The sequence below is a fragment of the Lissotriton vulgaris genome, chromosome 2_1 (assembly GCF_964263255.1).
Source record: "Lissotriton vulgaris chromosome 2_1, aLisVul1.2, whole genome shotgun sequence".
NCBI classification, from domain to species: Eukaryota; Metazoa; Chordata; class Amphibia; order Caudata; family Salamandridae; genus Lissotriton; species Lissotriton vulgaris.
Window position 1 is genome coordinate 745,223,390 of NC_141687.1, and position 144,179 is coordinate 745,367,568.

The 144,179-nt window shown below is 43.6% G+C and overlaps 1 protein-coding gene across 1 annotated transcript; it reads left to right on the forward strand.

The window, feature by feature from the left end:
- The first annotated feature begins 33,935 nt into the window (after nucleotides 1-33,935).
- On the forward strand, nucleotides 33,936-109,515 carry C2_1H11orf58 (chromosome 2_1 C11orf58 homolog). Its single transcript, XM_086956038.1, has 5 exons — nucleotides 33,936-34,135; nucleotides 47,813-47,896; nucleotides 69,859-69,919; nucleotides 96,514-96,623; nucleotides 108,945-109,515. Exons 1-5 carry the CDS (start codon nucleotides 33,962-33,964, stop codon nucleotides 109,164-109,166), a joined length of 651 nt encoding a protein of 216 aa, XP_086812164.1. The 5' UTR covers nucleotides 33,936-33,961; the 3' UTR covers nucleotides 109,167-109,515.
- The last annotated feature ends 34,664 nt before the right edge of the window (nucleotides 109,516-144,179 follow it).

Consider the following 144,179-nt stretch of genomic DNA (forward strand, 5'->3'; position numbering starts at 1 on the left):
CCGAACCCCTTTTAAAAAATTTCCCCCAAATCCCATTGATCCCATTACATGCCATAAATAGTCCCACCCCACCCGATCAAACGCTTTTTTTCGGCGTCAAGCATTATCATAGCCAGGGGGGTAGCCTCTGTTTCTGCAATATCGAACGCCGTTATTGCCGAATTGACATGAACTGATGTGTCTCTCCCTGTTATAAATCCATGTTGTTGCGTATTAACAATTTTTGGCATTAGTGGTGCTAATATTCTAGCCAAGCATTTTGCGAAAATCTTTGCATCAACATTAATCAGGGAGATTGGCCTATATGAGCCCATCTCCTCCTTAGGTTTACCCTTTTTATGAAAAAAATGATTTTGGCTTTATTCCAAGAGCGGGGAGCTGACCCGGTTCTACCAATATAAGTAATTACTTCTAAAAGAAAGGGTGTTAACTCATCTAAACATGATTTGTAAACTTCCAAAGGAATAGTGTCCTCGCCCGCAGATTTTCCTAATGGCAGTGATTTTATGGCTTCTCTTAGTTCTTCATTGGTTATTTCTAAGGTCAGTTCTTCTGTCTCGTTTCTTGTTATCTTATTTGTTATATTTTCTTTTAGATAGTTTTCGATTATGAAGTCGTCGGGCATGCTCTCTGGTGTGTACAGAATTTCATAATATTTAGAAAATTGTTGAATTATATCATCTGGCTGATTGTATCTCTTGTTATCAACCCCAGTGATTTGGAAGATCATAGATTCCGCTCTGTCCTCTGCTACTTTAAATGCTAAGATTTTTCCAATTTTGTCACCACCCTCATATTGTGAGAATTTATACTTATGGATCTGTGCACTCCTTTTCTTTAATAGAGTTTCTTTAGTTTTACATTTTAACTGACTAAGGTTTGCACTAATATCCAGGGTTGAGAGACTATCTCTTAGGGCTTTTACAAGCTTTATCTCCTCAGCTACAATATCAGAAGTCAAAGTTAAATTATGATTACGTCTTTCATGATTCTGTTTCAGAACATGGGTTTGCGTGAATCCTCGAATACTGGCGTTACAAGTATCCCATACTGTTAAGCATGAAGCTGTGTTTCTGTTAAAAGTGAAAAATTCTGTTATATGGTGTTTTAATTGTGAAATGAAAGCCATATCTGATATTAGATTCCTGGGGAAAGTGAAAGCTCTTGGAGGTTTATGTTTGAGAGATGTCGCAAATTCAATCATAATGGGGTTGTGGTCAGATGTAATACGTGGGTATATTACCATATTTGTAGATCTCATCAGGGTGTCTGATATAAAAGCCATATCTAAACGTGAGCATAGCCTATGGGGGGCAGAAAAAAATGTATAGCCTGAAGAGTTTGGGTATAGCGAGCTCCATACATCTTTGACATTATGTAATTTACATAGATCTAAAATAGATGCTCTATTTTTAGGCATTCGTTTATAATTACCCGGGCGTGTTGTATCCGTCTGACAGTTTAGAATACAGTTAAAATCACCCATTATTATTACTTCGCCCTCCCAATCTAATAACGCGATGTTTAGTTGTTCGAATATTCTGGGTTCTTCTTTGTGTGGTCCATATACAACACATGCAACATACTTCATATTATCGAAACAAAGTTGGGCAATTGCCCACCTCCCCCATTTATCACCCTGTGTTTTAGTTATTTTTGCCTTGAACCTTCTGTCTTTTAATATGGCAACCCCTCTTATAGAAGACGTAGCTGCGGAATTAATTACCATCTCAAAGCCCAGTTGACTTAACAGCTTCTTATCTTTGTCTAAAATGTGAGTTTCTGACAGAAACACTAAATGAGGATTATATAATCTTAATTCTTCAGCCACTAACTGCCTCTTGCGTTTGTTGTTCAGCCCTGACACATTCCATGCCAAACATCTAATGTTATGCATCTCTAATGAGAAAAGTGATGTCAATATTCAACATTATTTTATAAAGTTCAAGATAAAGAATACATTTTAGTAACAAAAGACTCTCATCAAGCTTTTCTACCAGGTTGAAAATATTTTTCTTTTCTTCCCCAGCCCTCCTTCCACCTTCCCCCATCTCCCCCACCCACACCCACCCAAAACTGCGAAGACCCGCCCCCCTTCCCCCCTTACCTACTGCTGCCGGTAACAAGGCAGCGCCTGCGGTCGGAACCAAGAATCCCCCCCCCTCCACCAAAGGTTGAGTATTTATGTATTAGAAGTGTCCATGTCCGTGTCCCAAACCTATAACTTAAATTCCTAAATTCTTAAATTCTATTTAAGACAGCTAAAGTGCTCCTCGCTTTCTTTTCAATCTTTACTTTTGTTGACTCTTGTTGAGACTGGTCAAATATTCCTGTGCCTCACCAACTTCGCTGAAGAAGTTTGTACGTCCTTTCATGATTACTTTTAGTCGGGCAGGTTCTTGTAGATATGCTGAACCTCCCAATTTGTTGATTGGATCTATCAATTTACGCATTTCCCATCTTTTGTCCATTGTGGTTTTGCTAAGATCTGACCGTGCAAAGATGGTAAGATTGTCAATAATTATTGGTGTATTAGGCTTAGCTTTTTGCCACACAGCTTGTCGGAGCAAAAAATTACTGAAATGCATCAAGATTGGGCGTGGGAATTTACTATTCTGGCGTTTTTGGACAAGTGGAAGTCTATGTGCTCTCTGCACTTGAGAATCCCAATCCCAGTCTGAGAGATCCGGAAATGCTCGAGGTAGCAATTTCACCAGAAAGACCCTCGGGTCGGATCCCTCCAGCCCTTCCGGAATTCCATAAAGTTTGAGGTTAGATCTTCTTTGACGATTTTTAATGATTGGGGCCGCTCTTTTGCCGCCCCATTTACCCCCTTTATTCCTGCTGTTGCCTCAGCGCACGTTAGTGTCTCTCGACTTTCACAGTCTTCATTGGAAGTAGGAGATGTTACCAGTTGAGTGGGTAAGTCTGAGTCAACTTCATGATTTGTATTAACCAAAGTTGTGTTAATATTAAGGCTTACTACTGTTCCATCCAAATCTAGAGGAGCCTCTACTTTAGCAACTTCATTAATTTCTGCACCCTTCTGTGTTATTTTTTTAGGAGCAGTTCCGCAATTAAATTGAGGAGGACGCAGGATTGTCTTACCTGCCGCCTTCCTGTCGCTCCCCTTTAGAGTAGCTGCCGTTGCTGCCAAAGTTGCTGTCTCAGTGTTCATTGTCGTTTTTTCCGCTCCCCCGGTCACTCTGTCTTCTGTAGCTGCTATGTCTGTAGCAAGAGTAGCGAGAATTAGTGCGGGGGTTGGGGTTGTAGATACAGCTTCCGTATTTTGCTTGTGGATAGCGGCTGCCGCTGCTGCAATTGCAGCGGTTTTGGTATTCCGCGTATTACGCTTTCAACTCACTGAGCCGTCCTGTCATCAGGGCCTAATAAATCTTGCGTTCAAATAATAACAGAACAGCAATATTAATATAGTACATGTATGCCTGTAATTATGCGAAACTGCAGTTCATGATCTTACTGTGCTCGAGTCGCCCATGATAAGTAAATGATGTGGATGCTGGCCTGTACCAAGCTATGGCAGCTGGGAGGCAAGGCAAGGCACCTGAGTCCAAGCACGAAGATCAGATAATTTAATATCATTACTGTCCGCTCATGCCAGTCGTGAGTGTGTAGAGGAATTGGGGCACCCCAGCTCAGAAAAACATTTCCCTGGGGTAACGTAATCGATTTTTAAGACATTTGTCTCATGGATCACTCGAGCCGACTGCCACCACCAGGGAAGCTTCAATGTAACTTGTGCATTCTCAAGAAAATGTCTTTCAAAAACGGACCTTTTGATGTTTTGAAGCTATCTTAAGTGATGTTTCACTTGACAGGTAGCAATGAGGAGACTTTTCGGCGGTCTATTACAACTTCGCTTAGGACCTAAGAAAGAAGCTGGATTGGACGAGCAAGTGCACCACCTAGTGGGCGCCAGGTGCAGTGCACCGGGCCTACATACCAGCAGCCGAGGGAATTCCTAATGGATTCTTCTCAGCAAATGTGATCGTGGCGCCCCTGGCTGGTTTTGGTGGCACACCGGGGTACGCGGCGCACAGTTTGGGAACCACTAGTCTAATGTAATAATGCTTAGTCATTATGGTACCAGTAATTACTGGTTGTGGTTAACATTTTACTTACCTGTTCTGATGGTTCTGACAGAGGCTCGATTGACCTGTATATAGTCCCCTGTAAATATTGACTGTGCCAGTTGGCACAGTGTAAATGTGTGATGAGGTTTCTAATGTGTTTATGACAATACAAAGGCTATTTTTATATAACCTCACGTGGAGTTCTTTTTGTGGTGTGCCTAGTGTGTTGCTGCCGTGAGTGTGTGTTGTGCAAGCGCTTTACACATTGCCTCTGGGATAAGCCTGACTGCTCGTGCCAAGCTACCAAGGGGGGGAGCAGGGGTTATCATCAGCGTGTAACTCCCTTGCCCTGAGTAGAGTGGTGGTTTCTGCTTGGCTTTGGCACAAGCCTTAGCCGGTACACAGACATAATATTGAAATTTAAATATCGATATACAAATATGTCGAAATTTAAATATCGATGTAACATAATATCGAAGGTAAGTAATATTGACACTATTTAATATCGATATCAGTAATATCGAAGTTAAATATATCGATGTGTAGTAATATCGATGTAAATAATTTCGATGTTAGTAAGATCGATTTTCTAATAATTTATTTGTATATTATAATGTGTATAATATGTTTTTAAGTATTTATTTATGTAATTTAATTAAATTTAGCATTTTAGTTCAGTAGCGGGTTGTGGGTTTATAGGGGAATAGGGTGGGTAGTAATTTAATTATGTTAAAATAAGTATTAATTAGTAGGAATGATTAATTAATTTTAATTAATTGGTAATTAATTTTAATTTATTGGTATTAATTTTCAATTAATAGATTAATTAATAAATATGTTATGTAGCGGGTTGTGGGTTAATAGGGGAATAGGGTGGGAAGTAATTTAATTATGTTAAAATAAGTATAAATTAGTAGGAATGAATAATTACATTTAATTAATTGGTAATTAATTTTAATTAATTGGTAATTAATTTTAATTATTTGGTATTTATTTTTAATAATACATTAATTGATAAATATGTTATGTAGCGGGTTGTGGGTTTATAGGGGAATAGTGTGGGAAGTAATGTAATTATGTTAAAATAAGTATTAATTAGTAGGAATGAATAATTAAATTTAATTAATTGGTAATTAATTTTAATTAATTGTTAATAATTTTTAATTAATAGATTAATTGATAAATATGTTATGTAGGGAGTTGTGGGTTTATAGGGGAATAGGATGGGAAGTAATTTAATTATGTTAAATTAAGTATTAATTTGTAGGAATTATTAAATAGTTTTTATTAATTGGTAATTATTTTTAATTAATTGGTAATTATTTATGTAATAGTTTATATTTTGATTAATTAATGTTATTTTTTCTTTATAAGTATGTTATTTTAACTCCTATGCTATCCAACACTTTCCCTACTGTTGCACTCTCTGGAATGGGAATAGTAATTTTTACCCCTACGCTATCCAACACTCTCCCTACTGTTGCACTCTCTGGAGTGGGAATAGTAATTTTTACCCCTACGCTATCCAACACTTTCCCTACTGTTGCACTCTCTGGAGTGGGAATAGTAAATTTTACCCCTACGCTATCCAACACTTTCCCTACTGTTGCACTCTCTGGAGTGGGAATAGTAATTTTTACCCCTACGCTATCCAACACTTTCCCTACTGCTGCACTCTCTGGAGTGGGAATAGTAAATTTTACCCCTACGCTATCCAACACTTTCCCTACTGTTGCACTCTCTGGAGTGGGAATAGTAATTTTAACCCCTACGCTATCCAACACTTTCCCTACTGTTGCACTCCCTGGAGTGGGAATAGTAATTTTAACCCTTACGCTATCCAACACTTTCCCTACTGTTGCACTCTCTGGAGTGGGAATAGTAAATTTTACCCCTACGCTATCCTACACTTTCCCTACTGTTGCACTCTCTGGAGTGGGAATAGTCATTTTTACCCCTACGCTATCCAACACTTTCCCTACTGTTGCACTCTCTGGAGTGGATATAGTAAATTTTACCCCTACGCTATCCAACACTTTCCCTACTGTTGCACTCTCTGGAGTAGGAATAGTAATTTTAACCCCTACGCTATCCAACACTTTCCCTACTGTTGCACTCTCTGGAGTGGGAATAGTAATTTTGTTCAAATCTGTTTTTATTGTGAACACAGTGATAAGCCTACAACCCCTTGTCGGGCCGGCCGCGCAGTAGGAAGTAGGAAGTCGGCAGATGTAGTTTACCTGGGGGGGGGGGGTGGAATCCTTAACACAGCGCCCTGCCTACAACCCCCGAGAGGGCCGGCCGCGTGGCTTAGGGGAGAGTGTATCAAGAGGTAGCCAGAAGCTGGCAGTGTGTCGCTGTGCGGGGGAGGTGCGTATGGGAAGGAGAGCAGTGGTGTCACATTTTCAAAGGCCCAACAGGGACCAAACTGCCCCAAAGGGGGGCGGAAGCCAGAGTGGCAAGCAGGAAGGAAGAAAAAGTCGGAAAAGGAGGAGCAGCGATGAGATGGTATGAGGCCAGGGGAGGTGTATCTGCGGTCGCCTATGGGGAACGTAGAGCGCAATCCAGCACTGAGGGAAGCGACTAAGAGCTTAGCCTGCTCAGGTCAGCAGGGAGGAGGGCGTCCTCGAACAACTGCAGAGCGCGGAGTCTGGGAGGCATGTGACGGGCATAGCTGATGGAGCACAGGTGACGCACTAGAGGTTCCCACACTGCCTTGAAGCGCACCCCCCTCAATTGGATCCGCGCCGTGAGCAGCTCCATGGTCAAGACCTGCCAGAGGCGCACGAACCAGGAAGCTATCGGCGGAGCCTCGGCCCGCTTCCAGTATAGCGCAATGAGTTGTTTGGCAGCGCCTAACATGTGGAGGGTGATGACCCAGTCGCTGCGCGTGAGTGCTCTAAGTGTGGGGGGTCGAATGCCCAGCAGGAGCGTGCAAACCTCCTCGGGGAGGGGAAAACCCAACACCTTCTTGATGTGGCTGAGGACCTCCTTCCAAAAGACAGCCAGGGCGGGGCACGACCACCAGATGTGTATGAAGTCACCAGTCGCAGTGCCACACCTCCAGCACATCGGCGAGGTGGTGGGGAACATTTTACTGAGTCGCAGGGGGGTGTAGTACCATTGCGTTAGCATCTTGTATGCGTTTTCCCTCTGTGGGATGCTGCGGTAAGTTTTGGGGATGTCGGTCCAGAGCCTAGACCACTGGGATGGCGTGATTTCAGTGCCAGTCGCCGTCTGCCACTGCCTCTGGTAGGGATGTGTGGGCGGAGCGGATGGGTGCTGCAGGATGTCATAAATTTGGGAGATGAGTCGCTTCAGTCCCCCGAGGGAGCGCGCCAACTTCTCAAACGGGGTGTACGCCCTGGACGCAGCCTGATACATGTCGTCACCCGTGGTCCAGTGGCGCAGTTGCGCATACTGTAGGCTGGCAGTTAAAGGGAGGTTAAATTCTTCCCTGCAGTCCAGCCATGACTTAGGCGACCCACCGAGGAATAGATCTCCTGCAACCCTGCAATCTCCTTGTGTCCAGCTCTCGAAAGCTCGGGTCTGGGCAGCGGGGGGAAAGTGTGGGTTACCCGCAATGGGGGTATGCGGAGAGGGGAACGTGGTTAAACCCTTGGACACTGCCACTCGGTCCCAAATCTCAAGCACCGTCCTCGTGGGGACTGCCATATAAGCGCTTCTAGAACGCGCCACCCGCGGTAACCAAGGCAGGTCCCATATGGTGCTCCCTATGACCACTCGGTCCATGTGAAACCAATGTTTGTCGCTTTCGCGCACTCCCCATTCAACCACGAACCGGAGGTGCGCCGCCCAATAGTAGTGGAGGAGATTCGGGCAGGCTAGGCCACCCCTGTCTCTCGGTTCCATGAGGACTTTCTGCGAAAACCGGGGTCGTTTGCCCCCCCATATGAAGGACGTGAGGTCGCGCTGGAGGCTCTTGATGCAGTGGATCGGGATCTGAGTGGGTAGGCACTGGAAGACATAGAGAATGCGGGGGAGGACCGACATCTTGACCGCATTGAGTCGCCCCAGCCAGGATACCATCAAGGGTTTCCATTTCCGCAGGTCCGTCAGGACCTCCCTGCGGCAAGAGGCCCAGTTCCTGGAGGACCACGAGTCGAGGTGGGGCGTGATGTCCAGACCCAGGTATTTAATGTGGTCATCCGCCCAACGGTAGGGCGCAACCCCCTTCAGGAAGGAGATCTCCTCTTCGGGGATGGTGAGGTTGAGTGCCCAAGATTTGGTATGGTTAATTTTAAGGCCGGACGCCTGTTCAAACAACGAGAGGGCTTTGTGCACCGCTGGAAGGGAAACCCGAGGGTTCGTAAGAGTAAGGATCAGATCGTCCGCAAATAGTGCTACCTTGTTGGTGCGTCCCCCAAGGGGGATACCATGAATGTCAGGAGCTTGCCTAAGTAGCTCCGCCAGTGGCTCAATCGCTAAAGCGAACAGGAGTGGCGAGAGCGGGCACCCCTGCCGTATTCCCCTGTGAATCGAAAGCGGCGATGTCAGTTGGCCGTTGACCCGAATTCTGGCCTGTGGCCCAAGGTAAGGGGCCATGCACCTGGAAATCATGTTGGGGCCAAGACCTAGTTTCCGGAGAACCGCCCGCAGGAAGGTCCAGTCAACCCGGTCGAAGGCCTTTTCTGCGTCAAGTGAGAGGAGGCAGGCCGGGATCTTCCAATGGTGCACCTTCCCCACCAGGTGCGCCAGCCTGCGGACATTGTCGGCTCCCTGACGATCTCGTATAAATCCCACCTGGTCCGGGTTCACCAGCCCCGGCATGTGGGGGTCCAGCCGTTTGGCCAGGATCTTAGTGTAGATCTTGAGATCGGTGTTAAGGAGGGCGATGGGGCGATATGAGGCACAAAGGTCGGGATCCTTTCCAGGCTTGGGAATCAAGGCAATTTCCGCCAGGCCCATATCAGGGGACGGGCCAGTGGCGTCAGAGAAGGAGCCGTAGAGCCGCAGCAGATGCGGGCGGAGCTGGGTCAGGAACAGGCGATAGAAGGCCAACGGCAGGCTGTCCGGCCCCGGGGTTTTCCCCACGGGGAGGTCCTTGACAGCGTCCGTTATTTCCTCTTCCAGCAGGGGACCCTCCAAAGAGGCTGCACAGGCCGGAGACAGTGGAGACCCCTCGAAGTCCGCAAGGACAGCCTCTCGCGCTTCTGCAGAGGTAGGTTCCTCCGCGTACAGAGTGGAGTAGTAATCGACAAATGCAGCCTGCTTGGCCTTTTCAGAGGTGACACTGGTGCCATCCTGCCGCTTAACATTAGCAATATGGGCCCTAGCAGCGCGTGCCCGTAGCCTGCCAGCCAGTAGGCGACCAACCTTGTCCCCTCCCTCATAATACCGCTGTTTGAGCGCTAGTAGGGAGTGCTCCGCCTTGTTGGTGCGCAGGGCGCGGAGTTGCCCCCTGAGATTGGCGAGGGTTCTCTTTGACGCCCGCGAAGGGGAGTCCCGGTCTCGGGCCTCCGCCAATTTGATCTCGGTAGTCAGGTCGGTTTCCAACTTGAACGCTTCCTTCCTCCGTGCCGCCGCCAGGGAGGTGATGTGGCCCCGTATGGTGGCCTTGAAAGCATCCCAGACCGTGTGGAAGGGCAGGTCAGGAGTGTCGTTAATGGCGAAATACGAGTCTATGGCGTCACGGATGCTGGCGACATCTTCCGGGTCCCGAAGGACCCTCGGTGGGAGCACCCACCTGCGTTCACGAGGGGTGCGGGCCAGGGGATCCTGAAGCAAGAGCTCCACGTGAGCGTGGTCCGACAGGGATATGTCGGATATAGCGGCAGCTAGGGAGTCTCGGGCCAGTTCCAGGGAGGTGAAGAGGTAGTCGATCCGAGAGTACGTCCGGTGGGAATGTGAGTAGAAGGAATAGTCTCGGGCCCCCGGGTTATGGTAGCGCCACGCATCTACAAGTCCCAGGTCGGTTATTTGCGTCCTAAGGGTAGAGGACATCGCTCCCGCATTGTTAAAGGGGGCTCCCGCGCGATCTAACTCTGGGTCCCAAACAAGATTGAAGTCTCCGCCCAGGATCACATTGGTGTCGCCTGGTTGGAACTGATCTTGCAGAAGCGCCTGGAGGTACTTGTCCTGCGACTGGTTGGGCGCATACACACATCCTAGAGTGAGCCGGGCACAACCCATCTGTACTGTGACTCGGAGGAACCGCCCATCAGCGCTCTTGAAGGGTTTCATGGGTCCCCGCCTAATGCCAGCCCTGCAGAGAATTGCCACCCCCGCTGTCTTGGTGTCAGAGGATGCCCAGTATTGTGTGGGGTATCTAGGGTGCGCCATGCGTTTGATGTCCCCCCTGAGAAGGTGTGTCTCCTGAAGGAAGATAATGTCAGGGGAGTGATGTAGGAGGTAGCGCCATACTTGCTTCCGCTTGTTGGGGGAGTTGAGCCCTTTGGCGTTGAGGGAGAGGACCTTCAAGGGCGTGGGAATGTTCACTGTCATAGCACTAAAGGGGAGTGAAGTCGCTCAGGACCCAGCGTAGCAGAACCCCCCGCAGAAAGGGCAGTGGCAGCCTCGTCTCGCCTCCAGCTCGCCAACCCCCGCAGGACCCACCATGGCACCCCTCCGCAAGCGCAGGAAGAGGGCAGTAAGAGAAGGCAGTGTGAGAGAGAAGTAGGAGAAGGAAAGCGAGAAAAGAAGGTAAAGGCGCAGAGAAGAATCAGAACCAAAACAGGCCAACAGGGCCGGTGTACATTGTCCCAGGTACCGGACATCCTCTACCCGAGGGTTTGGATGAACTCAGGAATGTCACTTCCTACAGGACAAGGGGAGGGGGCGGAGATCTGAGTAGTTGAATGGAGTCGGGTCGTCTCAGAGTCCGTGCACCCCGCTGCCTCAAGGTAGTCCGGGGGTGTGTCGAGCCATGGGGCCTACATGGTCCATGCAGGTGCCTAGAGGGCGCTGGAACTCAGTGGTATAGCACAGGGCCTGGTAGAGACAAAGGGTGTCGACCATTTCCTTCGGTCCCCGCTGGTGGGGGGGGGCCCCACCCCCAGGCACAGTGGGGTGAGGTCACCATATCGGATGTGGACAGGCCAAAGTGCCCAGGGGGCAAGTGTGTGTTCAGGGCAGCTGGAGTCACACTAGCAATGGTCAGCGGCCTTCCGGGGTCGTGGGGCGATCCCCACCCTCAGATCCAGAGGCGATAGGCTGGGAGGCCTGCTCCTCGCGATCGCCCTCAAGGGAGCGGATGTGTGCGATGATGTCCTGCTTGGTCTGCGAGGTAGAGAGCGCGTCCACCGGGGGAGACCGTCGACGTTTGCGCACAGTGGACCACTCTGAACGCGGAGGTGCCCTCTCCGAGTGAGGAGGGCGAGTTGGACTGTGATCCGGGGACTCCGGCATGCCTAGCAGTTGCGCCGCTTCTCGATAGGACCTGAGGGTCCTGCGTTTGCCCTCCCACCGGAAGATGAGCGCAAAAGGATGGCCCCACTGATATGAGATGTTGAGGGTCCGGAGCTTCTCCGTGACTGGGCGGAAGACCTTCCGTCTATGGAGCGTGGTGGGGGCCAAGTCCTGGAAAATCTGTATCTTGTGGCCTTCATACCGCAGGTCCGGGTTGTCTCTAGCCGCCTTCAAGATGGCCTCCTTCTCAGTGAAGTAATGGAGTCTGGTGACGATGTCGGGCAGGAGGCCCGCTTTACCACCCGCTCCAAAGACTCGGTGTGCGCAGTCGAGGCGCGGCGGGGGGCGTCCTCCTCGCCCCACACCGCTTGCAGGAGTAGGGCTACGTAGGCCATGGTATCAGTCCCCTCTTCTCCGAGAGGCACGCCCCGAATGCGGAGGTTGTTGCGGCGTCCTCTGTTTTCCAAGTCCTCCTGCTTGATCTGAAGCTGGATATGTTGCTCTTCAAGGGTCGCCACCCTCTGCCAGATCTGCTCCAGGTCCTCGGTGCGGGATTCGACCGTCTTTTCCAGGCCGTCGACCCGGTCGCCGAGATCGGTGACTTCCCTGCGCAGTTCTTTGACGCAGGTATGGACCTCCGTCCTGAGGGACCCAATCTCAGTCTTTAGGTCAGCCATGAAGGAGGACATGAAGGCCTGCGTCACCGGCGGGGAGTTGGCCGTCGGGGGAAGTTTCCCCCCCGATGATGCTGCGGGGCCCCCGGAGGATGATGGCGAGCCCGCCTTACCCCACATGGTGGCCACTGAGGTTCCTCTGGTCGTTGCAGGTGGGGGGTCCGGCTTGTTCCCCTTGCCGCGGGTCATAGTCCACTCGGGGCGTCGAGGGGCGGTGGGAGACTGGGTCGAGCACTGCACGCAGTCCCAGAGCAGTGGTGTGGTGTAGTCCGGGGGGGAAATGCGCCGGTGCCTCCGTGATCCAGGCGCCCGGGTCCCACGGTCAAAGGCTCAAGGCCACAAGGCGAGAGGCGGCGGCGCGCCCGCCGACAGTACGCGGGGCGCACACAGGCAGTAGTAGGCCAGTGACAGTCCAGGATGCGAAGGGGTCGCTGGAGCGGGGGCAGGTAGTGCAGCCAGGGGGGCGATGTAGCTTGTAGGCCGGAGAGGCGTCAGGGGGGCGATGGCGGCAGGTGTTCCACGGTGGGTCGGGCTTGGGGCCTGTAGGCGGAGGACCTCCGAAAGGACGTGATGTGGCGCAGCCTCCCGGTCTCGCCTGGGCCAGAATCCACCCCCAGCGCGGTGCCCAGTTGGCCGTGTCAAAGAAGGCCCCCGGGGGCGTCCCAGCTGCAAGAGACCCAGGAGCTGGGGAAGGAGACGGTGGAGACCCCCGGAGTCCCCGTAGGCGCGCAGCAGGGTCGCCAAGTCAGCAGCGCACCAGGCCCGGCAGGGGCGGGCTGCATCGAAGAGGGAGCCAGGGGGCGAGGGCGGCTGTGCTGGGGCCCCCCAAGGCGCAGGCCTTACCGGTATGCAGCGGTGGGATTCCTTTCCAGATCGCCCACGTGTCCAGGTCAGCCGGGTGCACCCAGGCAGGGGTCTTCCGTATGCTGGGGCCGGTCCCCCACCAAGAGGGCAAAATGGCGGGCAGGTCCGCGGCCGGGTCTCGCTGTCCCCAGGCCCCCGGGAGATGGCGGGGAGGGGGGGCGATGCGCTGCAGCTCACCGGAGGAGTCCGATGGCGGGCGAGGGAGCCGCGGCCAGGGCTCGCAGGCGGGTGGTCTCCGGCAATCCTTCTGCGTCGGGCCTGATGCTTCAGCTCAAGCCGGGGGCTCGCGTAGTCTTGGCGCCCAGGCCGCTGCTGTGTGTCCCGCCGTCGGCAGCCCGGCCCCGACAGCACCGGCGCGTCCCCTATGGCGTCAGGCTGGTTCCGCTGCAGTGGAGCTACAGGAGGGGTCAGGGGTGTACCGGTGCCTCACCCAAACCACAGCGTTGGTCGTTGCCGTGGGGGCCGGTCCAGGCGGCCCGGCAGCAGGCCCCGTTGTAAGATGGCGGCCAACGGCCGTTCACAGGAGCTCCGGAGTTTGATGCCGCTGCCGCGTGTGGACTCTCAGCCGCAGATCACCACCAGAGAGGGACACCAGCAGGTTCAGTGGCACACAGAGGGTCTCCAGGAGTGTATGCCCCCCGAGAACTACGCTAATACAGGCTTGTGAAAGCGGCGGGGCGACGGAGCTCGCTCGAGACACGTCTTCTCACATCGCTGTCTCGGCCACGCCCCCGGGAATAGTAATTTTAACCCCTACGCTATCCAACACTTTCCCTACTGTTGCACTCTCTGGAGTGGGAATAGTAAATTTTACCCCTACGCTATCCAACACTTTCCCTACTGTTGCACTCTCTGGAGTGGGAATAGTAATTTTTACCCCTACGCTATCCAACACTTTCCCTACTGTTGCACTCTCTGGAGTTGGAATAGTAATTTTTACCCCTACGCTATCCACCACTTTCCCTACTGTTGCACTCTCTGGAGTGGGAATAGTAATTTTTACCCCTACGCTATCCAACACTTTCCCTACTGTTGCATTCTCTGGAGTGGGAATAGTATTTTTAACCCCTACGCTATCCAACACTTTCCCTACTGTTGCGCTCTCTGGAGTTGAATACTAATTTGTACTCATACGCTATCTATGTTTATAATTTTATTATGATTACTTTTATGTTGTTATTAATTGTTATTTATAAAATTAAATTATGTTATACAATTATTTATATATATTTAATGTATGTATTTTTTTAATGTTATGTTATTAATTCTAATTTATAATACTATTGTATGTATATACATTTATATTTATAATATATTTTTATATATTTATAAGTTATTAAAATAATTAATTTAGAGTTATTATTCATGAAAAATATACTGTGTATTATATATTTATTAATACTTTTTTACATTATTTGTTAATATTTTATAAAATATAAAAAATTTAAACATGTTTATTACATTAATAATTATTATTTTGTTAATATAATATTTTTATTTAATTAAAATATAACGATATTGTACAAAAAACGATATTTTTTACATTCGATATTTTTTTCCCGATATTTTGGTACTTACCTTTTTAAAAATAGCATCCCGATATTTTGTCCCTCGATATTAGTGTTGCGATATTTTGGTGTATCGATATTATGTCTGTCGATAATTAGTCAGACATTCGCCTTAGCCAACCAGAAATCCCATTTCTGACATAAGTACTAATACATAAAGAAATATTTTCATTAAATGGTATTAAAGTAGAAATAAGTTTTATACAGTGAAACCATTTTATTTGAATCTAACGTCTTGTCTTTTTGATTTCTCTGTTAGTTCATAATTGGGCCTAAAATGAGAAATGAGGCTAATAACCACGTGGGTGGGTCGTGTGCGCAGGCGCATTAGAGACAACCCCGGAGTTGGGATCTCAAGTCTTGAAACTCGATCAAGGACAACCTTTTCTCATAGTCTGAAAGATGACGGAACATCCTGAAGGCTCAATGAACAAATGTATAAATGTTATACAATGTTGAAAAAGTAATATGAAATCGGGTGGGAATAAAAATGGGGTGAAACAAATTAATGGGCGGGAACATAAGACAATGCTCTTAAGAAAAAAGTCATAAACTTAGTAGGGTGTGATGATCATCCCCTTGTCTTGTCCAATCAGAATTCACAAATTTGAAATATTGAGGGGTGGAACATGCCACCAAAAGGTATCATTGGGATAGTTAGTTAAATGAGGTAGCCTGATCGCTGACAGAACACTGAGAGATAGGGATGGTGTCCGAATGCTGGTCAAATGACTAGAAAGCAGACTTAGAATATTCTACAACTGAATTTAGGAACGAGATTTGTGGAAGAAAATCGATGAGGCGTGGGAACTAGGAACAAGATTTGCGGAAGAAACCCAAGGAGGGAAAATAGTATCAGGGAGGGCTTTTACGCTGGCGTTCAATCCAGAAGAGGTGACTTGTCCTGTCCTAATCCTGTCCTGAACCTGTTACCTGTAATTTTTCGAGGGGCCCAAACTCTTGGCCAGAGGGGTCTGATCTTGCACCATCCTAGGTAAATATAATCTGTGTATTTTGTCAATGTACCTTTTCTCTCTATCCTCTTTTTCCTGAGGTACTTGTCATTAAAATATATAATCTAATTAGGATAACTGAATTTTACCTCTTCAGAATGATGGAGTTAACACTGTAATTTGCATTTGATTCACTAAATATTTCAGATAACACTTTAAATTCAACTGAGTCTGTGGTCAATTAATGACTAACAAGGTGAATAAATTCTGTGATTAATTACCTAACTGAGGGACAGATGTAGGTCGCCCAATACCGGTCGGTAACGGCAGTAATTTCTGAATTTCGGCCGTTACCGACCGGTATTTGGCATTTGGAATGTAGGTGGCATTTTGTAGGATACGGTATTTTACCGAATCAGTATCTTAAGGAATCGGTAAATTACAGATTTCTTAACATACCGATTCGGTAAATTACCGAATCCTTAATGTAGAGGGCACTCAAGTGAGTGCATTCCTCAGTTAAGGATTCATTATTTACCACCAACTACAAGTTGGTGGTAAATAAAGAAAACCTTTGAAAAAGCAATTTTTTGCTTTTACAATACTGCGATGTGGCAGACATACATGCCCATAGGGCATGTATGTGTGCCACATATGCACCCATGAACTATTCAGGGGTGCACCAGGGTGTCAATGTGACACCTTGCCACCCTTGTATGTGTTCCCCATTTACTGAATCGGTATTTACCGATTCGGTAATTCCCATTCATTCCTATGGGCCTGGTAATTCCGATTAATTCCTATGGGCCTGAAGGCCCATAGGAATGAATGGGAATTACCGATTCGGTAAATACTGAATCGGTAAGTACTGAATTTTACTGATTTGGTAAAATTTACCGAAAAATTACCTGCATACTATTGACCTATTCTTAAATACCAAATCGGTAAAATTCGGTATTTAAGAATCGGTAAATAGTATTTACCTACAGCTGGCCCTAAATCAGCTAAAATAGATCCATGTGTAAGGAAGGGCTTAGTAATTAAATAGGATCAATTCAATAGGCAAAATGGACATATAGAAAAGCCCTAAATTGATCTCCAGTGAGGTTTAATCAACTGGATATTGTAAGTGAGAGTGGTTTATGGGCCAGCATGTGTATATTTTAGAGATACTTGTCCGCAGGTTTGTGTCCCACTGGACACCTGTGACACTCTATGTGCTTCATTCAGTTGAAATTTTGTTAACGCGACATAAAACAAATCATTTCACGGACACCCAAATTATGTATAATGAAATAACCTTGCTTGCTACCCTCAACATGTCTGTAAAAAGATGTAGAGTTTTTAAAGTTGCCACATTTTTGCCTTTGCCCATCCAATAAAATGACAAAGAAGGACACAACTGTGTACAGGTGACAGAGTTGTGCATAAAACCTTGTCGAGATATTAAAGACGAGCCTTTGGAACATTGTGCTAATGTGTATATCATAGATGGTTCATATTTAAGAAACAATTCAGGAAATGTAAGGGCAGTATATGGCATGCGCACCACTGAAACAGTAATTTAAGCTTTTTCTTTAGCAAATGTATAGGCAGCACAAGCTGCAGAATTGATTGCTGTCTGAAAGGCATGTTATCCAGGAAAAACTGTAATGTGGCAATTTATACACATTCACATTGTGGATTTGATATAGTGAATGATTATTGGTAGGTTCAGTCAGTCAAAGATTGTTTATTTGGCCACCAAAGGACATAAAAGCACTCACATAAAAACATGTATACATAAAATAGCTAAAAGAATTACCATACCTACATAAAGAAGCCATAAGACCCAAGTAAATCAATATAAGACTATACGTGCAAACGATTAAGAATATAAAAGTTCATTCTATTCAAACAAATACAAATTACAACTCAAAGTATAAAAATCGACAAATAAAGAGCAGGTGTGATAGCGTTTTGGCGAAGTAGTCACACCGCATAGTCAAGCCATACCAAGCACTAGAAATAAACACATACATATCCCAGAAAGCAGTATACAGAGTTCAGTCTGGCTACACCCTGAGCATCTTCTTCATGTGTCTCATGGCCCCTATAAAGAAGCTTGCCACACCAAAACAGACTTTAGGGGAGGAAAGCATTTTTAAGTATTCTAGTGCAGGCCTTACTTGAACAATTCAACATGATCTGAGATGCGGGAGAATACATCTTTTACGCAAAGGGGCAAAAGATTACCCAAAAAGGTAAAATTCGAAGTCCCTGCACCTCAAGTAAAAATTGCGCGAGACCGACAGCTTCTCGGGGTGCAAAGATCAAATCCAAAGGCGAGCTTTTTTCAATGTCCCAAATGTCCTCTTTTATACCCTTTTTCACTAACTTGTCTATCTAAATTCGTAACTCTTAAGTTCTAAAATATCCATGATTGGTCGTCAATTTGGAGTCGGATGAGCATCATCTCATCATCTTTTATTATAATTTTTGCACAGTCACCATCACGTTGCCGCAACTGGGGTACTATTGTCTAAATGTTCTACTTCCCTCAATGTGTCCTTTAAATCGTTAGTTGTCATTTCTTTCCCACAGGCAGACTATTGGCTTCGCTGTCTTTTGGCTTAGGCCCCACAAAATGGCCATGCTCTCCTTGACCCATACTGCTCAGTCACAGGCAGCTTGCATCTCTGATCTGGTGCCGGTATCATTACTCTTCCCATCAAAATCTCATGTGGGCTTAATCCTGTTCTCTTGTCGGGAGTACTCCTCAGGGTCATTAGAAAAAGTGGCAAGGCATCGGGCCATTTTAGTCCTGTGGCCAGACACATTATGGCAATTCTGTTTTTTATTGTTCCATTAACTTGTTCAACCACCCCTGAGGCTTCTGGTCTGTAAGCACAGTGCAATTTTTGATGAATGTCCAGTGCTTCACAAATCATTTGCATTAATTAATTGTGGAAGTGGCTTCCACGCTCTGTTTCAATAGTTACTGGGAAACCATAGCTTGGTATTGTCTCTCATAACAGGAGTTTGGCGACAGTTATTCCATCGTTTCTCCTAGTGGGGAATGCTTCAACCCATCATGAGAATAGACAAATAATTAAGAGAACGTACCTAAGTCTGTTACATGGAGGAAGCTTGATGAAATCCAATTGCATTCTAGTGAATGGACCCCCTCCCGTCCTATGGTTCCTAGACTCACAACAGTTTTTCTTCTTGGGTTCAGTTGTTGACAAACAAGGCATCTCTGGCAAAGGCTCTCAGCAATCATCCTAAACTTTGGATTGTACCATGTCTGTCTGAACAGCCTGATCATTGCGTCTCTTCCTATATGGGCTTGACCATGATACATTCGGGCCATATTTGAAATCATGTTATCTGGCATTACTGGTCTCTCATCTTTGTATACCCAGATTTCATCGTCTTCTCTTTGTCTACATCCTGCCTTTAACCAGTTATCATTTTCTTCTCCACTAGCTTTTTCCTGCATTTGTTTTACCTCCTGCCATGTCTCTACTACAGTTGTTAGCATCAAAGGACTTGAAACATGTTCAGTTTGTCTATCCCGATTAATGGATGCTTGATACCTCCCCAAGTCGGCTCAGACGCCAGGGAGAAGTACCGACGGACAGATCGGTGCTTCCTCTCCCTGAGCCGCATCCAGGTGAGGTGAGGCTCTTTCCTCCTGCACAATAGAGACAAATCAGTTCATGTACAGGAAGCAATTAATAGACACCTAGGATTCCAGGTGATAACGTTCTTTACTCTTCTTTTTTTTCACTATCTTATCGCACATTTGCACATTGCAGTAGCACCCATTCACAAAGGTCCAGAGGAAGGCAAGGACAATAGGGTCCATTTTGCCGAAACATGTCGACCTATACTACACCTGAGCAGATACCCGTTTTGTGGTCTGATCATTTTTTAATAAAGTTTACTATACCTCTCATCTCTGTGACTGCTCCGAGAGCACTGAAAGACCAGAGAGGAATTACCCGGCCTTTTCACCAGGTTTCCACCGAAATGAAGTCTGATGCGCTTTGTCGTCATCCCTGCTTATTTTCTGGCAGTCTGGAGGAAAACCTTGTGTCGGTGCATAAGTGGATGACTGCTAGTTTTGAGGAGTTAGCGCCAGGGAAGATGGCTAAGTCTGCCGACAAGCGCACTTCGGCCCCTTGGTTTACTTCATCCTTGGGTGCGATGCGGCAGGAATGTAAGAAAGCCGAAAGGGCCTGGAGACGCCTGTATGATTCTGATCTTAAGGCTAGTTATAGGGAAACCATTAAGCTATATCACAGACACATCTTAGCGGGGAAAAAAGTCTACCTTGAGCGTAGAATAGATGACTCAGAGAGCACCAGCAAAGAGATATTCAGGATAGTTAAGGAGTTTACTTCCCCTCCCCTCGGTGCTCCCTCCCATGTGCACACTGAAGTGTGGATTAGCCAGCTGACTTTTTCGTGAACAAAATCAAAGCTATTCACGACTCCTTTCGTCATTTATGCCCTACGCCAGTGTCTGGCTTTACATCTAGCTTGTCCACCTCCACAACTGAGGAAGGCCCACTCCTCTCGGAATTTCCAGTGATGTCTCCCGTGGTCTCTCTTGACCTTCTGTCTCGGCTCAAGTCCGGCTCTCCACTTGACCCTTGCCCGGCGAAATGTTTGGGTAAAGTAGCGCCGGCTTTAAATGGGTTGCTTAATCCTCTGCTTAATGCTTCACTGAGCACGAGTGTTTTCCCTCAAGCGTGGAAGCATGCATTGATTCTTCCACTGATCAAGAAGACTACCCTTGATCCTCTTATCCATGCTAACTACAGGCCCATCTCTCTCCTCCCTGCTCTGGCTAAGGTGACCGAGAAGCACGTGCATGGCTCCATTTCCAACTTCATTGAGAGTAATAACATTCTTCATGACTCTCAATCGGGCTTCGCACGAATCTTAGTACAGAGACCGCTCTTCTCGAGGTCACCGATGCCATCAGGGAGGTTTTGGATACTGGAGGGAAGGCCATTTTGGTTATGCTGGATTTGTCGGTGGCTTTCGACACCGTCCCCCATGAAGGTCTCCTTTTAAGACTCCAGGAAATCGGTTTTCGAGGGACGGTGTTGAATTGGTTCAAGTCATTTCTGACCGGCCGCCGGCAAGTGATCTGGGCACCTCCGTTTTCCGCTAAAATGCCGCCGCTGGAGGTGGGGGTGCCGCAGGGTTCCATCTTAAGCCCTAGGCTATTTAACATCTATATGGCCCCTCTGGCGGCGGTTGTGGAATCTTTTGGTGCCCAGATCATAACCTATGCTGATGACACCCAGTTGCTCTTTACATTTGATAAGGGCAAGGATTTCGACGGTCCTCGGATTAGAGACTGCTTGGGAGCTGTCTTTGCTTGGTTCCAGCGACACAGCCTAAAATGCAATTCCGAGAAATCGGAATTGCTTTTTTTCGGATGCCCTCCTGAATCTGGTTGGAAGGCCTGGTGGCCTTTAGATATGTTTCCACCGGATGCCGCCTCTTCCAAAGCTAAAAACCTGGGCTTTGTGATAGATGATGGCCTCGCCTTTGGTCCCCAGATCATTGGGCTGACTGGTAAATGCTTCGGCCTCCTGAAGATGCTGCGGAAATTTCTTCCGCTGCTGTCGCTGAAGCATAGAAAGATCATCGTGCAGGCCTTGATAGGTTCGCGTCTGGACTATGCGAATGTCCTCTATCTTGGCCTGCCGAAATATCTTTTGGCTCGACTGCAGATTGTGCAAAATTCTGCGGCCAGAGCCATCTTTGGTCTCCAGCGCAGAGCTGGAGCCACAGAGCTGCTAAAAAAATTGCACTGGCTCCCAGTCGCCAAAAGGATTGTTTTTAAGGCGCTTACTTTTGCCTTCAAGGCCCTTCATCAGATAGGCCCTAAATATCTTCAGAAGCGCCTGGCTTTTCATGTGCCCCGCAGGACGCTACGTTCCGCTTCTTTGTCTAAAACTTTGATTCCCGCCATTCGCCTCGCTAGAATCGGAGGACGCTCCTTTCGCTTTCTAGTGCCTCAAGGCTGGAATGATTTGCCTGTCCTGCTTAGGAAAGCTGATGACCTGCTCTCCTTTAGAAAAGGACTTAAAACCTGGCTTTTTGCTCAGTAACTGCTCTCCTGCTTTCTTCCATTCTGCCGTGTTATGTTTCTCTTCTTCCTAGGGCTCTTTGCCAAAACCCCGGGACACTCCCAGGAGTAGCCGTGTGCTATAAAAGAGCATTTTTAACATAACATAACATAACATAACATAACATAACATAACATAACATATTTGTTTTAAACTGCTCTTGGTTGCTCTGGTTTTTAACACTTTAGGAGTGAGTGAAATAATAAAATGCATTGTTACTCGTTCACCCAATTTTAATTCACATTCTTTCACACTCACATGCACTGCAATTTTGTCACCCATCAGAGTACACTACGAGTTAATATCAGAAGGACCGCACGGTGAGTCATATCTTGATGTAGGACATTCTATCTAGTCCTTCCACATCATTTATGCCTCACTTATGGGAGGGTCCATAAGGTGTCCCAAATGATGAAGGGTGGTACCGTATGGTGACTGATGGGTATCCTTATCGTTTAGGATTATTCCAGATTTAGATACACTTTTCTTCCATCCTGTTTCGTTTCTCACATCGCATCTTGCAAAGGAAGTAGGTTCATCATGGTTAGACCCATGGATACTCTTTTTGTGATACAGTGCTTGATTTTTAGCACAGTATTTTGCAATTGAATCAACATATTTGTTGCCTCTCATAATATAACTATCTCCCTTTTTATGAGCAGCACATTTTACTACTGCTAATTTATCAAGCAATTGTATGGCATCAATCAACATTTTCACAAATTCAGCATTTCTGATGGGGGATCCTGCCGAAGTCATATAACCTCTTTTGGACCACTGTTGACCATAATCACGTACAACCCCAAATCCATACTGACTGTCAGTCACTATGGTGATCCTGATTTCTTTTCCCAATTCACATGCTCGAATCAAAGCAATCAGTTCAGCAATTTGAGCTGAACGAATTCCTTTAAGACAAGATGCTTCCAAGACATCTGCTACTATACAAACAGCATATGTAGCACTCAACACACCCTCATCTGTTCTCAGACATGATCCATCCACAAACATCACATAGTCGGATTCAGGTAAAGGTACATCTTTGATATCAGACCTTGGTTTAGTGCAATATTCTAGTACGTTGAGACATGTATGATCCACTTCATCTCTAATTTCCACATTCATGGCATCAGGTAATAATGTAGATGGATTTACATTTACGCATCTTGAAATTGTAACATTGTCTGTACCTAGAATTGTCTTCTAGTATTTTGTCATTCTGTTATTGGTAAGATACTGCGTCTTACTTCTAGTGAGGAGAATCTCCACCGAGTGAGGTACATATACTCTCAACTGAAATCCCATCACTACACCTTCACTTTGTTCGATACTCATGCTTGTAGCAGTGGCAAGCATGAGTATCGAACAAAGTGAAGGTATAGAGATGGGATTTCCATTGAGAGTATATGTACCTCACTCGGTGGAGATTCTCCTCACAAGAATTAAGACGCAGTATCTTTCCAATAACAGAATGACACAATACGAGAAGACAATTCTAGGTACAGACAATGTTACAATTTCAAGATGCGTAAATGTAAATCCATCTACATTATTACCTGATGCCATGAATTTGGAAATTAATCCTGGCAATGCCCTTGCAACGGGATCCAAAACAGCAGAAATGTATCTCTGTATTAAAACTGACAAGGCACATCCTTCCCTTTCACTGCAATATAGCTCAAACTCTTTTTCATAATCTGGCATTCCCAAAGCTGGTGCTTCACATAGACGTGTTTTTAACTGCTTGAAAGCTTCCAGTTCTGCCTTATTCAGAGTTATTGGGTCTTTTACATCTGCTTTTGTCAATCTCTGTAAAGGTTTTGCTATTAGTGAAAACCCACTAATCCATTGTCAACAATATCCGACCATTCCAAGAAACATTCTCAACTGTCTCTGTGTTTTTGGAGGTTTCATTCCCTGTATCATTTTGATCCTTTCCAAAGTAACCTGTCTAATTCCCTTTGCAATCTTGTGTCCCAAATTTTCTCGACTTTAACTTTTGAATGGGTGCAAAGTCCAGAGAGGGAGAGAGAGAGGCAAAGAGGTTCTCGTTTTAGGATTATTACATTCTATACTGATGTGTTCGCTTCTACATTTGGGTAATATGTCACAGTCTTATTTCTTTCAAACTGTCATGCTAATAAATGAATGTTATTGAAATGTAACTATTCTTTCAGGATTTATTGCGTAACTGAATTATTTCTAGTTTATTAAACGTAGTGATCATGCTAGGAGATTGAAATTTCTAAAATAAAAATTAAATAAATGGAGAATTAAGCTGGACTTGATATTCCTTTTAGTCAACTTTTACTAGCAGATCCAAAATTATTTATGAATAGTGGGGTGATACTATTTTCCTTATTTTAATGAAAACCATGGTATTCAGAAATAAAACTGCAGTTGTAAATAAAGTATAAAGTTTAGTTCAGGCACTCCACTATAGCACCGCAACTCCCTTTTTGAACCCATACTAAATCCTCGGAACAGAATAAATGTGTGTATGAATGGAAGGTTAGAATGATGGGCCCAGTTGTAAGAATTAGTATGTAGTTCCGTGGATTTAAAGTTGATGGTTCATGAAGAATTTTTGGAGCCGTGCTGCACCACCTCCTCAATGATCTGATCCCAGCCACATCCCTCTGGGTTTCTTTCAGAGCAGACATTAAGTTCCTATGAGCCTTGGAACAAGTGCCTTCAAACCACCTTTTCTCATTAACTCCTTTGGACCTGCTCTTAATGCTTAAACTACTGGTTATCTGCTTTGTTATTTTGTCACACGCATCTAGCACGATACTATCCTGTGTACTCATGTTTGTACAGAGTGAGCTCTCAACTGCACACTCTGCGTAGAGATCCTCAAAAAAGGCATCCGGTATCACCTTCTCCCACTTCAGCCTTCACGCTTGGTCTTTACTAATAATGACAGAATTTGAAATATCCCTACCCTTCCCACCATGTTGATCAAAGGTGCAGATCAGTTCAAGAAGTAAGGGATTGTGGTCCCTATGGCCACTCCAGGTGACCATAGGGATCTGGACTGCAGATACTAAGAATGCGGAAAGATTATAAAATCAATAGTGCTGGAAGAACCCCTGCCTGTGTCTGTAGGAATAGGAACACTTAATCCTGTTTGTTCTAGGCAGGATAGATTGTTAACTGCAAGGAGCTCATCTATAAGATTGCCTGCTTCAAAGTGCTCAAAATGGGCTGCCGACGGTGGGAGGTCCCTGTAACCCTTTGCATGGGTGCATTCAAGATAACATTGGTGAGTAATAAAGTCACCTAGAATCATAACCTCATAATAAGAATGTTTCCTCTCCCTGTATAGTTCAAGAAACCCACCTAATGCCACTAGGTGTTCAGTGTCCCAGTTATTAGTGAAAGAATTATAAAAATGTGCAGCCAACAGAGGAGAGTGGATCTTAAACAATAACTCAACTGTCAGTCAGTCAGTCAGTCAAAATACTTTATTGCGATAACTTAATATCATACAAAGACAATGGCAAATATATACACAAAGTTACAGACAACAAATACGTTAAGAACAGTTAAAAACAATTTAGGATTAACATGTTAAAAAACCAACATGCATCATGTTACATTTTATAACTATAAAATTGATACAAAGTGCAAAGTGCTAAAGTGCAAGGTGCTAAAGTGCGATACTAAGGATGTCCCCAACAGAATGTTTAGAACGGGCAACTACTAACCCTGTTACAGTGCTTTCTAAAAAATGCTGACCCAAAGGTCACCAGCAAACAGACTAACTAGTGTGCTGGTCTATACTACAAAGGGAGGTAGACGCGTTTTTAAGTCTGATATTCCTGCTTCTTATAGCTCTCACCAGGAAGCTAGCCACATGAAACATAATCCTGGGAGTTTGTAACATTTGCAAATAAATAAGAGCAGGTCTGACTAAAATAAATCCTGCTTCCTTGAGTATAGGTACGAGAAACAATCTCCGAGCTTCATTGTAATAACTACAGAACATTATAAAGTGCATAGTACTTTGCTCAGAGAAATGATCGCAGGAACAGGGCGGTGCCTTTTCAGGGGTACTCCAAACGGGATAAAAACCCAAGTTAAAATGTATCAAATTAAATCGAAAACGAGTTAAAATGAACCTGTGGTAGGGATGGGTCACCACATTAAGGTAACTGTCAGGACCGTTGGGTATAGCCAACAATAAACTGGCCCTGACACAGGGTTTCTTCAGCTCAGTTTCTTCCCTCTCCAGGGATAGGAGCTCCTTCATTGCCACTTTGGTGTAAACAATGTCTTTGGATGTTATAGAGTCAATAACAGAGTAAAGTTCAGGCCTCCCCAACCTCGAAAAACTATCCTTAATATACATCAACCACCTAATCCTATGTGCGTTATCTAGGGTCAAACAGTCCCTCATTATGATATGATTTAGGGGAATTTCTGTATTAAGCCACATCCTAAGCCAGGCATTTAAAGGTGCTATTCTAATCAGATCTGAGATGTAGCCTTCCCTTAATTCCATATGAACGGTATAGGACGGGGTTGACTGTGGGACACCCAAAACAGATCTAAAAAATTTGTTTTCCATTGTCTGTATGGGTTCCACTCCCCTATGTCCCCACAATGAGCCACCATATGATGCAACTGAGATGCATTTAGCTTTGTATATTTTACTGACAGCTGCAATTGGCCTACCCCCCAGTTTTTTAGAAAACCCATGGAGGGCAGCAGATGTCCTGGCCAGCATGGCTGCTCTGCTTTTAACATGAGGACCCCAGCTACCTTTCTCGTCAAAGGTGATCCCCAGGTAGGGAAAAGAGGAGACGCGTGCAAGCTTTTCCTGCCCACAGAAAAAGGTTTTATGAAAAGGTTTCCTTGAGGCCATGCCCATGAGCATAACCTGTGATTTTTTCGCGTTTATTTTCAGGTTAAGTGAGCCCATAAAGGATTCAAAAGCATCCAGGAGTCGTTGAAGCCCCACCCCAGTGCGTGCAAGAAGAACTGCGTCGTCCGCGTAAAGGAGAACTGGTATTCCCTGTTCCCCTGCACGTGGGATGTCGCTTGTGACGCCCCTGAGGGCAGGCTCCAGGGCGTTCACATATAACATGAACAACAGTGGTGCCAATATACAACCCTGTCTGACTCCCTTTTCAGACGAAAAAACATCTGTGCACCTTCCATTCGTGGATACTCTAATTTTAGCGGTAAGGCCAGAATGAAGGTCAGCCAATAAATTAACTATGGATCTATCCAGGCCCATGTCAAGTAGTTTTAGCCAGAGCTTAGTTCTGTTGACCATATCAAACGCAGAGGAGAGGTCCATGAACCCAAGGTACATGGACCCATCCTTAGCCCTGGTGTATTTCTCGATCAGCAAGTGGAGATTAAGACACTGATCCAGGGTACTTCTTTTGGGTCTAAACCCATATTGCACATTACTCAAGTTGTTGTTCTCAGTGGCCCATTCGTTCAATTTCACTAATATGACTCTCCCTAGAATCTTAACTGAGGAATCTATCAGTGAAATTGGCCCATAGCATGCAGGATCCTGCCTATTTCCTTTTTTAAAAACAGGAATAATTATTGATGTTTTCCATGACTTGGGAATATTGTCACGGTTTAAAGCATTAAAGACCCTGCAAAGCAATCTTGACCAGAAGTTAGGGAAGCATTTAAAGGCATCAGCAGGAACACCATCTGGTCCCGGTGCCTTTTTGTTCAGGGTACAATCAATAGCAGATAATACTTCCTCAACTTCAAAGTGCAAATGATTCCCTATTGGGATGATATTCGCTTCCTGTGCCCTGTTTTCAGCGTTATAGTGGTCTGAATAGATGTCTCTGAAGTGTTTAATCCAACCCTCATCAGGGATATTAGTTTCTAGGGGGGAGTTATCCTCCCCTGTGTGTAGGGGTTGGTTGACAATCCTCCAGAATTCTCCACTATTTTTTAATGTGGCTGGATCAGTGAGTTGTGTCCAGGCTTCATCTTTAAGCTGTTTTTTCCTTTCTGCAATGGCTTTTTTATATAATGCTCTACTATTACAGATGAGGTCACGATCTTTTGGAATGGTTTTTAAAGCATTGAGCAATGCAGAATGTGCTTTTGAGCATCTGTGATCAAACCATCTTTAAAGAGGTTTCGACTTGGGTTTACTAATCACAGAGAGCCTGCCGTTTATCTTGCTACATATGCTACTAAATGCAAGGATCACTTCCCCATCATTAGTGTCATTGGATAAACACACTCCGACCTCCTCCTCAGCCTCTAAAAGGACTTCTTGAACAAAGGGTTCTGGGATTATACTATCCCATTTCAGTCTCCGTCCCTGGTCCTTAGCTTTAAGTTTTCTTTCTTCATAACAAGGACCATGGTTTCGCCCTAAAAGTTCGGACGCTAATAAGTCCATGGAAACTGGATTATGATCACTAAAGGCGGATACCACAGTTCTATACATTAAAACTTTGAATAAAAGCATGCAGAAATAAAAATATAATCGATAATAGAGCCATTGTCTGAGCCCTTAAAAGTAGGGGCCCTGACCCCCCCTCCCCACAACTAGATTCGTATAAGTTCCATCTTGCGAGGAAGTTCTCTAAACAACCCCCCTGTTTATTATGTTCAAGATGAACCAATGCACAATTAGGAGGGGATTCTGTGTCATCGCAAACACACATAAGTGAGCAAGGGTGTATATTAAAATCCCCTAAGAAGATGATTTCAAATGCATTAACATCTTCGCTATAGACTGACAGAAAATCATCCAATCTACCTAGACTATGTGATGTACAGTCAGCAGCGTTGGAATTATAAAAATTAATAAACAAAATGTTGGGAGATTCCACACGAGACAATTCAACAATAAGACATTGCTCAGATCCTGAGTCACATTTCTTAAGGCTACCTTTGATGTCAAGTTTAAAGAGGCTTAACAGGCCTCCCTTCGCTCTTCCTGCTGTGCTAGCCACAGCAGGAATACAAAAATAACTGTAGCCATCAAGAGAAAAACTATTATTTGTTTCCCAGGTTTCCTGCAAAGCAATGATATCATACTTAGATATAAAGTTTAGCCATGTTGCATTACCTACTTTAGTCTTAATATCTGCTATGTTCCAAGTAAGCATGCTAAGAACAGGCACACTATTCCCTGTCTGTCCGGAATGCTCTGACAAAAGTCAGTCATTATGATCCAAAAAGGATAAGGGTGCAAATCGATTAGACAGTAAGAGGGGTTGAGCAAAAGGATTCTGATAAACTAGGGGTGCTGATTGATTTACAGTATTGCGATGATGTTCACGGCCCCATCTATAGTTTAAATCAGAATTAGAATCCCATCCAAAGGCTGGTGTTTTAGGGTAGGTAACGTTCTGTTGCTCACCATAAAAGAATTTCAAAGTTAAAGGTACAACAGAACCCTGCCTGCGTTGGGGTGGGAGTAAGTTAATGAGAATGTTAGGTAACACGCCTGAATGTGAGAAGCTTACTGCCACGCAATCCCCCTTGAATTTTTGAGGGCGATTACCTAGCCATGGAACCCTTTTAGCGGTTTTAATCTCTTGAGCCAGCTGTTGTCCCCCCCCTGGGGCTAATCTCATGTTAGTTGTAAGCCACTGCAAGGCTTTATTAGACAGAGAGGAAGGGGATTCTTCAGTACCGGCTTCTAAGGGTGGTACATTTGCCAGTACTAAAACAACAGGAGAAGCTTCAACTATAAGTTGAAGAGGGTCAGTTGGCTGAGCATGTGCAGGGGGTATCTCAACCGTTAAAGGACCGTCCCCTCTATTAGTATTAGAACCACTAGTTTTTGGATCAGGAAGCTGAGGTGGTGGATTGTTTAATGCGTCAGCTGTATTCTCCCCCTCTTGATCATCAACTTCTCTACTATTATTGCCCAGGTTTGACACCAACATCATGACATTATCAACACCCTCTGTTAATTTGTTCAACTGCCCCCCAGCTTTTTGACTTCAGATTGTAATTTGTCAATTTTAGAAAGTAATGGTTTAACAATGGATTTAATTTTCATATCTATTAGGTCAGCAATTCTATCAAACATGTCCTCATCATGGCTGACATTAGGCTTAACACTTCCCCCTCCAACTTCTTTATGGTTTGCTTTTGGGGTGTTTACCCTCTTCCTCCTGGTCCCAGATCTTAGTCCCCCCCGCCTCGGCGGGTTTTTAATTTTCCCAGAGTCTAACCGAGAAGTTTGTTCAGTGATAGAAATATCTTCATCTGTAGGGGCAGCACGAATTTCCTGATCCACATCACTGTCAGATTTATTTCCAAGCTCCACTATAAGAACCTCAGGACCAGACAACACATTATCATTTAAGTTGCCGGATTCCTGCGTGGTGGGACAGTTGAAACAAGCATCAGAGAAAGTCTGCAGGGACACTGAGTCCTCGGGTGAGGGGGTTAGAGAAGGGGACAAACAGTGTAGGTCAGGTGACTGACTCAATCCCAGGGATTCTCTCCTCTGTAGATTAATTTTTTTCACTGTTTGCACCAAATAGTTTTCCATTGTGTTAGCTGGTGGTGCAGATCCCTTTTTAGACATAATGATGATTGTAACAAAGAGCCAGAACTCCTCAAACACACAGGGGACTATGTATCACCAACAAAACAGTCTTACTTGGTCAGTAGGATGCCTCGAGAGCCTCGTGCAGGGTTTCTGGACCTGCCCCTGCCTCCTCCTGCTGATGAGGGCCGTAGAGGGCCCGCCCTTTGCCCGGGCTTCGCCCCGGGCGTCCCGCTCGCGTCCCGCGACGCGGGGGTTCTCCTTCCTTTATCCTGTTGTTTTGGCGCTCACAGGGCGCTACCGCGTCACTCAGCAGGCGCCGCCGCGAGGCCTGCCGGGATTTGAAGTCTCCCGGAGCGGCGGCGCGGAGTCCGGTGCCCCTTGACTCTTGGCGGTGGCGGCGGCAATGGCGAAGATGTCTGCGAGCTTCACTAGGTACGTGTGACTCTCGGCGGTGGCGGCGGATTTATGGTTGTCTCCCCCGCTCTGCCGGGGTTCTCCTTCCTTTATCCTGTTGTTTTGGCGCTCACAGGGCGCTACCGCGTCACTCAGCACGCGCCGCCGCGAGGCCTGCCGGGATTTGAAGTCTCCCGGAGCGGCGGCGCGGAGTTCGGTGCCCCTTGACTCTTGGCGGTGGCGGCGGCAATGGCGATGATGTCTGCGAGCTTCACTAGGTACGTGTGACTCTCGGCGGTGGCGGCGGATTTATGGTTGTCTCAACTCAACTGGTAACAGGTGGGACGAGTGCAGTCTACCATTCTAGTTTTACAAGTTAGTTTGAGTAAAGCCAGAAGAAGAAGGCCACCCTTGGCTCTGCCCACTGTTGATGGAGTGGCACATTTAAAGAACGAGATAAAACCATCTAGAAAGAAACTCTCAGTTGTGTCCCACGTTCCCTGAAAGGCAATTAGATGACAACACAAAAAGGGACCTTCATCAGAGCACATCGTCACTTTTAGACCTCAATCCAGCTATGTTCCAGGACAAAATAGTCAAACAAGTGGGACCGATAATATTAGGAGTTAGCTCGGGGGTGATATGGATGCATTTCCCACATGGCCTAAGGGTAAGTTCAGTCACAGAGGGGGTTTATGACATCGCATTGCAATGGCCCCTGAGTGTTTGATCTGTTGCAAGCTCTGCAATTGCCATCTCAGATAGCTGTTGTGAAATGTGCATTACTTTGAGGAAGGTCAGATGAAGTGTCGAGAGAAAATTAATTTGCAGACAGTGGCCAGGTTTTACACACTAAATGTTTCTGCTGCTCACATCGCTTAAATTACTGTAGTTACTACCCCTGCTGTGTCTGTGCATACAATGGAAGAGATCAGGAATATTCAGGATGATGCAAGACAGGAGGAAAATCAGGAAAGGGAACGGAAAGTTTGCAAGAGGGATGAATAGGGGTTATGGGTAAATCCAGAAAAAATAGTTGTGCTGCGAAATTTTCTATTGTCACAAACAATGTAGTTATGTATTAGCCTGCTCATTCAGGCTGTGGTGCAATGGCTGCTTGTTTTCAGACGATAAGGTGGAATTAACATTTCTGAAGTGGCCCAAGACTTTTGCTCTCATTGTTTGGCTTACCAGAAAAACAACACAGGGAAAGGGAGTGTGGCCATGCAGAACCATTCCCCTTTTAGGTTACTGACCATTAAGGCTGCAAATTGACTTTATAGAGAGACATGCCCCTCTGTGGAGGATACACATATGTATTGGCAGTGAGCTGCATGTTCTCCAGATAGGTGGAGGCCTATACAACATGCAGCTGTGATGCTATGACTGTGGCAAAAGTGTTGCTTAAATAACTGGTCCCACGGAACACAGGGCCAATGTACATAAAAACTAAATAGGGTGAACATTTCAAGAATTAAAACATATTAAGGTAATATGTGAGGCTCAGGCTAAGGGCATCACACAACGACTGCATTGTGCTTACCACCCTCCATCTTTAGGCATGGTGGTGCGCTTAAATAGCACAATGAAATATAAGTTGGCAAAGTTGTGTGCACCTAATATTTTTAAATAGCCTGATGCCCTGCCTTTGATGCTGATGAATCTTTGTTGTACAATGAATAATAAAATAGTTTATCTCCCATGAGGCCACTGAAGAATTCATGCAGGCTCACAAGTGTTTTGCTGTTAATAATTGATGAGTTGATCATGGACTATTGCAAATGATTGTCTGATGTGGTGTGCTCCGTGTCCCACCAGGTCCAGCAAGCTCTCCATTTGATTGCTGCCTCTCATATTCTAGAACCAAAGACTGAGTTGTAGTGAAGATCCACAAATGCAGAACTGTTCACAAACCCCCTGGAGTTGGCCATATCAAGTACTTACAGCAAATGGTGAAGTGAAATATGGAAAGCTGCTAACTTGGGTACATACACCCCACACTAAGAAAGTGAAGGCACCAGGGGAGGGTGACAAAGACCCTGAGAGGACATTGAGACTGCAAAGGTGAGCTACCCCAGTTACTTGTCACAGCCAAAAATGACAAACAGGCAGGTAGGCGGCCCTGTCACAAGAAGCCAACAAACAAGACGTACCGAAGCATGTCAATGAAGAAAGGAATGAAGGTCAAGGGCAGAAGATTGTTTTGATCATCTTGGGGGCTGCATTCTCCACCTGGACAATTGGACTGATCCTAGCAATGATGATGTAAACGAGCCACTCATTAAAAAAATTATAGGTCCTTCACCACAGCAAATACTTCAAATTATAAAAGAAAATGATGAAAAAGAAATGCATTCTCGTCGACAAAATGAAAATCGAGAAAACACTTCTGTTCAGTTGATCTAAACTTACTACTTGATTAAGAACATTTCTGACTGTTGGGAATGCACCTCTGTGAAACTTTACTAACATTTCTAGAAATTACAAGGAGATGTGACGCTAATACTCAACACCTCTTGAGTTGTGTAACTATGCTGTCTGTGGAGTTTCTAGCAACCCTTTGCTGTAGTGACAGGTAAAAACAACATTTATTTTGGTTATGTCCCAACATTTTCAAAAAAGGTTTTAAAAGAGAATAAATGCCATGCAAAGCTGAATTTAACGTGGTGGTGCCGATGCCCCAAAAGAGATAATTAATTGTATGCATTCTCAAGGGATTGTTTAGATTAGTCATTAAGGATTATTTACAGCAGTGATTCCTAGCCTGTTGGCCACGACCACTCAGAGTCTGCAACGCCTACTTTAGAGGTCTATGACTGTTTAGAAGATTAAATAATTTTAGCACATTAATAAAATAGATCCATAATGATTTGTTAGTCCAGCGCATTTTAGAAATACAAACAATTTCCCTCTGCATCACGTATGTTTTTGTTGATTAATTAAATACATATTTCATAATGAGTGTATTTGTTTGATGTATTCTTGCTTCTGTATTTTGTAATGTTTTAAGGTTCAAACAATAGCAGTTGCTTAGGTGGGGGTCCCCAGCTTCCAGTAGTGTTTTAATGAGGGCTCAACAGAAGGCCAAAATGGTAAGAAACGCTTGTTCAAAGCGATGTTAGTATTTGTCTTAAGTCTGAATACATTTAATATAAAATAGCGGTAGAGGGCGCGCTTCATCTACAGTAGAAGAAAAGTGCTTCTAAATCCTCATAATGATGGAAAAATAAGCACGGTGAGAAGCTACTTAAACGCATGCGCTGTATGTATCAGGCTAATGATAACTCCAATCCCAGAATTTGCCGCCCTGCGCTCTAGTCTCTGTCTGCCGGGGGCGGAGCCTCTGTTCCAATTGCTTCTGGGGCTTGTAGTTGGTGTGCAGTCATTTCTGTCTGCCGGAAGGGCATGCGGGACTCCAGCTCCCAGGGCAGCACTTCCGCTGCAGGAAGGCTCTTGCTTAGGCCGCCGACTGCTTTAAGTCGTTCGGCGTGGTACCCTGCCAAAGACAGCATGAGCTCGGCCGACGGTTCCCGGCGTGGCTCGAAGAGGAGCGCCACTCCTGATGGACACAGCGACGAGGTAAGAGGGGCAGCGGCAGAGAAACGTGGGACTTCCGGCACTAGAGTGCGTGGTCAGAGGGAGAGACCCTGCACGCCTAGCACTGTATAGCGACGAACCAGATACTGCTGGTGCACTATGCATGAGCAGGAAACACGTTATCCCCAGCTCAGCGTCTAACTGCTGCGAAACCGTCGCATTGTACACATGGGGCAGTGTCTCCCATGCGGTGTACAATACGACGCCTCACCCTCGCATAGCTTCTCCACATAGCACGAGGTCCCTTCCCCTGTGGCCAGTCTAAGTAAGGGAACCGATGTGTGTGACCGAGGGAGGGCCACGCGAGATAAAGAGGGTACCCCGCAAAGGACTCCGCCCCCTCAGAATCCAAGAAATGCATCGAGACCGTCCTTCGGAGCATTTTCAGATCCTGGATGGATGTTTAGATGCTAGCGGGGGGTCATATTTTTCTGCCTAGTTGCTATGCTGTTGTGGATTGATCTAAGTCAATCCTGATAGTCTGGTTCTGCATGTGGTGGTACCGAACCACAGCAAGATTCAAGAGCCAGAAATGAAAAGAACACATACGTGGACAAAGATTTTCTCTACATGCCCCAACATTTTGAAGTCAGTTCGTACACCCCTTTCTCATACAGTTTATAAAGCAGCTAAACATCTTTCAATTAGGGATAACCCCCCTACCCCCCAGCAAAACTCGTGTCTATGTATCAATTGGGACATTTGTAAATCACACTACTCACCCATGAGGGTCTCAAGGCAGGGGGGCGGGGGGTGGGGGGAGAGGGAGCAGCTGCTACTGCTCGAATAGCCTGGTGTTGAGTAGACGCCTGGAGGTTAGTAGGTCCTGGGTCGGCCGTAGGAGGATGGGGAGGGTGTTCCAGGTTTTTGCTGCAAGGTGGAAGAATGATCTGCCGCCTGTGGTCACTCTTCGGATGCAGGGGACGGTGGTGAGGTCCGCGGAGCTGGCGGTTCGGGGTGTAGAAGGTGAGTCGTCTGTTGAGGTATGTTGGTCCGGTGTTGTGGAGTGCCTTGTGTGCGTGGGTGAGGAGTTTGAAGCTGATCCTCTTGTTGACGGGAAGCCAGTGCAGGTCTCTCAGGTGATGTGGCAGTGGCGAGGGATATTGAGGATCAAGCGCGCAGAGGCGTTGTAGTCGTTTCAGGAGTTTGACTGAGGCTCCTGCGTAGAGGGCGTTTCCATAGTCCAGCCTGCTACTGACGAGGGCCTAGGTGACCGTTCTCGTTTAGGTGGGGCTCCATCTGTAGATCTTGCGGAGCATGCGCAGGAAGATAAGACGGTGTTTACTTGCTCGGTCATGGAGATAGTTGAGTCGAGGATAAACCCCAGGTTGTGTGCATGGTCGGTGGGTGTCGGTGCTGCTCCTAGAGCGGTCGGCCACCAGGAGTCGGCCGAGGAAGTGGAGCTGAGGATGAGGACCTCTGTCTCAGACAGCTGTTCTTCATCCACTCGGCAACGGCTTTCATTCCTTCGTGGAGGTTGGCTTTGGCGGTGAGGGGGTCCTTGGGGAGGGAGAGGATCAGCTGGGTGTCTTCGGCGTAGGAGATGATGTTGAGGTTGTGCAGTCGGGCGACATGAGCGAGCGGTGCCATGTAGATGTTGAACAATATCGGGCTGAGGGATGATACTTGGGGTACGCCGCAGTTGACCTCGGTGGCTTCGGATCGGAAAGGGAAGAGGCGGACGCTCTGGGTTCTACCAGAGAGGAAAGAGGTGGTCCATTCCAGAGCCTTGTCTCGGATCCTTGGGTTGTAGAGGCGGGTTCATTGGGTGCGGTGGCAGCCAGTTTCGAAGACGGCCAGAAGTCCAGGAGGATGAGGGCAGCGGTTTCCCCGCTGTCCAGCATGGCCCTGCTGTCATCGGTGGGGGCGATGAGGGCAGTTTCAGTACTGTGGTTGCTGCGGAACCCAGACTGGGACGGGTCTAGGATGCTGTTCTCCTTGAGGTAGCGGGTCAGTTGTTCGTTGGCGGTCTTCTCGATAACAATCGCTTGAAGCAGGGAGATAGGACGGAAGTTCTTGAGGTCCTTCGGGTCAGCCTTGTCTTTTTTTAGTAAGGTGTTGATCTCTGCGTGCTTCCAGCTCTCCAGGAAGGTCGCGGTCTCGAAGGAGATGTTGATGGCCTTGTGGAGATGGGGTGCGATGGTGGCGCTGGCTTTGTTTAAGATGTGGTGTGGGCATGAGTCTGACGGAGAGCTGGAGTGGATGGTGTTCATGATTTTGATGGTGTTGTCGTCATTTATGTTGGTCCAGGTGAGCAGGGGATTATTGTGCGATGTGGTCGTGGGCTAGGAGGTCTCTGTGACTGTCAGGGCGGTCAGGTTGTTGAAGCTGTCGTGGATGTCTGCGATCTTGATGGAAGAGGGTGGCACGAGGGAGTTGCACAGGTCTTGAAATGGTGGGATGTTGTAGGTGTTGGAGCTGGGGTTGGAGAGTTCCTTCACGATGTTGAAGAGCTCTTTGCTGTTGTGCAGGTTGTTGTCTAGGCAGTCCTTGAAGGAGGTCCTTTTGGCGGATCTGATGAGGTGATGGTGTATAACCTCCTCTCAATTATCATTCCTCCGCGCTATCCCACACGTCTGCATTCTTCTCTTTTATAACTGTTATATTTGTCTTTTTTGTGATTGTTTTGTTTTTAACAATGTAAGGCGTTTATTGATCTCAGAAGCCAAGACAGCATTCTCTAAATATTCTAAATCGAATCCTCAGAAGTTGCATTGGGTTACACATATATGTATCACTTCATATCCCCGTGAAGTTGCCAAAGTGCATGTGTGGATGCTACACCCTGAACATGTCTAGATGTGTGAGGCCTTGACTATTCCTTTAATCTACTATGAGACCTAGAGTTGTGTTTTTAGTGTTTAGATTTACATTAGCGAGCTGTTGGACGAATAATGTCAGACTTTCTTCAGGGCATTAGGGTCTACTGGGCCCTGGGGTACGTTCTGTTATCTTCATGTAACACTGGGCCAAGTACTACCCCATCATCGCTGGATTCTCAGTGGTAGTTATGCCAGGTATTAGGGTACTCAGCATTCAACTAGTAGTGCATTAACTGAGTATCCAGCCCAGTGCTTTACTTTAGTAAAATAAATGCAATAATCCACAAAACAGATAATAGGTATGAATGAAACAGTAGTGCTTGGTCTAGTGTGCCAAGAATTCTGCCCCCACTTTGCTCCTTCTCCCAGGTGTCCCCCCTCCCACCCCTTTTTTTTGTTCGTAATTCTAAACAGCTGTCTTCCTCGGGTTTTAGAGTTTTTCCTAAGCAACTATCGAAGGTTATGGTCAGGTTACCCTTAAATTCAATACCTAGTGCCAATTAGAAAGTCCCCTTTGAGCACAATCTCACCACAGCACAGACATCAGAGCCCTTTACTGGCAGCTGTCGGGATGTGTGCCTGTTTGCTTTTGCTTCTGGATGAAGACGCACTGGCTGGATTTAAAGCCCACTACCCAGAGGAGGGTTGGATCAGAACAGCGGTGTCAGGCAGCATCCTAGATGGGTGCTGCCTCTGGATTATCAAACACCTCCAACAGTCAGTGGACCCACTCTAGGTCTTGAGGTGCAGTAGGTGGCAACCAAGGTTCAGGGGTTACAGCAGTAGAAAGACAGCTGCAGTGGGATCTTTGGTTGCAGTGGTATGGGTCACATTGAGTGTAGGTAAAGGTGTGGTTGTTGTGACACAGCTCAATTCTGGCTCAGTTCTTGGCTGTGGTGGCGGCCCGCACGGTCTGCCTTGGCCACAGTTTTTGGTGGCGGTCTGCCTTGGCAACCGGTTTTGGTGGCGGTCTGCCTTGGCCACTGTTTTTGATGGAGGTCTGCCTTGGCCACCGGTTTTGGTGGCGGTCTGCCTTGGCCACCGGTTTTGGTGGCGGTCTGCCTTGGCCACCGGTTTTGGTGGCGGTTCGCTCTGCTAGAGTGCACAAGTCACCCGACTAGGGTCTTACCAATACTCGCCTGGGCCCATAATTCAAAAAGGTCATCAATTTTATATACCTCAGACAGGTAACCCACGCTCTCTCACCAGCTTGTGTTTAATCTAATTCCTATACCAGTAATTTACCAATCCTTGTCACTAGATACCTAAACACGATGAATCAGGGAGTTAGATAAGGAAAAGGCACTAAAAATACCATCACATTTGTATTTATATAATAACCACAGACTCTGGGTAGGTTCAAACTCGTTATCTAATCATCATCATAAGTCCTAAGCCACAGGTTAAATGCAATCAAACTATCAATAACTAAGATCAGAAACAGCGTATAGCTATGTATAAGAGAGATTATGCCAACCATTTAGACATTTTTTGGGGAAAAAAGGGGAGGTGGAAACAAGGAACATGCTAATTTTAGAAAACAGATTTTCGTAACTTGATTAAAGGATGGTAAAGAAAGGGAACATACCAAACCCAAGAACTTTCGTAATTTATTGGCAGTTTGAAAAGAGAACACAATTATGCAATTCGAGAATCAGATTTAGCCCAATAAACTATAGGGAAGGTAAAAATTGGAACATACTATAGATTCAGCTTATCTCCTGAAAGGGAGGGTGAGAAAAGGAACATATACTATATAGAAACGATTTAGCATTGACTATAGGTGGGTTGAAAATTTGGAACACGCTAATAGTCCGTAAAACATGAAAATCTCATTTACCAAGGGACGGGAAAGAAAAGGAACATATGCATTCAAAGCTTTGCAAATTTCAGGGAGGGTAAAGAAAAGGACGCGACTTAGAAAGACAATCACCCACACAGATTTATATTTACCTAGAACAGTGTGAAAACCAACCCTGGCCACGGGTCAGTTGGAAAGGACAGGAGAAACCCCAAAGACTTCAGTGCTAGTAGGCAAGCAGGTGCAGCTCATGGCAATCGAGACAGGATAACCCCAGAATTTGAATCGGGACCGGATCACCAAAGATTAGGACCAGCACCCGCAGTTTCGGTTGCAACACCTGCGCTACTCCCTCTCTGCAAGGAATCTGCCAAAACCCCGATTGGGTTACAACTTTCACCAACAAAGTGCTTCGCCAGCACCTTCACTTCCCAAAAACCCAGATTGGATTCTCGAACCTCCCGACAGAGTGCTCCGCAGCTCTCTGATCTTGGTCACCTATTGCAGGCGTTGGGTCAGTGACAGGTCAGCTAATCAGACAAGTCGGACAATTTCTCTAGCTAAACCTACGGTAGTTATACTGTTTTTCAGGTCAGTGTACCACGCCCCAATGTTGCAAGTGTAAGGATCCCCAATTTTGATAGGACAAAGGAGGAGGACAGGTCATCACATCATCTAAATTTTGGACTTTCTCAGTCTTCTTATTTAAATTTCGTCTACGCCCAATAAATTTCAGGTTCCCATGACATATGCCTTTCGGTTAACAATGGTGAGTTTAACATTAAATGCAATGTAGTGATTTGAGTACAGTTCAGCTTCTTCTAGCAGGTGAGAGTTTGTCTTCCCAGGTGCATCTTGGCTGTTGCTGCCATCTGGCTGGGTTTCAATTCCATAGAGTTCATCTTCCCTCTGTCGAGTGACATGCGCGGAAAGGATTTTCAAAATGGAGTAGTAAGCACCTCCCAGGACCACAGAACACGATACATGAAAAGTAAAAGAAACAATTGTGAACACAGAAATAAATGATTACACTGTATACCATGAATCTCTACACTATACCCATTACTTTAATATAAACTATAGCATTAGGATTAAGCAGAACGAACAGCTTAGCAAAAGCAGCAATGCAAGCCTCTCGCATGTGAGAACACAGAACAGCCATTTTAGCACTAGTGCGCAGATGCGACAGGCTTCCCTCCAAAACTGCGAGTATGTCATGTCACGTGGGTATGACACACATGCGCAGTAGAAATTCCCGCGTAGCAGCAGCCATTTTTAGACGCAAGCGTATTAGGATTAGAAAACACATAAGCAAGCTTCACTCTGATTCCCCGTGTAAGATGTGCGAAATTAGTAAAACAAACAGGTTGGTTACTTCGTTATTGTTATTAGAGGTTCATGAGTACGAGCAAGTCGCTTCATATGCGAATCCTTGCTCCATCAGCTCCTTCCCTCCCTAAGCGGGCAAGTTGGCTTCTAGGCACGTCAGGCCAGAGGAGCAGCTTCTTGCAGCAGGTGATGTCTCCTCACGTCTAGGAAGCTGTCTGTCAGGCAGAGACACCTTCTTGGTATCACTGCACTCCCCTGAGTACTCTGGGGAACACTCTCTTCTTTGGTCAAAAAGAGCTTGGAACCCGGAGCAACTGTGGTCCGACTTTTATACAGCCAAAGCAGACTGGTGGATGTGGATTCACATTGTTTGTCTTCAGGACCAGCTTGGTGAGGTTGTCCTTTATTATTATTATTATTATTATTATTATTATTATTATTATTATTATGTTTCTTATATAGCACCAGAATCGATCCCCAAAGGGGTATCTCCGCGCTTGCTTTGGGAACCCGTCCTGGCTTTTCCCTGTGAGATAGGGCATCCCCAAGGTGAAAGCCAGGCATCCCGCCGCGGGGGGGGGGCGTTGTGGAGATTAAGCAAGCTTAATGCCCAGAGTTGCAGAGTGTGAACCCATGATTAGGTCAGGCACCGAAGCGAGAATTATCGAGTCCATGGACATTTGAGCTCAAGACCCTGCCGCGTCGGGAATTGAACCCTGGTCCCGGGTCGGACCTCTGCTTCAGGGTCTACCTGCTCTAACCAGTGAGCCACACTTCTCCACATGCTGCTCTCCAGGCACAGGCTTTGTGTAGTTTAATGGTCCACAACAGACACAGAACTGTGTGCTTTGTGCACCTGGCTATTATCAGCCACAGTGAAATCTGGCCTCACCCAAAGGGGTCCCTTTTACCTTAAGAACAGAAGCTGTAGTCCCACCCTTCACTCTTGCCATTTGCCAAATGCCAGTTCGACAGGAAGACTACTTTGTAGTCCCCCCTCTGCAAAGGACCTAATTATGTTTGCAAATGAGCCATGTCTCCTCTGTCATCACTTCAGTGCCTAGGTCTCCTACGTCCATCTTCAGAAATGTCAACAATGTGCTTCCACTGTAAGGGAAAACAACCTCGCCTTTATCTTGTGCATAGGAACAGGACAGAGGCTTCCAAAATGGAACGCACAACCCTCCATTACCCAGATTCACTCATATACACATTACATGTGCACCACAGGCCACCTATTTGAACATGCGCAGCTTACACTTGGGACGTTTCTGCTATGAATCTGGGTTAGTGAATATAAGCAGAACCATATACTACTTGGTCAGTAGACCTTCACTCCAGTGACACAGGAAAAAAGTTCTGGTCACAACTATGTATTCACGAAACTCGTATAGTTCCACCACTGTTGTACATGTTTAGCCCAGGACAAACTTCACTGTTAGTAAAATGAGGGCATGATTAGTACGCTTCTCCAGGTTCCAATTCAGGCCTTGAATCTCATTCATGTTAAGGGACAGCTCTACACTTATGTGTCCCCCGAGGTTAATGTGAGGCTAGAGCCAAAATCGAAAAATATGTGCAGTTGGCAGGGGAACATGACTGTAAAACATACAGTCCCAACATTTAGGCTTCTAAGATGTTAAATATGTGGTTTCAGAGGAAATGTATGAATGCAGTGTGGCATATCTGGGAAGTGTTTTGGTGTTGTGCATATTGCAGAGGCTGTTCATGTGGTGTCGTATTGGTTTTAGCTTTGGATAACTATGATCAAGTCAATGTCTGTATCAGCCATTCCTTCTTGGTGAATGCAGTTGCTTCTGTATGCTTGTGGAATTTTAGCTTTGGATAACTATGATCAAGTCATCAGCCATTCCTTCTTGGTGAATGCAGTTGCTTCTGTATGCTTGTGGAATTTGAGAACAGCCAAGTCCTGAATTCCAAATGATCTTAGATGTGTCTTGCCTTTTCCCCATAGCTCCACCTGGTTGCCTTTTGATTTCACTCCTACAGAATAGTAAATTTAGTATGTGTAGCCTACACTGTACACTGACAGTAATGCTGTTTATTCAAGACTTTTAAAATGTTGATGTTTTTGATAGGTGTACCTAGTGTAGTCAAAAACAGGACGGTTCAGAGATGGCTCATGGTCTGCTTCTAGAAAGAAATATTGCACTCAGCTGTTTGTTACAATCAAAATAAGTCAATTTCTGAAGCGTCGGACTCTGGATAGATGTGGCTAACATTGCAAATCTAAAGATGTGTTAATCTGCACTTCCAGTGCCAAATGTTCTGCTTTACCCGCTACATGTCCACTGGTGTGCAGCACAAGTTGGATCTACATTGAACTATACAAACCTTTATATCTATCACTCCTAAAGACCTCTCTATGACCATTTTAAACTGCAGCAAGATTCTGGTAAACATTAAAACCAAATGGCATTCCTTCTAGTGGGTATACGAAGATGCCTATGTGTGACTTTCAGAGTAACAGTTCCTTTCAAAGCCAGCAAGGTTTTCAACCTATAGAGAACTTGTCCTGCAACCCGCCCGCCCTCAGCTCTGCGAGTAATCTTAACAAGCATTGACATAGTCAATAGGTCTCGCCTTTGGAACCTTATAAATATTTAGTTATGCAGTACTTATAAGGTCCCAAAGGCGAGACCTATTGGCTATGCCAATGCTTGTTAGTTATGCTGTATAACATCTCTGATGCAGTGCAACATGCCTACATTAAAAATAAAAACTGCATCATACTGTGGCGTGCGCACCAACCATGCACGTGCCTATAAAATGAAATGTTGGTCGAACTAGGATCAGCAATTAAAAAGAAAAACAAGCACTGGCGTTGCCAATAGGTCTCGCAGTAGGAAAGTTTGAGCTATTGGTTTTCTAAATGACATTTTATTTTTTTGTTTTGTGATTTACAATTCCCATACTTTTAACTTTTCGCATTAGGAAAGTTTGAGCGATTGGTATTGTAAATGACACTTTTTTAATTTATGTGTTGGTTTTGAAAATAGCAAAATTAATAGCTTTGTCAGTTACAATGTCAATAGTTGTAACTTTCGCAAATGTGACACCTATAGCATTTGTAATGCAATGTGTGTTGTATTTACGTGACTTATATGTATTGATATTACAAATAACAATGGCTTTTAATTTTGTAAATAATAAGTTAACTCAGTCCATTTCTGGAGGCTTGGGCTTGATGCCTTTTGTCGAAAATGTAATAAAGATATAGCAACTTGGGGTTAATAAAAATGCGGTAGAGAAGGACGGCCACTTTGTGCAGCGTGGACGCCCTGTCTCTGCATCGCCAGCACATATAAAATGAGGCCTAACACGTTAGTGTCTGCATGTACACTTGATGCATTACCATGCTTGTCAACACTACTGTTTCTGTTTTTACGGAAGGTTTGGGCAGACTAATTGAGTTGAATAAAAACACGGGATTTTTATGTGACATCACCCTCTGACCAACAAGTGTAATTTTCTCTGCTGTCATCCTTATGCTAATTAGTAGTTTTAAAACCTGACAGATCTTATTTTTGGTCTTACAACGTTGACAGGCATGTGACTTGAGACTCACTATGTACCTACAGAAGATGCCCGTATGCAACGAAAGAGCCACCATCTGAAATGCGCTGTGTGCAGCTGCAGGCACCCATCTGAAGCGAGGTAGCCTGGCTATGGAGGGGGACTGTATACAGCTGCAGCACATGTGTAGCGAGGAAGCCGTCGCCGCCTGACACGGGTTTCATGCTTACAGCCAGCCGCAGAACATGACACTTGCAGTTCTAAAGCGCCGCCTGGCAGTAGCTGTCGTGTCAGGCGCTACAAGGACGCGTTCACAGTGCCATCCTGGACAGGGAGTAGTTTGAAGGCAAGGCCGTGGCCCTACAAGGGAGCATGGCGGCTCAGCCAGCCGCAGAACATGACACTTGCAGTTCTAAAGCGCCGCCTGGCAGTAGCTGTCGTGTCAGGCGCTACAAGGACGCGTTCACAGTGCCATCCTGGACAGGGAGTAGTTTGAAGGCAAGGCCGTGGCCCTACAAGGGAGCATGGCGGCTCGCCTTTGTGCCGAGTGAAAAGCGAGAAGCTGCCTAATGACGGGGTATGCGCCTCTTGCGTGTGCAGGTCCTTCGCCGTGTCCAGGGTAGCCTGCTACGGTGCCTGCTAATCACATACCGGCCTTGTAATTAGGAAGTGGTCTGGCTGCCGTGCGAGGGAGGGGTGTGTAACACGAGCCCGTGCTTAGGGCAGGCTCGAGCTGGCAAGAGACGCCAAGAACAAGTCGGGTTGGGGCGGGAGAGTGAGAGAGTGGGAGGGTCAACATGGATAGCGCAGGAGGGCATATTGAAGCAACACTGGGTGCGCATTGGGGATCAATGTGTGAGAGGGAGTATTTGGAGCTGGGAGAGGGTAAAAGCACATAGGCGGAAAAGCAAAGTGGGAGACTGGAGAACACAAGGGCAAGCGCATCACAAAGGGGAGACGGGAGAGACGCACACAGGTGAGACAGCAGTGCGGCGAGAGAAAGAAAAGTACAGTATGGAGACATCAGGAGACAACATGCACTCTCACAGAGTGCTTAAACAAAAAGAAAAAATAGCCCCTGCAGTGTAAGTCTCAATGAGTCTTGCGTATCCCACATCACATACAATACCTAAAAACATTAACTGCAAGCGGGAGCAGCGGTGTGCGGCAGTGCTAATTAAAATTCTAAAAATTATGGCGCGCCGCTGCTGTTTTAAAGTGCTTGTGCTAGCTTGCACCTTGTGGGAGTGGGAGCAGCGGCGCGTGGCCATGTTAATAGATGGTGGGCGCGCCGCTGCTTGTTCCCGCAAGGTGGATGCCACCACAAGCACGAGTGTGCTTAAAAACGAGATGCCCGATTTCTAAAGGTCATCTCCTAGTGGAGCGCATGCGCGCTGCCTAGGCGAGACCTAAAAATGTCCTTCTGCAAGAGAAAAAGCCCAGTGTTTTATAATTAAAAAAAAAAAGGCCGTAAAATCTTTCCGATCACCTAAATCCTCCCAGTAAAGCCATGTATAACTGTTGGTTTTAACTGTGCATAGAGATGGGATGTTCCATTTGTGCTGTGCATTTGCTCGGTTACAACCTTGTCCCACAGTCGAACTGAACGCATGTTCCGAACTGGTTTTCAAAACCTGTAGTTGGGACTCAGCAAATCAGAATAGGGACATTTGATTGGAGACTGGGTTAAATGAACAAAGACATGCATGTAAAACATTTACAAAACACTATACATAATCTACAACACCAATATTAATCAAAAGTTGCCCTGAAGCAGGAAGACACTGCGCAGTGGGATGACGCAAATCTTTTATTGTAGAAAGCCAGCTCATTAGTCCCAAGTCAAAGCATAAATCCTAACGTGTTTCTGAGCACTTTGGCTCCTTCGTCTGAGGAAATGGCAGACAGACAGCTCACACGGCTTTCACAGGTACGTAAATGCATGCGCTTGTCATTGCCCACAGCTGGGCCTCCATCACGGCATGCTGGTACTTATAGTTTACAAAGCCACTATTTCTCCCCAGTGGGCGCTGTTCTTGATGCCAAATGTTAATTGAGATCTCCCCCCAGTGTGCCTCCGAACCGCAGAGCTGGCTGAATAAGTTTCTGCCCACTGCGCCCTCATTTGCGGCGCAAAAGATTTCCACACCGAGGGCCCCGCTGCTGTGGTGGCGTCTTACTCGCGGCTAGGCTGCCGCTCAATATCAATCAAAAGTTGCCCTGAATCAGGAAGACACTGCGCAGTGGGGTGATGCAAATCATTTATTGTAGAAAGCCAGCTCGTTAGTCCCAAGTCAAAGCATAAATCCTAACGCATTTCTGAGCACTTCGGCTCCTTCATCAGAGGAAATGGCAGAAAGACAGCTTTCACAGGTACATAAATGCATGCGCTAGTCATTGCCCACAGCAGCGGGGCTTTGACTTGGGACTAACGAGCTGGCTTTCTACAATAAATTATTTGCATCATCCCACTGCGCAGTGTCTTCCTGCTTCAGGGCAACTTTTTATATATATATATATATATATTTTATATATTACATAAAAAAGACCTTAAACCACAATACTATCTGCATCCATTAGAAAAATCCATAAAAGAACCATACCCAAACTGATGGACAAAAAATCACCACAAGAGTAATTACCTAAAGTGGCAAGTGGTAATAACATACATGTGTCAGAGGTAATACACAATAGGAGAGGAGAAGGAAGATAAAGTATCAGAATTCAAAAGTTGAAAAACGGATGGTATGGTATCATGAGGATATAAGAACAGAGATAAAATGGCAAAGTCCAGGGCAAATAGTCACACACAAAAAACCCTCCCCCCTCCACCCATTTTTGCCGTACTAGACGCTACACGTCGTTGTGTGGAAGTTCTGACGTTTTTAAAATTCTGAAGGAACATTGGGGTTTGTTGTATAACACACCCAGTTTGAGGGCACATGTAACGCCTGTACTGAAGGTCACTTTCCGTAGGGGTCAAACTCTCTGAAATCTGCTCTGCGCCAGCAAAACCTGGCTCCCCGCAGCTCCAAATGGATTTTTCACTTGTCAGCGTTGCAATGTATGTGTCCTTGGGAGAAATATGATTAAAAAAATCCAATACAATACTAGGAAGGAGTATGAGATTAGACATTTCATAAATTGCAAGACGAAGTGCGTGGTATATGTATAGGGCTGTGAATTTGATAAGATATACGTTGGCAGTACTGTGAGACCACTTAAACGCTCCTATTGTGTATTACCTCTGACACATGTAGGTTATTACCACTTGCCACTTTAGGTAATTACTCTTGTGGAGATTTTTGTCTGTCAGTTTGGAAATGGTTCTTTTATGGATTTTCTAATGGATGCAGATAACATCATTCCGTTGTCTTGTGGTTTAATGTCTTTTTTTATGTAATATATATGTTGTGTGTGTATATATAAATGTCATTGGTGTTGTATAGTGTTTTGTAAATGTTTTGTATATATCTTTTTAATTTCCAGCCCTGAAGAAGTCCTATGTAAAAAGGATGAAACACATTGGCTGATGGTTTTGTACAAATTGAAAATTAACAAAGAGAAGGTCATATAATTTGCGTTAGCAGCGACTTTCTTCTCCGAAACTGGATTTTTCAATATTAATGAATAACGAGTTATGGACTTTGTTGATGAGTAGTGGTGCTGTTCCAATTTAGATTTTTCGTTTCCACATACCCTGTGAAGGGGAAGTGCCTCTGGACAGGGGGCACATTTGTGAACTTGCACACAAACTGTTTCCTATTCAAAATAATTTGGTAATTTACGTTATTGGTGCTGCACATCTGCTTTATGGTCCAGTGTCCGTTGCTCGAGTTTTCTAAAGATATGCACGTACAATCGAGCATAGCTGAAGCTTTGGAGGCGATAGTCTAATCTGATGCATCAAAAGAAGCGAATAAATGGAAACCATTCATGATTTTCCTCGCCATTACTGCCTTCTATTATATTGCAGTACATATAGCGCGATGTTGATGAATAATTATATAGAGAATGATTATGTGCACTTAAACCATTTCATATGTTCAAAATGTGTCGGTAATGAAGCCTTCCTTTTTTTGTGTCCAAAGAAGCATCTTAAAACATAGTGCAACGTGTAACAGAAATTTGAGTGGTTAATGAAGCTTTGATAATGCTCTTATTTTGCAGGACGAAGATAATACATGGACACATGCAGATTTAGGCAATGAAGAGCGAAAGCAAAAATTCTTGAGGCTTATGGGAGCTGCAAAGGTAAGAATTCTTTAAAAAAATCAAATGGAGCACAAATGTTGCTTCAAAGTGGATTTGAAGTATTTTGCTGGCTTTGCTGAATAGGGGTGTCAAAATGTCATTTTTAACCACTCTATATAATTTGCTAAAATCGCTTGGGGCACAGTGTGTGTGTAACATTGCAGAGCTATATCTGGAAGGCTCTCAAACCCTAGTGAGAACAGAGCTAAACCATTGACTGACTAGCACAAGAAACAGTCTGAATAAATCCACACTGGCAGCCCATCTCCCATCCTGGCTGGTACGGGAAGAATGACTTTGTGCTTTCTTCCCGACCTAACAGTATGGATTCGGTTGCCTTCTGAGTTACACCCCGGCTCTGACATACCTATGAACTTCTTGCATTATTTGATTTAGTTAGTGTGCTATATAAGGACATTAATTAAATGAATATCTAGACCTTATTATATGGATTAACTGTTGGCGCCTTGTTAGTTGTTACGGGGTCTCTGTACAATGAAAAGCTGTTCTGAGCAATGACATATATTGTGTGCAATCAAGAAGCGTTCTCAAAGGTTAAGGGTGATAGAAAATACAGTGGCTTCGTTCGTTCAGGGGCCTACTTTTTTCTGATCTATAGGTAGCTTGAAATATTCTGGTATCTGTCCCCTAATGAGGCACGTTCCTACAATTAACCTACTAATAAAACAAAGTAGCTCTGCTTATGTGGATATTTTCTACATGACTGTCAAAACTGATATCAAGTTGTGTTTTATCACAAATATATCCAGTGTAAACATTTTGTAAGTGTCATCCAATATTTTAAGTAAGATAATGAGTGGTGGCAAGTGGGCATATTGAAACAATTACTTCAACCACGTTCTGTATTAATTACTGTTTTGGGAGTAGGTGAGCATTATTTGTTTTGGTTGCAATAACAAACCGTGTCAGACTTAAAACATTTGTTATTTTGTAAAAAAAAAAGCGATGTTCATTTTTTACCCATCTTACTTTTTCACTTTAACCTATTTAAATTTTCAGACGTTGCTGTGGTTTTCGGTTGTACCCATCTAAAAGCACATTATGCAAAAATACCTCTGGAAAATGCCATAGTGTCTCCCCCTCCCTACCCCATTTTGGGCCTTTCACTGCCTTAGCTATTGAAATACCTACGAGATATCAGCCCAGTGGAAATATGCGGGTTTTCAGGACATGAATGAGGTTGACACTTTATTTATTTTTTGCTTTCAGTTTGTCTCTGTATTTGAGGTATAAATGGGCTAAAGGTGTCTCTCAATTATAACTCTTTAAAAGTATGAATCTTATTGTTGCTGAGTTGTTCATTAAAGGGGATTTCTTTCAACTATTTTAATGCTGTTAGGCATTTTTAGGCGTACCCTAAATTTTATGATGTAGGCTGTCTATTACATTTACTCTTTCATAAACATCCAGATTTGCTATGGCTATTTAAGAAGTTGCCCTGTTGTGTTAGTGAAATTCCTTTTTCTTTTTCCTCCTCAAAATAGGTTGTAGATTACACTTCTGTGGATGCAGCTTTTTATTTTTCAGGCATGGCGTATTCATGAGGTGTGTACACGCAAGTACAAGATCAACAAAAGATGCACGAAACAATGTCATATTGTGATGAATAGAACATGTTTGTACCATATACAGTGATGTGAAAAAGAAAGCACACCAACTTAGATTTCATGGTTTTAGACACATAGCCATCTTTTAGTCCTCAACAAGTCCTCAATACATTCATCTAACCTGAAATAGCACCAACACATTTTCCATGCCCCTCAATTATTAAACAAAAATGTCAGTTAATATTCAAAAGCAATGTTTGGACAAAGTTAACTGCACCTTACTGCTTTCACATCCTTTAAGAATGTAATTTGAAGCACTTGCTAAAGAAGTTCACATGATCATCAGTAATTGGTACCACCTAAAGATAACATTAAACTGTCAGTTTGGGTCTTGAGCATTAATGTTTGTTTTAACACCCAAAGGTTGCTTCAATTATATCTCCGATGGTCTGGGAGAAAGAAAGTTTGCTTCTTATTATTCTGGGGAAGTTTTATAAAGCCAATATCAAACAATGTGATGTCCCTTACTCTACAGTGAGAAAGATAAATTACAAAATGACAAAATTTAAGACTGTTGTCAATCTACTCAGCAGTGAATGTCCCATCAAATTCATACAAAGATCAAGACTGTATAATGTTTCTAGAGGTCGCAGATCATCTCAAAAATATGCTCAGGGACACTTTGATGTCTTGAATTTTTGTTTGAAGTAGACACTATCAACTTGTAGGTGTGGCTTATTATTCTTTCTCTATCCTACTTATAATGTGTAAGAACGCGATCACTTATTAGTGACAAAGCACTGTTTTCAAAACCAAGTCATTCATGTGCAGTTATTAATTCCTATAATCGGCTAATCCCTGCCTCCTACCTCTCCAGTCCTTATTCACTGTATTTAAAACGCAGTTTCATAACTATTAGAATGGGCGACTGGCGATTTTTGCAAAATTTACCACCCTGGTGTTGTACGGAGGAGGAAACAACATGTAGAGGGTGCGGCGAAGCAGCAGAAACGCTACTGCATGTGGTTTGCATTTGCCCCGCCTACGACCTCCAACGTAGGTTTAAGCTGAGGGGGGAATGGAATCGGCTGGGTGTTCGGACCTGCAGGCAAACCATCACTGCGGCATTGAGCCCAGATAACACAGACCTAAACATAAGACTGATAAACTTGATCCAGCAGGCATACCACAATTTTAAACAAAAGTGACCAGTTACAGCTTTCCCCTAACTTTTTTTTTTTTTTAAATTAATCAACGCTTTTTAAATATCTCAAACCATTAGATAATTAGCGACAAGAATAGTTTAAATAGCTTCTTGTGACCATGGTTTGTTTTATGTATGTAATCACAGCTTAGGGGAGCAGTTTTAATAATTCTTGTAACTAGGAAACCGAGAAGGAGATAATTTTTATTTTCGCTGTGCATTTGACTGTTTGTACTGTTTTTAGTATTTGTAAACAACATGAACGGGACATTCTCTTTTAAAGATAGTTGTTTTATATCTAAACTAGCAGCCCGTCCCGACGTTGTCCGGGAGCAATTATGCTTCAGGGCCCCTGCCCGCCCTGACGTTGTCTGTGGGTCCCCCGGAGCCTTCCTCCATATATTGCAGTTACTTTGTACGCTTTTGTAACCTGCACACGTCACTTTTTCCTCCTGTAATGCCCTGTCTGCTACCTCTGGCTGACGATTGTGACTTTTGTAACGCACCTCTCACGATTGTCATTTTAGCTTTATAATGCACCTCTCACGATTGTCATTTTAGCGTTGGTCACCACTCCTCCCCGCCCCGCTCCTCCCTCACGTTTGCTTTGGTTTTTTGCTCACTTGTGGTGCTCACGTTTGCTTTTCTCCATATTGCAGTTACTTTGTACGCTTTTTACTCCTGTGATGTCACCGCTCGTCCCCGCCGCCGCTCCTCCCTCATGTTTGCTTTGGTATTTTGCTGACTTGTGGCGCTGACGTTGGCTTTTCTCTATATTGCAGTTACTTTGTACGCTTTTGTAACCTGCACACGTCACTTTTTACTCCTGTAATGCCCCGTCTACTACCTCTGGCTGACGGTTGTCACTTTTGTAACACACCTCTCACGATTGTCATTTTAGCGCCGCTCACCACTCCTCCCTCACGTTTACTTTGCTCACTGCTTACTTGGCGCCCTACCTCATCTGCCGCTCACCGCTCCTCCCTGCCGCCGCTCCTCACTGCCTGCCCGCAGATCCTCACCGCCTGTCCCCCGCTCATGTCCGCTGTCACTGCTCCTCCCCGCGCTGATCTCCGCCGCTCCTCGCGCTCGTGTACGCCGCTTCTGATGTCAGCATGCACGTCGCTGCTGGCGCTACTTTGAAGGGACATCTTTTTTTTAACTTATGTTTTTTAAATTATGTATTTATTTTTAATTTATATAGCCTATGTCCATCTGCACACCCTGAGGATTACAAAGATGTATCTGGTGTGTGGATTGGCGCTGTGGTTCCTGAGTTTACCCGCCTCAAAGCCTCAAAGTTCTTCCTTTATAATAGTAGTATAGATAAAGACTTCTGATTTGATCTAAAAAATATGTTCAGGGACACTTTGATGTCATGATTTTTTGTTTGAAGTAGACACTATCACCTTGTAGGTGTGGCTTATTGTTCTTTCTCTATCCTAATTAATTTGTTTATCTTTCATAATTGTATCGGCTTATTTATTTTGCCAGGTGCACTTTCAGCTTTTTACTGCCTACAGTCTTCCTTGGAGTATCCTCCCTCCATTTTGACATGTTTCGATCAGTGCTACAGCTTTCTGAACTGCAGGGAACCATGTGCATGACAAATTTACAATTTAAAAGCGAGACTGCCACGCAGGTGAGCCTAATGCAAGGCTGCCTGCATACTTCATGAAGGCCCTGTCAGGCTGCACCCTGATCTTCTGTCATTTATTTACAGTATCCATTAACTATTCATTTTTTAAACTAGGGCCTATTACAGATGAAGCTACAATAACATTTATAGAGCAGCTCCATATTACTTAATTCAACTTGTCGTTGTAAAGGGCATGTTCACCCTGAAGGTAGCTTTGTACTGAACTGAATTTGTCATTATCCACCTCAGTGTTACTCGTTTTATTGCACCCAGAAGTAAGAAAGGCAGAGTGGTCGAATCTGTGACCATGATGTGAAATACAAATCCCTGCAGTGGATGTATTAATCCACTGTGCATTCAGAGCTGACTGGAAGGTTAAATAACTTGTGACAAGTAGCGGTCACCACCTGTTCCTATGCTATTCTTCCCTCAAAACAAGTAGTTAAGCCTCCAGCACACTGCCTTAACGTAATACCTTTCTTCAATCATGTCTCTTGTATATGCACTCCCCACCGATAGATAGTTTAGAAATTTGTGATATCCGGATGCACGTTAGCTTTACCTTATTAATTAAGAAATCATGGCTGTCGCCGCACCCTAAACCAGATCCCTCAAGAAGCAGTCCATGAGTTTAGAAAACCGTGCACAGAGACAGTCAGAACATTTGGCAAAGGAGTAGCTATCCTTTTTAGATCTCGAATAGACAATGCATGTGCTGTCTCGAAGAGACGTGTTGTAACTGTGGGCTTATGGGCCGCCCATTTGCTACCATTGGTAAACTTCCGCATCGCTCATTTTCTTTGATGCCATTTGTCATTGCATGCAAGCGTCCTGCCCTCTTCTTGCGTTTGACCCTACCATAGTACATGGATAAAATGTTCCCTTTTATTCCCCTCAAATTACAGAAGGCGGTAATGGTTGCTCTTTTTTGTCCAAATTGGACTATTGTAATGCGTTGTTTCTGGGCATTGATGAACACCAGATCGGCAAACTCCATCATTGCAGAATTCTGCAGTACGATTATTCCTGAAGCTTCCCAAGGGTCATCCTACGTCACAGGGAAGAAGGGCATTTCACTGGCTCCCTGTCCAGCAGAGAATTGAAGTTAAGGCACTCTGCCTGGTGCACAAGGCACAATATGGTGGAGGTTCATATGACTGCCAGGAAATGTTCAGGCTCTATACCCCCTCACGAAACCTAAGGTCAGCCAGTCTCTGCTTGATCCGTACCCCAAAGTTTCGACGGTCCTTATGGGGTGGCAGATCTTTGTCCAGTTGTGCAGCAAAACTGTGGAATAAACTGCCAGTGGCGCTGAGACTGCAGCCTAACCTATCTTTCAGGAAAGCCTTAAAATCCCGGCTGTTTACTCCTGAGTAGATCTAGCTCAGTCTCTGCCCTGCGTACATACATCAGCGCTAAGACGCCTTGGCATTGGAGCGCTTAATAAGCTTCATATCCTTATCATCAAGGACCAAGTGCATGATTCCTTACACTGCTCCCGGTTTGAGGAGCAATTTTTTTCATTGTTTTAAAGCACTCCATAGGAATAGGAATACTTGTGTGTTTTCAGGCCATCTCCCTTGTACACATACACTCGTACCACTAAAATGCCTGGGCATGTATATTAACAAATGTATTTCTTAAAGTTGTGTAAACGCATGTTTATTTTTTTTAATCATCCGATGGTATTGTATCATCTCTCCGTCGTCCATCTTGACAAGTTTATTTTTTCACAGTTGCTGCTTGCCCTTTTTAGGTTTCGCCTATTATCATTCCCTTGCGAATGTAATAGGCAAAAATTCAAGTGCTCAATCGACTCGTGAAACCACTGCGGTTTTCTCACAGTGCATGTGAGTCACGTGACCACAAAAGTGGGTCACGTGACCACACAAGCATGCACATCTCCCTAATCCGCCTGCCACACTTCTCCTCCCCTCGCTCGCATTCCCGCCCCCCACCAGGCTCTCCCGCACCCATCCGGCTTCCCTCCGCATCTCCCTATTCCGCCTGCCACACTTCTCCTCCCGTCGCTCGCATTCCCGCCCCCCCCCCCCCCCCCCCCCACCAGGCTCTCCCGCCCCCACCCGGCTTCATTTAACTGCTTTGTAACAACATACGGTTCTGCACAGAAGCTTTACATTATATGTTCGTGCATACTAAGTTTTGCCCCTAAAGCTATGCTTTGCAGGCAGTTTCCTACCAATAAAGTAGCGAAAAATGTATTGCCTAAGCTTTACAATAAGCACCCGTTTTTATTACTCGCACATTTGCCCATACTTGTTTATTTCTTTTCCCATAGCTTCCTATAACAAAATAGCTTGCTATGTTATACTACTATACTACTGCAGGTAAGCTTTTTGCTGTAAACTTTTTGGTACCTTAAGATTAGATTTTGAAATAGAAAAACAAATTTCACATTATCGACACAAAAATCCACGTAATTCGGCATTTGCGCATATTGACACTCATTCTCAGGATTTACAACTACCAAATGTTTACTCTTGCAACACGTACAAACAAGGATCAAGTCGTATGCCTGACTCTCTCGCATATTGTTTACAAGCAGTAACAAATGAAATTCTCCATCGTCTAAATCTGCATAATGTAACTATGGTACTTTAAAACCAACGCATGTATCAGCAATTACATTGCAATTTAAATATTAAATATCGACAATAAATGTTTAAAGGCGTCTTTATGAAAATCGTCAATACAATTTACTTGTCGATTTAAAAACTACTGAATGCCGTTAAGTTTCTAGACCTATGCAGCAACAACAAAATGAAAATAGAAACTGAAACTACCTGAACGGCAAATACATTGCATTTGATGTAATTCTTCCACGTCTGCACGCAACAACTTTCTTCAGCTTTCTACTTACTTCTAGACTGCTTTCGCTTGTACTCATAGGTCGAAACACATAGTCCCGCCTGCGATTAAACAGCCAATACCAAGTAGTATCTTATAGGCATTAGCTAAGCCACAATGCTAGCATTGGTTTAAAATACAACGTATTAAACTTCTACTTTTCATATATTTCCCAAATGCCTTAACCTGTGTACATACGTCGCATGCATAGTCAGGCCTGCAACTAAACAGCCAATAACTATTCTTACAGGCATTACCAAAACTGCAATGGTAACACTGCTTTAAAATATAGTCTACTAAACTTCCGCTTACACATAAAACTGAGTGAATAAAACTAACGTTAAGTGTCATGCAAATGTATTTAACAGTCGCCTATTCACGTTATCAAACTAACATTAAGCGTCATGCTAATGTATTTAGCAGTTACCTATTCACGGTGCAATTCCGACTGTAGTAACTTCGTTCGCAATTGCGCTCCTAAATACGCGTTCGCATTTCCTATTCACAAAAACAGCATATCTTACAATTGCGCTACACCTCATGCTGTTTTACGATTTTGCAACAACTGCAGCCTTCATGTCTCGTGCTCCTCGTTTTCAGACATGCGTATTGTGCTTCTGTAGCTGTTGTGAAGAAATACCGTGTTTTTATCTAAGCTGGCGTTATGCGACTTTTGTTCGCTTTTTTTACTGTCATTTTACAAAGCTAACACTAAAAAGTTATTTGTACAAACTTCTTGGCCATTATGCTTGCCTTTGAATGTGGCCAAGCTTACATTGCAATTCATATGCCACTGGTGTTTACTTTACAAGTATGACGTATTAAACTACAACCATTACATCTTTAAAGCAGCACACCCGCAACCAACACATACAAACAGACACCAAGTCGTATACCTACCACTCTCGCATATCCAAACCAATGCCTTTAAACAGCACTGTTCGTATAAAGCTTCACCGCCACCACACCGTGACTTTCTTACGCTGCTACGTGCCAAACACCCCCATCTCACATTCTTTCCCTATACTTCACCCCCTCGCAGTCTAAAACACCCTCAGCCAGATGTGCAGCTATCTACACATCACATGCAATCTTCTCTCCTTCCATGTACAGCATGCACAACCTAAACTGTGAACTTCCATCCACCTTTCTAGCATCACCCTCCACCCCTGGCCTCTTCATATCCTTCAGTTTCCAAACATTAGCGTGACCACAACGCAACCAACTATGCGGAAGAACTTATCCTCTACTCCTGGGCCCCCCTGGCCACCATCCCTCTGTGCCGTTACTTTCTTCTCTTTATTGTCAAGGAAAATAGGGCGCGCAACACACACTCAGCACTCTCACGTCGGCCAATACGCACATAAGCCGCCACCTGCCCACCCCCCAACCAACATCTCCCCACTGTCCTGTCAAGCCAACTTCCAGCCACCACCACCACCGTCCATCCCGAGCCCCCTCATGTCATTGATCGCACAAACAAAGGCGTGAACGCAAGACAACCACCTCTGTAAACAAGCACTGGCGTTGCCAATAGGTTTCGCATTTGGAAAGTTGGAGCTATTGGTTTTGTAAATGACCTTTTATATTTATATATTGTTATTGACAATGCCAATAACGATATATAAATATAAAATGTCATTTACAAAACCAATAGCTCCAACTTTCCAAATGCGAAACCTATTGGCAACGCCAGTGCTTGTTCTCATCCCCTCCTAACTGATCCGCCCTGCTACTACCTCCCTCATCAATGTTGTTTTTTTTTTTTTTTTTTTTTTTTTTTTTTTGCACGCCCCAGTGGTATTGGAGCGCTTGTTCTGTCCTCAATCTTTCCAAAGTGCTAAGCAGCAGACGTCGGTATTGGAGCATTTTTAGTGCTCACTAGTTACTTTACACAGTGGCACATTCAATGTAGTAGGCAGGGGTAAGCTAAAGCGATTTGCCCAGAATCACAAATTTTTTCATCCGACCACAGAGATTCAAACCTGGTTCACCAGTTCCCAAGTCCACAGTTCTGCCCATTCCTTGCTTCACTTCAAAACGCCTGAACTGTTTCTCACTATCACTTCCACATTTGATCAGCAAAACCCAGTCAACACCGAACAAGCATTGGCAAAGCCAATAGATCTCTGCAATGCCCGAGCTATTGGCCTTTGCAATGTGAATGTCTTTCAGCCATGTTGTCTAGCAGCACATCTGCTGTTCAGCATGGCTGAAAGTCACTGAAAAAAGCACTATGATATGGCCACCACAGGCCAAGCCATAGCGCTTTTTAGGTTGAGCTTGAGCGAGGCTTCTTGTAAGCACTAAACTACTTTGTGTGGGTCTGACCCCCCCCCCCACCCCCATGCATTAGGTTGGTTGTTGCCTGTGTCATTTCGTTATCGTAGCCTAACAATTGGCTAAAGGTGGGCTTCTTCCTAACCGCGCGCACGCACCACTCACAGTATGCTGTTCTTTTTGTTAGGTGTGTTTCTGATTTTTTTTTTTTTTTTTTTTTTTTTTTTTTTGACTTGTCTGCAGTGATTTTTGTCTCCACGGTGTCTGTGAGAGTTCATTTGTATTAAGGTGCTGCAGCTATTTTGGGCTTGATGGTGACTGAGTCTGTTGCTTTAGCCCTACCCTTTCCTTCTCATGTTATGCAGTTCATTTGCATTAACTAACCACACGGATATTGATTCCTTCATTTTGAACAGCGTGCAAACCTCACTTTCACTTTCCTAGTAGCTGCTACACACTCTACGCCTTCTAGCGTTGCTGCTCCCCAGACTCCCATGACCCCCTCACTCTCCACCCCCACTCCTGAGCAGCAGAAGCCCGGAGCAGTGGTGTCACCCGGTCTCAAATGCCATCCTGCACGAAGAAAGCAGGCGGTAATGCAAGGTATCTGCCACAAGATCAGCTTATGTCAGTGTGTCCCCTTGAAGTGGATGTGTGGACATTGCAGGTAGGAGCTACTCTCGGAAGTATGAACTTTTGCAGGTCATTCTGAACCTCAACTTGCAAATATTCTCTTCCTTCGGGACCTTCAATTTCACGGCACAACCGCGCGTGCCATCATTCCGTCATGGATACATGCCCCGATCAGTTAGGGGCGAGAACCTTGGGTCTGTTCTTGATGAATAAAATAAAAACTGTATAACGCAGGTTTTGCAATATTCTGTATGTACAACTTAGGATCAGAGTCGCCATGTCTCATTTCTTGTGTTTGTGAAATCATTTGTGAAACACGCTTCTTGGGCACATGTGCTCATGCTCTCTAAGAGTGCTTGTTTCATGGGTCTCGTTACAACATTCTTTTCCCTCTTCATAGTCCCCAGTGAGTCAGATAAGCTTTATCCTTCATGTCTCAGTATCGGTAGAACAAGTGAAGGTACCAGAGGTGCAGTACAAACAAGCATGTGCAATGTAATGAAAGTTTGAGCAACTAGCGTTGCATTATTATTTGCAATGCCAATAGTTCAGACTTTTAGTATTTCAAGACCTATTGCATTGCAAATGCTTGTTTGTGTTAGGAGGGGCAAGACCAAACTCAGCATGGCGGGACGAAGAGGCTGGGCGTCTGATTAGAATCCTGTAATTCTGGGCTTTCAGCAATAAATAGATGTCAGAAACGAGTAGAACGTGGCAAAATAGAGGTCTGAAACCAGAAGAAAGAGGCAAGATAGTTCCGAAATGAGTAGGAGGAGCCAGAATAAAGGCCCCCTCAGGCTGAATTCGATACCTGGGGCGCTGCCAGTTATTCGAAGGGGAGGTTGACCCTGCAGCCCCTCTCCCAGATTTTGCCCACAGGGACCCCATCTCCAGCACCCAGACAAAAATTGGGGGAACGGGTCCGTGTGGCTTCTCCCAGGCAGATTTCAGCCCTAGTGACCCATCCCCCTGGAGCCCACCCAGTGTGCAATGTTGGAGACAGTGGGGAGAGCCCCTGTGGTCCCTGCGGCTCCCCTCGCCCCCCAACCCCTCCCCCCTCCGCCGGCATTGCACGCGTGACCCCCCTCAAGCTTACAATTGAAGCCCCGGGGAGTGGTCCCCAGGGCTTTTGTGAGGCGCAGATGGGGGTGTGTGACCCCTTCCAACTTATAATTAAAGATCTAGGCAAGTCAAAAAAAAGGCTTTTCCTATGGAAACATGGTCCCAACTACAGTGGGTGATATATATGTATTTATGTATGTTTATATTTGTTTGTATGTATGTTTAAATATGTGTGTGTATGTGTAAGTAGATGTATATTTGTGTGTGTGGGTATCGAGGGGGTGGGGGGTCCCCCAAAATGCGTTTTTCCCATGTTAATTCCCAAAGATATTTTGAACATGACTGCATCCCGAACCGCTGAATGGAATTCCACCGGATTTGGCAGAAAGCTAACTCTTGGTCCAGAAAGAGGCCTTTTTGTGACTTGGTGTAAATGCGTTCAGAAGTTTTAGAGGTGTTAACCGAAAAACTATTTGTATATCCATGGACGCGGATTCACAAACACACGTGCCAACAGCAATGCTGTGATTGGCTTGCCGCAACCTGAGAGGAAAGTTGCGGCCGCCATTTTGCTCTTCTGGTGATGGTAGAGGTACTCAGAACCCATAGAAATTCAACAGTTCTAGTTATCGCAAGTGACTGCAACTATAACTCACACACTCGCAATGCACTGCTAATTACCCTACATATTACATTACTTATGACATCTTCTATTACATCGCTGCAACATTTGTAGCGAAATTATTGATGAAACAATGTGCATAGCGGGGGGTGTGAGTTATAGCTACCTTAGGGCATGAGTTATACAGACCCCCACCGGATTTTGCGATTTGCCCCAAAAATTGTGAAATGGTCACTTTTGTAGGAATCCCGTGATTTTGACAGAAGTAGCCATAAAAATGTATTTTAAAAAAAATGATATTCACCCTCTCTTTACTGGCTCTGTGCTGCCACTGAGCCAGTAAAGGGAGAGTGAGCAACAGGCAGCTGAGGTGTTCAATTCCTCTGTTGCCTGCCTTTGAAATGCACAGGCCCTCTCCTGCGCTATTAGCTTGATACATTTATGTGCCCCCTGCGGACTCTGAAGGCCCCTGCTTCCCTGCACACACAGGTTGTCTGATACCAAAAATAGTAGGTTTCATATTGTAATCTACTCTCTTTGACATCAGACACCCTCCGGCTCCAGGTGCTGATGAAGACTCTGCAACATTACGAACTGTGATATAGCAGAGTCGCCAGCTTCAGTATTTTTGTGGCAGGCACCTTTTTGTTTGCCCACCTCTACAGCCAGAACGGACTTACACCAAATTTGGCAGGGAGCAAGATGTCGGCTCAAGGCAGTGCCTTTTGCTTATTTGGTGTAAATCAGTTCACTAGTTTTTGATAACACTATAATTTTTTTTACATACATTTATCTCTGGCCACGGATATTTCGCTGTGGTTTCGCGATTAATCACGAATTCACACACCACCGGGAATGCACTGATTGACTCGACGCAACCTGAATAGAAAGTTGCAGCAGCCATTTTATCCAACGGAAATGGTTCCCGAGGCTGAAAATCATCTGCGTGAAAGCCCACATAAGGGGTCAGGGTAGAGATATTATGACCCCATAGTTGAGAAATGGAGGTGTTAGTGACAGAAGTTATATGTCCAAAATTGACTTTTTTAATCGTGCGTGATTTTCGCGATGACACGCCTGCCAGCGCAGCCCCCCTCGTACCAACGTGGGGATATCACAACTATCCACGTCGTCTCAAATATTGGTGAACATTTTTTTTTTAAATGTATTGATGAATCATTAGTATGCATTGTTATAAAGATATTGATAAATGTTTTTATAGAGTTATTTATACAGTGAGTTATCTGCTGTGATGGTTGTAAATATTTATCTAGTTATAATTTTTTAGGCGGAGGTGGCTATTGAATTCCTGCTTTTGGTTTCTGCTTTTGGTTTCGGCTTTAGCAACATACCAGTGGGAATCACAATAGGTTTTAGAGATGGTGGTTCTAGAAATACAGTAGAAAAACATGACTTTGAAGTGTACAGTATAAACCTCTAGTGTGTAAAATACTGTAATGTGTGTGCCTGGAGTGGTGTTGCATAAAATGTAGTGACGTTGCATGGAGTAACATTGTACTGAGCTGTGTTGCTTGGAGTGCCCTTGCATAGATAGAGTGGTTCGGCATAGCGTGCAGTTGTATAGAGTGGAGTGGAGTGGCGTGGATTGCAGTTGTGTAGAGTGGGGTTGCGTGGAGGGGCTAATGGTGTGCAGTTGTGTGGAGTGCAGCAGCGTGGAGTGGTGATGCGTGAGACAAGTGGCGCTGCTTGGAGGGGCATTTCATAGAGTGAAGAGGGTTGGGTAGAGTGAAGTGCCGTTGTATGGAGTACAGTTGCGTGGAATTACGTTAGTTAAACAATTGGCTTGAAAGGAAATATCAGATTCAGGACTACATTAAAGAATCGTACTTCAACTGCAGAAGGAGAAATACCAAAACTGTGAAAATGTGCATAAACTGTATTAGATAAGGCAGTGTAATTGGTTCCCTGTTTACAGAAATGGAGTGTTCAGATAGGATGGGAGGTCCATCTGGCGGGATTGGGAAGGAGAGGAAAATAGGCTACTGGAGCGAGAGAGCAGGGGAAGAGCCATATATTTTTAGGTCTTTGGCCAGCGTGGCTGCGCACATGCGCGGTTCGCTTGGCGAGCTTTAATGACTTTGAGTACTTTCAGTAACTGGCTTTAAGCCCCGCCCCTCTTTTCCATTGGCCGTCGGTGGCCAGCTATTGGAAAAGAGCTATTTGCGACGTGTACTTTAGGCTTTTTTAAACTTGGACAGGCTCGCCTGCCTTCCGTGCGTCGCAAAAGGTTTCTTATCTTTATAGGGCCATTTGTTTAAACATATGGCCTCATAAAGACAAGAGATCACCGCCGGGAGCTTCATCTGCTGTGGCTCCTACGTAACCGCAAGCCGCGCTGGGATTGGCCCAGCGTTGCAGGTTGCGTAGCAGCGGAGGGGGGCTTGTCTCTTAATTCTTCCTTCCAATCCTTCAGCTACTCCGTTTTTTCATCTCTTCTCCATTTCTGTCATCCCCCTACACTTTCTATTTTTCTCACCGTTTCTGTTTCTAGCTTATACTTGTAGTCTCCGGTGTACATTTTTGACATATTCATTTTCTTAGTTCCGAACTCGCATTAGTTTTCACCTGGAGAGATGTCTGTCTCTGTGTGTGTGTGAAGGGTCCTGGGAAGGCGGGAGCTTTATTTTCGCCTCCCGTCGGTGTTTTCTTTTCCTTGGCTCGCTCACACTTAGTATCTTTCCCCTCTCAGAGAGCCAGTACGACAGTAAAGTAGGGGGAGGGGCGAGCAGTGCTACACAGAGAGCTTTAATTCTTCAGTCGGAAAAATAAGATCAGCACACCTGGATGGAGTCCTGAGAGGAGAGGAGGGAGGACAGAACCCCACTTAGGGGGACAGACATCCCCAGGCACAGACTGAGTTCACATTTCTGCTTCGAGACTGAAGGCCCACACACTGGAGAGGAAGGAGGCCACACACCCCAGAAAACCTGAAACCGCGATCTAAGCAATGATATTATAGTTCTCTCAATCTTTTAATGCATAGAGAGAGAGTGAAAGGCCTGTCTCCGTGTGAAAGTAACAGAGTCTTGAGTGACACACAAGGTGCCCTCCTCACCACGTGTAACCACCTGCTTTGTTGAGATCGGTTGTGCTGATGCCGAACCGAGTCTGCACCATGCTTACAGTGACGTACATCATGCTGACAGCGACGTGTATTTCTTATTTATTCTGTGACTGTTCATCTTGTTTACCGTAGTAATTATCATTGACCAATTATTGTACTTTGCTAAAATCTGTTCTGCTACAACTGTCAATGCGTGATTTGACTTCTGCGTCACTCTGAACAGCGCCATGACACCCGGCTGCTCTGTTTACACAGCTAATAAACTGAAGTCCAAATATGTGCTGGCTGTGCCGGGGAAGACACAAGGCTACCTCTAACACACCCAAACAATGTTTTTAGGTCTCGCCTACTCTCTACCCCTCTCTCTCTCTACCCCTCTCTCTCTCTCTCTACCCCTCTCTCTCTCTACCCCTCTCTCTCTCTACCCCTCTCTCTCTCTCTCTCTACCCCTCACTCTCTCTACCCCTCACTCTCTCTACCCCTCACTCTCTCTACCCCTCACTCTCTCTACCCCTCACTCTCTCTACCCCTCACTCTCTCTACCCCTCACTCTCTCTACCCCTCACTCTCTCTACCCCTCACTCTCTCTACCCCTCACTCTCTACTAGTCTACTGCTGCGAAGCACAGCTTGTAGCAGGCGCTACACAGATGTGCATTTTATGCCGGTAGCTCAGAGGGTTACAGCCTATGTTGCATAAACAAACCCTACTATGACACCAGTTACAATCTTTTAATATAGCCCGCTGTGTTTGAACTGGCGCCAACGAGCTTTGTGTAAACCGCAAAGCAGAAGTTAAGATATTTGCTGTTTTATTCTCAATGTTTTATTATTCTATGGCTGCTAAAAAAGGCCTCCTTTGGCAGTTAAAACTACTTATTAGTAAGTGCTAACTAAATAGTTATCTGACATTCTTACAGTGTAGGTATACCTTCCCTACAAGGCTTATACAACTGAAAACATGCCCCAAATCATGGTTTCCCTCATGAGTGCCTGTGAAGTGACAAGCTGGATTTGGTTGCTTTCTGGCATCGAGGTGTTGAAGTTCCAGCTAGCCCCTATCCAGGAAGAAGGCTCTAACAAAGGGAGTGCTGATGGCCCTTACATTGTGGCATTTATATTGCACTCAGTGGGAACTGAAACTAAGATGCCCCTCTTACCCCTGCAGGTACATGCGCTGAATACCAAGCGCTCGGTGCCACACCCATGAATGCGCCCTGGTGTCTTCATCAGGACAGAATCTGCAAAATTTACTGGCGTGGGTCGTGTCCGACTCAAAAATAACTGCCGGGTTTGGGATTCGAATGGATCCCCTGCACTTCGAGCAGAGTTGTGGGTTAATTTAAAGAACGTTCCATATCCTTTCTGTCAGTAGATAGGATAAAGAGGTGACAATCACTCAGGCCCATTTATTAGATCACTCAGTGTGGCCTTCAGTGTAGCCCATTCATACTAGAGGGTATTATTTTGTAGAAAGAAGGCAATCACTTCATAGCTGTACTCCATTCATGTCCAGTGCTTAATGTGAGCCAGTGTTTGCCTGCGGGGGGCTCTATTTTGGGGACCAGCACTTATTTTTCAGGATCAGATATTTACCGAATACAGCAGAGGAAAAAACACCGTATTGGAAAGACAGAGGAAGAAAAAGATGGCAAAAACCACAACAAATAGAAAGCAGGAACGTGCAGGAGAAAGAGCAAGCATTAAAAATGCAACAGGTCTCGCCTTTGGTTAAGTTAAAGCCATTTGCTTTGCTAATGGTATTGTATAGCAAAGCAAATGACTTTAACTTGGTAAAAGGCGATACCTATTACATTTTTAATGCTTGTTAACATTGGCCATGGCACGCACACACGCTCACAGACCTTTTAAACAGGTTAACGCAAGGACGGGGGAAGCATTGATGCCAATGGCATTGAGCACAAGTGGGGAAAAAACAGACCTTAGTGTTTGAATGCGCAACAAATGGGGCAGTACAAGAGCAAGATTTACAGCCCTGTTTACAACAGAGTTCTTTAACCTCATCAGAGCTTCGAACGTTCAGCAGCCAGTGCTGAACGTTCGGAGAACGAATGCTGGCCCGTCGGCCAACGGTCGTGCGCAGCACTGGGGAGGTAGTGCATGTGACGACCGTTGGCCGACGGCAGCAGTTAAGGGGTTAAACGAAGAGCACTGGTCTCCAGTGCTCCAGCTTAAAGAAAGAATTAGTGCTCACAAGTTCTGAGTAACAAACCCTCTAACTGGGGCAGTCCTTGAAAATGGGCAGAGCTTTTAAAGCTATATTCTGAATACAGCAGGTCTCGCAGGGACCCCACACGCCCTCTTAGGCAAGACCTAAAAAGCGCTAGTTAATCAATGGCTGAAAAAGAAAACAATTAGGACTTTTGCATGGTCAGGTCAAAGTCCATCCTTCGAAACCAGTAAGATGATGTGGCATGATCAAAAGAGTGCCGCCTATGCAAAGACCATCAAACCTCACAGAGCAGGAGCAGATTTGTAAGGCGTGGGCCAGAATTCCTAGCAGATGGTGAGAAACTTCCCTCGTACAGGAAATGTTTACTACAAGTAACTGAATCACATTGCACTATTTCACACAAAGGTACTGAATTGACTGTTTTTCATTAAAAATAAAGACGAAGTGGAGTTATATTTCTTCTGACATATTAGAGTTATCTGCTTTTAGAACTTGCTGAGGACTATATGAAGGCAAAATGTTTTATTATTTAAACATTGCACTTAGAGTCTTTGCTTTCTTTTTCACATCCATGTACATGTCGATGCACAATAACCACGATAGGGACTTAAAGAGTACAATTTTGACTTCTGAATTGAGTAATTTTAGGGTTAAGTTGCATAAATGATTACATAATTTACATGTACTGAAATTAAACCTGCCTTGTCTCCTTTTCAAGAATTGTAGCGTGTTCTCCACTATTGTGCATCACAGTATATTAGGACAGTGGCTATGCAAACAAAGTTATAAGTCAAACCGAGTTTCTGTGACATGATTATGGCGTGTAATCGCATTACTTCAGTTGAATATTTTGATTGTAGTGCATTATTGAGAGAGCTCCAATTTAATACCTTTCATAATGAAGGCAGTTTAGGATGATTAATTCAGATGAGTCAACTTGAAAGTAATCATTAGGGCAAGAAGAACATTGTAATTGCCCTGGATTGTCCCAATCAAAAATATCAGGTTGCATTTTGAATTTGGCTAGCAATTTTATTTTGAACGGGCTAGTATTCTGGGTTAAGTGCTGATGCTGTGGTATGAGGTGTTTAGGATCACTTGCTGTGTAAAACACTTCTCACTGATATGCATCATAGCAAAAACAAATAAGTATAGGCAAACCTGATAGGTCCTGCCTTTATAAAGCAAGTTCTAAGCAGCTGGCTTGCCAATGCTTGTTTGTAAAGTATTGTTAAAGTATGGAAAATTACATTTCCACAGACTAGAAGAAAAGCAAACCTATATTAGAACATTGGAATGTTGGGAGCTCCATTGTACAGAGTGGAGTGCTCCGGGCTTCTAATAGCTGGTAGAAGCACGGAAAGCAAAATTTTAATGTTTTCCTTTCACAGCTGCTGCTGTGAACAAAGGTCTCTGGGAGCCCATCGGGGATTTAAACCCCCTCCGGCTCGGAGGCCTTTGTTTTGCTAAGTAGAACATTCTGCCTTAGGGGCGGAATGTTCAATAGCCCTAGACCCCCCTCTTCCCCCCCCCCCCCCCCCACCCCTCCCAGCAGGCTCTACTGGGCATTAAAGGCCCACTGCCTTGTTAAACCTCCTGTAGAGCCCACTAGGTCGGGCTCTAAGGCTGCATTAAGATATCTCCATACTGAACATAACATTCAGTATTTTACAATATTTACAAATAGCATGGTTTATTATTCAAAATTGACAGATAAAACTGAAACTAAAATTAAACAGCTGGTTTGTTGCACGTGAGCCAGCGGCGTAAAAAGGGAATAGTTGCAGGTACTTAAAAGAATATAAGCTGCCTGAAGAAGAGTCCGAATTAAAAGTAAAATGCTTGCCAGTATCTTTCTACCCGACTAGAAATTGGAATAAATTATCCAACTATTTGGTTACGTGCAACAGCCTTGAAAGCAGATTTATGGGTTTTAGGGCGAAAAGAAATGTTTCAAGGCCCTTCGAGTATTCCTTCTGTCTCAAACGTAGAGTGAGTGCAGCAGCTTACTCTTTACACAGCACTGATTGCTGCACTTTGTGCCAAGGCTTGGGCTTTCATTAAATAAATGAATTCATGAGATAAAAGATCCCCAATCATATAATTTCTGCTCTTTTAATCAATCTTATTAAAAATATACCTGTGGCTATGCTTTTACGTATGAGCTTGGGGAAAGTTGGGGAGCATCACGGAGATGATGTGGATGTGAGGGGGAGCGAGGAAACCCATGCACTGCATGGAGTACTCCAAAGGGAAAGATCGACAATGAGCAGACCCAAAGCCCTAAGTACCAGTATTGTACACAATAGTTCTTCAAAAACAGATATCAAAAGGTGCCCGTAGGCAAGACCTAAAAAGTGATTGCATGCTTGAGTGAGTTTTAGTAGCTGACCGTGCAAAAAATGAAGGACACGAATGAGGTGCATACTGTGTGTCCACAGGACGAGCCAACTATACTCAGATCTTTGCAGGCCCACATTCTTAAAGGGAGAATCCACTCTAAACTGCTAAGCCACAGCACATATGAGCACAAGTAGTCCCGGCATATATGTCTCACATTTGTTGGGCCTCATACAATTGGCCCTTGAGTCATATGTAATGTAATGTAATGTATGTGGTCTTGTAAAGCGCACTGCTGCCCTGAGGCGTCGTGGTGCTGTAGACCGCTGGGGAACCCGTCCTGGCTATCCCTGTGAGATGGTCCCTACTGGGTATTTCCAAGGGGAAACCAGGCATCCCCGGCGAATGTGGGGGGCCGTTGTAGAGATGAGTCAAGCTAATGCCCAGAGTTGCCGAGTGTGATCCCTGGTTAGAGTAGGCACCGAGGCGAGAATTATCGAGTCCGCTGACCCTGGTCCGCTGTCCCACCGCGCTACAGGGCCCAAGCCTGGATGTACTGTTCCTACTTCGAGCGTCCCACCAGATGAAACAAAAAAAATGCATGGACCTGTGTGATTGTGATAATTTGCGGCTGAGGTTAATTCAAGCAGTCCATCCATTGTTTTTTCGTTTTTCTGAGATTATCTTGAGCGCAAATAAGTGCATTTGTTAAACAATGAGTGGTATTCACTAGGAACGGTGGTGGGGGCAAATGTCTAAGAAGACACAGGAAGGAGAATTTGTTTCATAAACTATGACTTGAAAAATTATTTCTGTTAAGATTGTGCATGTATGTGTAATTTTCATGAAATAATTCTTGCCTATATCTCAAGTAACTTTTCTCCTTGAGGGTACACCTCGCATAAGTCACTTGAGATACAGGCATGCAATTGATTCGAAGATCAAATATATTGTTGAAGGAGCAAATGTCTCTAAGCTAGTTATTTTCTACTTCTATTCGTCTCTCACGGTCAAATATCACATCTAACTAGTATTCCGGTTGCACATTTTACACATCACCTAGCACCGTATTACATGACATTATGCTGCCATAATTACATTGTGATCGCCTATATTAGAGGCTTAATCTTCCTGCTGGCGCCATCAGTAACGGGTTTGGCATTAACAAAGGATTCCCTCTTACATTCGTTATAGCTGCAATTAATGCTCAACGATTGCAACTCTCATAATTCGGCATATGACATACTGTAATATAGCTAACGTGTTAGTTGATTAACTTGCGTGTTCTAGCTATTCTTTCTGGTCTAGCAGTACTTTCATGATGTAGCATGTACTTGTAGACTGCATGTATGATGGGAGCTTTTTATCTTTCCTAAACTTGTTGAGGTATCATTAGGGCATAAAGGCACATGCACCTCACTACTTAGTGTATATATGGGCAGTTTGGAGTGGTGCATTTGGCCATTTTCTGCATTTGTATTAGCTGAACAGGAAAGTCTGCTACAATTCGTTTAACAGCTTAAATTTAACTAGATAGTTTATTAATCCACACTTTTAGTGCCCATACCAAAAGGAATGTTCAGTGCTGTATTTTCATAACTCTTGTATTGTAACAAAAAAATTAAGATGTTTGTGTTCTGTGAAAATAAGGATACTGTCTACAAGAGCTCCCTGGAGAGATTGATTGAGAGAACAAAAGGCCAGATGTCCCTACAGACAGGTCGCAATAGTGTTTGCATATTACTCGCTGACATTTTGTGACTAGTCTGTCCTTTTGCAATACAGCTTATGTTCAGGTAATGTTGCAAAATGCCCATTTGCAGGGGGCCTTGTAAGTTTACATTCCCAAATGGAATTCTTTTTGAAGAAGCTTGTGTACCTTTAAAAGGATAGGTGCTGCTTAAAAAAAGAAGTTTCCCAGTTGTGACCTCTTGTGTGGGGTAGGGCTAACGGAGATCCTTCAGACTGCTGTCTGCTTCCCCTAAGGTTGCCCAACACAATTCACCAAAATAGAAGCTGTCCCAAAGGATTAGCTTTTGTCTTTGCAAGTTCGCTACCACCTAATTTCAGGTTTTGGTAACTGTCCAGTGATTTTGCAGACCCAGTTGTGGTCACAGATCACTGATACATCTCATTGGGATTCCTAAAAAGGAGGGAAAGCCCCTTTCACGCCCCTCCAAATTGTTATTAGGAATGAGTTGCAAAATGCCTTTTCCAATTCAGAAAAGCTTTAAAACGTGCTGTTTAACATCATGGTTTTAGGACTAACCGCAAAGAGGTGCATAAATCTTGCAAAATATAATATATCCAATGTGGAAAATTGAACTGAGAAAGCAAACAATAGCTACCAGGCTTAAAGCCAGTGCTTGTGTCGCTGGTTAAACCAGTTTCATATGATGAGCAGATTTATTTGCTGTGGATAATAAATAACGTACATCCAACCCGTTTCTCCTTTTGTTGGTCTGCAGAAAGAACACACTGGACGTCTTGTTATAGGAGACCATAAGTCAACCTCGCACTTCCGAACAGGTTAGTGTTTTGATTTTTAATGTTATGTGCATTTTCTATATGACTGTCTTTGTAGGCTATCTGCTCTGGGCTTGCACACAGTGAGTGGGCCTTAATTGTTTTGTGTTTAGGCAACTGTCTTATTCAGTGAAGTGTGCAAATAAGAGATCAGCTAACATTGTCTTGGCAGCTAATCTCTCACCGTTTTAAACAATTTAAGAAAAAGCGTAGTGTGGTTGGCAGCAGGAGGTGTGGTGCTTCATCTGGGGTCTCTAAATAGTTCTCATCATACGTCAAATACTGCGAGATATGATCGCTTTGCATACCTTTTATAGAGTAAAAACACTAATTTTGCTAGGAGCCACTATTTGGATGGTGAAAAGAGCTCATTATTTTGTGTAAGGCACATGACCTAAATTGGCATCTTCCTCTTTGCACCCCCCCCCCCTCTTCTGTGCTCAAAGTGGTAACACTTCCGCATTGAAACTCCTGTTCCTTTAAGAAACAAGTTGTAATGCGGCTGTCATGCGTGAATAGGTATAAGTGTACACAATTTTTTTCGCTTGCATCCCTCTGGCACAACCTGTTGATCTAATGGTAATTTTCAGATGATTCTATCTGCTTAAGCCAGTTGGACAGCAAGGCCAAGTATATATTTTTTTGAATTTTCAGAAATGCCAAAATCGTTATATTATGAATAGAGATCACATTACTCCCTTATACCGTGTAATTCAGTATTGCAGACAATGCATTGAATTCCAGTGGGCCCAATATGCCCTTTAAGTAAGTTATAAAAAGTGCAGCTCCTATTGAGAATTGATTGGAGTTTCTGTAGCAAGGCACCAGAATTGTGGGTAACCAATTTGATTAGATCAGAAGACGGGTTACCTTCAAGACAGCAAATGGTTTTGAGGGTGTACACAATATCCCTATTGTTTTCTCTTTTAAGAGAAGTGAAATGTGGTGATAGAAAAGATACTTAAGTATTAAGGTGTCTGATTAGAGTCGTACATTGTACGGACTAATCTTTTAAGAGGTCGCATGTGCCAACCAACTTTACATTTAAGTCCCTTTCAAGGAGGCCATCGGAAGCCAGAAATTGAGAAAGGCAATGTTCTAAGATCTACTGCCTAGTAATCATTGTGTAGATCTTTAGTGCACAGGAATTGTCCTTTTTGTTTATGTACACATCCATTTTCACCCAAAAGAATGGCTCTCATTGGTATAATTTCAAAACCTTTTACAGTAAAGGCGAAAGTTTGCCTTTGCATTTGCTTTATGTTAAAATGTCTATCCACAATTGACATACACCAAGACTCAACACAAAATCCAAACATTAGTGCAATGCTTCCCATGTGAAGAAAAACCACAAACCCAAGCATAAATAACTAATTGGCTGTTCGTCATGATGGAAATGTAAATACACAACATACCAGTAGTGTGATTAGTGTTCTTTCCCTTACAGCAGTATTTGGACAGGTACAGGAAGATTTTGAGGGATTTAGATTGTCACAGGGGATTCAGTCCTTCTTAGTGGTTCCAATCACCAGTGGATTCACCTCCAGAAAAAGCCATAAGAAAGGGCCACTCTCGTAAAGCATCGGACAATATCTGGAATCTTCATACAATGTCCTTGATGTTGTTTGACAGAATTTACACTTATTGAACTGTTTTGACGATTGGAATTCTGTGCATAATGGGTGTCTTTGATTCAAAGACTTATTTTATGTTTGGGTAATACACATATAATTTTATCAGCTGCACTTTATTTTTTTAATTATACAGATCTGCCAAGGTGCAGTACTCTCCTACCTGTTGCATGACATGTTCTTTTTGACTAAAGGCAACCTGGCGCTATTGAGAATAAAACATTTTTTTTTAAATAGTAGTACGTTAAGCACAAATGGTGTTTAACAGGTTTTGGGATTTCATGTTATTGCTTTCACTTTGGATTGTACCTTTTAAGAATGCCCAGAGACTTGATTTGGAACTGTAAATAAACACTTACTATATCCAATAAGTTTTAACATGCAAATTTCGAATTGAAGGAGGATCGGAAATAAAGAGGAAAAGCTTTGTCATAGTGTAGGAAGTTGTTAGACAGCCTCTTTTTCAAAGAGGGTGTGCATGACTGAACAGGAGGCTCGCATCTGGCTAAATGTAGTTGACCATCACCAAATAATATGTTATCAAGAGACATGGACATTTGACCTACCACATATAAATGGGTTTGTTACTTACCACATTGCAGCCACCATGTCGAAGTCAGGCCTAGCTAAAGGGGGCCTAGTTACTTTCATATGTTTCTTCGACTGATTGCATAGTATATGAGAAGGCCATAACATCTTTCTACCATATCCTTCTGATCACCTCACAGAAGCCATTTGATTTGGTCCTTGTCAATTTTGATTACAATATATTTGATCATCAGGAACTTAAAGTTGTGGACACTATAGAGTATACCTTGCATAACATTTTAAGTGAAAACATAAAGGCGGTATCAATTATTTGAGTAGGTGACTTCAATATCGAAATGTGCACTTTCAGTGATGAATTTAATCAGCCCCTCGCACATTTTGAACACAACTCTTATGGGGACTCCCCAAACGGAGTGATCCTTGCAAATAATGTAATCTCTTCATCAGAGTGCTGTACACAGAGCTTATCAAAGCTCCTGACCTATATAGGTCCAGTTCAAACTCCACAATTGATCATGTCTAGTTTTAGAGGAGCAGATTTCACTGCTCATGACATGTACATTTGTGGCCTCCTGTGACCACAACCCACTTATCCTAGAGCTTAGTATAAGGTCATGTTGAAAATCCCTTATTAAATGGGAGGAAATAGATAAGGAAGCATTTCATAGAGAGCTTCTTAAGAACAACAAAGCAGTAATAGACAAGATCCTCCAAAAAGATGCAAACCCAACAGAAGTAATAACTGCATATGCCATGCTAAACAATTCTATGGCAGACAGATTGACCAAGGGTGCAACACAATTTAGTCACAATACAAAGTGGTTTGATGGAACCTGCACATGGACTCTTATAGCTTACCTTGAGTAAACCCCCACTAGAACAACCAAGAATTATCCAGGCGACGAGAATCAATCCAAAAAAGAAAGAAATGGATATAGGAAAAAGCTTGGGAGGATCTTATAATGGCAAGTGAGACAAAACAAAAACACTTCAGAGCTTTCTGGCAGGTAGAAAACTCCCTGAACCCCTTGGGTGGGGGACCCATAAACAATGGATTGTGTTATCCCCAAGCAAAGACTGGGTGGCCCATTTTTCCAAAGTTTTCGGCCCAAAAGAGCAGACTCTGAATGCAAGCCCTAGCAAAATAGTTAATTGGAATTCAACTGCTACCCTTGAATTAAGTATCTCAATAAAAGTGCCAGATGTAAATTTAGCCAAATAGAGTAACCCCTTCAGGAAAGCACTGGGCCCTGACACAATTCCCTCAGACCTTTTCAAATCTTTGCCACAGTTCTGAGCACCCTTAATAAGTGTAATAACTAGTGCAATTACAGGCCCCCTGGTAGGAGGCTATTATCGTCCCTATTGTCAAAAAAGCAGACCCGAGCCAACCTCACTGCTACCGCCCAATATCCCTCCTAGATAGCACATTTAAGATCCTAAGAAGGGGTATTATTGGCCAAATTGGAAACCTGTGCTATAGTCATGCAGGCTCTTAGATCTACAGTTTAGTTTTCTCCCAGGTCTGAGCACTGTTCAGCAATCCTTAAATCTCTCCCTGATTGTCCAAAAATACACTAAGGCAAAAAAAGGACGTGTCCATCTTCCATTCATGGACCTAACATGTGCCTTTGATATGGTAGACCTCCCCAAGCTATCGACCATAATGCTCCAATAAGGCATTTATAGTGCAATAATAGCACTAATCACTAGGTGACATGCACATACTACAGCCAGAGTGTGGTATAACCGGATCAGAGATCTATCTGAGGACTTCCCATTAATCACTCTGGGTTAGACCAGGCTGTCTCTTGGCACCTTTTCCATTTTTAATTTATATTAATTCCCTGGGAGAGCACCTGATAACGACCGGTAAGGATATACCAAAGATCCAGGAGAGAAAAATCCCTGTGGTGCTTTACACAGATGACTCTGACCTAATCGCACAAACTGCTAAAGGTACTACTTACTAGATGCTTTTAATAGTTTTAAGAGTAATTTAGAACTAAAAACAAATCAGAATAAGTCCTTTGTGATGACATGCTGTCCCAAACTAGCCAAGACTAAAATGTTTTTACTAGGCGGGGAAGAAATGATAAACTCCACATTTTACATAGCTGGGAATTCCGATACTTAGATTTTAACTGGAAATTACTCTCGAATGTAAGAGCCATGCAATTCCAAAGAGCAGTTGATGCAGTTTTTGTTTCTCTAAAAGACTAGGCCACATACCACTTAGAGAAATGCTTGGTATCTTTAAAAGTAAATGTGTGTCTGTTGCAACATATGGTGCAGGTTTATGGGGTTATATTAGTGGCAAATCTCTACAAATTGTGGAGAACAAGTTTATAAGAAGAATACTGGCAGTTGGACATTATTTGTTGACTGCCTTTTGCCATGAAGAGATTAAGCTTGATTATATAGAAGGGTATTTCAAATTGCAACTGCTTCTGTTATGGCACAGAATCTAAAAAAAAAACAGAAGCCCATCTATGTAGGTCAATTTTACTGTCTGAAGCTGGACAACTGTCTGGATGTCCCATGCCTTAAGTACATTAAAGCGCATTTTGAAAGACTTGGTGTCCCAAATATTTTTCCTAACCGGGATAGTGTGTTGACCATTCCCCTAACCCAGACAGTACCTTTTTAGTCAAGAAGCACAAATGACATGGGCAGAGACTAGAATAGAATGGCTAGGAAACGCAGTTGGGGATCTTACCTGTACTTCCCGCACCTTACTTACAGATTACTATAAATGAGGCACAAGTTTCTTATGACACCGTTCCGTCTTCAAACTATACACTTGCAATTAGCTCTCCCAGTTAAAGGTATGTGGTTTTTCTCTCTTCCTCGCTGTTCCTGCAAATTCCCAGTGGAACATAGCTCTGCACTTTTAGCTATTTTTGCACATTTTACACCGCACAAAGAGTGCAGTTTCTCCGCTCTATATTACGAGCACTAAAAATAAGATCCCATGTTGCCACTTTTACTTATTTGCTCTGTCTGGGAAATGAAACTGTTTATGCGTGCTCTTTTAAATTACATGCTAAGTGCCATAAATGTACACACTTTATTATTGAATGACTCCTTTATGGTGTAGATGTCTCTTAGTACCTGTTTGTAATATATTTAACAAGTGTTTCCCTCAATCCTATGGGTTTTAATACTTTATATGATTTTCTTTTATTTGCTATGACTTTTATGGCCTAGTGGAGCCGAATACACTATTTTGACTGAATGGGTGTACAGGGCTCAAATTTTCTTGCAAAAGGGGAACAAGTGCTGAGAGATAAGAGGTAGAGCGACATGATCAAGCTTTGTGAAACTAACATTCAGCTTATAGCATTCTAGAAATGCTGCAGGCTTCAAGAGGAGTAACAATAAAAGCCAAAGGACATAATGTTTTTAATGTACAGTGGCAGCAATACATTCAGTTTTGTGATTAGTAATCAAAGGTAACGTAACTGTTGCTACTTTCAATTCGGTTATCTTTTATGCAGAATTACAGCTGGATGCACGCTTTTCTAATACTCGAGCTCAGGTGACCTGAGATTTTTAGTCCTCAATCTTTGTTTTATGGCAATCTGTGCAGAATATTAAAACAAGACTGTGAAGGGCTCCTATAACGTGTCAACACTATAAAGCATTACAAAAAGACTCCCCACACCCCTTGGGAGAAAAAAAATCAGACAAACACTCCCCTCAGGAACTGGCACTCCTTCCAGCATGAAGAAAGTGTGTCTTGGCTTTAAGACGGAAAAAACTATTGAAAGGTCGAAATCAAGGAGCTGATCAAAGGTCCGTGGCTTCAGAACAATCCTACAGTGTATCGCGCTAGATTGAATCCACAACATCGCAAACACTAAACTGCAAGTACTTTTACATTGTTTTGCTGCATCACAGGTATTTTGTTCCTTATGTGCACATACATAATAGGTTGTTGGAAGGGGTTACCTTTTCCCACACCTCCAGAAACTAAAAGTTAAAATATATATTTCATTTATTTATTTATTTTTATTTATTTAGAATGTTATATAGCGCGTAGTTGCCCTCGGGCATCCCAGCGCTTGTCCAGGCAACAGCAAAAATCCACAAAGCTAGATCAGACACATCACATAGGGAATAGGTGTGTTTTCAGAAGCTTCAGAAAACGAAGAGTGCAAGTCTCTAAACGCATCCTCAGCGGAAGCACGTTCCAAAGGGTGGCTGAGTGGACCGAAAATTTTTCACCGCCAGTACGGGCCTTATTGACCCTAGGAACCTGAAGCAGATGTTTCTGGTCGGAGCGCAAAGCTCTGTTAGCTTTATAGGGCACCACTAACTTCCTTAGGATGGAGGGTCCCTTCTCCTGGAGGATTCTATGTGCTGTACAGAGAGCTTTGAATTTAACCCTCTCCCGCACTGGAAGCCAGTGCAATGACTTCATGGCGGGTTTAGCTGACTGCCTCCTTGGTACGTTCGTCAGCATCCTAGCCGCGGCGTTTTGGACCCGCTGAAGCTTGCTAAAAGTTGTTTCAGGGGCGCCGAGGAAAATAGCGTTGCAGTAGTCGAGCCTTGAAATGATCAAGCCCTGAATGAGTAGCTTCCTCGATGTCAAAGGGAGGAGAGGCAAGACTTTAAACTGAACGGAGGAGGCCAAAACAGACCCCTGCCGTTTTCTTAGCCTGGGTCTTAAAAGAAAGATCTTGCTCTAGCCAAACCCCCAAGCTCTTGATCTCCTGCTTAGGGCTGGGGAGCTCGCCCAGGCAGCTGGGCCAGATGGTTGAAGGGAGTCTTATGGCCTAGCAACATTATTTCGGTCTTAAAACCATTTAATTTAAGCGCCGATTCGCACATCCAGGTGTGCACTTTGGCCAAACATAGACGCAGCGAATCCGGGTTCTTCACAAATTGGGACAATGAGACCACAAGCTGAGTATCATCAGCATAGCTAAAGATTTTTATCCCAAATGGGGCAACCACATCCTCCAGGGGAGCCATATACACATTAAACAGTGTAGGGCTTAAAGAAGAGCCCTGTGGCACCCCACACTGGAGGGGGATAGGTGTTGACAGTTCGCTGCCTTCCCAGACCTGGTAGGTCCGGCCACACAAAAATGACCGAAGCCACTGCAGCGCCACTCCTGCCACTCCCACATTGGACAGCCGTTGGATCAACACTTGGTGGTTAACAGTGTCAAAAGCCGCACTGATGTCCAGGAGGATCACTGGCACTGAATCTCCTGAATCCAAAATGCTCCTGGCTTCCTCAACGACTGCCATTAGGGCGGTGTCTGTACCCTGCCCTGGCCGGAACCCGTTTGTGACTCTCGTAACAGACCGTTGGACTCCAGAAAGTCTGACAATCGGTGGTTAACCAGTCTTTCTGCAATCTTACCAAGGCCCGGCAGCAGAGATATAGGCCTGAAGTTTGCCAAATCTAATGAATCCAGATTACGTTTCTTCAGGAGAGCCTTTACCACTGCTCTTTTCCAGCTCGGCGGTACCACACCCTGGGCAAGGGATGAATTGATCAAGTTCGTAACAGGGGCCGCAATAACAGATGCCACCTGTTTCAGGAACCTCATTGGGGCCGGATCCCCAGGAGAACCACTCTTCATGGACCCCAGCTCCTTCATGACTTCTGCCACAGATATTGGACCAAAAGTGTCCAAAATGACACGCTCTCCTCCTACCTGATTACCCATGTCTGCGCTCTGCGCAACCTGAGGCAGCGCGCTTATGATCTCTATTTTCAAGTGGAAGTACTCCGCCAACTCACTGCACTTCTCAGCTGGGTTATCCTGGATCGGCGGGGGCTCAGGAATTTTGAGCAGCTCCTTTACCACTTTAAAAGTCTCTCTAGAAGAGTTGGAGGAACTTTTTATGCTTTCCTCAAAAAATTGAGCCTTGGTGCGACGAAGGGCGTTTTTATATACTCTAATTGCTGCGCGATATTCATCCCGACTAGCCACCCCCCAATCTTTCCTCCAAGCCCTCTCCAACTTCTTACATCCTTTCCTAAGGATTCGCAGTTCCGGTGAATACCATGGGGCAGACCCATTCTCTTTCCCTTCTTTGCCACTCTCTTTTCCGGGAGTTTGGCATCCAGGGAATTGGTCACCCACACGTCAAAATCTGCATCAGCCACTACCGGGTCCGAGGCTAAGAGAGGGCACAAGCTCTCCAATTTGGCGATCCAGATATCCACTGATAACCTGGACCAGGCTCTTTCCAAGGTATAAACCCTCGGAGAAAGGGTGGTTCTTGGATCGACTTGCAAGGTTACCGGGACCAAGAAATGGTCTGACCACGGCAGAGGGCAAGCAGGCAGGTCCCTAAGGTACGGGATATTCGAGAAGATGGGGTCGAGGAGGTGGCCCTTAGTGTGCGAGGATCCTGGGTTGCTTAGACTAAGATCATATGCGTTTAAATCACACTGCAAATCGGCAGCCACTAAGTCCGCCGGGTCATTGAAATGCAAATTCAGGTCCCCTAACACCATGAAATTAGTCGTAGAAGAGGCCAGCAGCGTGACTGTTTCCATAAGGGAGCTAACAAAGCTGCCCATGCCCCCTGGACGTCGGTATATCAGAACACCTGATACTGTTACCGTAGGGGACGTCCGCAGTGAGAACTGGCAACTCTCACAGTCCTGAACATCATCATTCTGTGCCCTGCACACAAACATGTCTCTATATATAATGGCAATGCCGCCCCCACGCCCCACAGGTCTGTCCAGGTGGTATATTAGAAAACCTGGGGGGAGAGCTCGAACTATGTCCGCACCTGAACTGGCTGTAATCCAAGTTTCCGTCCGAAACAGGATGTCCAGATCATGGTCTTGTATCAGAAAGTTAATTTCAAGAGCATGGCACGGGAGGGATCTACAATTCAGCAATGCCATCGACAGAGCGTTCTTTCCCTTGTCAGGTTGGGTCAGCTGACATGTCCTACACGGAGAGAAAGGTTTAGACCCTTTATAGATATACTTACATGAAACATTTTTAGGAGCGCGTAGCGACATGATGTCCTCTCGAGAGTATGTTGTCCGCATTTCTGGAGTTTGAACCAGGGGTACTGGCCCTGGGCCCAGACGGGCTGGACTCTGGCATGACTCCGGCGTGCTCACGCTGCGCGCGAACGCTGCACGTAGACATGGCCGCTTTAAGTATTCTATATAAAATTAAAAAACTTCCTATGATATAGTGACTCTAACAATCTAATGGTACTCATGATGTATTAACACAAGCCTTCCTGCTTGAGCTTTTTTCAAGCTGTCCTTCAAAACTTTGAAGGTATTTTCGAGAGCCAGAGCTCCCACTGCTGACTATATTTGTTTGAGAAGCATGGTTATGCCCCAGAGAACTGATGCCCCTTATTTATGCCCGTGAAGACCTCACTTGAAAATTTTAATATTTTCTCTGAATATGAAACTGATGTGTCTTAGGTTACCCAACGCCTCCTGCAAATAAAACAAATGTTGGATCAAAGTTTCAAAATGTTTTCCTTCTTGAATCTATCACCGCTTTCTCACTGGTTTGTGCATTTACCAGCTCTCCCTCCAGCCAGATCATTTAAAAATCCTTGGTGGTACTACATAAATTGACATTGTCATTGGTATAGCCTCCCAACACTAGCAAGAGTTTTGAATTTGGCACAGTACATACCGATTCCACATTATGCCTCATCCATTTATTAAAAAAAAAACTGAATGGGCAGTATTAAATGCGTTTATATATGTCCCATCCCAGGATATCTGTATTCTCTGGGTGCATTAAGTACCACCCCATTCCTCACAAATCGGTGTTGGCACGTTCTAATTGAAACATTTGCAACATAAAATGAGCTGCACTTCTTATGTGCACTGGAATGCAGCATCTCCTATTGAATTGTAATTAGGACAACTTAAATTTTTCTTTATTATTATTTTTGATTAGATTTGATTGGATTGAGGATGATAGCCACAATGCCTTATTGTGGGTTCCAGAATTTGCCTTTTCAGAAGCCATTATAAAATCCTTTGTGCACTGCAGTTAAGTTATTGAAAGAGCCACGTTAGTGGATGTCTAGCTGTGCAAGGGTTTAGTAAACTACCAGACATCCTTGTATGCGCTTGTGTGCCTGACTTGCTTCACACCAAGTAAAATATAACCATTGTCTTTTCATAACTGATCCCTCTGGGCTTCATCAAATGAGGGGTTTGTCACCCTTTTTAGGTCGAGCCTAAAGGCAGCGTGCAGGTGTTGCTCGCTCTGCAAGGCATGCAGTAGTCCAGTATGCTGTGGAAGCCTCACCTTCTCTTGCCCATATTTTTAATTGGCTGGTGTCATTGACCCTGGTAAATGCTTGGCTTCCGATTGATAATGAGGCTTGTTAGTCCCTCTTCGTTAACTCCCTGTCCCAATTTATTACCTCCCATGAGGAATGCATCTGTTACTTGTGGCGTTACACGGTCTCCTTCATAAGTCGGTAGGCACTATTTATTTATTTATTTGTTTATTTTTTTTTTTTGCAGTGCGGCCCGCTTTCACTTTAGTGGCCGCGCTTGTTTATTTAATTTGCCGGGCGGGCCGAAAGAGCGTTTTTTTTCTCACTAATCTAACAAACATTTGCAATGCAATAGGTCTCGATTTACGCGAGTTTGAGCTAATGACATTGCAGATAACAATGCCTTTTATTTTTGTTTTTAAAACATAAGTAAAAGGCATTGTTATTAGCTTAAACTCGCGTAAATGTGAGACCTATTGCATTGCAAATGCTTGTTAGTGTGCTTAAGTTGGTGCAGTAGATACTATTGTGGCACCATACCTTTTCTCAACACAGTTTTCAGTACCTCAGCCTAGTCTCATGGAAATCATTCACTATGCACATTCAAGGCGCTACGTGGAAAAAATGTTAGGAAGCATCTACCTGCTATGCTGAAGTTTGCTCAGTGCATTATTTGAACAAGGTGTGCACCGATATTCCTTAGGGCAGACAGTTTACTCTAGGTTTTTAATTTTTTGCTAAATCCAGGCAGTATTTTGTTCTACTTGTAGCATCCTCCATAGCCCGGTAGCATGTCAATGACTGCACCACACACGTAGCTCTGTAGTGCACATCTTTATTCTTCAGAGTGCAACCATTAACTGACTGGCAACACGTCACCAACTTTAACCACACCTGGACTTTAACCAACGCTCATGTCATTCCTGCAGAGTCCTTTGGAGACCACAAGGGTCCTGATCTACAAATGTATACAAGATACTACATAGCCCCCTTGGTTAAATAAAAATGTACAATTTTACATACATACAATCATAGCTCTACAATTAGTCATAGAGGCGCCCGAATTAGCCTTCCAGATTTAGCGTGAGGTTGCAGAGGCAAGGAGAGGTGCCTGCACCAGGTACAAGTGATGCAGAGGCAGATGTGTGGATTGGACTCCACTCTTGGGTTGGAAGTTCGGATATCTGGAGCCGTCCAACATCTAGGCAGGAGCTTGGAGTGCGGGGAGTCTCTGGAAATTGACTTTCTGGCACGTTGAGCGGTTACCGGATGTCCTTTGCTCATCTTGACCCGCAGTAGGTCGGCGTCTGATGGAACGTCAGACTTGCGCTTCCGCATTTACTTGACGAAGACTTGGTCTCTCTCTTTGAAGACTGTGTCCATAGTACCTCGGCGATCAGCATTCTGTTTAGTCTTGAATTTTTTCAAAAAATCTGTTACACGTATCTGCATTGGTCGACCTCGTTTGGATCCATTGTGGCAGCTTCATTCACATGGCTCATGGCTCTCCCAAACATCAAGGTAGCAAGGTTTTCCCCTGTTGTGGAATGGGGAGAGCAACGGTAGGCACAGAGGGGCGAACAAAGAGCAGATCGGAGGTCACTTCCTTCCAGCGGAGCACACTGAACCACTCTTTAGGGTGCTCATGAAATGTTCGACAGCCCCGTTCGCCTGGGGCCAACAGGTGTGCTTTTCTGATGCTTGACATTCATGCGTGTGAGAATCTCTAAATTCTCGACTGTTGAAAGGTAGGCCATTGTCATAATTAAGAGTGAATGGAACACACCAAGTTACAAAAGCATCATTCAATACCCCAATGACTTTATCATGTGTAGTTGACAACATGTCTTCCAAAATGCGAAATATTGAGTATTCATCGGTTATTACCATGAGGTGATTATTGAGAGGTCTGAAGAAGTTCATAACCATCCGCTCCCAAGCATGTTTTGGAAGATCAGACTTGCGTTGTTTTCGAGAGACAAATAGTTACACAAGTGACAGGCATTTAATTATTTTTCGACTCATCAATGCGAGGAAACCACACACCATCTCGATGAGCTCTTAGTTGCCATGATGACCTAGTTCAATAACATGTTGTCTAAAGTTCTCAGGTATGACAATCCTCATAATAGAATGCCATCTTTAAGTTTTTCTCACACATTTTTGAACTTTTGATATTCAGTCATCCATTGGAGGTCGAGTATGTTGTCCCCCAGGATTGTTGATAAATATCTTTGAGAGTAATTGTATCTTGATCTCTGTTTGTCGCAGCCAAAATCCATTCTACTGACAGAGAGGCAGAATTTGACTATGAAGTTCACATAGGACACTGAATCATGACACTGTAAAGGCACTCTGAGAAAAGTAGTCAGCAGGATTTTGATCTTTCCCGGGCCAGTGCACAACAGTGTAATCCTACTCTTGCATCTCAACCCCCACCTCTTAGTTCGAGGGGGCATCTTGGCTTTTGGATTGGAATGGAATGGAATGGAATAAGACTTATATTGCGCAAACTTAGCCCGGAGGGGCATCAAGGCGCATAACTACACAGAGAAATAGGGGCCAAGAGGGCAGATACAGCAAGTGGTAGGTTAATAAGCCTGAGAAAAGAGCCAAGTCTTCAAGAGCTTCCGGAAGATCGACAAGGAGGGTTGGCTAGACAATTCAGGAGGGAGACTATTCCATAATTTCGGAGCAATAGTGGAGAAGGTTTGACCACCCATCTAGTCTTTTTAAATCTGGGGACAGCGAGGAGATTTTTCAAGGAAGACCGGAGCATTCTGTTAGGGATGTAGGGGCTGATGAGGGTTTTTATGCCTTCCGAACCAGCGCCGAACAGAGCTTTATGTGCAAGACAGATGATCTTAAAGGAGGTCCTGGCTTGTGTAGGAAGCCAGTGGAGATCCTTCCTGGCTTGGGTTACCGATGAAAGCCTAGGTAAGTTTAGGACCATCCTAGCTGCAGCATTTTGAACAGTCTGAAGGCGATGGAGGGATTTCTTATTGATGCCCCCATACAGCGCATTGCAGTAATCTAACCTGGAAGACACCAGGGCCACAGTTGACTGCTTGCATGCATCAGGCGACCAGTATGGGGCAATCTTTTTAAGCATCCGAATGATGTTACAGCAGGTGGATACTGTTCTATTGACCTGAGGGTCAAAAAGAGAAGGCTGGGTCTATTAGAACACCAAGGTTCCTAGCCGAGTTGGTTGGATGAGGGCAATTTCCCAAGGCTGGTGGCCACCAGTCCTCTGACCAGATGTCATGGCTTCCCCCAAAGATGAGAACCTCCGTCTTCTCCCCATTCAGTTTTAGGTCCATCCAATTTGATACTGCCTCCATACAAGTTCTAAATTTGGAGGCAGATTCTATGGTAGGTAGGGTGGTGGATACGATAATCTGAGTGTCATCTGCATATGACAGGATTTGATACCCAAAATATCTTACTACCTCGGCAAGTGGGGTTACGTAGATGTTAAATAGAAGAGGGCTCAAGGAGGATCCCTGAGGAACCCCACATTGCACGGCCTTAGGGGGGGGGGACAGAAAGCTACCAAGCTTTACCCTTTGCTGTCTCTGATGAAGAAAAGAGGACAAGAGACTTAGTGCGCTTCCCCTCACTCCTATTCCCTTCAGCCGATCAACCAAGATTGAAGGGGATAGGGTGTCGAATGCTGCTGTAAGATCTAAGAGTACCAGTAGCGTGGTCTGTCCCCTATCAACCTCCAAGCGGATGCTGTTTGCCACAACCGTGAGTGCTGACTCTGTGCTGTGAGCAGCCCGAAACCCATGTTGGGAAATGTCGAGGAGACCATTACTTTCTAAGTATGTAGTCCGATGACGATTTAAGTGGGTCTCCAGCATCTTAGCCGGGGCTGGTAGTAGGGATATGGGTCGGAAGTTCTTTAATACTTCTGGGTTCAGAGATGGCTTCTTCAGGAGCGGCCTAACAACTGCCAGTTTCCATAGAGTTGGAAAGGATCCTTCAAGGATGGCCTGATTCATAACTTCTAGGAGGGGAGGGAGGGCTACCTCTCTACATGCTTTCAACATTTTTAAGTGGCAGGGATCTAGAGGTGAACTTGATTTCGTAGCATCCAGGTGGATACTTAGTTCGTTCTGAGTTAAGAGAGGAAAGCTAGAAAAACTGACAGAATTAATCTGCTCCAGGGGCTCATTATTTAAGGGGAGTAAGGGTGAGGGCAGAAGTGCCTTGTTAATATCCAATTCCATGTTAAGAGTTTTGAGGGCTAGATGTCAGAAATTTTGGAATGAAAGAAGTCTGCTATATTATCGCATAATTCCTGTGACTCAGCAATGGAGTTGATGACTTTAGGGGTTGACCGAGTGTTGATGATTTTAAACAGCTCCCTTGACGATGTCAGCGAGGTGGTAATTTCGCTGAAATGGTTATTTTGTTTGTTCATCTATAGCCTTTTTATACTCTCTCAATGCTGACTTATGTTGCCTCTTCCTCGGGGGGCGGGGCAGGCATACCATGCTCTTTCCTTCTGTCTACATTTTTGCCGTAGGAGTCTTAGTTGCTCCGAAAACCAGGGTGATGAGGGGGTCTTTCTGGCGGAATAGTGTTTAAGGGGTGCTAAGGCATCCATTGCCTTAGATAATCCGTTTGATAGATTCAAAGCGCCTTCATTCGAGTCGGGGGAAGAGCCTATATCTGTAATGAAGGGGGCAAGAGTGATATTTGAAATCTCGCTATAGTTTCTCTTAAAGTCCCATACCTTCCTATTCGCTTGATTTGGGCTGGAGGGAGTCATATTGAGAAGGAATGGCACTGCCCAGTGATCAGACCATGACAGAGCGAATAGGAGTTCCTGTCAATAGTCTGGTATCATTGGAAAAGATGCCGTCTAGAGTATGTCCGGCGAGATGCGTAGGTCCATTCACCAGCTGGTTTATCCCGCATGAGGAAAATTGCTCTATCAAAGATATGGTATCGTTGTCATCCTCTCTCTCCAAATGATAGTTAAAATCCCCCAGAAGGGTAAAATTGGCTTTACTAATAAAATGCACTAGGAGTGTAAGTAAATCATGACAGAAGGTACTTCTAGGGCCAGGGGTCTGTAACATAAAACCCCAGCAAACTAAGCAGAGGGGGCGAGCTGGATGGTAAAATAGAGTGCCTCCTGGTTACCAGACGGAAATGAAAGAGGATCAATATGACATGTGTAACAGTCTATACATAGAATTCCCAAACCCCCACCCCTACGTTTCAATCGGTCCATTCTGGTTAAAACATAGCCATCTGGAATAGCCTCCACCAGATCTGGTCCTGAGGCGTCCATACACCAGGTTTCTGTTCTAAAAACCCAGGGGGGTTTCCTCTGTGTTACAAATTCATTGAAGGCAACCTTATTTTTTTACCAGAGACCTTGCGTTTATGAGAAAGCCTGCCGGGTTTTCTGAGGGTTCAAGTCTCTCCCTTTTGGTTTGCTGTCTCCTGAAAAATCTGCTACAGGCTGGTCTAGCGGAACTGCAACTACATGTCATGGTCAAAATATCCTCGGGTGGAAGAGTATGGTGGCAAAGGGAGGGCGGAGGTCTAAGAGTCAGCAGGCTAGATAGGCTTTCCTCATGTTCCTCAGAAGAAAGGAGAGGTCCAGTCCGCGCGGACATCGTTGAGTCTTTTTATGTGCAGAGCAACTAGAACGCTGCAGGAGAATCCTCCCACCCAGCTAAGATGGCCGCCGCTAATTTCAGGTCCGTGTGCCTCAGCCCTAAATCGGCTGGACACCAGTAATGAGTTCAATGCGCTAGCAAAATGGGAAGCCAACAGATTAGTGGCAGGCCCGGTCAATAGGGGGCTATTCTAAGTGCATTTTTAAATGTAATCTTTAAGAACACAGTGTAATAAAAATTGAGTATTTTGGCTTCTCAATCAGGTAACAAAGCGTGAAAATGAAAGTAGAATAAGCACACACCACACAACCTCCCGGCTTCTGCCTCAGGAGGGAACAAACATTCAGCAAAAAAATTGTGAGCAATGCCTGGTGGTCAATGACCAGGGTAAAATGTTTTCTGTATAGAAACATGTAGAAATGTTCACAAGCCCACCCCACAGCTAGGCTTTCTTTTTCAGTTTGGGAATTGTAATTGCATGTGTATATAGCTCTTACTACCGCTGACGAGGCGTTGAAGTGCTTTTCGATGACTAGCACGCTACTCTGCAACCCAAAAAGGAGTAGTGATGAATTAGTATAGGGAAATATGAAATTAATTTAAGTCATGGACATGTGAGTCGGTTTGGGTTGAAAAGGATACTGGTGGGATAGAGGGAAGGGTCTAGAAAGTTTTTATTTGGAGATCATAGAAGCAGGAAGAGGTTTGGGGATGAGGGGAGGGGAGGGGAGAGGGGGAGAGTTAGAGGGAATGGTTTAGAAATGGTTGTTTAGTAGACCTAAATAGTATGAGAGATTTGAGGTGATGCAAGGAGTGAAGAGTCTAGAAGGGCTTATTTTGGGGGTCATATTATTCAGACAGTTAAGGTAGAGGATACATTGAGAGGGGTATAGGGTGAAAAAATGGGTAGTGCATTGGAGAGCATAGATTAGGGTTTGGGATGAGTCGAAGAGTTGAGGTAAAGGCTATACTGGGAGGTATAGAGTGAGATATTGGATAGTGCATTGGAGGTGCTGAATTAGTAGTAAAGTATTAAATACAAAGATACCGAGTTACATTGGCTCCCTTTGAAGCAACGCGTAGCTTTTAAGGCACTCTGCCTTGTTTTCAAAGCACTGCACGGAGCTGGACCCAGATCCCTGCAAAAAATGTTTACCTGGTACACCCCTACCAGAACTCTCCGATCCGCCTCAGCCTGCCTTGTCATGGTACCTAGATTCAACAAGGTCAGGACGGGGGGGAAGATCCTTCAGAGTGGCAGCCGCTAAACTCTGGAACAGTTTGCCTGTCGACATTCGCCAAACATCGCAACTCCTTCCATTCAGAAAGAGGATCAAAACCTGGCTCGTTCCTTAATTCCCTCTCCGACAACCCGCTCCCAGTCTCCCGATACTTACCATCTTAGGAGTAATCTCTCAGCGCCAGGATACCTGCTAGGTGACAGCTGCGCTATACAAATGTTTTAAATAAATAAATACATAAGTACATGGAATGTATGTATGTATAAGTATGGTATTGTATTGAGATTTAAGTTGTAATAAACTCAGACTTTAAAGTGTTGCTGTACGTTAAGCTAATTTATTAGTTTGTGTAGATGTGTGTGTGTATATATATATATATATCTCACAGCCCTTGCTCACACAGACGCAGGCAGGCAGCCCCCACCCCTCTGCATGCACGCACGCACGCACACACAGGCGAGCGCATGCACACGCAGGCACACACATACAGGCACACAGACACTCGCTCACACACTCCCCCTCCCCCACAGTCACACGCACGCACACACACATACAAAGCCCGCCCCCCCGCACTCACGCGCACATGCTTCCCCCCTCCCCGCACTCGCGCGCACATGCTTCCCCCCCCCCCCGCACTCGCGCGCGCACATGCTTTCCCCCCCCCCCCCCCCCCCCCCCCCCGCTCAGTAACCCACTCACAAGCTTCCTTCGTGCGGCAGCTCTCCTCAGCTGCAGGGCCCGGCAGCAGGACTCTTCTTCCCTCCTTCGGCACCGGGGCGCAGGGTAGGCTCCTGCCTGCTCCGGTGCTCCAAACACGGCTCCGTCCAATCGCGGCTCTTCCGTGGGAGGCGGGGTAGGCTCCCGCCCTCCTACTTCCTGTTTCCTGTTGTCGCGCCGGCCTGCCTGACTTCCTGGTCGCAGGCCGGCAGAGTGACGGCGGTGATTTGCGGTATTTATTTATTTAGTTATTTATGCATTTTTATATAGCGCAGACTTTACCCGAAGGCGGTATTTATTTATTTATGTATTTATGCATTTTATATTCTATTATCTTCGTGTTATTTGGGAAGATTATGCAATCTGCTAGGCGTCTGCCCCTTCCTCTCTGGTCACGCACGCTAACGTGTTTTTTTTTTTTCATGCACGGTGTTTACACGCAGTATATTTTTTTCTCTTGATGTAAATTGTTCGCCGTGGTTTGGTGGGAAGTAAACTACTGCAGTTCAGGGAAACAACTGGAGCGCTTTCCAAATACAGCAGTTAAGAAATACAAAGTTAACTTGTCTAATTTGCAAGAATATGAGTAATCGTGATAGTAACCAACCGAGCTTTTTGTCGAGAGCCCTGTTTCTAATCTCGCTCTGTGACGTGGGACTGCCTGATAAAACGCAGCTAACGCGAGGGAAGTGGTCTGGGATTGTGGTAACGTCAATAGAGTTTTATACAGAGGTTGTCTTTTTAGCTTAAAACTGCCACTTTGCGGCACTAGGGAATTGTTCTGTAGCAGGCACTATCTTGGAGGTCCCTTTTGAAGGCCTGGGAGGAGGCAGTGGTCCGGAGTTTTTTTTTGTCCTCTCGCCGTTTGTAAATACAAAACATATTGCATTACAAATGCTATAGGTATCACATTTGCGAAAGTTATAACTATTGGCATTGTAAATGACGAAGCTATTAATTTAGCTATTTAAAAAAAAAGAAACATAAATAAAATCTTTGCCATTTACAATACCAATAGCTCAAACTTTCCTAATGCGAGACCTATTGCATTGCAAATGCTTGTCTTGTATGGTGGGATTTTGAGGTGAGATCCCTATCTAGAGAGCAGGTTCCTTTGTTGAATGTATTTGGTGATTTTATTCCTGATGAAGAGCGGCCATGTTCCATGTATCTTCTTATATAGCTGGGACTCCATGGTAATTTTGAGGTTTCTTACTTCCTTAGATGCTTTAGGCGGTGTTCCCACATAGTGAGGCCAGGAAGCGAGAGGGTCTTATTTCCAATCGCCACATGAGTATTTCCGTTTTTAAAGAATTCAGTTTGAGATGGCACCATGTCATCCACTTATCAATGGCTCTGAGGCAACTGACATTTTTTGAGTTTCCAATGTCTTTGGGGCTTTCCAGTTTAAGCAGCAATTTTGTGTCATCTGCATAGTTAAAGCATGTGAGGTGAAATTAATTGAACAGTGTCTGTAATGACTTCATGTAGATGTTGAAATGCATGGGTGAGATGATAGTCTTCAGGGACCCCTGCTTTTGTGAAGTACAGTTTGGATGAGAAAGGAGGGTATGGACGACATTAGTTCTGTTTTGAAGGTAGGGTGTGATCCAGTCGAGAGCAGTCTCCTCTATGCTGGCTCCATAGAGTCTTTGGATTAGAGTGTCATGATCAACTGTGTCAAAGGCTCCTGAGATGTCCTAGAGAAGTAGTGCAGAAATCTCGTTCTGGTCAACTGTGTTCCCATATTGCAATGAGGGTAGATTCTTTGCCTCTTCCTGTACGGAATCCTGTTTGGAAGTCTGAAAGTATGGAATTATCTTCAATGAATTGTGACATCAGTTTGCCCAGAAAAGGTCAATTTGTAATATGTCTGTAGTTGTCAGGGTTAAGCAGTACTAGGTTTGTTTTGTTTAGTAATGGGCGTATGTATGACTTTAAAAAATAAGAAGAAGAATAATATTTAGGTCTTCTGTTAATATTCCCGTAGTTGAGGAATTGCTGATTTTTCTTACTGGTCTGGCAAGAGGTAGTTAAAAGAACTTTCTTGAAGGTTTGTGGTGGACATGAGTCAGAAGAGCTGCTGGCATGCCTGCTTGTCTTGACCAGGTCCATAAATTAATTGTGTAATGAACACGTTCAGTTTGTGACAGACTCCTGTTCACATAAGCCACAATGTGTGTCTGCATTTTCACGACTTTTGTGTTGAGCCAGGATTGCACCCAACCCCCATCTGGTTTGCATCAACCCCAACCACAATCTCAGTATGCAATTTTTGCCCAAAATAGGCCATTTCAGTAGCGTTCTGAAATGCATGTTTGGTTTTCTTGAAGCTGTGATCACACTCCTAGGACCACCTAACCACAGCATTCCGTTTTTTTAAATATCTGTCAATGGTGCATTGACCATGGCAAAATCACAAATGCACTTGGAACAGTAACTGGCTATGCCAAGGAAGGACAGCATCATGGTCTCATTCAGTGGGGGACTAGTAGATAGTAAAACTTGTACTTCAGCCAGGTCTGGTGTCATTGCTCCATTCAGAGAAAACATGTCGGAAGAATTTTAGCTTTATTTTCGGAAACTCACACTTTTCTGCATACAATGTGAGACCATCAACAGCCAGTAAACAGCAGACTTGTGTCAGGGCTTTGTCATGTTTCTTTCGAGTGGCGCCAGGCACTCCTATATCATCACTGTAATTAATGGCATGAGTGGCAGGCAGTATTATGTGGCAAATGACATCCTGAAAGAGTTTGCCAGCTGATGGCACCCCAAAGCTTAATCGTTTATATCTAAAAAAAACCAGCATGGGTCGAAACTGTTGTACTGTACCTGCAATTTCCTTCCAGTTTAAATCGCTGATACCTCTTGTTCAAAAACAGGCGGGAAAAGACTTTGACACCATTTTGCTGTGTTGTAATATCTGCAATGTATAGACCTGGATGTCATTCTCGCTCAATTGCCTTGTTGGCCCTGTGCATCGCAACACAGAGGTGCACATCACCTCCACTGTCCTTCTTTAGCACTACCACTATGGGTGAGACCCAGGACGTGGGACCAGTAGAGCATTCAAATCTGTAATGTTTTAACAGCATTTCTGTTTCTTTTTCAACAGCTTCCTGAAAGTGAAAAGTAATTTGATAATGTTGTTGAGCAACAGGACAAAAGTCCTCAATGTGAAGCTGCACCGTAATGGTTTTAAGCTTTCCTAGTCTATGAAATAAGGACAGGAACGAACTTGCTAGGTGTGCATGTTCATTGTAGTTGATAGAAATCAGACCCATTATAGCACAGTGGTGACGCTGAGTAAACATGCAGTCGACAAAGTGCCTCTAAGAACATGTATCGCATTTGTCACAGAAACTTATTGAGTGCACAAATCACCGTAAAGTCTCATGGGGCTTGCGCACACCAGATGGAGAATGGTCTAAGCCTGAACCTTGTTAATTTTGGTCGAAAAGCCATGTTTTTAATTCCTTCCGGCAGCGCTTATGTTAGTCTTCTCTTGCCGCGTGTTTGCTACTAACAAACCTGGACACACTAATGGCATGGAAGCAGCCCACATGTATACCTTTTGTCTCTGAAGGCATAGGACTGGGTACAGGATTTGATTTTTTTCGGGGCGACATGTTTATTGATACACCACTGTCAATGATAAAAGGTATGGGACACCCACTTTGATTGTTATCTTAGGACACTCACCAAAGAAGTTTGGTTGTTCCAAGTGGCGATGTCTTTTAGATTTGGGCTCTTCCCTGCATGAAGCCAAACCTACAAGCGTACGTCATTTACTAGTAGACACCATCGCACAGCCATTTTCTTCACCGTCGCTCAACATTGATGTTTAATTGTCTGTGGACAAGGATTTGGATGACGAATGCCTTATTTCAGTATCCACTTGCCTCACTTGATGTCGCAGTTTGACCTTTTGATGCTTCTGGAACTTTCTGGCATCCGTTTTCTCTTCTCAAGGTGACTTAGTTGGTGTCTCTTTCACTCTACAAACCATTATGAAATGGTTCTTTCCTGCATCCCTTGCATGTTTGTCCAATGGTGGGATATTTACCTTCATGCGGAAAGGAAAATCTGCATCGAACACAATTTATTTTTCTTCGAAGACATCACTTTATGGCAATTGACCTTGTGTTCCCGCTTACTTTTCATGACCAATGCTGATTCATTCAGGGCTACTCCGGCCTCCATATTCGCTGCCTGTTGATCCGCACGTTCTTCTGCTGTTGCAGCCAAGAGCGCACTCTCTAGACTGAGTGTCTTGCGCAGTATATGTAGGCACCCATCGATTACGCGAAGAAGTATGGTTTCTTCATTGTTGAATTCATTGAACTTGCAATGCTGAAGTCTCAAGTGTTTCAGCAAATTCATTTGTTTCCCCAGCTTGCTGTCTAGCTTGGGTGAAGATTTACCTGTCATAGTCTGTTCGGCATTGGATTGAACTTGGATTGAACTTGGCCTCTAAAGCCCCTTAATCTGGTCATAAAATATTTGATCAACTTGTGGTATTTTCTTTATTGCTTCTTTCAGTCGGTCCTCTGCAAGATTCTTTAAGTAATTGATCTTCTTGTGATGTTTTTCCTCTAGCACATCAATGAAATATCAAACTTTTCAAACCAGGCAGTCCATCTGGTGCCAATATTGAACTTTTTGGTGATGTTGAATGGAAGCGGAGGTTTCAGGAAGGTGGCGGCATCATAATGACCTGTGGAACTTCTGCTGCCGAGAGCAGAGTCTGCTCTGGTTCCATCTACTGTCCGCTATGACCTGTCCCATTATTACCATCTCTAGGCCCCAGCTACAATCTTGCACCACTGTCGGGGACCCCAATGATGTTGTAGGGCCCCTTTTTTATTTAATCGGCAGGTGTCAGGTTTATATCTCACATATATTCATAGCTGCTCTCAACCTTGTGCATTGTCTTAAGCGCCTTTTAGCATTTCTCTGCGCTTGTGTGCTCTTACTTTTGGGACGCTTTTGCATTTGGCTGTCACTGCTTTCTTGGCTTCTGGTTATGTACACTTGAAAGTTCGATGTTGTGTGATAGCTCAGAATGTCTTCTTTCAGCCTTACCAGCAGGTTCAGGGTCGACTTTGGCTTAATTTTACATAGGCATTGGCCTTCAAAAAACTTGCACTGGCTGGAGTGGCACTTTCACTAAGGCACATGCGGCATGCACAAGCAGTTTGCTGGAACTCTGAAAACTGTCTGGGAGGGCACTGTTGGATCTTTTGGTTGCAGATCCCTGACTCGTCGCCAATTGTAGCATCTTCTCCAGTCTGGTAGCATGCTGATGACTACTCCACATACTAGCTCTGTACTGTACGTCTTTATTTTTCACAGTGCATCCTTTAGCTGACTTGCAATACATCACCAGCTTTATTTAACCACACCCCAACCCTTCCGTCATTCCTATGGAGTCCTCCGGGGACCAGAAGGGTTCTGCCATACAAATGTATACAAGACACTACACTACCTACCCAATTTACTCCTAACAGTTGTTTTAGGCTTAAGCTTTGGAAACTCTTTTATCCATTATTAGAGGAAGATTTTTGCAATAACTTTGCCCAAATGAGTCATCACAAAAACTTAAACTTGTGTAGTCTGCAACTTTGAGTTACCTACTAGACTAGTTTGGGGTGCCAATGGCTTAGGCAGATGGGAGACCTATTGCATTGTGGGGAAACATTTACCAATAGAGCTTCACCGTGACTGGGTTTGTTCTGCTCTTCCTTCCCACCTTGGAAAGGGATTTACTCCAGCCCTTTGCAGGTGCAAATTTCTAACCTTTTCCATGGGTTCTATTTTAAAGATGGTGGATACGGCTAACTCGTGTAAATAATTCATGTATCTGCTTCTGACTGACCTGAGGGGTTCCTTGGCTTCCGCAACACTTCTGTTATGTCTATAGTGCTTCATCCAAGATCATGGGTGCTAAATATCCTTAGGTTCCACCATATCCAAAATAAGCATTTTGTCTTGGCCCTCCCTCAAATGTTCATCAAATCTACAGCGTTTGGCTTCATAAGTTAGCCACCACGGCCTGCATCCACTGTGCTTGTCTGAAGCCTTTGTGTGTAAAATCTCCTGAGCACTCACCGAAGGCACGATGAAGGCAATATTTTCGCCGGAAGCACGTCTGTTCTGCCTCCCTGGAAAATGGTTTAGTGTTCTCCAGTCCTGCTCTTTCTTTTAAAGGCATCTGAATTTGAGGCATGGGGAATCTGTGCGAGGTATTCACTGGCATGGTGATGCCATCTTATTTTCAGTATTACTGTAAATTGTCAATTGCCTCTGACAGACCTTCCCTTAGGTCAATGGTTCTTAACCTGAGGTCAGTGAAGCCTTCTCGGTGGGGGGGTGGGAGGGGGGTCCACAACTACTTAGAAAATATAAATAATTTTAGAAGATTAACAAAATGTATATAAAAAAAGCCAAATGTCAAATTTAAAAAAAGTTCTGTAAATGTGAAGGAATTTTAAATTTGAGGGTTTAACTTTCTATTGAAATGTAGCATTTATTTATTGTTAGAAGTACCACATTTCTACTCGTATCCAATTAATTTCTCAATGTAGGTTCAGTTTGGTACACGTAAAGACCGTCCGTAGTAGGGCATTAGTTATGTTACAGGGCTAAAGTATCTAGAGGAACTTGGTTTTCCCTAAACAGTTGTGTACATATTGATCACTGTGTGCTGGATAGGTTACCCTTTCATCTGTGGGTAATAGTCAACATGAACTTGGCTACTCATAAAGTGTTTGGTATAGGGATAATGTTACAAATAATACAAGCTTGCTTTACCTCTGGTGGTTGTATGTATGATCGCAGTAAAGACTCTTTATATTCTTCTGAGCTACTGTGCACTTACTTTCGTAGCTCTAATTGTATACCTGATTATAGAGCAATGTGTACAAAAGAAGCTTGGATGATGACCACTCAAATTACTTTCATATGTCACAAAACGAATTCACCACTAACCCTTATGGGTTCTGGAGTTCTGGAGTAGCGTGCTACTCGCCAAAAAAGTGCTTCAACGCCCCCATCACGGGTAACGAGCGCTATATAAATGCAAACCTTTTTCCCTCTTCTATCCCTCCGCTATCCTTTTCAATCCAAATAACTGACTAACCTATCCACTATTCAAATTTCTTTCATATTTCACTGAACTAATTCAACACTAATCTTTTATGGGTTCCGGAGTAGCGTGCTACTTGCTGAAAAAGCGCTTAAACGCCTCGTCTGGAGTAGTTAGCGCTTTATAAATGCAATCACAATTACAATACAAGTTTTGTTTTGTAGCGATCTATGCAAGCAAGCCAATGTATGTAGAGTCTGAATCAATTCTATAATTTGGCATTAGTTTCTGCTGTGATCAATACTGATTTCCCAGGAAATTCTCCAATAATGGCAACATTAGATAATATATTGTAATGGTTTTGACCACTGTGTTATTTTGGAGAGGTGTTTATTACTAAAGTTGAGGTCTCCTCACTAAATTGCCATTTTTTAATAAGTGTCTTTTAGTTATGTTATGTTTATGTAATAAAACCATTTACAATGACTTTGCAAAACGGGCCCCTGTAAACAAAGTGTACTTTACAATAACAATGAAATTCACAATTTGAAAAAGAAAGCCTAGGCAAGGCGATGAAGAATACAAGAATGGGCAGAAAAATCTAGTACATGAACTATATAGTGAAATGTCAAATGGGAAAATATGCAGTACTAATGATATTGTCAAATGCATCTATTAAATATATTTTTTTCTTTAAAATACTTTAATGTTCTATAAACTATTAACAATTTTGTGGAAAGCATTACATATACAAAAATGTCCACAGATATGCACCAAATATTGTTACTGTTGTCTCAAAATGTCAGTGTATACAGATTTCTCACATCAATCCTAAATTACTTCTTGTGGTTTGTTTTTATCCGGGAAGTCCTGTCTAGAGCCTAGACTACCATTTCTGATCTAGACATTCAGATAGCATAATGCAATAGGACAACTGGCGGTATGTTGGCACTACGCATGTTTCGGCGAAGCCTTCATCAGTGTTCCATCACAGTATACACAATCTAATGATGGTTCCTCTGAAAAACCAGACTTTGTTTGGTAATAAGGATGTCATCACACGGAGAAATGATATCCCTATTTTAATGGTTGGTTATATTCAATACTAGTTGGTTTTAATTTATGTGGATGTAATGTTCCTGAAAATGCCAATCTGTGTGGGATCCAATGACCGGAAATACGGCCAGAGACAACTATAATAACATCTACGGATGAAAAACTGGTAAAGTGAACAATGGGGGTGTCTTAACAGGGCTGGATGTTGACTGTCATTGTCATAACCGGTCCTACGGCATCTGGTACGCGTGTCAGCCTGCAGATAACCCATTTACACCCATTGCTGTTGGACTGATACAGCTATTGTCTTTTAGAAAGTAATGAAGTTTGCATGGAAAAATTACTTTTAATATCGCTTGCTCTTTTTATTCAGTGAAAGCTTTTAAAATCGTACCTAACCTATTGTATACTGTACTTTCAGGTGAAGAAGATAAGAAGATTTGTGATGAACTAGAGAATCAGTTTCATCAAGGCATGGACAGCAAATTATCCGGAAGAAATCGTCGACATTGTGGGCTAGGTTTCAGTGAGGTAACATATTGTTTAAGCATCCTACATCCATCAATGTACCAGTGTTCTAATGTTGCCTTGTTGCAGTGTGCTAGGGTTTAAATAATTAGACTGTATATATTTTTCTATTTTATGGGCAAATGATTGTTTTGCTACCACAAATGTTTCTAGGTCTTGCGTGTGGGCGTGGCAGCGCAAAGCAGTGCTCCGCCCCCGCGAGAGATATTGTATTTTGTAAGATTTCTTAAAGGGACTCTAAGCCAATCCCCTCCTTTCCATTGGGTAATGTCAGCGTTTTTAGTAAACGCTGGCTTCCCATTGGAAAGGAGGGTTTTTCGATGCCGCCCTGTCCGTTTTTTGGGACGGTCCCTTGGACACCATCGCTTGCTTTGTGGCTGCTGTAAAGACTTTTCTTATCCGCTTGTTTATTTAGCAAGCTGATAAAGTCTTTACAAGGGCTGTCTGTCACGCCCGGGCTTTCCAGCCCCGGGCTGACATTCCGGCGGGCAGAGCGCCTGACTGGCAGCTGAGGAATGTGGCCGTGGGGGCCGAAGCCAAGGGGTCTCTTCGGCTGCTCAGAGCTGGGCTCCTGTGCGTCACTGCCAACTGCTGTCTCTCTCGTGTGCTGGGATGACTCCTGGAGTGCACCGTTCCGTGGGCTCTGGCTGCTGCAGGTTTCTCAGCTCTGCACAGGCGGTGGGGGGCCCGGAGACAGCCTGCCTGCCTCCCGCGGAGCCTTCATTGCGGTGCCAGCGCCTCTGCGAGTACAGCTGCGGCGCCTTCCGCTGTCAAGGCTCTTAAAGGTATTGCCACCTCCCTGTGCCTCATTTCTCCTACCCGTTCCAATTAAGAATGTAACTTAAGTATTAATAGAGGACACAGCCCCGTGGGACATCTTTGCGCTCTTGACATACAGCGGATACTTATTTTTACTCTTTTTATTGACCCTGGAAGTATTAAAGGCAGTGTGGATTTGAAAACCCTACGAGGTCAATTCCGACCCCTGTGGTGAATGTAGAGGTCCACAGAGCAGACAGACCCCTAACTGGGCAATCAGAAAACGAAAGAACAGCCGTCAGTCACTGTTAAATTACCGAACTAGACCTGCCCGTATTGAAGTCTTGACTTTAGGAATATTAGCGTGACTTAGGTACGGCTAGCGCTTTCACAACTATTTCTGGTCCCTTGTCGCCTCATATATCAAACCGCCCATGATTAATTTCCCCGTCCAACCCTTCTGGAATGCCAGTGATACGTACGTAATCAGGTGCGTAATTGAAAACAAGAGCGTGGATGCTATAGCTCCTCAGTGAGAACAGAATCCATGCTAGGTGCTAACTGGTGTGGTTTCAAGGCTGGTTGGATGGCTGGGAAAATGTGGGTTTTAGTTGAGGCAAAGGATTGTATCATCTAGTGATATATAATACATGCAGTGAGGATTTCAGTCTGGGCACCGAGTGCAACCCACGTCTTTCCTTGCTGACCACATTGCTTGGTCCTTGGAATATTTCTCTGTGTCCGTGTGTCTGGACTGGCACAGTCACCAGTTCTTGAAGCTCTTGGGAACGGGCTAAATGCTGATGTGAAGCATATGGGAAATGCGTAAAAAACGGCTCGTTTAGACAGTGTGCGTAGGACGTTAGCTGTCTGGAGTGCGCTGAAGCACAAATGATACGAAAACATACGCATCTCTTCCTCAGGCAGATGGCCCTGACCCCTCATCCTGCTAGACCTCTCAGCAGCCTTCGACACTGTATCTCACTGCACTCTAGCTGCCAGGAATACGAGGAAACGCCCTCTCCTGGAAACTCCTTCCTCTCCGGGAGAACCCAAAGGTTCAGACTCTCCCTCTTCATCTCCGAACCCACAGAGATCAACTGCAGAGTACCCCAACGATCATCACTAAGCCCCACACTCTTCAACATCTACACGGCCCCCACTCGCCACCATTGTCAGACAGCACAGGCTCAACAAAGTATCCTACGCCGATGACACACAGCTCATCCTCTCACTCACGAAAAACCCTGAAGGCAACAAACTCTGTTTCCAAGAAGGAATGAGGGACGTCGCCGATTAGATGAAAGGCAGCTGCCTAAAACTCAGCTCAGAGAAGACGGAAATCCTCATCCTCGGACCTTCCACCTCCGCCCTCTCCGACTGACCATGCACGCAACCTCGGCATCATCCTAGACTCCTTCCTCACCTTGACCTGTCAGATCAATTCCATTGCCTCCATCAGCTTCAACTGCCTACGGATCCTACGCAAGACCTTTAAATGGATACCCCTTGAATGCAGAAAAACCATAACCCATGCACTCATAACCAGCAGGCTGGACTATGGCAACGCACTCTACGCAGAAATCAACAAGACCCTCATACACAAGCTCCGAACATCCAGAGTGCCGCAGCCAGACTGGTACTCGGAACCCCTTAACTCGAACACATGGCCCAACACCTACACAACCTCCACTGGCTCCCTGTCGAGAAGAGAGTAGCCTTCAAACTCCTCATTAACGCCTACAAATCACTCCATAACATCGGACCCAAATAACTAAACTAAAGAGTCTTTCCTCATACCCAAAAGGAACCTCCGCTCTGCCACCCTCGCAAACGCCCCCCTCCCCGGATCCGCAAAGCCAGAGCGTGTGGCAGAACGTTCTCCTACGTAACAGCCAAGGCCTGGAATGAGTTACCAGTCACCATCAGACACTCTCCCACCCTGCACACCTTCAGGAAAAACCTCAAGACCTGATTCTTTGACTGAGCTGGAGCTTCACCCTCCTCCCCCAGCCCCTCCCAGCGCCTTGGGATCCTCACTGGTGAGTAACGCGCTCTAAAAACACCCCAATTGATTGATTGGAGTAATGTCGATGACCAATCACTACAACTCTTATTGAACAATATAATATGCAACTTGCTGAGCTTTCACTTAGGAGACTTTGCCACATATTCAGCAGACGCGCAACTTATAAGCGCCTCGCCAGCAAGCTTAATTTATTCTACCACCCCGAGGGATAATCCTGAATTTTATTGACGAGTTAATGTAAGTCATTTCCTCAAACTCCAATTCCAAGTACCACAATTTTCCTGGGTGATTTTAATCTTCACTGGAACAATGCAAACGATCATGGTGTAGGAAGTCTTAAAGCATTTCTGGCAGACCAAGATTTATCCCAATTCTGTGACAGTCCAATGCACAACTAGGGAGAGACACTGGACCTCATCATAGCAAAATCAAGCATCATTTTACTAGAATCCATCACCCCATGTGACTGGACTGACCATCACAGCATCATCTTCTCCATCAATATCGTAGTAATTCCAAAATGGTGTAAATCATCAAAAACTAAACAATGGAAAGGAAACTTTCAGAATATCAACCCCATCACCCTGGTAAATCGATGTAACTCCGCCCTGACCCCTGCAACACGCAAGCTAAGAGTTGCTGAACGATTATGTAAATCAGCACCCACAGATGTTTACCTACATCGCCGTAGAACGTTAAGGAACTCATACAACAGGAAGATTCTTAAGACCAAGGCAGACTTTTAGAACCCAGCTGAACCAAGCAATTACCCGTCCAAAAAAACTCTTCGAAATTGTCAAGCAACAAACTCTCAACACATCTAAATCTACGGATCTAAACGACCTGGCTACACCTTCTTGCGATGATCTTGCCAACTTCTTACGTGAAAAGATGAAGGTCATCGAGCCCGCCATCCAATCTAAGAAGGCCCTCCCACAGCCTCGGGCCAAGGATGCTAATGGTCATTCACAATTCAAGTTCCTCATCAGTTTTCCACGGGAAGTCACAAAAAAAACGCCTCCTGGAACACCTTTGCACCAATCTCCGAAGAAAAAAAGTTATAACACTCTTCTGGGAATCAATCCCTCCAACCACTTCTCCGACCCCCTTCCTCCTGCCCATTTCAATATGATAAAAACATCCATCCTACTACTATGGACAAAAATTGTAAACGCCTCCCTGAGGCAAGGCTCCATACCAGACTGCCTTAAAATAGGGTAGGTTACACCTATACTTAAGAAATCCGACACATCCTATCTGATCTCAACAATTACCGCCCTATATCTAACATCCCCACTTTGGCAAAACTGCTGGAGAAATGTGTACAAATACAATTATGCAACCATATTGAGAACTACAACCTCCTAGACATTCACCAATCTGGTTTCCGCCTAGGTCACAGCACAGAATCTGCTCTCACACACATAATGGATGGCATAATATTAATGCTTGACAGCAGCAAATCCTGCCTGCTTGATCTATCCTCTGCTTTCGACACGGTTAAACATGACAACCTACTATCACTATTAGAAGGAAGGAAGTGCCTCTCGGACACAGTGTTACGATGGTTCTCCTCCTTCCTTAATAACAGGTCTCAAAGAATCAAGATGAAGATTGCACTCTCTCAACCATCTGGGGTTGACCTAGGCTTTCCCCAGGGCTCAGCCGTCTCACCTATTCTTTTCAACCTACTAATAGAACCCCTGGCTAACTCATTGAAATGAGTGAATATCTTATATCACCTGTATGTGGACGACACCCAACTGTATTTGAAAATCTCTGCTCCAGAAGACTTCATCTCCATCAACGCTATTCTTCTGAACACGCAAAGCTGGCTCATGAACAACCCCCTTATGCTTAATACAAAAAAAGAGAATTCATTCTCATCTCCCCACCCAATCACACACCAAAGATAGAGCAATGGTTGAAACACCCAACAGCCATGGACTGTGCACCCCTCATCATTGACTCAGTGAAATCCCTGGGAGTCACCATAGACAAACACCTGAATATGCAGTCGCACATCATTAAGGCCACCAAGGGAGCCAATTACCAGATGAGCTTACTAAGGAAACTTAAACCCTTCCTCCCTCAGACCGACTTAAAAATGGCAGTGCAAGCCTTATTGTTATCAAGATTAGACTATGGAAGCATCACTCTCTGTGGGCTTCCGACATACAAGCTGGCTCCCCTGAGGCCCTCACTTAGCGCTGCAGCAAGATTGGTATCAGGATCTAAAAGAAATGGCCACATTTCCTCGACTTTAAAAAGGCTGAATTTGCTGCCATATAAGGCAAGAATACAACTAAAGGTTGCTTGCATGACCCACAAAGTACTTTATAACAACACACCCAGTTATCTAGCCCTAAAGCTTGAACAATCCGGAGGTTGCAGACAACTGAGAAGCGCTAGTTCATTACTTCACAATCCTTTAATAAAGAGAGAACTGGTTGCAGAGCCTTTTCAAGATTCGCTCCTAAGATTTGGAACTCATTTCCTCCAGTGGTTCGGGGAATCTCTTCCTTTACCGCCTTCAAAAAGGAGGTAAAAATTCTCCTAATGAACAAATTTACATCCTAAGATATTACGATCCTCTTATAACTGGTTACCTTGTGTGGATTGTAAGAGGTCATTATATGGCACCCTTCTACAACGCCTCAAACATCGGAATCCAAGGAAAAGCACTGGAATGGATCACCTCGTTCCTCACCGGAAGAACCCAGAGGGTCCGCCTCCCACCTTTCAAGTCAGAGGCCACTGAAGTCCTCTGCGGCGTACCACAAGGTTCTTCACTCAGCCCCACCCTCTTCAACGTATACATGAGCCCCCTCGCGGCCATCGCACGCCAACACAACCTCAACATCATCTCCTACGCCGACGGCACTCAACTAATCCTCTCACTCACCAAAGACCCTAGCACCGCCAAAACCAACCTACATGAAGGAATGAAAGAAGTAGCCGAGTGGATGAAGCACAGCCGTCTGAAACTGAACTCAGACAAAACAGAAGTCCTCATCTTAGGCACCTCCCCCTCCGCCTGGGATGACTCTTGGTGGCCAAAGGCCCTTGGAAAAGCACCCATCCCGACGGACCACGCACGGAACCTGGGTGTCATCCTGGACTCTTCACTCTCTATGAACAGACAAGTCAACGCCGTTTCATCATCTTCCTTCAACATTCTTCGCGTGCTCAAAAAAACATTTCGCTGGATCCCCACCGAAACCAGAAAAACGGTCACCCATGCACTTGTTACAAGCCGCCTGGACTACGGAAACACCCTATATGCCGGCATCACCGCAAAACTCCAGAAAAAACTCCAACGCATCCAGAACGCATCAGCCAGACTCATACTAGACATCCTGCGTAAAGACCACATCTCTAGTCACCTGAAAAACCTACACTGGCTTCCTGTCAATAAGAGGATTACTTTCCGCCTCCTAACCCACGCACACAAAGCACTTTACGAACTCGGACCCGAATGCCTCAACACACGACTTTCCTTCTACACCCCCTCCCGCCAGCTACGATCCTCCAACCAAGCCCTTGCTACCGTACCTCGCATCAACAAAACCACCATGGGAGGGAGATCCTTCTCCTACCTCGCAGCTAAAACCTGGAACTCACTCCCCGCTCACCTTCGTCTCACTCAGAACCACCTAGCATTCAGAAAGCAACTTAAAACTTGGATATTCGACAAGTAATTCCCCACCCTTCTTCAAGCGCCTTGAGACCCTCCGGGTATGTAGCGCGCTATATAAATCCTTTGACTTGACTTGACTTATGTTATCTTATGCCTATGTTATCACATACTTCTTACCTCTTTTGTGAGTAATGATGAATATCAAATGCATGTATACTACCTACTTTCCTATGTCTTTAACTATATACTGTAAAGCCCTCTGATACCCTTGTGGGTCACTTTCGCGCTATATAAAACTTTATAAATAAATAAATTGGACACAATCTCGATTTTGTGGGACGCAGTATTCCTGCCTGGGCCTCAATCACTGGTGTGTAGGATAAACTGACTACGTGCCTAACTCTAGCAGGGCCTCTCCAGTGTATAGAATATTGCACCCTCCAACTGCTGCTGGAAGTCTACCATGCAGATCAGGATGTTAGGCGGTACACAACATCAGTCGCTTCTGAGGCACTGCCATCTCCCTCCTTCAGGATACTCATCCGCTTTCTCTTTAAAGCAGAATATTCCTATATAATGGAGTATAGCCATTTCTTTCTTATGTGATATTCTATACCCTGTGTATGCGTTTGCTCCAGCCCCAATCTGTCAAACATGATCTTCTAAAAACACACTGCATCTATCTCTCCTTCCGCTTCAGTGAGACTGACCATGCAACCTGTAAGTACCTAACTGCATACCTGACATTTGTTGAAATTTCCCCTCTTGGAAATATGGGGTTTTTAACTGACTATGCATGTATAGTCTACTGTATTCTAGGAAGGGTCTCTAGGTCCAACAGACTTTAAATTGATTCATGAAACAAGAAGGGTGTGATCTCAAGGGTTGCAGCATGGATTTTTGGAAGGGGACTATTCCAGACCAGCACCTGTAGGATTAAGAAATACCTTTTATGGTATGAAACATGTACTAAACCCAGAAAAGAAAGAAGACGCTTGCCAAGAGAGGGGAGTAGTAGAATGAGATATGTAGATGCTAAGCCCTCTTGGCTTTTAATTATCAGGCAATTCACCTTAAGCACAAACATCAATAGTATTTATTTAGATTTTTCCTTTGTGAACAATATTACAACTAACAAGCTTGGGGTGTTCTTTAATGCTAAGATTCTGCTTCTGTACTTCCTGCCCAAATTAAAGGTGGTGTACGCAGCTGTGTGTATTTGTGTTAACATTGTTTTGCATACAGCCATCATTGAAAGGGCAGCAACACGTTTTTATGTAATGTAAAGTCAAGCAGCCCAAAAGACATGGTTTGACCGATGCATGTTTAGGAAAATAAAACAGACTGTGTCAAGAGCACTAACAGATGGATTCACTGATCCTTGATGACGGGCTAATGAACAGATTTTTACTAACAATGGCCTCCTAACTTAAATTACTGGAAATGCTATGTGTATAAATCTGTTGGGCAAACAAAGGCCTGGCATGTGTTAATGAGATAGCTTAACGGAGCAATGGAGGTTGCTGCTGATATGTTTAATTTATCCTTTATAGTGTGACATTGCCTTTCATCCTTCCGAGGACAAACGTGCAGTTCTAAGTAAAAAAAATAAAGAAATTGCATTTTTCATCTGTCGTTGGATACCAACCAGCGCACACCCACTGTAAAACGTCTTGCACACCCTCTCTTATTAACGTACAGCTGAAATACGTCATCATCACTTGACTTTTAGGATGCATTTCATCCAGCTCTTCTAATCCAAGATTTTGTGCCATGGTGAATCTTCTAGCAAGCCTTCATCTATGCAAAGACTGGAGGTACCTTGCTGGCAGCCTATCAGGACGGGGCAGGAGTTGATCCAAATTCACCAGCTCTATCCAACCTTCTCATAGGACTGCAGGCAGCCTTGCTTAAAATGCATCGTATCCCGAGCTGATCGCTATCTTTAGACATGCTGCGCTGCACGAAGCATGAGTAGCAAGTTTGTCGAATTGTAAATGTGTGAGAGGACGTAATGAAAAGCGCCCCCCCCACAAGGCAATCCTGTCAGTGACCCCTTTTCTTGTGCTACTGTCAAGCACGCTTTGAGATGTCAGCACACAGGTCGCGGAAAAGTAATCACCCAGATTGACAGATTTGTCCAGTCCAGTAAATCTTTGATCTCTTTAAAAATGTATCATAAAAGCACAACTTCATCAAATACCTCACATAAATAGACAAATACATTGTATAAAAACATTTAAAATCCTGGTGAGCTTCGAGTGTCACTAATACTGGGGCCAGTTAATGTATGTAAAATGTTATCATGCTCAAGGCATTTGGGTCAATTCGCAGGCTCACAACTTTCTCTCTCATACAGGCCTACTCTCACCCTCCCTCCGCACCCCTCGGGCGTCGTTCCCTTTGCACCCCTCGGGCGTCGTTCCCTTTGCACCCCTCGGGCGTCGTTCCCTTTGCACCCCTCTGGCGTCGTTCCCTTTGCACCCCTCTGGCGTCGTTCCCTTTGCACCCCTCTGGCGTCGTTCCCTTTGCACCCCTCTGGCGCCGTTCCCTTTGCACCCCTCTGGCGCCGTTCCCTTTGCACCCCTCTGGCGCCGTTCCCTTTGCACCCCTCTGGCGCCGTTCCCTTTGCACCCCTCTGGCGCCGTTCCCCTTGCACCCCTCTGGCGCCGTTCCCCTTGCACCCCTCTGGCGCCGTTCCCCTTGCACCCGTCTGGCGCCGTTCCCCTTGCACCCGTCGGGCGCCGTTCCCCTTGCACCCGTCGGGCGCCGTTCCCCTTGCACCCGTCGGGCGCCGTTCCCCTTGCACCTAATATTTTCTAGTTACAAGCGATTCAAAAAAAACTGGAGTTATCTGGTAAGTGTAGAGCATCCAGAGGCTCTAACACCTTACTGCTGAAACCTCTGTAATTCTAGAAAATGAAAGTGTATAACCGAGCCTTCACAGGTATTGCCCCGAGAATCTTGAACTCCATACCCCTGAAGTCATACTCCAGACCTCAACTGCTTCATTTAAGAAAGAAGTTGCAATTATTTTGATGACTTCATTTCTGTTAGATCTCACAAACCTTACTCTTCGATGAACTCTACTCCTAGACATGATATATCCCATATTATTTACTCATGTTTGTCTTGCATATTAAGTTTGTAGCCGTTTTTATAATGTGGACCCTGAGAGAATTTCTTTGAGGATTTTGTTACACATGTGCTGTCCTTGATGATGTTGCTGTCTATTCTACCTATATCTAGGCCTGGACAGTAAATTCCGTTCCGCTCGCGGAATTTCGCGTTCTGCAGAGAACGCAAAATTGGCCAAAATTCTGCATTCTGCGACTTTGCGAAATTTTTGGCTTGTTCGTGTTCTCAAAATGCGTGTTCGCGAGATATTTCCCCCTCGATCGGGCAAACCGCAATTGCGAACAGGAAAAAAGCATCGCAAGCAAGCAATTGTGCGTGTTCCCGGAGATTTTTTACCGTTTCGCAGAGATTTTTTACCGTTTCGCGGAGATTTGCGTAACTCGATAACGCAAATTCTGCCCACCCCTCCCTATATCCAGAACAACTGTAAAGCGCTCTGATAACCAGAAAGGGTCAAGTTTGCGCTATATAAAACTTTATAAATACATTAATCTGTATTCAATATACCTTAGATGTATGCCTGTAACACACCACTGGTTACCTCGTACATAATTTAAGCAAGGTTTCTCACTTTTCCTCCTTTTCTCATAGCTGTTGGTGAATCTTGCTATATTAGCCGGTTTATTTTACAGTGATCAGTTTGTTCTGTACTTCCTGTACTTTTTACTGTTAACGCTTTCTCATTCGAGTGCTTAATTCTTTTAATGGCTTGCTTTCCATCCTCAAAGTGATTGAATTCTATGATCGGTTTACGTTTGCACATGTTGACTGCAGTAACAATGTGAGATTGCACAATGTTTCATTTGATGGTTGACATAAGCAGTTGAATCAGAGCTTTGTGATCACTGTTTCTAGCTTCTGACTTTGTGTGTATTTTTAGCATATTTATACATCTATATTCATTTAGTATGTATGTATATGTGGAAGGAGGTGTGGTGCAGCAGCCAGGGTGGCTGGCTCTGCAGCCCAGTGGTAACGGTTCGATTGCCGGCAGCAGGTTAGCCCTGCACCATGCGACTCTGGGCAATAGCTCGCTTAATCTTTCCGACAGCCCCCAGCGCCTTGACACCTTTAGGGGTAATTGTTCGTGCTTTACAAATTCCTGTATTTATGTATTTGTTTATTTATATGGGAGTGGGAGGCATGAAAAATGAAGCATTCTAATGGGCTAGTCCCGAGTGCTGCGAGTGGCTTTCTGCATCATGAATAGAAATGTTGCACGGCACATTTTAGGACTCGATCCCTGTGTCCTGAAATCTAAAATGTCCAATAAGGGTCAGAGTAGGGGGTACCTTGACCCCTCTGACCATTGTGGGAGGAGGTCCTAACAGGAATTCCCACCCTGGACAAAGTGCAAAAAAGATGTTTGCCTCTCTGTTGACTAGCTGTACTCTGCGCAACCTCTTCTTTGCGAAAATTCACAAGATAACACTGGACCAAAAAAAAAAAGTCGGGTGGAGTGTTTGTTGGGCGTAGGTCTGCCCTTCTGGACTGGAATAGTTTGGTATGGTATTCAAATCTTACTTCACATTAAAAAAAAACGGAAATTATCAAAACCAAACGTTAAATGTCATTATAGTAATGTGAAAAAGTCGGTTAAATAGCACTTTAAACTAAAAATTCAGAAGTTGGCTGAAGTAACTGCATTGCTTATAAACCTTACATATTACATCACTCAGGACTTGTCTATGATTTCATTGATAACATCACTGATGACATCTGAAATAACATAATTACATCGTTAATGACATTACTATGCATGGCAAGTTATTGTTACTTCAGTTAACTACAACTGGTGAATTTCAATGTTTTTGGGGGATTTACAAAGATTAGCCTGCTGCTTGTGTCCTCCCCTGTACTGGTGTTCAAACAAGGATGCCTTTGTGCTGAGCTGAGTAGCTCTGTCTAGCATGGGATTTGTACAGGAGGCATTCCCTTCCAGTACAAATTCCTACACGTAGACAATCTCAGTGTTCATATTTATTGAATGTGTGCTGTGAACTGCAGCACACATGCAGTATGTTTATGTTTTTGTTTTTGTATGGCAAAAGTACATCTTTCCCTTTTTTGCACCTACTTCAAGTAGGTGTATTTATTTTTGTTTTTAAGTCCTTATTGGCTGTCGGATTTGTAACAAGACTGCACTTTAGCCATCTGAAGGTTTAATTCAGCTGAGTGGGCCTGGGGGATGGAAACAACCTTGTACTGAATTAATTCAGGTTTTCTCTGCATAATCATAGGAATTTTCCTCATTTTTCATCATTGGCAATTGTCTCGCCACACCTTTTGCAATGGGGTTCTTTCCCTTTAATAAATGTAGTGAGCTTCTTTGGTGTCAGGTGTCTTCTGTATGAGGTATAAAAATGATATTTCTGTAAGAGAGCATATTTCATAGCGCAGTATAAAAGATTCAGAGAAGCTTGCCCTGAGTTTAGTTAATCCTGTGTTGTAAAGGGTCCTTCTCATTGGTGGTGTGGGGTCTTCACGTTTGAATCCTCTGAATTCATTTAGTTTGAGTTTTCCTTTCACATCTGTATATGTGCTTCCAAAGGCTTAGTCTTGTTTTTAATACTATGATGTCCTCGTTTACGTATTAGTAAATAGAATTGCATATTAGAGCAGTAATGATGAGTCTTAGAAATGTTGAACTGTGCTATTATAAACGGGGTGATGCGAGTTGGACATTTCTAAATCTAATACTCTGGCATGGTAATGAGTGATGATAAAATCCTTAACTATTAGTTGTTTTTCATTTTAGAATGAGGATAACGCAGAGGAACCTGTTCATGTTGTGCGACCGCCAAGCCCTTGTAGTTCAGATGCCTCCGAGAGTGAAAGTGAGTCTGTGTCGTCGGAATCTGACTCCGAGGAAGAAGAGCTTGCAGACAAATGTCAATCCACCAAGAAAAGTGAAGAGAACAACCCGCAAGACAAAAAAGGAAATTATAAAATGAAGTTTGTTAAATCCAGTGACTCCTAATTGGTATTATGTTTTTTTCTGTATTAAAATTAAGCCTGGTTAAAATTATTCAGATTCGGAATTCGGCTTCTAGCTCAAACCCAGATATGGTTTCATTTGAAGAAAAGTCATTTTCTTTGGCGTGGAAGACTGTGTGGAAGGACTATTGCTGGAAGATTATAAGCATGTTGTCACATAACAATCTGATTATGTGTATCATAAGTGCATTTGGTCGTTTTTAGGATAACTTGAGAAAGAAAGCACGAATACGGATTATGAATAGGTCATACCTTTTTTAAAAACTGTAATACTAATTTGTTTTATGTATTTTTTTCTGTCCTGGTTACTGTTATAAATTTTTGCTTCAATACCTGATTGTCTGCGTCCCTTCATGTAATGCCATGGATACTGATGAATGTGTAGACATTAATGTATTTTGTGAGACCCACACTGGTGCTGTTAACAACAAAGAAGCAGGAAAATGTATTGCTTGTGACAAACTGAACCACATGCATTAGAGCAGGTCTCAATCATTTTATTTAGGTCAAGCCTGGGCAGCGCATGTGCTGCTCTGGAAGGCATGTTGTATTACAGTATGGACTTGAAGCTCCGCCCGTTCCCAGCCCATGTTTTTCATTTGCATGTGTCATTGTGCTTTGTAAATGCTGGCTTCTGATTCGTTAATAGGCTTGTTATTCCCTCCTTAGTACTACTGCGTCTTCATTTGTAACCTTCCATGAGGACTGACCCTTTTACTTCTCTTGTTAACAGGGTGCTTTTAGTCTGTAAGCACTATTTTCTTTAATGAGTTTTGTCCCACTGCAGGCACAACGTGCTTTCCCGCAACATTCTGCGGGCACGCACGCTTTCACTTTAAAAGCAGCCTGCGACAATGGCGGCCGCTTCTTTACAATGCAGTCGGTTTCGCATAAACAAGAGTTTGAGCTATTGGCATTTAAAATGACAATACCTTTTATTAATGTTAGTTTTCAAAACCGATAAATAAAAGGCATTGGCATTTACAATGCCAATAGCTTAAACTCTCACAAATGCGAGGCCTTATTGCATTGCAAATGATTGTTTTATACCGGTGTCCGTCGCAGTCAGGAATTTCTTCAGAGAGGTATGTTTAATCATTAATATATAGGAAAGGCATTTTGTTTTCATTATTAGTAGATTTTTGTAACTGTTAATCGAACTTTGGCTTGCTTTTTCATGCCTTTTTATTATTGTTTATGCAGGGAAATGTTTCAATTTAGTTACCGTTTTAAAGTATTTTTTTCTCTTTTTTTTAAGCAGTCTAAAGTGCACCTTCATTTAACCCTTTTTCCCACAGCTACGTTCAGTATAAAAACTTCTGACATAACTCATGTATGATAAGCTAAATATCAACCTGTTTTGTGTCGAGTCTCCTTCCCAGTATGCAAAAAGCTAAACATTTCTGGTTTTGTTGTTAATTACATTTCATAGCAATTCTTGGCAAACGCAGCAGAGGGGAAGCGGAGGGACAACCGAGGATAAGAAGGTTGCATGACAGATGGAGGGATAGTGCGAATTGAGTAACTGAACATTGGCATTAGTATAAAGTATCCAACAGCATTTAGTTAACGTGGTGCAAGAGAATGTCCCTAGCAGGTATCATGGGCTTAAATGCAGAAGTAGTTACATTATTGTGGGCAGTGACAGAGATCCTCGACATGATAGACCACTTTCTATTCATACCCTCACCATACGTGCATCCCCTCTTATCCATATTCATGGTTCATGATTGGATGAGTGGTTCATGGGAACCACTGCTCAGTAAAAAGTGGAGGTTGAACATCCGGGGAGGGGTTTTTAGGTTCATATACTACTTCAAACCCACTTCATTTACCTGTAATTTGTGATTTGGGAGGAGAAACAAATTGAGAACGGTGTTCTAGACATGGAATCGAAAGCTTGTTCCTCCCCCTCACTTATGTGATGTAGATGGAGTTTCCAGAGCTCAATACTTCTGCCTGACAGGTCAGCAAGAGTCTGTGGCACGTGGACAGCACAGGTCCTGGTCTTTCACTCCAGGAGGATGACTTGAGGAAATACTCCCCAGGTGTACTTTATTGGCTTGACATTTCAAACATATTGCCAAGGTAAGTGCTTGGGGTCGCATAGTGATAAATTTAAACTGGACAATTTTGCAAGCAGCCTTTCCATGTTGTATCCTGTGAAATTTGTTTTTTTGTTTCTTGTCTCTTCTGGTGATGTGCAGATTGGCATAGGTACCCATTCCCAAAATAGCCCACACAAACCCATGCGCTGATGCTATAGTCCTATACCCATCCCTTTCACTCCAGTAGCCTTGTTGCCTGTGGCAGGGCATCTTTTTTCATGTCAGTGGTGGCCATGCTTGCTCATGGAGGCGCTTTCAGTGGATTTTATCCCGGTTTGTGACCCCTGAACATAAGGGAGCACATAGACTGGGCAACTGTAATTATATAGGGCTGTGACGTTTTCAACATAATTATGGATTAGTCGCATTTGCCACAAAATTTAATTGTATAATTTACAAATCTTAACCAGAAATATTTTGTTTCTGCCTCAGACTGATTAAAAGATAGTAAAAACATGTTGATAACCTGTAGGAAAACATTCAAAAGTAAAGAGTAGGGTGGATCAGAGGCACCGTAGAGCGCTCCAAGTAAAACATATTATAATAGAAAGGGCCAAGATGTGCGATGAGCATCAAGGAATATTAACAAAGAGGGATCGAGCAAAATTCAACAGTTGATGCAGGTAAAGGAGCTATCGAGGACTGGAACAAAAAGAATGCAAAAATAAGGTAAAAACATATAGAACATCAGTGAGAATACTTCAAGATTTTGGGTATTAACAAAACACACGAGCATGATCAGTGCGATTAACTTTCGTTCATTAGTAGTCTTTTTACCAGTTTTTTAAAGGAAGTAGTGCAAGGATTGGATCTGATTTCGGATGGCAAGGAGTTTCCGATTCTCTGAGCAAGACCGGTGAACGTGCGGTTGTACAATCTTTTCTTTTTGAATCTTGAAGGCTTCAAGAGAAGGGTGGACTTATTTCTGAGGTTCTGGAAAGAGTCCGATAGCTCAAGTTTATTTGTGAGGTAGTATGGGGTATTGTTGTGTATGACTTTGAGTCAGACAAGCTATCTTGAGTTGGATTCTAGCTTTAATAGATGACCAGTTTAACTGCAAAAGGTCGGTGAAATGTTATCAAATTTCCTAGAACCCATTAAAAGCCTTGCTGAAGCATTCAAGGTAGCTCTGAGTGGGGCCTAGCTGTCTTTGGAAAGTCCTGCGAGGGTCACCAGCCCATATTCCAATCTAGGGCTAATCAGGGATTGGACCGCCGGCCTGTGGTCTTCAGGGGGTTGGAATGGTTTGATTTTATTCAGTTTGTGGAGTTGGAAATTGGCTCCCCTAGTAGTAGCGCTGATATGTGCTTGCATGTTTAGGTGTTTATCCAAGGTGACACCCAAAGATTTAGCAGAGTCTACAACGTGAGGTGTGCAGTTCAGAGCAGTTCAGAGCAGTTAGGTGTTTAATCCAGTGAAGGGTGGGAGCTGAGTGATTATATGGGGTGATCAAAAGAAATTCTGTTTTGAGAGTACTTAGTAAGAGATGGTTCTGGGCTAGTCATTGCTGAGTTTGGGCAAGTGCAGCCTTTAAAGTTTTTATGTTCTCCTTCAATGAGATCTTCGGGTAAAAATTGTGTCATCCTCCTACGTTATATTGAATGTTGGCTATGTTCAGCATGACTGCAGGAGGCTCCATAAATAAATTGAAGAGAGTGGGCGAGAGTGTAGAACCCTGAGGAACTCCAATCAGGACAGGGGTACTGGAAGCTAGGGAATGATTAACTTTGATCTTTGCGTGCGGTTGTGAAGGAAGGAGGCAAACCAATTTAGGACCGAGCCCGACAGTACCATCCTATGTTGTAGGAGATCAATCAAGTTTTCATGTTTGATGTGATCGAAGGCTGAAGACAGGTCTAGAATTATCAGGAGACAAGGGACATTTTCGTCAAGGGCTCTCACGGCGTCAACAATTTGAGTTAGTGCCATTTCAATGCTGTGTCCTGCTCTGAATCCTGACTTATGAGAATCCAGGAGTTGATTTTTTTCTATGTTTGCAGAGATGTGAATGCTGCAAATTTTTCAAGGAATTTCGCTAGTCATGCTGTTGGTGATAGGTTGGAAGTTGTTAGGATCGGATAGGTCCGCATTGGGCTTCTTAGGAATGGGAGTAACTTGCCCAACTTGTAGGCAGTCCGGAATCTTTCCCTGTCAGAGGTATTCATGCATGATCCTGGACCAAAGAGGGAGAACGGCTGAAATGAAATCTTCATAGAGCTTGGCGGGTAGAGGAGCACCAAAGTGGTTGGAGGGTTTGATGGATGCCATGTTGCAAAGTATCTCAATGCAGTCTGGTAGGAGAAATCTGCTCCAGGAGGTGTTGTTTTTGAGACAGCTGCCCAGACGGGTGGTATATTGTCATGGATTTTGCCACCTCCACTAATCCTGCAGGTGGTGTTTTGGTGGGTTATAGCTCAAGCTCTATTTTCATAGTTTTTTCAGCAAAGTGAACTGTAAAATCACCACCACAAGGGAGCAGGGATAACTGAGTAGAGCTCTGGTTAGAAGATTGGTTAGATTGTTCCTTAATGATTTTGAAGAGTTTTGTTTGTATATTTGTGGCTCCATCCAGTTGAGATGATCTGAAGTGTTCGATTTTTGCCAAGCGTATGTGTTTGTTGTAAATGCATCTCACTTTCCTCAGTTGAGAGAGCTTTGTGATGGAAGGCGAGTCTCTCATAGAGTCTTAGATTGTGCCATTCATCATTTAGGGCACCATTAAACCATGGTTTAGAGACTTTGACTGGGACCCTTTTGAGCTGTTTCGGAGCAACATAGTGTAGAATGTTAGAAAAAGTGTTTAAGTAATGCTCAGAAAGATCGTCAAGGTTGGTCAAATTGGGGGTGGTGGGCTGTAGTCTATGTATTTTTGGTGATTGAGGTTATCATGTTAATGTCGAGCTCCCTCATACTGCATAAAGATTGACTGGTCACCTTTCAGTGTATTTGTGGTGTTAAACTGATAGTAATGAGGCAAAACCTTTCTCCAAACAAAGTTAACGTAAATGGTAACGGTGACAAAGTAATGGAATAATACTATCACATTATGATAATTTGCCTTTTCTTACCACATATTTGTGTGTGTGTTTGTTTGCAGTCCTAACCATGATTTACTGTTTTTCAGTTTTAATTCTCAACAATAACTACTTTAAATATGGGTAAGTGAATTTCTAAGGTTTCATAACCAAACCATGACTCCACTTTAACCTTTGTTTTCTTTCCTGTTAAAAACTGAGTTATGGTTCTCGCTCAAACAATGAAAATCACAGTCACCAGTTTTGGTTGACAACACACACACCATATGCTATAAATCATCGCCCACTGTTATTTTTTAGGTCTCGCAGAGAGACCTATTGCGACCAAACCACAAAGCTGACTTTTTACGATCCGGATTTGTAGAAGTGCACGTGCTCGTGAACACGCTTCTATTCCCCTGCCTTGCTCTTCAAAGGCTTGCTTGATTGCCATGACTCTCATTTCTGCCCAGCCATCTGTTCCACAGCCTTACCGGATTTCTCCTCCCCCTACCCAGCCAGCTTCCACCAGGCCGTGTTCCCTCCCACCTTTCCTCCTCTGTCAAACACGCAAACACGTCTCTGCAGGGACACTCGCCATCCTGTGATTCTTGGCAAATCATGCAATCTCCCTGTGCCTAGAAATGAATGGGTCCCTCTGAAATATAACTGCCTGGTGCTAATGAAAAGTGCTCGGATATATTCGGGTCGAGCTCTTCCTGCCTTTCACTCGTGGAAACACGCACACCAAACTCAAACAGCCCACAGACTCTCTCTCCCACCCCCCCACACTCCCAGTCTCTCTTCCATTCACGCACTGCAACACGCACACCATAGCTTCTCTCTCATTCATCTGCACGTTCTCCCCCCCACCCCCCTTCTACTTTTATGCCCGCTTTTTTCTCAAAATATTTTAATACACAACCAACAGCCCCCAGACTCTTTCACATTCATGCACACCATCTGCTTCTTCCTTCTACCCTCTCTAAGGTCCAGCGCGTGCCTTTTGCTGAACCCACCCCTTCCTCTGTAGCACAACAACATTCAGACGTGCACTCTTTCCAAGCATACGACTTCCTGCCTTTCAACTCGCGGCAACACGCACACGCACTTCTCTCACATTCATCTGCCCGTCCCCCCCCCCCCCCCCCCCTTCTCTAGCACGACAACATTTAGCTGTAGTAATTAAGAATGGCGGACAAACTTTTCATGTGATACAAGTCACAACATAAGTAGAAACTGTGGCGCACGAATTGGATTTGGCAGTATCCGTCATTGCATCTAAATACATGAGACAACTTTGATGTTTTGTTTCATTTAAATTATTTTACATTTTATTTTTACTGCGCGCAATCACGCCGACTACAGCCTCTGTCACTTAGCTGCACGTTCTTTAGTCCCCCCTCCCCCTCACTCTCATGCACGCTCTTCACACTATTCTGTGGACCATCAGGATTTTTTTTCTTCCAATGGACTGGGGGCGCCGTCTGGGGACGATACCACACCAGGATACCAAAGTGCTTTAACCACAGCCATAAAGATTTTTATCTGTTGGCGGAAATCCCCTGTGAAATGCAAATCGGAGCAAAAGGAAACTAAACGAAACAACGGACTATCCACAGTCACATTATAAGTAGCAAGTGTGGCGCACGGCTGGTAGTTTGCTGTTTTCGGTATTGCATATTGATATATGCTACAAGTTACATGTTTTTGGGAGTTTTCATTTGCTGAAAGCAAACACGCAGATGACAGCCTATCTTACTTAACTGCAACTTCGTCAATTCTACCCTCCCCCCCTCCCTCTCATGCACGCTCTTCGCTCACCAAACACAATACGCAGGCCACATACTCCTTGGTCTCCTTTTTTTTTTTTTCTTATTTATCACCAAAAATATTCATCTGGGCCACAGATTCATCCAAAATTTTAGGGATAAACATGCGAACACGCACACCACAGCCCACCGATCACTCAGCTGCACGTTCGTCCAGTCCACCTCACCCCCTCCCTCTCAGGCACGGTCTTTGCTCGCCAACCACAAGACTCGGGCCACAGACTTCATTACTTTCGTGCTATTCTTTTCGGTGATAAGTCGACAATTTGATACAAGTCACACAAGTACTAAGTGTGGCGCTAAACTTTTAGTTTGCGTTAAAGCATGAAACTTGTTTCATATATTTGTATGCAATGACCGAAACTGCAAACACGCAGACCACAGCCTATCTCTCACATGCATGTTCGTCCATTCACCCCCCCCTTCCTCTCATCTCTCATGCACGTTCTTGGAGCTCCATTATTTTTTATCAAACTACATTACTCAGGCCACACATACACACACACCACCAGCCATCAGTACACGCTTTCATCAGGCATACACACACACCACCAGCCATCAGTGCACACTTGCAACAGGCACACACACACATCACCAGCGCACAATTCCACCCGACAAACAGATACACCACCAGCCATCACTGCACGATTTAAACCGTCATACACACCACCGCCAGTCAGTGCACATTCACACCATGCACACACACCAACAGACATCAATGCTTTCACCAGGCATACAAAACACCGGCCGTCAATGCACGCTTTCATCAGGCGCACGCACACACACACGCACACTTGCAACAGGCACACACACACATCACCAGCCATCAGTGCACAATTTCACCCGACACACACAGATCCACCACCAGCCATCACTGCACGATTTAAACAGGCATACACACCACCGCCCGTCAGTGCACATTTTCACCATGAACACACACGCACACACACCAGCCATCAGTGCACAATTTCATCAGGCATACACACACACCACCAGCCATCAGTGCACACTTGCAACAGGCACACACACACATCACCAGCCATCAGTGCACGCTTTCACCAGGCATACACAACACCGGACGTCAATGCACGCTTTCATCAGGCACACGCACACTTGCAACAGGCACACACACACATCACCAGCCATCAGTGCGCAATTTCACCCGACACACAGATCCACCACCAGCCATCACTGCACGATTTAAACAGGCATACACACCACCGCCCGTCAGTGCACATTTTCACCATGAACACACCAACAGACATCAGTGCAGGCTTTCACCAGGCATACACAACACTGGACGTCAATGCACGCTTTCATCAGGCGCACACACACGCACACTTGCAACAGCCACACACACACGCACACACACACATCACCAGCCATCAGTGCACAATTTCACCCGGCACACACAGAAAACACCACCAGTTTGTGTCCCAGTGTGCAGGGTTCTCTTAAATTGTTCTATAGGTAGTAGGCATTAGGTAGGTCCATGTAAAATCCTGGAAAATATGGCTGCTACACAAGTTTAATTGGCACTTACAATAACTGTATTTCAAAGTGCAATGTATTCTGTGAGCAAGATCTTGTGGAAACTTACATTCTGTAGCACATAGTTTCACATACAAAAACGAGGTTGCATCAAATCTACCATCCATCCAAAAAAAGCTTCAAAGGACTTTGGTGAACTTGCACTGTCCAGCGAGTTGGACTTGCATAGCATAGGACTGTGACTGCAGGCATGCATGACTTTTTAAGTAATTGTTTATACTCTACGTTACAGTGACATGAGGATGCTCTAAACAAGTTACGGAAGCCCACATTCTGTATAGTGCACTCTACATTTAATTGCAAAATATCAATATTTACAATGTTGCAACTTATAGACACACCCCTGCACATCTCCCTCACAAAAATATGTGCCACTTCATTGCTTCATAATGCTATTTTAAAATCTTATAGTCTCCCTCTATTTGCTACGTTCCCAGTGTGTCCCAGTCAACCGCCATGTTAGGTATTCTCAAACGTATATCCTTTCTACAACTGCCCATCTTCGGCCTCTAACATAACCAAGTATACCTCAAGGTCCAGGAATGTACTGGCTGTGATCTAAGGCACCTTGATCTACAGCAGTTTAACTACAGTCCCAGTGATATGTCTAGGGAGTAAAATTAGTATGAGCTATCACAATACGTTCTGGAAATGTGAATTCCCATAAAGACGAAAATCATATGATCTACACCTGCACATCCATCAGTGTATGCACAACTCTCAAAAACTCGCCATAAACATTTCTTACTTTTAATAATACATTTCACATTTCACACAAAAAAAACCTTGCTTTAATGCTTCTAATATTATCTTGGTATAACAACGCTACCATTTAATCACAAATTAGAACATATTTTTTAGCTACATAGAATCGGAATGATATGGAAAACACATTTTAATAAGAAAGGAAAACATAAGTTTGTTGATTAAAAAGCTCTCTTCTATTACATGTAGCAATATTTCTCAACAGGTTTCTACAAATTGGACATCATTAACATTTAAAGCTATGGTCAACGTTATCGTTTTTGAGCCAATGAAAACAACAACAAACAACAAAAAAGCCAAACAACAAACACAACATTACTTGACGAATGTCGCAAGTAACATTGTATAAAACACTAAATACATCATAATCTTTGACTCCCAAAGTAAATCAAAACTACACTAGCAAAAAATCAAACAAAAATACCAATACTACGTACATACATGTCACCTTTAACTAACACTCGCAAACAATTAAAATCTTCGCTAAACAAACTAAACAAAATGATTGCAGGATAAATGGAAAAAAGTGAACATACAACGAAAACGGAAATGCAAACTCAAAGGAACAATAACATTTACGCATTTGAAATATGTTGACTAATATTATTCTCACATTTCTATTCACAGTAAAATAAGAACATTATACATTCTATAAAATAAACATTGCACACCTTCATATAAATAAATATCCCAATAAAAAAACCATTACATACGCGAAATCAATACATGTCACAATATGGATCAAATACAATGGCAACAATTACAATAAGGTAATAAACTCATTATAAAATTCATTACAAAAGAGCACATCCAAATCAAATATAAATAAATTCATACATACTAAGTCGAAGGGAAAATACAAAATGTGTACGGATATACAGTCGCGAACAAAAACAAAATAATTTTTAAAAAAAACAAATAACATTAATTCCTTTGTACACTAACAACAGTACATTAGATTAGCTTAAAAATACACATAGAACTAAACTCTTACCTGTCAAAGGAAGCAGCAACAGCACAGGAACACGAACATGCCTTCCGCGCACCACGATTCTCGATCAACTGGGAAATTCCCCGATGACTCACGCCAATCGCAACGCTACGTCAAAAGCGTAGCGATACTATTGGATAAACCAAATGTCAATCTAAACGTGTGCACGGAAGTACCGGCGATAAATAACTAGACCGCTAACTTAATAAACTCAACACGCAATCTGCCCCTGCTCAGCAGCCTCTCGTCCCTCCTCCGCTACTACCCGCTAACGCACCCACAAGTCACACCTCACAGAACCCCTTTCCTCCAGACAAAATAAAGAAAGTCTAAACAGGTGCATAATCACAAGAGCACTAGAATTCACAGCCTAATTGGAATTATTCAAAAACTACAAATGTGTATTTAGCTCAAAAACTAAGACCAAAATTAAATATATAATAAAGGTTTTTTCATATGTATACTTTGTAATTCCATATCATACATACTACTCAATAAACATTCTAATGGTATGGAGAACCTCATGTTTATTTTACTGTAATAAATACATTTATTAACACATATAAGATGCTACTACATAAGTCTCGCATTTCAAAAACACAATTTTGCAAAGCAGACAATTAAGGGATTTCAGCTCAAACGCATTTAAACATGTAGGTTTACAACTTGATGGGAATAATTAGGTTCTACGCACCATTACAATAAGTATTAATATTTAAAAATTAAATAGAATACGAAAGTATACGTATAAAACAACTAACAAACACTGGAGCAAAAAGAGTTAAGGAACACGAAAACACAGTGACTAATACAAAACAGTACCATCGAAATAAAACATTGTCCAGTAAACAAATTTAGCAACATAAGGAAAGAGTACCTCAAATACAAAAAAAACGCCCTATCTTAGTTAAAAAACAACACAACTACACCCTACAAATACACCCTCCAAACCCACACTCCAAATCAACACATAAATAGCGTTAGGCGACATTTATTGCAATGACTGAACAACACATTACACACTTGTATGTATTAAAAAATGCAAAATTAATGCTTCGCAAGAACAGTGCAGCAATTAATACATTAACATGCCAGAAGGAGTTGTCAAATCGGAAATTTAAAAAGTAGAAAACTATAACTGAAAACAAAAGAGGAGAAATACAAAATACACAGCGAGTAATAAACAATTTAAAAGGGGGACAAAGCCATCTAAAGAACACGGGTTCACCTATAAGATTAAACTCCATAAGTATTGATTTTGAATTTTAAATTATTTCTAACAACATAAGGAAGGGATTGCAGCTCATACGCATCAAAACCTGTAGGTTTCAAACTAAACAGAAAATCTAGCTTCTAGGTTCCATTACGATAATTATTAATATTTAAATATGGAAAAAAATTACAAATTAGACGAAAAAAAAGAACAAGCACAGCAGAAATAAGATTTAAGCAACACTAAAGCACAAGGTTTAATAAAAACGAGTACAGTTACAATAACACATTTTCAACAAAACTAATATAGCAACATGTGGGAAGAATAACGCAAAAACAAATAAAATATTAGCCATATATTACATACAATTAATGGAAAATACATTACATATGTAAATTTAGAAACATTCCATGGCAATACAATATATACATACACCAGCCAAGTAAGATCGTAAAAAATAACTTAAACACATTACAAAATATATCTATACTAAAGAAACTCTAGGTAAAATAAAAATAGGATTAAAAAAAACTTAACTGTCAAACGATGCAGCTACAGCACATGAAGCACGACACGCCTTCCACAAACGCCGGCTTGCGAATATCTGGAAATTTCACTATTGACGTGACTCAATTGCAACGCTACGTAAGACATCGTTGCAATTTGATTGGACGGAATAGACGTCAATCAAAATACAAAGGAAATAAGGAAAAATACTAGAACACTAACCTGAAAACTTCCATACCGTTATGGCCCAGGCTACCTGCCGCCATTTTTACGCACAGGGAAACACTCACAAATAGAAAACATGGACTAATTATAATACTAGGCATATATACGTACTCTGAGCGCACACACACATACAAACACAAACACACACAATAAAATCACAACAAAACACACTTACAACACACTTACACTCACACCCATTCACTCACACTCACCCACCCTCACACACCCTCACCCTCACACACTCGCCATCACACACCACCACTCACCATCACCCCCTCACCCTCACAACCCATCACTCACCTTCACACCCCCTCAAACCCCACACAATACCTCCCCCTCACACCCCCTCACCCACACACACCATCACACCCTCATCCTCACACACCCTCATTCACCCTCACCATCACAACCCTCACACTCACTCACCCTCACACATCATTACAAAACACTTCCACTCACACCCACTCAAACCCCCCCTCACACCATCACCCTCACACACCATCACTCACCATCACCCTCACACCCCATCAACCTGACACACCATCACTCACCCTCACACCCCCTCACAACACCTCACACACCTATACTCACCCCTCAAACACCCTCACCCCCTAACACTCACAGCTCCTCAACATCACACCCCCTCACATCCTCACACCTTCACCCTCAACTGCCCTCAAACACCCTCACACACCCACAATCACCTTCACACCCTCACACCCCCTCATCCATCCTCACACACCTTCAATCGCCCTCACCCTCACAACTCACACCCTCAACCGTACCATCACTCAACATCACCCCCCTCACCCTCACAACCCTTCACCCTCACACACCATCACTCACCCTCACACCCCCTCAAATCCCACACAACACCTCACCCACATACCCTCACCATCACAACCCTCACACTCACTCAGCCTCACACATCATTACAACACACTTACTCACAACCACTCAAACACCCTCACCCCCTCACACACCCTCACACCATCACCCTCACACACCCTCAATCACACTAACCCACTCACCATCACACACACCATCACTCACCATCACCCCCTTACCCTCACACCCCATCAATCTCACACACCATCACTCACCCTCACACCCCCTCAAACCCCACACAACACCTCACCCCCCTCACCCACACACACCATCACACACCCTCATTCACCCTCACACCCTCACCATCACAACCCTCACACTCACTCACCCTCACACATCATTACAAAACACTTCAACTCACACCCACTCAAACCCCCTCACACCCTCACACACCCTCACACCATCACCCTCACACACCCTCAATCACACTAACCCACTCACCCTCACACCCCATCAACCTGACACACCCCATCAACCTGACACACCATCACTCACCCTCACACCCCCTCACAACACCTCACACACCATCACTCACCCTCACACACCCTCACCCCCTCACAACCCCTCACACACCTATACTCAACTCACCTATACTCCACCTCACACCCTAACAACTCACACACCCTCACCCCCTAACCCTCACACCTCCTCATCACACACACTCACATCCTCACACCCTCACCCTCAAAAGCCCTCAAACACCCTCACACCTACAATCACCTTCACACCCTCACACCCCCAAATACATCTTCACACACCTTCATTCACCCTCATCCCCCTCACACACCCTAACACCCTCACCCTCAAACAGCATCACCAACTCTCACACCCCCTCATACAACAAATCAGCATCACACAACCTCACTGACCCTATCACCCTCACACACACAAATCCTCACTCACACCTCACCCCCACACTCCATCACTCACCATCACACCCTCACACCCACATCCTCACACACCCTCACACCCTTACCCCTCTCACAACACTCACACCCTCACTGACCCTCACACCCCCAGCCTCAGTCACCCTTACACACCCTCACACCCCCTCACCCTCACACCCCTCACCCTCACATCCCCACACCCTCACACACCGTCACACCCTCATCCTTACACGCACTCACTCACCCTCACACCCTCACAATACTCAAACTCCACCCTCCAACTCCACCCTCCAACTCCACCCTCCAACTCCACCCTCCAACTCCACCCTCCAAATACAACATCCAAATACACCCTCCAAATACAACATCCAAAACTACCCTACAAATCCAACCTCCAACTACAACTCCTGCCTCCAAATCCACCCTCCAAATAAACCCGCAAAACTACAAAAGCCAAGTCCAGCTCAAAATTAAACTACACCCTCCAACTCCGCCCTCCAACTCCGCCCTCCAACTCCGCCCTCCAACTCCGCCCTCCTACTCCACCCCCCTACTCCACCCCTCAATGTCACTTCACCAATCAATGCCACAGCACCACTTAATGCAACAGCAACACTCAATAACACAGCACACCACAACGCTACAGCACCACTCAACGCCACAGCTTCAGACAACGCCACAGCACCACTTGAAGCCACAGCACCACTTGAAGCCACAGCACCACTCGAAGCCACAGCACCACTCGAAGCCACCGCACCACTCGAAGCCACCGCACCACTCGAAGCCACCGCACCACTCGAAGCCACCGCACCACTCGAAGCCACCACACCACTCGAAGCCACCACACCACTCGAAGCACCACACCACTCGAAGCCACCGCATCACTCAACGCCACCGCATCACTCAACAAAACAGCAACACTTAATGCCACAGCATCACTCAGCACCACTAAAGGCCACAGCATCACTCAACACCACTAGAAGCCACAGCATCACTAAGCAACACAGAAGGCCACAGCATCACTCTTTGCAACCAATCAACAACAACTGGTTCTAAGATGTTCTCTCAATGTTTTAAGCTTTATTAGAAATGTTACAAAATAATGGTAATATTTCACTTATGTTCTTGGATTTTCCTCACAGTAAAATACACTGAACATAATCTTCCCATAAGTTATTTACAAAACTTTAAGCTATTGCCACTATACATTACAATAACTTTTATTTAAGTATTAATTATTAATAAAAATAAAAAGCCATTGTTATTTATAATATTGATACTTCAAAGTCATGTAAATACAAAACATATTGCATTAGAATGCTATAGGTGTCACGTTTGCAAAAGTTAAATATATTAGCATTAAAAATAACAAATATAATAATTGCTACTTTCAATACAGACACATAAATAAAATGTCATTTGCAATACCAATACCTCAAACTTTCCTAATGCGAGACCTATTGCATTGCAAATGCTTGTTTCTTCAGATAGTCTTTTGTTCCTGGGCACTGGCAAAAGAGTGTATTCAGCATGGTACACTGTGAGTTATGTGTTTTTTGCATTGCTAAACTTTACAGTCTAATGTAAAGGGTTTAACACCATAAAGCTAAATTCTGTTAGCGGGTTCTTTCATTGAATTTATAGTTTACAAAAAACAGTTTTCAATATTGTGAAACCCCGTTGCCCATGGTTTTTGACCATGCACAGTGGTGATTGGCCAAAGAACGGCACATCAACTAACTCAGCACAGGTTGCCAGCCACCGCAGCGCATGTTGGCTATGCCCTGCGCCCAACCCCTGCTATGTGCGTCTTTTAAAGATTTTTTTCTTTTTTATGGAAATATTATTTCCCCCTATTTTAGTGAAACTTTCAGGACGGAATGCCTTTTTTCCTGTCCACAAAATAACAGCCATCAGTGATCCAACTATTCCTTGTTTTTTCCCAGTGTTTTGGTTTTTGATCCCAATTTAAGATGGGCTGAAAAAGGTTTTTTTTGTTTTTTGTTACTGTCACATTTTCTGACTCAAGAGTTTTAAATGGCGGAATATGCAATTGTTGACTCTTTAAACGCTGTCCCGCAACTTCAAAATGCTTAGATAGCCAAAACTACTGAACAGATTTACACCAAACCAATGAGTACATGCTTTAAAGTAAATTTCTGCTTTCATCTCAAGTTTGCAGCAACATTTCCTACTGTAGCTAACTTTATTTTCCTGCACAGATCTTCACAAAGCTTGGCGTGCTGTACCTTAGCGGACTATGCCAAGGGATTGCCAGGTTTCATGCAAATCTATCCATGTACGTAAGTTCTAGGCAAAAAAATAGTTTTAATGCCTTTTCAATTGCAAGTGCCTGAAACATAAACCGACCTAGGCAATTGCCATTGTTTAAAAAGAAATGTAATACCGAAAAAGTGGTTAGGGGGAAGTTATAGTTTTCTAACTAAGACCAAAAAAATTGAAATTCACTGAAAAAAAACGTTTGAATTGACTTAAGTTCAGTATTGAAATGAACTAACGTTTAGAAATGTAAAGCCTTCTGAAATTCCTCACTATAATTTAGTGAACCAACTACAACTTGTACCCTGTCATGCACTGCTGAAGTCACAAATTAGATCCCTCATGACATGTAAAATGAAATAACACATGACTGCATTTATGACATCATCCTATCATTGTGACAGCAACTTACAGGGTTTGTGGACTATAAGGAATTCAACACACTGCAACTGTGTAATATCCAATCAGCAATCAAGTGATAATGGACATTACCTTTCACCAAAATCTGAATCCGTAGCATATCTGTCAAGTCATCAGTCATCATGGTGTATGTTAACCTTTTTTCTTACTTGTATTCACCTACCTAACATGCCTCCATAGACTATATTGTGTTCCCCACTTTTTAGGTCTCGCCTATTCTATCCCGCAGGGATAAATAGGCAAGATTATAGTAAGCGGAAAAGAAAAGTCTACCTAGCTGCGGATCGCGTACAGTTCATGTGAGCTATGCGCGTGCACATCATCGCCAGCCACATCACACCCCAACATTTGTCAGACTTCAATGGCTGCCGCTCCCCCGCAACCCCCCCCCCCCCCTCCGAGTGCACATCGCACACCACCATTTGTCTGAGCCTTGGCATCAGACTGCAAAGGAATGCGCTCCTCCGCCCCGCCCCAGCAATGCCGAGAGCTTGTTTTTTTTGCATCCATTTTGCGGGGAAGCCGTGTTTTGTTCGGCGTTCTCTGTACCATTCTCGGTTTTTTTTTCTGGACGAAAGTGAAACTCTACCATGCTTATTTACAGTAGCCTTGCTTCTCAAATGCTGTTGGTGTGTTGCCATCTCTCTAGAGACACTCAGTTTGTAAACACTCGACCTGCTAGCTGCAATGCTACATCCGCTATGCTTTGCCTCTAGACATGTTGATCCCTCACAGACTGTGCTGACTCTGCCCCTCCTGATTCTGAAACTGACCAACGCAGTCACCATGCAGTCTCTTCTCTCTGTCTTATGATGTCTGCCCTGCCACCATTTACTTCACCCTCACTCACCCTCACCCCACTCTCGCCCTCACCCTCAACCCCTCACACCCTCACCCTCACACCCCCTCACCCTCAAACCCCCTCACCTTCTCACCCCCCTCACACACAGTCCCCCACTCACCCACCCTCACCCACCTTCACTCACCCTCACACCCCCTCACTCACCCTCACATCCCCTCACCCCTTTACTCACCTTCTCACCCTCACACACTCACACCCCTCACCCCTACACACTCACACCCCTCACCCCCTTTCACCCTCACTCACCCTCCCTCACACCCACTCCCCTCACTCACCCTCACACCCACTCCCCTCACTCACCCTCACACCCTCACCAGCATAGCATAACAAAACAAAGCAAAGGATAACAAAACATAGCATAGCAAAACACAACATAGCATAGCAAAGCATAGCAGCAAAACACAACAAAGCATAACATAACAAAACACAGCATAACATAAAGCATAGCATAACAAAACACAACATAGCATAGCATAACAAAACACAGCAAAACAAAGCATAGCATAACAAAACACAGCAAAACAAAGCATAGCATAACAAAACACAGCATAGAATAATATTGCATAGCAAAACACAACAAAACAGCATAGCATAACGAAACACAACAAAACATAGCATAGCATAACGAAACAACAAAACAAAGCATAGGATAGCAGAACTAAACAGCATAACAAAACAAAGCATAGGATAGCAAAACTAAAAAGCATAACAGAGCATAGCATAACACAACAAAGCATAGCATAGCATAACAAAACACAACAACACATAGCATAACAAAACAGCAAAACACAACAAAGCATAGCTTAACAAAACACAACATAACATAGCAAAACAAAACATAATAGCATAGCAAAACATAGCATACCAAACACAACAAAACATAGCAAAGCATAGCATAACAAAACAGCATAGCAAAACAAAGCATAGCATAATAAAAGACAAAACCTAGCATAACAAAAATAGCATAACAAAGCATACCATAACAAAACTTGGCATAGCATAACAAAACACAGCATAGGATAGCATAGCATAGCATAACAAAACAAAACATCGGATAGCAAAACAGCATAGCATACAGCATTACACCGCACTACCACAGCATCACTCAGGGGCACCACAACATCACTATGCGTTACCACAGCATTACTGAACGCCACTGCATCACTCGTTCGCCATCACAACATCACTCAGCGCCACCACAGCATCAATCTGTGCAACCATTCAACAACACCTGGTTCAAATATGTTCTCTCAATGTTTCAAGCTTTATTACACATGTAACAAAAAGATGTTAATATTTCACTTCTGTTCTTGCATTTTCGTCACAATAAAATACACTGAACATTATCTTCACAAAAGGTATTTACAAAACTTTAAGCTATTGCCATTATAAATGACAATAACTTTTATTTAATTATTGGGAAAAAATTAAATGCCATTGTTATTTGTAATATCAATATATGGAAGTCACGTAAATACAACACATATTGCATTATAAATGCTATAGGTGTCACATTTACGAAAGATATAACTATTGGCATTGTAAATGACAAAGCTATTAATTTCGCTATTTTCAAAAACAAAACCTAAATAAAAAATGTCACTCACAATACCAATAGCTCGAACTTTACTAATGCGAGACGTATTGCATTGCAAATGCTTGTTAAACCTTGAGCGCCATCCAAGAACAGTTTTTCCTCTATTAAACATAGCAGGTTCACCCTCTTAAAGAGTTCAGTTGACCCTCGATTATAAGTTAAGAGGTGGGTTTTCCTCAAACTGCTGAACAGATTTAAAGCACATGTCACAAAGTACTTTTTCTGAATAAAGTTCTAACAGCCAAATTTGGTGTAATTTTGTTTAGCTGTCTTATTTCTGTACTAGAGAGCAACGTTTCTTCGGAGAATTAACATGGGAAATGCCACTTTTGCCTCCCCACTCTCCCATTTTCACTTGGGATGCTGTTGACTGATTGTTACGAACATTGCTTTGACTCTGCCAAGGTGTGGAAAATGTATTGTAAAGTTGTATGCAGGGTTATCAAATTGCTCAAAAGTTATTAAAATAACCAAAAACGTATTTCTATGGAAACTTGAACCCAGCTAGAACTACACAGTGGTGACTGCCAGTGTGTGGTGTTATGTAGGTGTATGCAGACATGGGATAATGTCCTCATATTGAAGAGGATATTTAATTCCTTGGAATATGTAGTCACACCTTCACCCACGTCACAGACCTTCCATCCTTGTAGTGTTGTGCCATCATATGAAAGAGTATAGATGGATACATTAAGCATAGATGAATCTGGACAGCTAAATTAAAAAGTAGTTGGTAAATTATTGCAAAAAACATTAGAATCAGTTTAATGTAAATCAGATAGAAAAAGGATGCAGCTCAAAATGAACAGTAACCAGCAGAACTTTTCCTGCAATGTAGCATATTGTACAAATAATAAACCATTTGCCATGTGTCTCCACTTTGACAAGCGTTTTTCTTTTTAGAAAAACAGTTCACAAAGAAAAGTGTTCAAACAGTGCCTGTCATGTTGCTGCATAATCTCCCTTTCACATTGGCTGCTGGCTCTTGCAGCAGGCATAATGAAGTCTTTATAGTTGAGCAACTACATTATTTTCTTCTCAAAGGTGAGCAGGGTTGTCACAACTACTTTAAAAAGGAAAACTGAGGCCAGTTTTTATACAGGGTTTGCAAGCTTAGATATTTTCTTATATTCCTGTGCGAAACTCCTATTTCCTGGAGCAAAGATTGAGGTGCACTCAAGGGGTGATTTTCTCAATTTATTAATCACAAATCAAAGCTGCCCGACAGACGCGTTTCGGCTACACGCCTTTGTCAATGTCGGGGAGGTCACATTTTCACACAGTAATATACAATACATTCAAAAAAACTCTTTGCGTGAGAGGAACCAACCACAACCTTTCTACATCGTTTGTATTAAATTCATAGAAAAAAAAATATATATATAATTTTTTTTACAACAAAAAGGAAAACGCCGCACTCAGGAACTGTAGTCATTAGTTTATTTGGTAAACTCCACGGCAAGATTAGTCTGCCACACCGACGCGTTTCCCGAAACGCGTCGGGCACAGTTCCTGAGTGCGGCGTTTTCCTTTTTGTTGTAAAAGATTAACTGGATCTGTGGTTGGTTCCACGCACGCACCCGCCGGATAGCGCTCCAGCCTCAACCGCCATTGCAATTGGAGATATATATTTGCTCCACACTGGTTCCGATCGCCGTTTCTGCAGCGCTCAATCCGGGTGCGGCACCCTGCAGCTGAACCACGCTGCTACCAATTCTCACACAATTCCTCCGATTAGATAAACAAACGGGTCGCACTCCCAAGGTCGTTTTTTGCAATTTTTTTTATTTTTCTTACATTTTCTTTGATTGTGGCAAAGGGCAGATGTTAAAGATCTACGCGTTTCGGTATATCCAGATACCTTGCTCACGATCAACTGACCGCTTGGCTCCCCCTACTTTATGTAGTCAGTTTCACATACCCTCACTTCCTGTTTGGGAACACCAGCGCCTCAATGCTTTTTGGGTGATGTCGTTTTTTTTGTTATCTATGTGGTTACAATAAAACTTTATCGCTCATTGTTATGCCTTTTCCTGCTTCTTTCATAAGTCTAAATATGGCATGTATATTTTTAAGCAAGACAAATTCATATGCCTATACGACCAGATGACCAACAACCATTCCCTCCAGATTATCTTTTCATACCCTCTAGTGGATTATTAAGAAGTCAAGCATAATATTTAGAGCAAATGTCAATTTTCAAAAGAGAAGTTTTTACAAATGTACATATAATTCTTCTGAGTGATTTAACCCATACGGGGTTAAGGTTCTTAGGTTTAGGATGTGACAGGACTCCTTCTGTCTAAGAAGTCTCTCTCTGTCTCCCCCTTTTTTGGGGACGCTTTCAATTCCAAAGAATTTCAGTTGATTCCAGTCACTTTGATGGTGTTCCATGTGCTTAGCTACCGCGTTTGTTCTGTCCTGGTGAATGGTAGCTCGAACGTGCTCTAGTATTCGCTTTTTTAATTCACACACAGTACTGCCCACGTACCTCAATGGGCACGGGCATTCCACAACATATACCACATATTGTGTTTTGCAAGTGATTAGTTCTCGGATTTCCCATGTTTTTTTGTTGGCCATTTCCACTTTCTTTATGGGTTTGGCGTGCCTTACATGCATAACGTTTCACAAATCCCGTTGTTTTTTTTGTTGGCCATTTCCACTTTCTTTATGGGTTTGGCGTGCCTTACATGCATAACGTTTCACAAATCCCGTTGTTTTTAGCCATATGTCTGTTTTTTTCCTGAAGTGGCTGTGGATTAAATGGTCTTTTAGATTTGTTGCCCTTCTGTATGAAATTGTTGGATGATGTCCCATAATGTTCTTGACTGTATCATCCAACTGTAAGATCTTCCAGTTTCGTTTCAAAATGTTTGCAATTTCTTTGCTTTCATTTGAATAATCCATTATCAGTCGCACTGGTTCTGATTCACTTGTGGATTCCTTCTTTTTTTTTACCAGGCACTCTTCTCTGGTTTTTTTATTTGTTTGATCCCAGCACTTTTTAATTACGCCAGTATTATATTTCCGCCGTTTGAGGTTGCAGCACTATGTTTAAGCCATTCCTCTTTTTCACTGCAGATTCGGCGAATTCTCAAAAATTCCCAGCAGGGGAGGCTGGAAATGAGGGATTGTTGATGGAAGCTTGTGGCTTCTAGGGTGGCATTAGTAGCAGTAAATTTTTGGTGTAAAGTAGTGTGGATTTGATTTTCCCTTATATAAATTTCTGTGTCTAGAAATACTATCCGTTCATTGCTGATTTCACAGCTGAATTTTAGATTTGGGATACTGTTGTTCAAGATTTCAAAGTATTCTAGAAATTCATCTTTGCTGCCGTCCCAGATAATTAATAAATCCTCAATATATCTTGTCCAACTAATGACTTTGTTTAGTGCTTCTTCATTGCTGTTGTTCCACGCTACCTCTTTCTCCCACCATCCCATCGCCAAACAGGCGTAGCTGGGACTGAAGGAAAATCCCATTGCGGTTCCATTGTTCTGACAATATACTTCGTCCCCAAACACGAAGGTATTTCTTGTCAAACATATAGAGATCATTTCCAGTAGCATTTGATTATGGTTTCCAAATTGCATTTACCTTTCTTTCAGAAAAAAGTTGCATGCCTTGAGTCCTATGTCATTCCCAATGTTGGTGTAGAGGGATATGACATCCATTGATACCAATTGGTATGACTCCTGCCAGGGAGTGTTTTCTAATCTCCTTAATAAATCACTTGTGTCTTGTATGTAAGAGTCTAGGCACGTTACAAAGGGATTCAAAAAATAGTCAATGTAATTTGCAATTAGTTCTAGGAGAGAGCCCTTCGCAGGTAAGATTGGGCGTCCTGGGGGCATCTTCTGGTTCTTATGCAGTTTAGGAAGGAAATATATGGTAGCTGTGATCGGGTGCGTCACCGTGAGATATTTCCTTTCTTCCTCATCAATCAGGCCTTTGTTTGTCCAATCTGCAAGTTTTGCATCCACCATTTCTTTGATCTCCATGGTCTGATTTCTTTTCAGCTTATCATAGCTGCTTTTTCTAATATCACTATATTTCCACCTTTATCTGCCATTTTGATTTCAATTTGATCATTTGAAGATAATTCCAGAAGTGCCTCTCTCTCGCTCTTTGTCAAGTTATCCTTGTATTTTGTGTTCTTTAATTTGTACAAATCTTGGGTTACTGCTTCCTGAAATAGGTCAATTTTCTTGATCGGAATTAATTGTGGATAAAATTTTGATTTGGGTTTTTTACCACTTAGACCCGCCCCTTCTTGTTTACATGCCACTTCTAGGGGGATCTCTTGGCTTTCTTCCGCTTCCAGATTCACCAAATTCATGAAAGCCTCCGTGTCTTTGACTGTTAGTGCTGGCCCCATCAGCATCATTTGGGTGTTTTTTTTCTTTTTCTTGTTTTTCTTTCTATGCAAAATATTTTGCCAGTTTTATTTTCTTGATATACAGATAAAGGTCTATCCGAACTTGAGCCAAATCCATTTTCTTTGTAGGACAGAAATTAATTCCCTTTTTCAGTAGCATTTTTTCTGTCTCTAAAATTGCTCTTTTGGATAGATTTACCACCTGGAGTTCATCTTTAATTGGATCTTCCTCTGGCGCATGCTGCGAGTTTCTGTTCCTATTTTCGCTGCTTTTTGCACCTTTTTCCTCTCCTTTTCGGATTTTGGGGGCCCGTCCACGTCCTCTCCCCCTTTGTTGTGTGTGAGAGATTTGGTTCTGCTCCCATTGTCTGTTGCAGAACGAGACGCATGTCCCCTAAAAAAGGAAACTGTCCCATACCAGATGATGTTCCAGGTTCCCCTTCACTGTTATCCGTGGACACCAGGGAGGATGCACTACTCGATATGCTCATTGAGCTTGTTGTGATTACTTGTCTAATTAAGTCGAATTTTTTAGAGAACGTGAAGATAGCCCTTCTACATAATCCGTGGCGTCTCTGATGAATTTCTGATGTTTGCGTTCCCTTACGGTGTCTTCATGTTTCTCTATTTGTGTTACCAGCTCTTCTTTAAATTTCGTCACCTCCACATTTAATTTCATTGTGGCAATCTCCTTTTCAGCTTCCTGTAATTGTTCCTTTATTTTGAGCAGCCCTATTTCGATATGTTTCACTAGAATTACAATTAATCCTAATGATGATTGTAGGATAAACTCTCCCCATTCTTGTAATAATTCATTAGAGCTGTCCTGATGGCTCGGCATCAACATTATCCTTAGTCCCCTTGGGACACGTTTTACCTCTAGATATTCTTTGAGGGTTATTAGCTCCCATAATTTATTTATCTCCTTACGGCTTAATTTCTCCCAGTTTCTTATTTTAGATTTTGTATCCATTTTTGCCTGCACATTGGTCACACCAACCTCCTTTTTCAAACATTTGTCGTAATAAATAATTTCTCTTCGCTTCTCTTTTCTCCATGTTTACTGCCCTTATTTTTTATAGTTAAATTCCACTGAGTTCCCACTAGTTACGATTAGTAATTGCCGACCTGTGTTATAATTCAAAACAACGACTTCATTAGCTTTCTTACCGCACGTTTGTTCATTGAAAACACATTGCGGTTATTTTCTTGCTACGTTGTTTGTTTAGATCAGTTAACTGGCTGCCGGTTTGCATACAGCGTTTTTCTGGCTTTTCACAATTATTCTCAAACACATGCTTACCTGGGGCTTCTGCTCACGAGTGGTGTGTTTTTCTTTTTCCCATGCTCTCGTCAGTCCACCAGTGTTCACTGCTCACCGCCTTATTTCAAATGCTCCACACTGGTTCCGATCGCCGTTTCTGCAGCTCTCAATCCGGGTGCGGCACCCTGCAGCTGAACCACGCTGCTACCAATTCTCACACAATTCCTCTAAATAGAGAAACAAATGGGTCGCACTCCCAAGGTCATTTTTTGCAATTTTTCTTTTCTTTCTCTTACATTCTCTCTGATTGTGGCAAAGGGCAGATGTTAAAGATCTACGCGTTTCGGTATATCCAGATACCTTGTTCACGATCAACTGACTGCTTGGCCCCCCCCTACTTTATGTAGTCAGTTTTACATACCCTCACTTCCTGTTTGGGAACACCAGCGCCTCAATGCTTTTTGGGAGATGTAGTTTTTTGTGTTATATATGTGGTTACAATAAAACTTTATCGCTCATTGTTATGCCTTTTCCTGCTTCTTTCATAAGTCTAATATGACATGTATATTTTTAAGCAAGACAAATTCATATGCCTATACGACCATATGACCAACAACAATTCCCTCCAGTGGGACAACGCTGATTTCTCACATATTATTTCAACAGTGGTCATTATGATTTCCTCTTTTCATACCCTCTAGTGGGTTATTAAAAAGTCAAGCATAATATTTAGAGCAAATGTCAATTTTCAAAAGTTTTTACAAATGTACATTTAATTCTTCTGACTGATTTAACCCATACAGGGTTAAGGTTCTTAGGTTTAGGATGTGATGGGACTCCTTCTGTCTAAGAAGTCTCTCTCTCCCTCGTTCTTTTTTGGGGACGCTTTCAATTCCAAAGAATTTCAGTTGATTCCAGTCACCTTGATGGTGTTGTTCCATGTATTTAGCTACCGCGTTTGTTCTGTCCTGGTGAATGGTAGCTCGAACGTGCTCCAGTATTCGCTTTTTTAATTCACACACAGTACTGCCCACGTACCTTAATGTGTGTGTGTATATATATATATATGTTTACAAGCCTCCAAGCTTTTAGAGACGCACTCCACAAGGAAAGCTTTGCCAAGCTCTTTTATTTCACAGGTAGGGTTTTCAAATTTGAAACATCGTAAACGGATGTAACACGCGGCTGCTCCAGCCGTGGGAGATCGCACTGCCGCCTACATTGCTTGAAGGTCTGTGAGGCTGCGGAAAGTCAGTGAAGCCTCCTTTCAGCGCGAGGAACAAAAAGGATTGAAGGTGGCATTTTCATCCTGGAGCCCACCGGAGGGCTGAATAAACACTGTTATTGAACTTGGGTGCAAAATTAGCCTTTGTAAATACGGACCCCACTGAAGGGGAAAACTACTGTGACCAGCATGCAATTCATTTGGGAAAACGTGCTGAATAAATTAAGTGACATTCATTTCCTGTTTTACAGAGAGACCCGCCCTATGATTAAGATGCTGGAAGCACCGAAATGCATCAGGGACATGATGTTTCAAGTTTGAAAATGCTACCTGTGAAATAAAAGAGCTTGGTGAAGCTTTCCTTGTGGAGTGCGTCTCTAAAAGCTTGGGGGCTTGTAAACGGAGACATATATATATATACAAACAAACAAAACCGGCTAAAGAAATCGCCGCACCAGCTAGCGTTACAACGGAAAAGGACAAAGACATTGCATGCCTATACAAAGAGTTGGAAAGAAAGCGAAAACTTGAAATTACCAAGTGGTTGGAACACAGTTCTTTGTCAAAGTATGCTGAAGTTGGAAGGGTGCCACGAGGACTTCGAATTTTATTAGCGCCCAGCTTTGACAAACCCAATCCCAATATGCTACGTGAGTGGGGGGAAAGCAACCTCACTGCTTCAATGAACCTTGTCAAAATCCTCATAAAATATGCCCACATCGACCGTGAGGAAATATTAAAAGAAATTGATGTCCTTTTGGAAAAAATTAAGGAATTGGGAACTACTGAACAAAATGCTAAACTAGAGGAAACCATGTTAGACCATCTAAAAAAACATGAGGAAAAAATCAAACTGAGAAAGGCAACTAAATTCAATCGTGATTTAGAAGATTATGAAAATGGCCAGATTTTTACTTTCTCTAGGAAATTTGATCCCATAAAGCGCCAACAATATACAGAAAAAGTCAATACTGAGGAAGAAGTGAGCAGTGCAAGACAAACTGTGGAGAATTCAGACAGTCTTGAAACTATTTCACTCACCAGTGCATCTAGCACGGAATCTATTCCCACAAGAAGAAAACAAACAGTGCTGAATGTGGGACAGGAGATTGATTTTTTAGTCGAGGCGAGACTGCAAACATTAAGACCTCGACGGAACCAAACAGTGGTAAATGTCGGCGAACCAAAAGAAGACGCGAACAACGCAAAAGGTGCAAAGAAAAATACCAACAACAAAAAAACAAAAGCAAAATGGAGAAAGAACAAAAAGGAATAATAGACAACACCGTGATCAATTTGTCTAATGTTACCCTATCCAAAGCAGAAGAGCAATTACTGGCTTTGGGTCTCAACTTTTGCCCAGGAGATAGTTTTAATTATGCCAGAACGCGCATTGATGTTTACTGTTTCATCAGGAAATTAAAACTAAAGAAATTCTTTGCACTTAAGACATCCAAAGACATTGAAGAAGTCAACGTAGCTGAAGGAAATGAAAGTGTACCTGCTATTAATCTAGCAGCATCGGATATTCACCAACTACTCTTGGTACATGATTTGGCAGATGGTTCGGACAGTTCTGAAGAAAATGAACAAGATCAAGCAACCCAGGTACGACTACGCAGAATAGACCACGTCCAAGAGGGCTCAGCCCCTTCAAACCAAAGTCTAGTTTTGTTCCAATCATGCCGAAGGACAGCATTGATGTGTTCCATGATTTAATCATTAATGATCTCAAAAAATTAAATCATACTGTCCTCAAAAACAGATGTGAAAGAAATTTGTTTTTTAGAAGAAAGGCATATTTTGATTTGGTCAAAAAATTGGAAAATAATCAGGAGGTGGTGGTCAAAAAGTCTGATAAAGGCGGGAATCTAGTTTTGTGGCCTAGGAAGGAATATGTAGCCGAAGCATCTCGCCAATTGAATGACGTAAATTGTTACGCTAAATCTAATATGAAGGAGTATGAAAAGGCAAAATCTGTTTTACATAAAATGTTAGCATCTTGGAAAAGACAAGGTTTAATTTCCACAGAGGAATATAAATACATGCTAATAGAGTTCCCTGTGATACCTGTGCTGTACCTAATTCCCAAGATTCATAAAAATGTGGTCCCTATTCCTGGAAGGCCTATAATATCGGCCATCAATAGTATAGGGGAACATGTAGGCCAGTATATCGATTTTTTTTCCTACAGGGCTTGGTGATGTCATTACCCAGCTATGTTAAGGATACTGGCGATTTTCTGCAGAAAATCAAGAAGCTCCCATGGTCTAATAATTTACTTCTTATCACCTTAGATATAGAAGCTTTATACACGTCCATAGACCACACGCAGGGGCTTTCTTCAGTTAAATACTTCTTGGAGACACGGTCCAGCACATTATATGAGCATAACAAAATCTTACTGCAGCTAATCAGTTGGTGTCTGAACAATAATTATTTCTTGTTCGACAAAGATCTGTACAAACAAATGAGAGGAGTGGCGATGGGGGCCTGCTTCTCCCCCAGCTACGCATGCTTGCATGTTGGCTGGTGGGAGGAGCAGGTCCTTAAGACCGCCTTTCTAGAGGAATACAACACCCATATCAGATCTTACCTGCGGTATATAGATGATGTGTTCATTCTGTGGGAGGGTACAGAAGAGGAAGCTACATTGTTTGTGATTGAGATCAACAAAAATGATTTAAATCTAAGATTTACTTCCCACATAGAGAAAAAAGAAATCGAATTTCTCGATGTTAAGATCTTTGTACATAACAACAACCTTGAAAGTACACTGCATAGGAAGGCAACTTCCGGTAACATCACCTTGCACGCCACAAGTTCGCATCCCAAGCACCTCATTGCTAGTATCCCATATGGAGAAATCCTAAGGATAAAAAGGATTTGCAGCAATGAGGAGCAATTTGAAAAGTGCAAATCTGATTTAATAACCAGATTAAAAGATAGAGGATACTCTACCAAAATAATTAGGGAGGCAGATGAGAAGGCCAAAACTAGACCTAGAAGTAGCCTTTTCACAGAGGAGCAATGCCCTAATACTGCAGACGCAGACAGCCAAGTTCAGACACCTGATACTCCTAGGTTGATCACTACGTTCAACAGAGAGGAACGTCAGATCAGGTCTATCATAAACAAACATTGGCCTGTAGTACTGACAGACAACATCCTACAAACCAGGATAGCTGCCAAACCTGTGATCACCTTCAGAAGGAGTAGCACTATGGGCAGTAGATTGGATAGAGTATCCCCTGAAATTAAGAAAGTCACTACCTGGATGCCTACTAAGAAAGGTTTTACAAAATGTTCTACATGTAGAGCGTGTAAATTTGGATGCAACATGACCTCATATCATACGCCCTTTAAGACTACTTCCAACCCAATAATAGGCAATTACACCTGCAAGACTGAATATGCTGTATATGTCCTGATGTGCACCTGTGGGCTATGCTACGTGGGTAGCACGAAGCTACAGGTGCATGTCAGGATATTGCAGCATATTAGGGCCATCTTACACAGCGACGCAACATATCCTGTTGCCAGACATTTTAAGAAAGTGCATGCCAACAACATTAACTGCCTTTCTTACTATGTAATTGACGCTGTAAACAAAAAGAGAAGAGGGGGCAATAGAGAACGCCAACTCCGGCAATTAGAGACTAAGTATATCTTGGACTTAGATTGCAAATGGCCCAATGGTTTGAACACGACGGAAGACATGCGGAGTTTTCTGTAATAATAAGCTAGTTACAGCATGGTCTTAACACGTTGGTTCATGCACCTCAGTCTTGTGAATATATGAATTTGTCCTTGTAAATAGAACATATGTATATAGTTTGTATATATATACTTTTCCCTCATCAAGAATTTCTCTCTTTTATAAACAATGAAATTTAATTAATTGTTTTTTTTAATCAAATGGTTTTTGGGATTTTTTACGAATACCTGCATTATCCATGAATTTATTAACATATATTCTTGTGGTCAATGGTAAATTAGACCCCTCAATCAAATTTGATTATTTTGAGAAATTTGCACCATTCTTTTGCACTAGCACTTTACTATTTTGTAAGGGATGCACTTAGAAGCACTTTTTGGAACCCTCCCCAAAGTTATAGACTATGTTTGTGTATAAACTTAAGAAACTGTTTTAGAGTTTGATTACAACGTATAACAGTCCAGCTTTTTACAGGGTATTGTGATAAAACGGATTTAACCGGTTATTTATTTTTCCCTGAATTACTGCTTGTAAATACGGTAATAGATAAAGGTTTTTTTGCCTTTTTGTAAGAAGAAATTTTAATTAACAAGAACTATAATTATTTATTTTTTTATAAAGTTCTGTGGCATATTTTAACAAATGAAATCCAAGTTATAGATTACTTGTATAAATGTGTTAAATATGTCAATAGTGATATTCCGTTTTTATTAGCGGTAACATTGTTATAAAAAAAGAAAGCTACAACACACAGTATTTTTTCCATGTTTATACACATGTGGTCTGTGATGTAAACAGTAGGAGGGGCGCTTTTTGCACTTTAAATTGAAATCATGGTGTATGCAACTTTGTGACACGTGATCAAGGGCCTACGGGCTTGAAACGCGTTGTGTTGGGTCACTGAATAAAAATTGCCCACTTGAAAAGCTCCGGAGGTCTGCGTCTCTTTCCTCGCCTGACTGCCGCTGGGAGAACTCAGGAAGTGGTTTGAGGGTTTCCAGATATATACATATACACACGATTCAAACTCCTGCTACGCCTCCCTCTAGGAAATGTGTTCCAACGAAGAAAAACGGGTACAGACCACTCCACAGCGCTATGAGTAGATTCAAAGGTGGTTTATTGACCCCTTGTCGCCAGCATGACGCGTTTCGGCTACGTCACAGTAGCCTTGATCACATGACTAGAGGACCCAATACTGCTGTTTAAATACTGTGCACAATTGACAAAGAAGGGGCGTTACCAATCCATAAACATAGAGGAAATACAATAGTAGCAAAATATCGTTTTAAAACTCAATCCAAGTGTTTTAAATTATTTTTTCTCAACATCGTAAAAACAATTATAGTTCATATTTACAATGCACCACGGAAAACGCAAATGTACAATTCTTATTTCTACAATTCATAGCTTTTAAACAATTTGCCCAGAGCATACCAGGATGAAAATGGTTTATGTACTCTAGGATGGAATAAATATTGACAAACAACCCCAAAGTTTTAAAGTGCAAGTGCTAGAAAATGGTATAAAATTGTGCAAACAAACGTGCAAAGTGCAGAATCAGCCGTGACACGGAGGTAGACCCCTGCCTCAATTGTATTCAATGGGTCACTGGCTGATTAATGATATGGGAAGACAATGTGGTAATGCATGTTAAACCGATTATGCAGGTTTACATGTATTGGTGAATATATGGAACAATTCTTCTACTAGCACAGGCTACTATGGAATGACAATCGATCATATAATGACAGCTTATGATCAAAGAAGGAGCTTATGGCATAGTGCCCTTTTCATCCTATATATGTGTATACAAAATGCTGTCTGACACTGCTTTATACTCAATAAAACAGTCAATTCATGGCATACATGACAAACATAATTGAAATCCAAATACAATGCTATATTGCCACATCATAACTTAGAGAATCTAGATGGACAATTCTGAAGATAAAATAGCAATTGGCTACATAGCTGATTATGCATAGAGAACAGGCAACACCGGATTCTTTCAGCAAACAGAACTATGGGGGTACAACTAAAACAGAAACCAGAAGTCTGCCACTCTTCTGTTGACCCACAATTATAAAAAGCAATGCAGGTCCTCCCCTGTGTTCATTCCATTAGGAATCCTGGTGTCTAAAAGCAGAATGTATTTGCTTTCCAGTTGCCATAACAATTTCTCTCTGTTTCCACCCCTGATGTTTTTAGGCACTGCATCAATAATGAAGTATTGCAGATCATTCAAGTTTTTCTTATGAACCAAACCAAAATGGCGCGCAACTGGGTAATTTTCATCAGAGTTGACAATTGCCCTTAAATGCTGGAGGATACGATTAAAAGACTGTAATTTGGTGCTCCCAATGTACTTGAGCCCACAAGTACATTGGAGCACATAGACCACAAAATCAGTGCGGCATGTGAAATGCCCTTTGATCTGGATAGGCACGGGATCAAATGCAGAGCAGTATTCCTTGGTGTTTATACCAAATTTGCATGCTCTGCAAGAGATACATTTATAGAACCCAGATTTATCTGACAACCAATTTGTCTTTATGATGACCTCGGGACTCGATCTAACCAGAGCATCCCTCATTGAGGGAGCTCTTCTAAAGACTATGGTCGGTTCATCTGGTAACAGAGGTGCCACACTAATGTCAGTCTTTAACAAAGGCCAATGTTTTTTCAATATCCCCCTCACCTTCCTTTCCTCACTATTGAAGGTGGTGATTAAACTAACCTTATCAGGGGCTTCCTTTGTCAACTCTTGCCCCAATCTGTGTCTTGTTGGCACTGGTAGAGGTGAGATACTCTTCTCGGTTCATGCTATTCGCCCTATTCAAAGCTTCCTGTAATAAGGATGTCTGATAGCCTCTTGCATAAAATCTCAAAAATGCTTCATTCTGGCATTCCTCCAAATCTGAATTGGAACTGCAAATACGCAGAAATTCCCCATAGGGAATACTTTTGACTAGATGACCTGGATGTGAACTATTTGCGTGCAAAATTGAATTGCCCGCCGTAGGCTTTCTGTGGAGTCGGGTATGCAATTTATCATCTGAGACATCTATTTCAACGTCTAAAAATTGAATCATGGTGGTACTGATTTGAGATGTAAACTTGAGATTCAATTGATTATCATTAATTACTCTGACAAACTCAGCCTCTGATGCTACCGAACCCCTCCAAACCATACAAATGTCGTCAATGAAACTCCAGAAATAAGCAATATTATTGGGGAATAACTTAGCGAGTGAACCCATGAGGACATGCTCCTCCCACCACCCTACATGTAAACATGCATAGGTGGGGGAGAAGCATGCCCCCATAGCCACTCCTCTTAGCTGTTGGTAGATTTCCCTGTCAAACAAAAAATAATTATTGTTGAGGCATATATCCAACATTTTCAACAGCATATTGCTATGTTGACTAAACGCAATACTCTGTTTCCCCAAATAAAATTTGATGGCATTCAATCCATCCACATGGGCAATGCTTGTGTAAAGAGAGTCTATATCTAAGGCTATCAATACAAACTCGCTATCCCATACAATATCACTGATTTTAGACAGAAAGTGTCCTGTATCTTTAATAAACGAGGGCAAAGCCTCCACATATTCATGTGGAAAATGATCCACATAACGTGAGATAGATTCCAATAAGCTGCCCTGAGCTGAGATAATAGGACGGCCAGGGACCGGAGAAGTCTGCTTGTGAATTTTACGGATGAAATAGAAAAAAGGTGTGACAGGGAAATCATTTTTAAAAAAAGCATGTTCTTGTTTGCTTAATAATCCTTCCCGCTTCCATTGGTTAAGTTCTTTGTGGACAATGTCCTTCAGGCGCATGATGTCACTGAAGCTGCCTTTTCTGTAACATGCTTGGTCGCTCAGATGTCTTTCCGCTTCCGCCAGATACTGTGTATGGGGCCAGATAACAGTGTTACCCCCTTTGTCTGTTTTGTTTATTATAAGGTTGGAGTCGCTTCTTAGTTTTTTCATTAATTTGTTGTACTGTTTCTCCACGTATCTCATACGTTTGGTTCTCCGTGAGATGGTGCATTGCAGTTTTTTCAAATCCTCCACAACTATATCTCCAAAAGCATCTATATTATCTTTAGGCATCACAGGATAGAATGTGGATTGAGGTTTGAATTTGGTGGCACATGGTTGATTTGTTATGATACCAGTATTTGCAAGATTCTGTTGGGTGGTACCAATCGCAAAATCCTCTTCAAGAACCAACTGATGAGCAACTCTCAAAGCCTTGGTATCCGATATTTGAAACACACTGGACGGTTGAGAATTTCCCACAATTTCAGATGCTCTCACATGAGCATTCGATAACCTAAAATGTTTTTTAAGTTTTAAGTTTACGGATAGACTTCAACATGTGTTTGGACATAATTGAAAGAGTTCTTAGGGCAATAGGACAGACCTAAAGATAATAACTGTAGCTCAGCCTTATCTAAGATGGTATCAGATAGATTGATCACAGTGTTAACCTCCGGTTTCGCTGATACGCACTCTGTGCTTGTTGTCATCAAACTTTCGGTTTTACTGCAGATTAACGAGGGTTCAGTGGGAAATTCCGTGGAATGTATGATAGCAGACACTGTTGTTACCATTTCTTTCCTCTGCCTCTCTTTGGCGCCCCTCTGCCTCCTGCGTTTCCTCCTTGCACTGCGTTTTTTATTTGCTGCTCTTCGTTTAGTTTCCGCTGCTGTCGAGTTTGCGGCCGCAGTGTTCTGTCCTCTACTAGAAAACTCAACTCTTCTGAAGGAGTATATTTGGTGGGTACTTGACATTGATTAGAAATTCCCGCTGCTCCATCGTCTGAGTCGCTGCTACTAGCCGCCGAGCTCAGTTCTGTTTCGGATAACTCTGCAGTTTGGTTCTTTTTCGATGTTTGATCATTGAACTTAGGTGCCATGGCTTGCCGCTTTGCATTATCAAACTTGCGAGCAAACATGAATATTCTTCCTGTCTCGTAATCGTTTTTATCGCGCGCAAATTTGTACTGCTTCCTCATGCTGATGGTTTCTTGATGTTTGACCAATCTAACGTCTATCTCATCTCTATATTTTTTTTATAAAATCTTGGCCTTTCTCTTCTTCCAATTCTTTATTCAGTCGTTTGATTTCCTTTAAGATTTCATTCCGATCGATTTCTGCATATTTAATCAGCAGGCAAGCCGTGTTCATGGAAGGCACGAGATTTCCCGCAGTCCATTCTTTGAGCATGAGAGGATTGGGGTTCTCAAAAGATG

Bases quoted from the DNA above. Each gene is read 5' to 3' on its own strand.
- C2_1H11orf58 (XM_086956038.1), top strand. From the start codon at position 33,962: ATGCGGGACTCCAGCTCCCAGGGCAGCACTTCCGCTGCAGGAAGGCTC. The intron at 34,136-47,812 runs GTAAGAGGGGCA...CTTATTTTGCAG, and splicing joins CTGATGGACACAGCGACGAG to GACGAAGATAATACATGGAC. The intron at 69,920-96,513 runs GTTAGTGTTTTG...CTGTACTTTCAG, and splicing joins AACCTCGCACTTCCGAACAG to GTGAAGAAGATAAGAAGATT.